This window comes from Salvelinus namaycush, chromosome 27, assembly GCF_016432855.1.
Source record: "Salvelinus namaycush isolate Seneca chromosome 27, SaNama_1.0, whole genome shotgun sequence".
In the NCBI taxonomy this organism is placed as follows: Eukaryota; Metazoa; Chordata; class Actinopteri; order Salmoniformes; family Salmonidae; genus Salvelinus; species Salvelinus namaycush.
Window position 1 is genome coordinate 31,288,927 of NC_052333.1, and position 136,105 is coordinate 31,425,031.

Here is a 136,105-nt window from a genome sequence, read left to right on the forward strand (position 1 = left end):
AGTTGCCATGTGACGTCTTTTTTTCATCCCTCTCTCTTTTTGGAGTTATGCTTATTGTGGGATGTCAGTGACTATGCTCATTATTATTATGGGATGTTGGGTGGGGGTGAGTGTTCCCATAGTAACGTTGGTTGCTAGGGGGGCACGGAGGAATGGGGAAGAGACTCCATGTGAGGGAGGAGGGGGGTGGATTATTATGGTCTGTATGTTGCAAGGTAACTATGCAGAGTGGGGGAGGGGTGTGCGTGTGTGTATGTGTGTGTGTGTGGGGGGGGTTATTATGGGATGTCTGCCCCCTGATCTCTTTGTGTGTGTGTGCGCGGGTGTTTAATGCGAGAGAGGGATACGGCGACGTCGTGTGCATCGCCAGGCAACATAAGACAAATACTGCATTTTAATTATTGGAACTAACGTTAGCTAGCTATTGTAACCCAAAAAGAAAAACTGTTAAAAGAAAGGCAAACGTCCCCTTTCGTTGTTTCTGTTTTCAAACAGTGGAACCATTCAACTTGTGAGTAACGTTACTGTAGTTTGTTTATAATTGTATTTGTGATATTAGACCATTCAACTATCAAATTAAACAATTGAAATTCGTCATTTATTGATATGTTTTGGGACGAATGTGTGACTCGTTTCTGAACCTAGCCGGTGATTGAGCTGGAGTTAGCGGGCTAGCTAACCAAGTGTGGGACGGAAAACTAGTAGCACGACGATGGCATGTCTAATGGCTAACTAGCTAGCTATATGTAGCGAGACTACGCATAGATTGAAAGGCTGATGATCTTGAGTATCCTAGTATTGGCTAAAACAATTGACATCAGAAGTTATTTTACCTACTTAAGAGGCAATTCATGTATTTATATTGTTCAATGCACAAAATCAGTTCTGAATATTCACTTCTGTTTTGTTGTTTCTTTTATTTCCACCTCCTTGCCGACCTGTCCTCCCCGACTCCACGCTCGACCTGGACGGACTCAATACTGGGACAGGACTCTGGAGGCAACACGGATTTAAACTTTTTTTTAGTTAGCTAACTACATTTTAAAGTTAGCTAGCATTATGTCTGGAAGCGAGGACGATAGGGATGATTTTGGAGCCCCAGAGGACCGGTCTCTAATGCAAGGTAGGACCACTTCAACAAATGTGTTTATTGCAACGAAATTAATTTATAGAAATTTTATATACTTTATGTAAATAATGCGAGTTAATCGTAAAACTGAGCCAAAGATGCCATGTATGGCTTTGCACTGAGTAAAGAACTTGAAGTTGACGTGAATTTGAATCTATGGACAACTAGTTAACATACCGTAGGTTGTTAGTTGATACTGGTTGTGGTTAGTTAACTTGGTTTGTGGTAAGCTAGTTAAGCAAGCAGAATCACAATGATTACGGTTAGTTGGTCAACCAGTTATGGAAAAGTTAACTAACTAGTTAAGTAGTTGCTGGAACAGTGGACACCAGCCTCTAATCTGTGATAGTTGAGTGACTGACTGCTGTAGCTAGCTGGCTGAAGCTAACACGTTATCCTAGCTTGCGTGTGCTAACAATGCTAGTTAACGTTTTGTTTTATTGCAAGCCGTAGCCGTTTAAATGTAAGTTTGTAAAATGGACAGATGTTTTTCCATACCGAAGAAATTTACAGAACTTCAACTTTTGGTTACATAAATCATGCCGACCAACCGGCATATTCTTGCGGCCTAGCAAATGTTACCGGTATTTTTACGTGCCGATGACAAGATGGAGCCAGCCAGTTAGCTTGAAAGATGGCAGATGACGACGGTGACTTTCTCCTCCTATCATCGGGTGCTTGGTAGCGCCGCTTTGCGTGGTAGAAACAAATGCAATCATTCACTCTATCTGTACAATTATGGAACGTTTCACTGAATTGTACTTATATAACGTAGATGGCTACATTAGCTGGCGAAGGACAATAAAACCGTTAGGCTAGCTGGCTACTTTGTTTACACAACAGGTTCGGATATGACGGTAATGCATATTCCATTAGAATCCTTGATAGGGAAGTTAAGGCGATGGAATTTTCCGATTTTAGACATAGCAGGCGTCACTAGGCCACCTTTTAGATAGTCGTTAGTAATTACATGTTTTTTCTTCATTCAAACCTCTCACATGTGAAAATCATTGACCATATATAACCCTACTCTAATCCAAATAATAACTTGGAAGAGCCATCTTTTCCAATTTGTTTGTGGGACATCAAATTCTACAATTGGGCTAACTGGACTCAACCATAACCCAGATAATGATGACACGGCATTCAGGTGGCATTTAATTAGACACCCAGCACCCCTCATTTTGACTTACAGACAGCTTATCACACGTCAGACCATGGTAACTTGGTGCTGATTTCAATGCCAACAGTCATTTGCTTACATCTACCATGAGCAATTACATAATAGGTCTTGGAACCCGATTCCATATGACTTTGCAGCTACCAAGGTTGCAAGGATATTCAATTGACATTCTTCGTTACAGCTATTATTAAGCTGTGTCTCTGACCTCATTGCAGATGAGGAAGAGGAGATGTCAGAGAGTGAGGCCCCGAAGGTGAAGAAGAAGAAGGCCAAGAAGAGCCGGGAGAACAAAAGCAGCAAGAGGCGGACCTCTCGCAGAGAGGTAGGCTACAGTGACATGACCATGTCTCTAATCATATCTGTACGTTCTTGGGACGCACCATGTTCCGTTTGTCTGCCAGTGGAGAGACCCGCCACCTGTCGGAAGACAACGGGCTTACTCATAAGCCCCCCCCCCATGTGTCTTCTCCAGGATGTGCCTATGAGCTCCCCTGAGCCCATGGAGACCCCCGAGGTGGACAGGGACGAGGAGCGAGCGGCACCCCGCTCGGACAGCGAGGGCAGCGACTACAACCCGGGGAAGAAGAAGAAGAAGAACAGGGGGAGCACCTCCAAGGAGAAGAAAAGGAGCAGCACCAGCACTGACAGAAACGGCGGAGGAAAGGACAAGAGGAAGGACCCTGAACCTGAGGAAGAGGAGGATGAGGACGATGACGACGATAGCTTGGTGAGTTTTCAGTTCAAGGATGGAGAGAGTTGTGGAGGGGGGGAGGTGCCATTAAAGTTGACCAAATAATATGTCATGGTGTTAATTGAATTGTCATTATGCAACTAAAACTCAGAGCTCCATAGAAAGTGATTGAATAAGCTACCTGTAATCTCTAGATGTAGATAAGTTATCAATACTACCATGCTGAGTTGACTACCACTAGGGTGACTGGTAGTGGTAAGTGCACTTATGGAAGGACATACTGTCATCGTGGCAACACCGAACTACCTGCCATTGGCCCTTTGTCAAGGCAAGCACTTGCCACATGGTATAACTGCATGCGGCTTAAAATAGTCGATGGTCCCCAATGGTGGGAGGAAAGTGCTTTGTCCAAGGCCATGCGAGAGTTAACAAAGACCTAGTAGCTATTGAACACAATGGCAACACTCAGAGGGCAAGAAATAGTCCCACCACAATAGGCCAGTCAGTAAGGAACAGACTGGAAAGAACCACATTTTAAGCAAACGTTCATGTTGAATTGTCTCATCTAGGAGCCTAAGACGTCGTCCCAGCTCCTGGATGACTGGGGAATGGAGGACATTGACCACGTCTTCAGCGACGAGGACTACCGCTCCCTCACCAACTACAAGGCCTTCAGCCAATATGTCAGGTAATGAGCTTGTATTTTAAGCTTTCTCTTTCTTACCCCCCACTCATTTGCTGTTCAACTTTTTTGCTCTCAGATATTTTGTCTCCTTTCTCCCCCTGATCTTGTCTACCGTTTCACTCTTTTACGTGTTTTTTGTTGTTGTCCTCATTACTCACCATCCACCCCATCTCTCCCTCAGACCACTCATCGCGGCCAAGAACCCCAAGATCGCCGTGTCCAAGATGATGATGGTACTGGGTGCCAAGTGGCGTGAGTTCAGCACCAACAATCCCCTGAGAGGCTCCGCCGCCGCCACTGCCGCCTTGGCCGCCGCCAACGTGTCTGCCGCAGTGGAGAGCATGGTGGCGGAGGTCGCTCCCGCCCCGGTCGCCGAGCCCCAGGCACCGGTCGCCCCGCCTCTGAAAAAGGCCAAGACCAAAGAGGGCAAAGGTCCTAATGCTCGTAAGAAGTCCAGGCCCACCCCCAAGCCTGCAGAGAAGAAGAAAGTGGCTACAAAGAAGGTAGCTCCGCTCAAGATCAAACTAGGAGGCTTCAACAGCAAGAGGAAACGCTCCTCGGTAAGTGCTTGGAACATCGAGTCGCAATAAAAATCGCCGTATCGAATCGCAATGCATATAGAATCGAGAGAATCGCAATACATATCTTATCAGGACGTACGTATCGTGGTAATAGCGTATCGTGAGGTCCCTGGCTGTTCCCGGCCCCACTGTTTAGTCACCTCTTTCTCGGCTCATATTGACTTCGTTGTTGATGACAAAAATGTTTTTGTCATTTGGCATAGAGGCCTTCAACCTAGACACATTTCTCCTTAAAACGAAGTTCCTAACCGTTCTCTATCTGGCTGTTCCTATCAGAGTGAAGAGGATGAGCCTGACGTGGAGAGTGACTTTGACGACGCCAGCATGAACAGCGTGTCCGTGTCGGACGGCTCCAACAGCCGCAGCAGCCGCTCCAAGAAGCCCAAGAGCAAGCCCAAGAAGAAGAAGGGTCTGTACTCTGCAGGTGTGTGTGTGTGTGTGGGTCTCTCTTCCATGCCTCGATACATATCTCAACACCAAGAAGGTGTGTGTCATCCATGGCTGTGACGCAGTATGTCTCAAACCCAATAAAAAGTGGTCTTGAGTTGCTAGACTCCACAGCTGTAGTTTGGATGTGTATGCATGTCCAATTAGCTATGACTCAGCCAGTACCACTCAGTTTTACTGAGTCACGAGAAGATTATACGTTTTCAGCAGGGCAGCATCCAGCATCATCTGCCTTTTAAAAGAAATAGTTTGTCACACACTTTGACGTATTCAGTAGACAAGCTCTTCCGTCAGAGTATCGATACATATCGCCCAGGAGTTTGAAATGCTTCCTAGATTGCATATGAATGACTCCACCAACACAGTAAAAGGGAGCGATGAACAGCAATGTCCATTCCATAACGTTTCATTCTACAGTACTTTTATAAAATGGTTAGTTTCGGCCATACATTCTGATTGATTAAAATGTGCGTTCCTCACAATATGTAACCGCTAGCCTCACTGGTATTTCATTAGGGTGCTCGTTAAACAACAAAAATAATGTTGAACATGCATTCCTGTTTTGGGGGGGGGGGTTTTGTTGAGGAAATGTACCGTATCTAGTTTGAATTGCTCTCACCCACTTCTGTCCTTTTGTTCCTTCCCTCTAGTCGAGGAGGACGGTGACGGATATGAGACAGACCACCAGGACTACTGTGAGGTGTGCCAGCAGGGAGGGGAGATCATTCTGTGCGACACCTGTCCCAGGGCCTACCACATGGTGTGTCTGGACCCCGACATGGAGAACGCCCCAGAGGGCACCTGGAGCTGCCCACACTGCGTGAGTGACACCTCCTTTAGCCAATGAATGGCGCTGTGGAGTAAGTGACAGGGCAATATGGTACAGGTCAGCCAACCAGAATGATCAATCGGAGTGACAACAAAATACAGAGGAATCTGGTCGAGGGTAATGAGGAGCTATTGATATTGACAACCATTTGTCAATGATCATAAACCGCTAGCTGGTAGTACTGCGGTATATGCTGGTACTGTTGGCTCTTAAATTGCTCCAGTGTGTAACCATCTTTGCTTCCCTACTAGTCAAACAGTTAACCCTTTCCCGTTGCTCAACTACCATTCACATGAACCCCTTCCCTCTCCCATCCACAGGAGAAGGAGGGCAAACAGTGGGAGGCGCGGGAGGAGGGCTCAGAAGAAGAGGAGGAGGAGGTGGAGGCAGAGCCGGAGGAGGATGACCACCACATGGAGTTCTGCAGGGTGTGTAAGGACGGTGGCGAGCTGCTCTGCTGCGACTCCTGTCCCTCCTCCTACCACATCCACTGTCTCAACCCGCCCCTGCCTGAGATCCCCAACGGAGAGTGGATCTGCCCACGCTGCACTGTGAGTAAATCAATGGGGTGGGACCCGGAGGGTGATTGACACGGGGCACAGCCAGTTACACAGGGTACAGTGAATTCTACTTCCCAAATTGAAACCTAGCCCCCTACCCCCTTGGGTAGTGTATTGGGAAAACAAAACGACTAAATGGTTCAACACCATGTAACATTACCTAGCTTATCTGTAGACAAGGAGTATTCACCATGTCGTTATGATCAGTTTGTCCTGAAAAGCGAGCGGGTTTTAAAAACATTTGACCTATTCACTGACACTTTCCTCCCCTCTTCAGTGTCCACCCATGAAGGGCAAGGTGCAGAAGATTCTGACGTGGCGCTGGGGCGACCCCCCTCCGCCCACGCCCATCCCCCGCCCCCCAGACCTCCCGGCTGACCAGCCTGACCCCGCCCCTCTGGCCGGGCGCCCTGAGAGGGAGTTCTTCGCCAAGTGGAGCAACATGTCCTACTGGCACTGCTCCTGGGTGTCTGAGCTGCAGGTATGTACACACACAGGTACACAGACTTACGCTCGGCCACCACGTTGCAGGCAATCGCACCCATACACACCTACCTTCATTTTGAGTTGTTGCGCATCTTATTTTTGCTTTTCAGAGGCCGGGCGCACACTGAAACAAACACACACAAAAACCGTTCAGACGCTCTCTTCTTTCTCACTGAAATGGATTAGAGAGGAGCGTTGTCGCACCAACGTTCGACAACACACACACACACACACACTTCCCCCTCTCACCCACCTTCTCCCTGTCTCCAGTTGGAGCTGCACTGTCAGGTGATGTTCAGGAACTACCAGAGGAAGAACGACATGGACGAGCCTCCTTCAGTAGACTTTGGCGAGGGCGACGAGGAAAAGAGCACGAAGAGGAAGGCCAAGGACCCGCTCTACGCCAAGATGGAGGAGAAGTACTACCGCTTCGGCATCAAGATCGCCTGGATGATGATTCACCGCATCCTTAACCACAGGTCAGACGAGACTCCCGGACTGGCTGCTAAATGGGATTCAAATGTGTTTTTAGTCTCATTGAGAGTTAACATTTCCATTATAGCAGCAGATTTTGAGTTGCAAGGCCAGACACATAGTCGTACACATTGTAAATGAGTGTCTAGTCAGGATTTTCCCTTCAATGGAAAGGAGAACTCCTACACACTTGATGAAATCTGCATGTTTTGTTTGTCAGGTAAAGGGTTTCTCCTTGTGGTGCAAATGTCCCATTTGTCAAAGCAATCATTTTAACCAATCAGTTGCAGATACACTACATGACCAAAGGTATGTGGACACCTGCTTGTCGAACATCTCATTCCAAAATCATGGGCATTAATATGGAGTTGGTGCCCCCTTTGCTGCGATAACAGCCTCCACTCTTCTGGGAAGGCTTTCCACTAGATGTTGGAATATTGCTGCGGGGACTTGCTTCCATTCAGCCACAAGAGCATTAGTGAGGTCGGGCACTGATGTTGGGCGATTAGGCCTGGCTCGCAGTCGGTGTTCCAGTTTATCCCAAGGTGTTTGATGGGGTTAAGGTCGGGGCTCTGTGCAGGCCATTGTCATGATTAAACAGGAAAGGGCCTTCCCCAAACTGTTGCCACAAAGTTGGAATCACTGAATCGTCTAAAAAGTCATTGTATGCTGTAGTGTTAAGATTTCCCTTCACTTGAACTAAGGGGCCCAGCCCGAACCATGAAAAACAGCCCCAGACCATTATTCCTCCTCCACCAAACTTTAGTTGGCACTATGCATTGCGGCAGGTAGTGTTCTCCTGGCACCCGCCAAACCTGTGATTTATCACACCAGGGTTTCCACTGCTCCAGAGTCCAATGGCAGCGAGCGTTACACCACTCCGGCTGACACTTGGCATTGTGCATGGTGATCTTAGGCTTGTGTGCGGCTGCTCGGCCATTGAAACCCATTTCATGAAGCTCCCGACAAACAGCTCTTGTGCTGACGTTGCTTTCAGAGGTAGTTTGGAACTTGGTAGTCGGTGTTGCAACCGAGGACAGATGATTTTTAAGCGCTTTAGTGCTTGAAAGTCCCGTTCTGTGAGCTTGTGTGGCCTACCACTTAGCGGCAGAGCCGTTGTTGCTCCTAGACGTTTCCACTTCACAATAACAGCACTTACAGTTGACCGGGGCAGCTCTAGCAGGGCAGAAATTTGACGAACTGGCTTGTTGGAAAGGTGGCATCCTCTGACGGTGCCACGTTGAATGTCACTTAGCTCTTCAGTACGGCCATTCTACTGCAAATGTTTGTCTATGGAGATTGCATGGCTGTGTGCTCGATTTTTATACATCTGTCAGCAACGGGTGTGGCTGAAATAGCAAAATCCACTAATTTGATGGGGTGTCCACATACTTGTGTGTGTATATATATATATATATATATATCTCTCTCTCATTTATTTCATTTATTTTTTATCTCTCTCTCATATATTCATATATATATATCTGTGTGTATGCATGCATGCCTACTGGATTTAAATGGCAATGTTGCTAACCAAGTTTTGTCTGTTTGTGAGCTGCAGTCAGGACAAGAAGAATAACGTACACTACCTCATCAAGTGGAAAGACCTTGCCTACGACCAGGCCACCTGGGAGGCTGAGGACATGGACATCCCAGAGTTTGACGTCTTCAGACAGCAGTACTGGAACCACAGGTAACTAATGCATTATTGCCACCTTCTCTACATTGTATAGGTGGAATTTAGGAGGTTCTTCATTGTCTGTTTCCGAGGGTAACGATGTTCTCTCATCTGTTTCAGGGAGCTGATGATGGGCGACGAGGGTAAACCAGGGAAGAAGATCAAGGTGAAAGGCAAGACGAAGAGGATGGACCGGCCTCCTGAGAATCCTGTCGTTGATGTAAGTGTTGACTGTTGTCATTTTTATTGGATTGGCGACACGGCTTGTCTTTTTTATCAGAGATAGGGTTTCTCGTGATTTATCAGGTATTCCTGATCGTCATAAATTGCTCAGTATCTTACCGTTAAAATGGACTTTTAGCATCTCTTTTTCTGCAGCTTTGTGTTATGTCAAACACATGATAAATCCCTTATGGTGCATATTTCCTGCTTAGTGGTGTGTCTTGACACCAACAGTAACTCACTGTTCTTCTCTATCTTCCCCCTCTTCAGCCCACCATCAAGTTTGAGCGGCAGCCTGATTACATAGACAGTACGGGGGGCAACCTGCACCCCTACCAGCTGGAGGGTCTCAACTGGCTGCGTTTCTCCTGGGCACAGGGCACAGACACTATTCTGGCTGACGAGATGGGACTGGGCAAGACTGTGCAGACTGCCGTGTTCCTCTACTCACTCTACAAAGAGGTGTGTGTGTGTGTCCTGGGAGAGAATAAGGGTGAATGTGTATGTGGGTCTTTCTGTTTACGAGGGTACCAGGGAGGATTTCCTCTGCTGGATAACTTGTTACAGCTGTTGACAAGTCATTGATAAAAGTCTGCCAATTTTTTTCATGTCATTACATTAAAATATAAGGGGGAACCATGACTATATTCAGTAAAATTCCTGAGTTGATTTAAACCCTATGTTTAACTTTTACCGCCTCAGAAACCCGGATCCGGGATCACCCCCCACCCCCCCCACACTGATTAGCATCGCTAGCATAGCGTCACAATTAAATAGTAGCATCTAAATATCATTAAATCACAAGTCCAAGACACCAAATGAAAGATACAGATCTTGTGAATAAAGCCACCATTTCAGATTTTTAAAATGTTTTACAGGGAAGACAAAATATGTAAATCTATTAGCTAACCCCGTTAGCAAAAGACACCACTTTTCTAACTCCATCAGTTTCTTACTCCATCAGGTGCTATCACCAATTCGGCCAAATAAAGATATTGATAGCCACTAACCAAGAAAAAACCTCATCAGATGACAGTCTGATAACATATTTATTGTATAGCATAGGTTTTGTTAGAAAAATGTGCATATTTCAGGTATAAATCATAGTTTGCAATTGCAGCCACCATCACAAATCTCCCCAAAGCGACTAGAATTACTACAGAGAGCAACGTGTATGACCAATTTACTCATCATAAAACATTTCTTAAAAATACACAGCTCACAGCAATGGAAAGACACAGATCTTGTGAATTCAGACAATATTTCAGATTTTCAAAGTGTCTTACAGCGAAAACACAATAAATCGTTATATTAGCATACCACATTTGCAAACGTTACCCGAGCATTGATTCAAGGCAAAATGGGCTATAGCGTTATCATCACCAAAATACATTAATTTTTTCACTAACCTTCTCAGAATTCTTCCGATGACACTCCTGTAACATCATATTACACAATCCATATAGAGTTTGATCGAAAATGTGCATATTTAGCGGCACAAATCGTGCTTACACAATGGAAATAGTGTCCAACTACTCAAGCAATCTGCCCGGCGCCATTTTGAAAATACAACTATTTTTATCGAAAACTATTCATAAACTTGACTAAAAAAATACAGGTTGGACATGAAATGAAAGATGCATTAGTTATTAATGCAACCGCTGAGTTAGATTTTTAAAATTAACGTTACTAGACATACAGTGTGCGTTACAGCCAGACTAGTGCCGCAATAATGGCGTCACTAATCGCCATTATTGAGTTTACATTTTTCCACATAAAAACGGAATAACATCATAAATAGCTCTTACTTTTCGACGAGCTTCCATCAGAATCTTGGCCAAGTGGTCCTTTGTCCAAAAGAATCGTTGCTTGGTTGTAAAACGTTGCATTCAACTTCTGTTATAGCAGCTAACAATAGCTAACAATAGCTATTTTGCCCCAACGTGTCCAAATCCTCAAGACGCAATACTGAGGAAATTCCGAAAAATAGCAATATACTCGCATAATCTGATATAACTCGGTTTAAAATAGCTTCGTTATGATGTTTCTAACACCTATATCGAATTAAATTACAGACGGATACATCTAACGTTGATAACTGAGCGTTTGAAAATGGCATCCTGAGGTCCCTTTCTGCGTAATGGTCAGCGTCGAAAAGAAGGCTACCCTCACTCCTTGGCCTTTTATAACCTCTGAGAGCTACGTAGCAAGCCCATTCCACTTCTCATTGGTTACTGACATCCAGGGGAAGGCGGGTGCAGTTCATGTCGTTCCATAGGATACACACAGACCTTTAAAACTGATCTGAGACCAGAGCTTCGCTCTCAGACCTTCGCAGTACCTGTCATGGATTTCGCTGTAGAAAGAGTTCTGGGTCACCCACAGACATAATTCCAACGGTTTATGAAACTAGAGAGTGTTTTCTATCCAATAGAATTAATAATATGCATATTGTACGAGCAAGAATTGAGTACGAGGCAGTTTAATTTGGCAACACCCAGAAAAAATAAATGCTAACTGCTCCCCCTATTGACAAAAGGTTAACCCTTTATCGTGGTTGCTGTCTTGACGGATTTGTCCAAAATCGCGATGTAAAACATCACTTTTCTGTCCTTGCTTTTACTTATAACATACACTACATGGCCTGAAGTATATGGACACCCCTTCAAATTAGTGGATTTGGCTATTTTAGCCACACCTCTTGCTTACAGCTGTGTAAAATCGAGCACACAGCCATGCAATCTCATAGACAAACATGGGCAGCAAAATGGCCCTTACTGAAGAGCTCAGTGACTTTCAACATGGCACCGTCATAGGATGCCACCTTTCCAACGAGTCAGTTTGTCAAATTTCTTCCCTGTTAGAGCTGCTCCGGTCAACTGTAAACATCTAGGAGCGCCATTTTATGTTTCATTTATTTTATTTAACTAGGCAAGTCATGTAAGAACAAATTCTTATTTTCAATGATGGCCAAACCCGGACAATGCTGGGCCAATTGTGTGCTGCCCTATGGGACTCCCAATCACGGCCGGATGTGATGTGATGCAACAACGGCTCAGCCGTGAAGTGATGTGCCACACAAGCTCACAGAACGGGACCGCCCAGTGCGTAACAATCGTCTGTCCTCGGTGGCAACACTCACTACCGAGTTCCAAACTGCCTCTGGAAGCAACGTCAGCACACAAACTGTTCCTCTGGAGCTTCATGAAATGGGTTTCCATGGCTGAGCAGCCGCACACAAGCCTTAGATCACCATGCGCAATGCCAAGCATCGGATGGAATGGTGTAAAGCGCACCACTATTGGACTCTGGAGCAGTGGAAACTCGTTCTCTGGAGTGAGGAATCATGCTTCACCATTTGGCAGTCATAAGGACGAATCTGGGTTTTGCGGATATCAGGGGAACACTACCTGCCCCAATGTGTAGTGCCTACTGTGTAACGTTTGGTGGAGGAGGAATTATGGTCTGGGGCTGTTTTTCATGGTTCGGGCTGGGCCCCTTAGTTCCAGTGAAGAGAAATCTTAACGCTACAGCGTACAATGACATTCTAGACGATTCAGTGATTCCAACTTTGTGGCAACAGTTTGGGGAAGGACCTGACAATGGCCTGCACAGAGCCCTGACCTCAACCCCATCGAATACTTCTGGGATGATTTGGAACGCCGACTGCGAGCCAGACCTAATCGCCCGACCTCACTAATGCTCTTGTGGCTGAATGGAAGGAAGTCCCTGCAGCAATGTTCCAACATCAAATGGAAAGCCTTCCCAGAAGAGTGGAGGCTGTTTATAGCAGCAAAGTGGGGGACCAACCCCGTATTACTGCCCATGATTTTGGAATAAAATGTTTGACGAGCAGGTGTCCACATACTATTGGCCATGTAGTGAATATTGAACATGTAATCAGTATATTAGGCCCTATATGTACTATTGTGTAAACTATTGAGGTCCTTAAATTATAATTAAATGCTTGAAGAAGTCCTTGAATTTGACTTGCCAATGTCTGTATGAGCCCTGCTTAAAGGATGTATAGTCCTAGGCCTATGTTGTTGCATTGGTGGAGTTATGGCCAATTTGCATATATTTTTCTAAGTACACATGTGGAACTGCATACATTTTATTTATGTTTCGTAACAATCCCAATATCACACATTGGCCCCATTTTTATTTATAGAATGACGCATGTTCAACTATAGTTTTTTACGTTTTACTTGTTGATTAAATGTCATTGTTTACTTTTATTATTTTTTACAAGGCCAAATGGTGGCGTGGTAGCCATTATTTCAACAGGAACTGATCAGAAATGCCAACTAGGCATCCCTTTAGACCAATAGCAACCAGCCCAGCCAGTTTGTATAATATGTCAGGTGAAATCTGACGGCATGTAGCTTGAGCTTTGTGTTAACACTCTTTGGGGGTGATCACATGGAGACTACTGCCACCTATTGATCGGAGTGTAGAATGCAATGTCTTTGACGACACGATATTTCAACATTAGAATGATAGAAATGTAAATGTTACATGAGAAATTATATTTATTTAAGTTAAATTAGCTGTGGTTCAGTTAGAGAATGGCACTTGCAACACCAACGGTAGTGGGTTTGATTCCCGCTGGGGCCACCCATACAAATGATCTTATTTTAATTAACTTTTTTCTTTCCACCTTATAGGGTCACTCCAAGGGCCCGTTCCTGGTGAGCGCCCCCCTGTCTACCATCATTAACTGGGAGAGAGAGTTTGAGATGTGGGCACCGGACATGTACGTGGTGACCTACGTAGGAGACAAGGACAGCAGAGCCGTCATCAGAGAGAACGAGTTCTCCTTCGAGAACAACGCCATCCGTGGAGGCAAGAGGGCTTCTAAGATGAAGGTGAGAATTACGGGGGGAAATGTGTTTAAAAAGAACCGATGAAATAGAACTGTTTATCGACAAAGGAAATTATTATTATTTTTGTTGTTGTCAATATATCACTCCTTCAATGATATGCTGGTGTGTGTCACGTTTTTAACCTTTCCCCCTGTCGTGTCCTTGTAGAAAGACTCATCGGTGAAGTTCCATGTGCTGCTGACGTCCTATGAGTTGATCACCATCGACATGGCCATCCTAGGTTCCATAGATTGGGCCTGTCTGGTGGTCGATGAGGCCCACAGGCTCAAAAACAACCAGTCCAAGGTGAGAGATTAGAGTTGAGGGTTTAAAGGACTTGTGTTATGGAGGTAGTTTACCTGTTATGTGCAACATATTCCCGTATTCAGGAAAAATATACATTTGGAAGTATAAGGGCAATGAGGCATCCCAAATTGTATTTCTCATTAGTTGGATACCCTCATTGTACAATGAAACTCCACCTAAACTGGTATGGCTGAAAGTACCATTGACAAATATAGAAGTGTTGTCATTTTTAGTTGAATAATACTCTGTTTTCTCTCTCCAGTTCTTCAGAGTGCTGAACAACTATCCTCTCCAGCACAAGCTGCTACTGACCGGTACACCTCTACAGAACAACCTGGAAGAGTTGTTCCACCTCCTCAACTTCCTCACGCCAGAGAGATTCAGGTGTGTGTGTGTGTGTGTGTGTGTGTGTGTGTGTGTGTGTGTGTGTACACACATTCTGACCACATCACTTTCTACACTTTCCCACTTAATCCCAATGACCACTTCACACCCCACTCAATGACCACTTCAATGACCACTTCACACCCCACTCATCTTAGACCAGTTATTATAGAGTTAACCGTTACTTACTTACCTGCAACTTCCTCTCTCTGTGTAGTAACCTGGAGGGTTTCCTGGAAGAGTTTGCTGACATTGCCAAAGAGGACCAGATCAAGAAGCTGCATGACATGCTGGGACCCCACATGCTCAGGAGACTGAAGGCTGACGTCTTCAAACACATGCCCTCCAAGACGGAGCTCATCGTCAGGGTGGAGCTCAGCCCCATGCAGAAGTGAGTGAAAGTGCATGGAGGGATGGGGGGTATATTTAAATAGTGGTGACCCAGTTGTATGTGCTGTCTAACTTGGCTAAAAGGGTGACGTGATCAAATATATAGTTAGAATGATTAGTCATCGTCCATAGAATGTTACTTTTTTTTTTTTTACCCCCCTTTTTCTCCCCAATTTCGTGGTATCCAATCGCTAGTAATTACTATCTTGTCTCATCGCTACAACTCCCGTACGGGCTCGGGAGAGACGAAGGTTGAAAGCCATGCGTCCTCCGAAACACAACCCAACCAAGCCGCACTGCTTCTTAATAACACAGCGCGCATCCAACCCGGAAGCCAGCCGCACCAATGTGTTGGAGGAAACACCGTGCACCTGGCGACCTTGGTTAGCGCGCTCTGCGCCCGGCCCGCCACAGGAGTCGCTGGTGCGCGATGAGACAAGGATATCCCTACCGGCCAAACCCTCCCTAACCCGGGCGACGCTAGGCCAATTGTGCGTCGCCCCACGGACGCCCCCCATAGACTGTTACTTAAACACAATCTTCCCTTGGGATACTCAACTCATGAGAACTTTACAATATAATTGGACTGTGGAAGTGGTATTAAATATGGACTTTCTTATTTTTTTATTTTCTCTTTTTAGGAAGTACTACAAATTCATCCTCACCCGTAACTTTGAGGCCCTGAACACGCGCAGTGGTGGAAATCAAGTATCCCTGCTCAACGTGGTGATGGACCTCAAGAAGTGCTGCAATCACCCCTACCTCTTCCCTGTGGCTGCCATGGTATGACCCACTTATTAATACATTTGAATGGGAATAGACCATGCTATTGTGATGGCTAAGTGGGGTAGTGGTGCATTAATTTTGTACAGTCTGTACAGTCTAGTACGGTCTATTTTATACAGTCTTAGATACTATTTGCGTCAAGCATTTTCATGATATGCCTTATAACTTTTGTAGTATTTTCCTGTAAGGGTCTATATAGCTGAAGCTCTGACTCTTGATTGGTCCCCTCACCACCCCAAACAGGAAGCCCCAAAGATGCCCAATGGGATGTACGACGGTAGCGCCCTCACTAAGTCTGCCGGGAAACTGACGCTAATGCAGAAGATGATGAGGAAGCTGAAAGACGGAGGGCACAGAGTACTCATCTTCTCTCAGGTTAGTTAACCAACACACACACACACACACATTATCAATATTTTATTTGAGTCCACGAATCACATTACATCAAGAAGGATCCAAACATTTCAAAGGTCTTGGATACGAAAAGCACACACCTCACATGGGCACTGCTTACTCATGTAGATTGTGTTATAGATTGAAGATTGTTTTTCCTCTTGTGCATGAGCTTTATTTGTTTACTCCCCGCCCATTCACTCCCTCTGTCGTAGATGACCAAGATGCTTGACCTGCTGGAGGACTTCCTGGAGAACGAGGGCTACAAGTACGAGCGTATCGACGGCAGCATCACCGGGGGCATGAGACAGGAGGCCATCGACAGATTCAATGGTGAGGCTCACCCCACACTGACTTCCTCATTCACTCTCTAACTAGATCACTGTGTATACTGCAATTTCAGAATGACTATTATATAGTTGTAGTCTTCTAAATTAGGTGTATATATCCTATCATTGTTTAATTTCAAGAGGGATTTATATACAGTATCAGTCAAAATGTGGACAACGGGTTACGGGTTTTTCTTTAGTTTGAATATTTTCTACATTGTAGAATAATAGTGAACACATCAAAATTATGAAATGATGCATTTGGAATCTTGTAGAAACCAAGAAAGTGTTAAACAAATCAAAATATGTTATTTTAGATTATTCAAAGTAGCCAACCTTTTTCCTTGATGACAGCTTTGCACACTCAACCAGCTTTCATGAGGTAGTCACCTGGAATGCTTTTCTTGAAGGAGTTCCCACATATGCTGAGCACTTGTTGGCTGTTTTTCCTTCACTCTGCAGTCCAACTCATCCCAAATCATCTCATTTGGGTTGAGGTCGGGTGGGGCCAGGTCATCTGATGCAGCACTCCATCACTCTACTTGGTCATATAGCCCTTACACAACCTGGAGGTGTTTTGGGTCATTGTCCTGTTGACAAACAAATGATAGTCCCACTAAGCGTAAACCAGATGGGATGGTGTATCGCTGCAGAATGCTGTAGTAGCCATGCTGGTTAAGTGTGCCTTGAATTCTAAATAAATCAGTGTCACCAGCAAAGCACCATTACACCACCACCTCCATGCTTCACGGTGGGAACCACAGATGCAGAGGTCATCCGTTCACCTACTCTGCATCTCACAAAGACACGGCGGTTGGAACCAAAAATCTCAAATTTGGACTCATCAGACCAAAGGACAGATTTCCACCAGTCTAATGTCCATTGCTTGTGTTTCTTGGCCTAAGCAAGTCTCTTATTATTGGTGTCCTTTAGTAGTGGTTTCTTTGCAGCAATTTGACCATGAAGTCCTGATTCACTCAGTCTCTGAACAGTTGATGTTGAGATGTCTGTTACTTGAACTCTGTGAAGCATTTATTTGTGCTGCAGTTTCTGAGGCTCGTAACTCGAATGAACTTATTCTCTGCAGCAGAGGTAACTCTGGTTCTTCCATTCCTGTGGCGGTCCTCATGAGAGCCAGTTTCATCGTTGCGCTTGATGGTTTTTGCAACTGCACTTGAAGAAACTTTCAAAGTTCCTGAAATGTTTCGGATAGATTGACCTTCCTGTCTTAAAGTAATGATGGACTGTTGATTCTCTTTGCTTATTTGAGCAGTTCTTGCCATAATATGGACTTGGTCTTTTACCAAATAGAGCTATCTTCTGTATATCACCCCTACCTTGTCACAACACAACTGATCGGCTCAAATGCATTAAGAAGGAAAGAAATCCCACAAACCTGTTCATTGAAATGCATTCCAGGTGACTGCGTCATGAATCCGGTTGAGAGTATGCCAAGAGTATAAAATATATTTTGATTTGTTTAACACTTTTGTTGTTTACATGATTCCATATGTGTTATTTCGTCGTTTTGATATCTTCACTATTATTCTACAATCTAGAAAATAGTCAAAATAAAGAAGAACCCTTGAATGAGTAGGTGTGTCCAAACTTTTGACTGATACTGTTTATTTGAAATGTTTATTTTTTATTTTTATCAAATGAAATGCCATTTATGGTGGAACATTTGAATGAACGAGTCTGTAGGACTATTAGGCTACTCCTATTCTTATAGTAAGCTATTTTACATTCATCAGCCTTATGTTTTCTGGAGCTCCTGATAGTTCTTTATTTCAATTGTGCGGGAATAGACAACCTAGATGGCGAAATCTTCCTCTGTCTGATATCAACGCACGATTATCTAAAGCACTCTTTTATTCTTGTGGGGTTTTCGTTGAAATCGAGCTTGTTTTAGCACGCAGGTGCGTGCAATCTCAAGTTAATTTTGTTTTAAGAATACCAGCGATAAAACAGGGCTCCAAAGAAGTTCTGAGTCTTTGTTGCAATAATTTTGGGGGGAATTTGTTATCCTCCCTGACTGTCTAGCTTTGGTTAGTTCTCAAACATGATATTAATACGAAATTATATAGGTCCTTTTATCTTTTTTACACAGTTTATATCAGGTTTTAGTTGTTTTTAGAGATGGAATTCTCAGTAGGTGGAAACGGCGCCACTAGCCGCCCCGCAACCCGCTATTGTTGGCGAGCTGAGGAGTGTCATACTTTATATTGCAGAACATATTGTGCTCTTCTATCGCGCGTGCAATGATGTCAGAGGAGAGGTTGTTTACTTCTACACACGTTTTTCCATCCCAAAAGTTTTTATTTTTTATGGTTTTTTTTGTTGCTTTTTGGGATTTAGGCGGGCCAGGGGGAAAAACGGAATAATCCCTGGAAAGTGAATGATTATAGAGAGAAAGCAAGTGATTGATGTAAATATAGATTGTTATTGATGTAGAAAGTGATTGATATATATATATATATATATATATACGTATAGTGATTTGGTCTGAGTGGTTGATCTGTTTTGTTCCTTAGCTCCTGGAGCGCTGCAGTTTGCCTTCCTGCTGTCGACGAGAGCTGGAGGTCTGGGTATCAACCTGGCCACCGCCGACACAGTCATCATCTACGACTCCGACTGGAACCCTCACAACGACATCCAGGTAACACACTTGGAACCATCACACACAGACCCAATCCCAAATCAAGCCCAATGATCTTCGAGAATTTGATTAGTAGAAGTACTATGGTGAACCTTCCACCTAGCCTGTCAGAGGGCAAGGTGGAGCTATTACCATATTGCTTACACCTGTCGAATCCAATCAGATCTCCACAAGTGCTAATGGGTCAATTTATGATTGGACCATTCACCATCTCCTTGTTCTCTATTATATCAACTTTTATTAAGGTGGTTGCAAGGATGAAAGGGTCATACTGTTTGTCTCTGCGTCTTCCTCTACTCAGGCGTTCAGCAGAGCTCACCGTATCGGACAGAACAAGAAGGTGATGATCTACCGCTTCGTCACAAAGGCCTCTGTGGAGGAGAGGATCACTCAGGTAAAGAGGCTGTCCCCTCTCCTGCAACATCACAATGACCTCTTCACAACGCAACACAGCAGTCTATATCATAGAATTGCTACCTTGTTGTTGGATCCAATGAATGTCGTGTGTGTGGAAGCGGGCCTCGTCTGTCGTCAACGCTACTCATTTCATTTCCTTGGCCTATACGGGCAGGAAGAAAGTCAATGCAGACATTGAAATGTCCCACGTTCCCTCCCTCTCCAGGTTGCCAAGAAGAAGATGATGTTGACCCACCTGGTGGTGCGTCCTGGTCTGGGCTCCAAGACGGGTTCCATGTCCAAACAGGAGCTGGACGACATCCTCAAGTTTGGCACGGAGGAGCTGTTCAAGGACGAGCTTGGAAAGGGGGACAAAGAAGGTAAAAAGAACTAAACATCTCCTGCTGTTGTAAACATGGATGGGTGGAAGGATGGAGTGGATAGTTGTTCATCTGTCAAATCACTTTTCAGTTGTCTTGAACGGGAGCAATGAAATGTTGTCTTATTGTATATTTTTTATTTTATTTTTTTACCTGCCCACAGCAGGTTACTGGAAGCGTGTTGCAGGTGAACAGAAAACAAGCAAATGCCAGCAGATACGAACAGTCAAATAAGATGATAGTTTGTTGGTTATTACTTATTTGTGCTTATTAGGTGAAATTATCAACATTTTGTGTAAACCGATGTGAAGATGTCTAGAACAGATTAAGTTCAAGATAAGGTCATGACAATGTTTACAACACATTCATTATAACGTTCTGATCATGTTTAATGTCCCCCAGGTGAGAACAAGGAGGAGGACAGCCAGGTGATCCACTATGATGACATGGCGGTGGACAGACTGCTGGACAGGAACCAGGAGTCCGAAACCCCGGAGGAAACGGAGATCGGGAGCATGAACGAGTACCTCGGTTCCTTCAAGGTGGCCCAGTACGTGGTCAAGGACGAGGAGGAGGCGGTAAGTTGTGTTGGTTTTGGGTCAAACGCGCCATTTAGCAGACACTTTGGCCCAAAGTGACGTTTTTCATTTTTAGAAGGTCGACTCCCAAGTGGCCTCGTTGTAGCCCAGACGTTGTGAGTGTGTGTAACTGACGTGTCTCATTTGACACTGGCACACTTGATCATTGACTCTCCTTTCGCACCTCTCTCTCTCTCTCCTTTCCCTCCCTCCCTCGCTCTCGGCCCCCCCTCAGGAGGAGGAAGTACAGAGGGAGATCATCAAGCAGGAGGAGAGTGTCGACCCAGACTACTGGGAGAAGCTGCTCAGGCACCACTATGAGCAGCAGCAGGAGGACCTGGCCCGCAACCTGGGCAAGGGCAAGCGCATCCGCAAGCAGGTCAACTACAACGACGGCTCCCAGGAGGACCGAGGTAGTAGACGAGGTAACAACAACAAGCGCCAACGCCATTATTTACTTACGTGTGTGTGTGAGAGAGAGTGTGGTGGGTGTGAGTTTCACCGGGGAAGTCTTAGTAACTGAGTGGTGTCAGGTGTTTGTGCTGGTTTGATTACTCCTCACCTCCTGCACGAGGCATGCCTCTTCAGTTGTGGTGGCAATTGGAATTTTCCTCCCATTTGCATTACCTCTTTAGAAAGGCTCTGTGTCAGTCCTCAGTCCTTAGTGAACTTCTATTCCCAGCAACAATCCAAACTCTTCAGAATTACATTAATGTGAGTGGATATCTGTTCCAAGTCCTAGTTAGTTTTACGTCGGAATGGCAGCTTTCCTTGTTAACTTTTGACGCCTGAATACAATGCATTGCAATGGCGTGAACTACACTACCCACAATGCACTGCACGGCCACCATGATCTCAGGCCCCTCACCAAGAGGATGAAAATGCCAGCACCCGCCCCCGCAAAATGTGGCCCTCTTTAATCCTAGTACCCTAAGAGATTTGAAGAATGAGTTGGCGTGTGTGACTGAATTGCGGTTGTTTGTGTTTTGTACCCCTTCCCTGTTTTGAGTCGGGAAACAGTGCATCTCTTCTCGGCTCCTAACTGTCCACATACTAGCTTAAACAATATCCCACATGTGGTTTGAGTCAGCTACTCACACTCGGGCACTGCTTGTGGGCAAGTTGACACCTCACCCCCATATCTGTGACGTTGGTTTCCTTCTAGCGCTCTGTGCTTGGTCTGGTTGTCAACCTTTTACTCGAAGTCCACTTCCTTGTAGAATCTTCTTCCCCCCTCCTTTTAAATGTTCATCTTTTAATAAGTTCAAAGAAGTTTCTGGACTGTGTACTGAAATTGCGCCCCGTGTCTTCTGTCTCCAAGCAGATTGGCAGGATGACCAATCGGACAACAACTCGGACTACTCTGTGGCCTCCGAGGAGGGCGACGAGGACTTTGATGAGCGGGCAGAAGGTAAGCGAAAGTGTGTGTGTGGACAGATGGTGTCTCTGTCGGTGGTGTTTACAAGAGTGGGATGGTGTGTGTTTAGTATGTGGTTTGTGAAGCTTAAGAGAATAACTTTTCATGTTTTCCTTTTTCTGGCGGTGCAGCCAACTCTCGCAGACCCAACAGGAAAGGCATGCGGGGCGACAGGGACAAGCCGCTGCCCCCCCTGCTGGCCAGAGTGGGAGGCAACATTGAGGTCAGCTTTCAATGTCCATCGATCACTGCACTCTGAACCAATGCCCTGCATGATCCTGAATGTGTTTTGCAATTTAGCTTATCTACAGATGGGCCAACCCACCACTTGTCTCTTGGCATTCAATTGGCTTGTATAGTTATAGAGGTCGGGGGTCAATGTGTGGACTACCTGTTAACTCAACGCTAACCCTGCCTCTCTGGTGTTCAGGTGTTGGGCTTCAACGTTCGCCAGAGGAAGGCCTTCCTGAATGCAGTGATGCGTTATGGGATGCCTCCTCAGGACGCCTTCACCACCCAGTGGCTGGTCAGAGACCTGCGTGGGAAATCTGAGAAAGAGTTCAAGTGAGTAACTAACATGTTATAGTGTAAATCAAAATAGTAATGCCTTGATATTGGTTGAATTTGTCCTCTATATTTTGTTTTACATCGGATCCTCTCTCCCTCACAGGGCGTACGTCTCCCTTTTCATGAGGCACCTGTGCGAGCCCGGCGCCGACGGAGCCGAGACCTTTGCCGACGGCGTCCCCCGCGAAGGGTTGTCGCGGCAACACGTACTCACCCGCATCGGTGTGATGTCGCTGATCCGCAAGAAGGTAGAGCCCAGTTCCTGGTTTGGGATAGTTGGGAGGAATTCAACTCAACCGTCATACGCTGAAGTGAGAGTGTAGCGCGTCCCTGACCGTGTTTTCCACCAGGTCCAGGAGTTCGAGCACGTCAACGGCCAGTGGTCCATGCCCTGGATGATGGAGCTGGAGGAGAGTAAAAAGGCTGCGGCCGCTGCTGCTGCTGGAGCCCGCCCCGACTCCCCAGGGAAGACCCCCTCCACGGGCACGCCTGCAGACACGCAGCCCAACACGCCCGCCACAGGTACAGACTGCTACGCCCTCTTCCACAACCCTCTCCCTGGTCCTTGCTCTTCCTGCGTTTCCTACGGCTAATCCGTCTTTCCCTGCTGTAGTGACCTATGGTCTGTAACCCAAAATCTCTGCAAGTACATCCCGCGTCTTGCAGAGTGTAGACCCTCTCCTGCGATGATGCTTTTAACCCCTGTTCCCCTCTGTGTGCTCGCCCTCTCCAGCCCCCAAAACTCCCTCCACTGGCACACCCGCAGACACGCAACCCAACACGCCTGCCCCAGGTAAACCAACTCTGCCCCCCCCCCCCCCCCCCCCGTCTTCCTCCACACCATCTCACTGTTCCAGGACTCTTGACATGCAGGGTCAAACAACTGACTCAAGTGCCACTGCTGCTGCTATGCTGGTTACAGTGAAACCACCATAGAATAGGAGGTGCTTGGGTGTGTACAACGTGTAACTGTCAATCAGCGCTTGGAGATGTGGAAGGTGGATTAAGAGCTGATGTCCTGTTGGTTTAGCAGACGATCCTTCGAAGACTGAGGACGCCACGAAGGATGGCGAGAAAGAGGAGAAGAAAGACGGCGAGGTGGAGAAGGAGGAGTCCAGAAAGACGGAAGACCCAGAGGTAAAGAATGATACACTTGATCTACGTTGGTCAAGAGACTAGAATAAGCCAATGGCTGACCAAAGCCAACCAATTTATCATACTTGTACATAGGATATTGATACCACAGTGTATATCATTGTTGTGAAGTTTGAGATGGAGCTCCTTGTCCAGAATGGTTAGTTTTAGTAAGTTTAAAACGTCTGTGCTGTTCTCTGTGCTTTCTGATTCTACGAAATGTTCCTCTCTTTCAGGTCAATGCGATCCCCGATAAAGAGGAGAAGACTCCTTCCCCTGAACCAAAAGAGAAAGATGAAGACGAGCCCATGGAAACAGACAAGCCTGCCAACGGCGAGGCGGAAAAGGAGAAGGACGGCGAGACTGCAGAGAAGAGTGCTCAGGGAGAAGAGGAGACCAAGTCTCCAGCAGCAGAGGCCAAGATGGACGTGTCCGAGGTCAAATCGGAAGACTCCGAGGCCAAAGGTGATGTCGTAATAGAATATGGTTCAGCACTATTTTTTCATGGTACCATTTCTATTGAATTCTGTTACACTCGTTTTGATGTTTGCTAATGTTCTCCCCCTTTTTCCTCTCCATCCCTCTGGATTTGCAGCAGAAGAGAAGAAAGAGAAGACGGAGAAGATGGATACCACTCCTGCCTCAGAGGAAAAGAAAGGTAGCTCCTCTCACCATCATTCTCTCTCATTTTGCACTCGTCAATCAACAAACTGCAGTCAGGACATACTTCAGGTCCCGTGCCTTGTCGGTCCACGTTTCTGCTTCACTCCGTTCTCTCACTCACCCCATTTTCAACCTCGTTCTGTCTGCAGAGCAAAAGGAGGAGAAGGATGGCGCGAAGGCGGAGGAGCTGGCCAAGCTGCAGAACGGGGACAGTGTGAAGGAGGTGGTGGCGGCCGGAGTCAGTGAGGAGAAGAAGAAAGCCAAGACGAGATTCATGTTCAACATCGCCGACGGAGGATTCACAGGTAAGAGAACTGGAGTGGCAAGAGGGAAAGCATACCGCGTGCGCGCACACACACACACACACACACACACACACACACACAGATCTCCACACGTTCTCAACTGATTTTTGGTTGGTTTCATATATGGTTAAGCGCTACTCTTGGACTAAATAGCATTTTCAATGGTCTCAATTTCAACAAATCTCAATTGTTACTTCAGGGAATCACTCTTTTTCTCCCCCCCTACAGAGCTACACTCCTTGTGGCAGAACGAGGAGAGGGCTGCCACCGTCACCAAGAAGACCAACGAGATCTGGCACCGTCGCCATGACTACTGGCTTCTGGCTGGCATCATACAGTATCTTTTTATACCACTGTTGACAAACTATGCTGCCCACCGTGGCTCTTTGCAAAACAAACATCAGTGATTTACGGTCAAATTTTTCTCTTCAAAATGTAACCGGTGCAACACTCATTGTAAAATTGCCTCCACGGTGGACTGCCTGTAGCAGGAAAAAGTACAATCTCAACAGAACTAATAACTATGGCCAGCTTCAAGTATTGGTTAATGGTCACATACATAATATTAGGCCAATATTGGGTCATACCGCAAACAGTGGGGCCAGTCTGTTTTGTTTTTCCCTTGACTCTGGCGCCCCCTAGACACGGCTACGCGCGTTGGCAGGACATTCAGAACGACGTGAAGTACGCCATCCTCAACGAGCCCTTCAAGGCTGAGATGAACCGAGGCAACTTCCTGGAGATAAAAAACAAGTTTCTGGCCAGGAGGTTCAAGGTATAAAGGCCTTTATTAACCATGATCATTTATAAGCCACCTCTTCTTATACCCCCACCCCCCCAGGCCTGTTTGTCAGCCGTTCTCATTTTCACTCTTCTCGCGTAAAGGTTTGTCGTGCTCCATGTACACGCTGTGCATTTTGCATTGCTGTATTCTCATCCACCCCTCTGCTTCCCCATCTCCTCTCGTCCCTCCTCCCCCTAGCTGCTGGAGCAGGCCCTGGTGATCGAGGAGCAGCTGCGCCGGGCGGCCTACCTCAACATGTCGGAGGACCCTTCCCACCCCTCCATGGCCCTCAACACGCGCTTCAGCGAGGTGGAGTGTCTGGCCGAGTCCCACCAACACCTCAGCAAGGAGTCCATGTCGGGGAACAAGCCTGCCAACGCCGTTCTGCACAAAGGTAAGCTAGCCAGCTGGCACTCGCCTAGTACGCCCGGGTCGAGGTCATTAGGGCACACTGTAGAAAAATGTTTGGCAACGGAAAATGTAAATGGTTCCTATGGGACCTCCCCATTTTAACTTTGTGTCTGACCGTTTTGTACCTACTGAACGTGACCCTGTGCAAAGGAATAGGAAGAATAGTGTCTCTGCTGACAAACAGAGCGTAATACATTTATCAACCTAAAGTACCTTGAGGCTTAGTTGAAGATTTGTAAAGTTAATAATAGATGTATTTTATACAGCGCTTTTCATTCCAAGTCAGAAAGGAAGTATCTTAACAGGAGGGAGCATAATGGTGTAGAGCCAGGCAGGGAGGTAGAGATATCATTCATCGGGCACCTCGTCGTCTTCCATAGTCACAGTTCCTCCTCCGTAGATTTTATTATTTCACCTTTATTTAACCAGGTAGGCCAGTTGAGAACAAGTTCTCATTTACAACTGCGACCTGGCCAAGATAAAGCAAAGCAGTGCGACACAAACAACAACACAGAGTTACACATGGAATAAACAAGCATACAGTCAATAACACAATAGAAGAAAAAATAAGTCTATATACAGTGTGTGCAAATGGCGTGAGGAGGTAAGGCAATAAATAGGCTATAGTAGCGAAGTAATTACAATTTAGCAAATTAACACTGGAGTGATAGATGAGATCCAGATACGCTGGATCGTCCACTACTGAAGTGTAGCACCCACCTGGGTGACTCTTCGGTGACTGTAAAAGCACCAGTAAGACCCTCACACCTCAGCAGTGGTCCATAAAAGCCCCCCACAAAGCGAGCTTCTGCATCCGCACACCGCTGTCCACTTACCTCTAGGAAATGGGGCAGGAGGCAAAAAGCCAATGCTGTTGATCTGGTGTTGCTGAGTCATTCAGATCATACTACAAGCTAGCTAGCTAGTTAGTTAGCCAAGCCAAATATAAACTGACATGCCATAATCAGTCCTGCATTTCCGCGGGTCACCACCAGATATTACAGTTCATCTATTAACATTCTACATTCTATAAACCTCTACAGTCCTGATCGGCACAGCAGAAGATGATGCGTCCAAGCTTTGAAACCACGGCCCTTTATGTGTATATATACAGTACCAGTCAAAAGTTTGGACACACCTACTCATTCAAGAGTTTTTCTGAATTTTTCTATTTAGAATAATAGTGAAGACATCAAAACTACAAAATAGCACACATGGAATCATGTAGTAACCAAAAATGTGTTAAACAAATCGAAATATATTTTTGATTCTTCAAAGTAGCCACCCTTTGCCTTGATGACCGCTTTGCACACTCTTGGCATTCTCTCAACCAACTTCACCTGGAATGTTTTTCCAACAGTCTTGAAGGAGTTCCCATATGCTGAGCACTTGTTGGCTGCTTTTCCTTCACTCTGTGGTCCAACTCATCCCAAACCATCCCATTTGGGTTGAGGTCGGGTGGGGCCAGGTCATCTGATGCAGCACTCCATCACTCTACTTGGTCATATAGCCCTTACACAACCTGGAGGTGTTTTGGGTCATTGTCCTGTTGACAAACAAATGATAGTCCCACTAAGCGCAAACCAGATGGGATAGCGTATCGCTGCAGAATGCTGTAGTAGCCATGCTGGTTAAGTGTGCCTTGAATTCTAAATAAATCAGTGTCACCAGCAAAGCACCATTACACCACCTCCATGCTTCACGGTGGGAACCACACATGCAGAGGTCATCCGTTCACCTACTCTGCATCTCACAAAGACACGGCGGTTGGAACCAAAAATCTCAAATTTGGACTCATCAGACCAAAGGACAGATTTCCACCAGTCTAATGTCCATTGCTTGTGTTTCTTGGCCCAAGCAAGTCTCTTATTATTGGTGTCCTTTAGTAGCGGTTTCTTTGCAGCAATTTAACCATGAAGTCCTGATTCACTCAGTCTCTGAACAGTTGATGTTGAGATGTCTGTTACTTGAACTCTGAAGCATTTATTAGGGCTGCAGTTTCTGAGGCTCGTAACTCCTAATGAACTTATCCTCTGCAGCAGAGGTAACTCTGGGTCTTCCATTCCTGTGGCGGTCCTCCTGAGAGCCAGTTTCATCATAGCGCTTGATGGTTTTTGCAACTGCACTTGAAGAAACTTTCAAAGTTCTAAATGTTCTGGATTGACTGACCTTCATGTCTTAAAGTAATGATGGACTGCCGTTTCTCTTTTGTTATTTGAGCTGTTCTTGCCATTATATGGACTTGGTATTTTACCAAATAGGGCTGTCTTCTGTATACCCACCCTACCTTGTTACAACACAACTGATTGGCTCAAGTGCATTAAGAAGGAAAGAAATTCCACAAATGTACTTTTAAGAAGGCACACCTGTTAATTGAAATGCATTCCTGGTGACGAAGCTGGTTGAGAGAACGCTAAGAGTGTGCAAAACTGTCAAGGCAACGGGTGGCTACTTTGAGGAATATAGAATATAGTTAGTTTTTAAACTTTTTTTGGTTACTACATGATTCCGTATGTGTTATTTCCTAATTTTACGCCTTTATTCTACAATGTAGAACATTTTATTTTTTAAATAAAGAAAAACCTTTGAATAAGTAGGTCTCCAAACTTTTGACTGGTATTATATATGTGTGTGCATTCATAAAGTAATCAGACCCCTTGACCTTTTCCACATTTTTGTTACGTTATAGCCTTATTCTAAAATGTAGTAAATGAATCCCCCCCTCTCAATCTACACACAATACTGCATAATCACACAGCAAAAACAGGTTTTTAGAAATTTCTGCAAATGTATAAATAAATAAAAATCACATTTACATAAGTATTCAGACTCTTTACTCAGTACTTTGTAGAAACACCTTTGGCAGCGTTTACAGCCTCGAGTCTTCTTGGGTATGACGCTACAAGCTTGGTACACCTGTATTTGGGGAGTTTCTCACATTCTTCTCTGCAGATCCTCTCTCAAGCTCTGTCAGGTTGGATGGGGAGCGTCACTGCACGGCTATTTTCAGGTCTCTCCAGTGATGTTCGATCGGGTTCAAGTCCGGGCTCTGGCTGGGCCACTCAAGGACATTTAGAGACTTGTCCCGAAGCCAATCCTGCCTTGTCTTGCCTGCGTTCTTAGTGTCGTTGTCCAGGTGGGAGGTAAACCTTTGCACTAATCTGAGGTCCTGAGCGCTCTGGAGAAGGTTTTCATCAAGGATTTCTCTGTACTTTTCTCTGTTCATCTTTCCCTCGATCCTGACCAAGTCTCCCAGTCCCTGCTGCTGAAAAACATCCCCACAGCATGATGATGCTGCCACCACCATGCTTCATTGTAGGGATGGTGCCAGGTTACTTCCAGATGTGACGCTTGGCATTCAGGCCAAAGAGTTCAATCTTGGTTTCATCAGACCAGAGAATCTTGTTTCTCATGGTCTGAGAGTCCTTTAGGTGCCTTTTGGCAAACTCCAAGCAGGCTGTCATGTGCCTTTTACTGAAGATTGGCTTCCGTCTGGCCACTCTACCATAAAGGCCTGATTGGTGGAGTGCTGCAGAGATGGTTGTCCTTCTGGAAGATTCTCCCATTTCCACAGAGGAACCCTGGAGCCATGTCCGAGTGACCGTTGGGTTCTTGGTCACCTCCCTGACCAAGGCTCTTCTCCCCCGATTGCTCAGTTTGGCCAGGCGACCAGCTCTATGAAGAGTCTTGGTGGTTCCAAACTTCTTCCATTTAAGAATGATGGAGGCCACTGTTTTCTTGGGGACCTTCAATACTGCATACATTTTTGTTGTTGGTACCCTTCCCCAGATCTGTGCCTCGACACAATCCTGTCGCGGATCTCTACGGACAATTCCTTCGACCTCATGGCTTTGTTTTTAATCTGACCTGCACTGTCAACTGTTGGACCTTAAATAGACAGGTGTTGCCTTTCCAAATCATGTCCAGTCAATTTAATTTACCACAGTTGGACTACAAGTTGTAGAAACATCAAGGATGATCAATGGAAACAGGATGCACTTGAGCTCAGTTTTGAGTCTCATAGCAAAGGGTCTGAATACTTATGTAAATAAGGTTTTTGTGTTTTTTTAAAAATATAAATACATTTGGAACAATTTCTACACCTGTCTTTTGCTTTGTCATTATGGGGTATTGTGTGTAGATTGATGAGGAACATTAATCACTTTTAGAACAAGGCTATAATGTAACAGTATTTGGAGAAAGTCAAGGCATCTGAATACTTTCCGAATACACTGTATATACGCATTTGTATGTTGGCAAGCACTTCCAGGTTCTCATTCTCTCTTTCCCTCTCAGTGCTGAAACAGCTGGAGGAGCTGCTCAGTGACATGAAAGCAGACGTGACCCGTCTCCCGGCAACCATCGCCCGGATACCCCCGGTCGCAGTGAGACTCCAGATGTCCGAGAGGAACATCCTCAGCCGCCTGGCCAGCAGAGGCCCCGAACCACAGCCTCAACAACCGCAGGTAGGCACCCACCCCAATGAGGGGTGTGTGAATGTTTTGTGCACAAGTCTTGTCACGTTTTGTAATGTGCTTGTTGCGTTCTTTCTCCTACAGCTGTCACAACAGTAGCCTGGCTTAGCCCCCTTGAACCTCACCACCTCTACATTCCTGATCGGCACAGCAGACGATGATGCGCCCAAGCTTGAAACCACGGCCCTTTATATTATATGGACTTGCAGCGTTCCTACAGGCTGACTCCTGGACACTGTGGAAATAATAGCTATTTTAATTTTTCCTTTTGTTTTGACTTTATTAATATTATTGATATAATGTTATTATGATGGTTTTTTTGGGACCTAAATAAAAATGTAATAAAGGATTTTGTTTGTTTTTCTATCATGTGATTTTCTGTGGGGGGGGGGGTTGGAGGGAATGATTCAATGGTGTATAAGCAAGGCTAATGAAAATAGATCCTGTTCATCTAGTTAAATTGTCTAAGAGGGAGTCATGAGTGACTGAATCATTTTTTAACCTCTTTTTGTTCCAATCAAGACAATTTATTTTGACATTGAAGTAACAGACTGATGAATGTTTTGTTTTTGCAACAAAAAAACTGGGGAGGTGGGGAATAAAATCACCTGCAGGCCGCCAGTTGGGGAACCCTGGCGTAGGCTGTACAAGGCCCTTTATATGATAAAGGAAATGGAGTGAAAGGACTATGCACTGCCCGGACCTTAGTGGTACTGTGGCTGTTAGCTTGGTGGCAACAACGCCAGTGTTGTGTGTTCAATTCCCACTGGACAGTCATTCAATTGTATGCATTCACTGATGTAAATCGCTTTGGGTGAAGTCTCAATGACATGAGATAAGATCAAATTCCTGTGAACCTGGTGGAGGCACACAGTCTATTCAAAATGTCTTGTGTTGCACAGACATTGTTCTTTATACGTTATTTAAAAAACCAATACGCACAACTGCGAAGAACACGACCTGGAACGAGACCATGGGTGCGTTTGTAAATTCATTCTGGAGTGTCAGAGTGGCATCTGGGTGTTTGTAAATTCATCAGTTATTCTGTGCTCTGGCACACTCAGGGCGCGTTCGTAAACTCTGGCTATGTACTCTGATAGCCAGAGCACTCTTCTGAGTGTGCCAGAGCGCAGAATAACTGATGAATTTACAAACGCTCAACACCCGTTGAATATGGCCGGTAAACATCGGCAAAATTGTTTTTATTGTTTTTAGCAGCCCAGTTACAGTCACCAATGCTCTGGATAATTTGTAAACAGCCTAACCAGCTCTGCTATGGTGAGTAAAATGGTCAGAGTGAGGTGTTTTTTCACGTCTGGAAGTAGCTGACCAAAGTTAACGTGGGTGCTGGACTGCCATGAGGTCAGAACGCTCAGATCAACCCTGCTCCTTGGCCAGAGCGTCCAGCGTGCGCTCTAAACGCTATGAAATTATGAAGGCTTACAAATGCCCAGAGTGCACTCTGGCACTCCAGAGTGAATTTATGAACGCTCATCAAGTAGATTTTGGTCTCAAAACTAAGTCTTAAACACATGCTTAGTACTGTTAAAAAGGTAAACACTGGGATTCAGATAAAGGTGTCAGAAACAATGTGATTACTACAGAGCCCAAGATGCAGCAGACCAACAAACAAAATACATTTACTTGGGGTTTTATTTTTCAGGAGGTGAGGGGTCCCCCCCAGTTGTCCCCATGTTGGGGAATAAGAGATTTGAAAGTCTAGGTTTGAGATCAAATATGTCACCAATTACTGTTCCAAAATAAATTAGAATGTCAGATATTTTACCTAATAGTGGTGCTTTAAACATGCACAAATTCCCATTGGAACACAGACACTTTAAAAGTGCAGGGCTTGTGCAACATGCCATACCTTCATCTTACAGGAAGTATATAGATATATATATATATGAGGAGAAAGCTGAAGTCTCCATCTATCCATTGATGTAAATATATCCTCTGTCCGATTCCCAGTTCATCCACTAGATAGCAATAGGAGATCACATGACGTCTCTTGGCCACTTGAAACCAGCTGCATCTGGTTTGCGTTGTGAGTCACTGTCCCAAAATGGCTGAATGTATTTCTCAGCATGGAGGATTCTTATGATGGTAGTAAGATTTGATCTCCCAAAAAACAATGCCTGTAGCTTTCAAATAATGTAACTTTCTATTTTCAAAACAACCGCTCAGAGTTTGACTTGTTAATTGGGTTCACTTGATCTATTATTAGGAATTAGATTAAAATCTGATCCCATTTATGCAGAAATACAGAAAATCCTAAAGGGTTCACAAACTTTTCTCTTACCACTAACTCTGCTGGCTAGGTTAATTTAGTAACTGTGTTATACATACTTGCTGTAGATAGATACAGAGGTGGAGGCATCAGAATCAAACTACTTTGAACTTGTCCAAACTCTTCTAGATGACCCAAAAAAGAGGGAACACTTCTTCCAGGTTGGTGTGAGAACAGTATTTCTAAAACAGACATTCAAATCAAGGAGGTAAACTGAACAGCAGTGCATGCACAATCTATTCCACATCCTATTCCATTGAAATCCTTGTTACTGGCTTACTCTGTACTGCTGAACCTCAACTTGTATGCATTAGAGAGGAAACCGCGCCAAAACGACGGCGGGACGATTGCTTCTGACCAAAACGCCAGTTGTAATTTGATGTCCTGTCTTCTAGGATGTTTTTCAGAGGAATTCGACCCCATGTATGACACATCTCTGATGTGGGAGTTCCTCTCCAGACTGTAGAAGCTGCTTCCAACACCAACATTGCAACAGGTAGGTGCAATTTGGGAAGAGACAATTGTGGCAGTCTTGAATTTCTGATGTCTGGTAGTACTAACAGGAAGTTGCCCCACTGTGTATTACGTCATATTGCTGAGTGTACCATAAATTCTTGTTACTTGGGCAATTGAATTTGTTGCACATTTAAAACCACCTCCCGTTCTCAGACTGCATCATGGCTTTACAGAAATGTTCAGTTTACAGAAATGTTTTGGTACCCATCCCCAGATCTGTGCCTCGACACAATCCTATCTCGGAGCTCTACAGACAATTCCTTTGACCGCATGGCTCGGTTTTTGCTCTGACATGCACTCTCAACTGTGGTACCATATATGGACAGGTCTGTGCCTTTCCAAATCATGTCCAATCAATTTAATTTACTACAGGTGGACTCCAATCAAGTTGTAGAAACACCTCAAGGATGATCAATGGAAACAGGATGCACCTGAGCTCAATTTCAAGTCTCATAGCAAAAGGTCTGAATACTTATGTAAATAAGGTATTTCTGTTTTACTTTTTTTTTTTGTACATTTGCAACAATTTCTAAACCTGTTTTCGCTTTATCGTTATGGGGTATTGTGTGTAGATTGATGAGGATAAATAAATAATTGTATCAATTTTACAATAAGACTAACGTTACAAAATGTGGAAAAAGTCAAGGGGTCTGAATACTTTCCGAATGCACAATATACAACAATACAGCAGTTTGTTAATATCAAAAGTGTCACTACCGCAACAAAATACAATACTGTATCGATATTAACCAGTTTTGTATCAGTATTGACCATTTCAGGTGTGGCAATTTCTGCCTATTTTCCACTTTTCCAAATCAATAGATGCACAATCCGAAAATCATATGATACAATCCAGAATATCCGAATGTGTATATAATTGAGAAATGATACATGTACGGTTTTGACACTTCTTGACCACATTTAGATTTTCAGAGTTTAGCTCATTCTCAAGCAGAGGCACACATATAAATAAAGATAAAGAATGATGAGATAATGAGATAAAGAATCTCAGCTCAGTGACCATAAGGTCAGTTGATCCTCTTAAAGGGGCAGTGCAGTCCAAAACGTGATTTTCCTGTGGTTTATATATCCTGTATATGTTTCTACAGTATGAGGTTGGAATAATACTGAACTTGTGAAAAGTATAATGCCCTTTTAGTGTAAGAGCTGTTTAAAAAGACCGCCTGAAAGGTCTTGTTTTGCAAGGCAGCGGGTTTGGACATATAAGTTAACAGACCAATAACAAAGAGAGTTTGCCCACCTGCCAATAATAGCTATACATCAGATTACATGTCCCTCCCATTAGGCTCCAATTAAACACAAGAATGGAGCTATATACAGGGAGTACCAGTACCAGATCCATGTGCAGAGGTACTTGAGGTAGATATGTACATGAAGTCAGGGTAAAGTGACTACGCATCAGGATAGATAATAATACGAGAAATAAAAAACAGCAGCAAATGATGAGTGTAATGTGTGTTTGTGTTGTATGGGTGTGTTTGTGTGTGGGAGTGTCAATGTATTGTGTGTGTGTGTGTGTGTGTGTGAATATCAAGTCTAGTCTAGTAAGTGTGCATAGGATCAGTACAAGATAGTCAGTGCAAATAGTTTGTGTACCATTAATTTACTATATAGCAGTATGGCTATTTAGCAGTCTTATGGCTTGGGGTTAGAAGTTGTCCTGGAGCCTGTTGGTCCAAGAGCCGACGCTCTGGGACCATAGCCGCAGGAAGTAGTTTGGGGGTGCTGCAACTTTTTTTCCTGCCTGCACTATATATGGCTATATCGGTCCGATAATACAGGACTAGTAAAGGCCCAGTGCACTACTGCAGCACCCCTACGTCCTGTGGCTATGTGCCAGAAGGTAGCATGGCTTGGGTGGATTCTTCTGCAATTTTTCGGTCCTCCCTCTGACATTGAGGTCCTGGATGTCAGGGAGCTCGGCCCCGGTGACACACCTCTGTGTCAAGGTTTTCAGAAGGCACTCCAGAGTATTTTTCAAAGTACATAATATACATAAAATGTGGAGCAGAAATGCTTCTCGGTAATGTGGAATTATGTCAGACATCACCTGTTCTATAGAATACATTTACTATGATTGGATTGATACTGTCTACTTGGCTGTTTTACAGAGAAATGGTCAACAGATGCTGTCATTCGGCAAGTCAGTTTGTATTCCTTTCGTTCTATTTCCTAACATCTTTCGATGTAGCAATATTCAGATACGCAGGACGACTTCAAAGAGGACCACCTGGAACTCGACCATTGCTTCTTGTAGATGACGTCATGTTTGGAAGTAGCCCACCACTTTGTTTGGGCGACCAAAGGTATTGAATTTAGCTACTACCACTGATATTAACCATGTGCTAATTTACTAGATTCTGTAGGCTACTATCAACAAAACTAGATCAGACGATGTCGAATGGCCATGGTCGCCGGAGGAGACAAAGGCGCTGATCTCCGTATGGTCAGACGAACAGAATATTCTGAAAATGGAGCAAACGTGTAGAAACAAACATGTTTACAGGGAAATTTCGGAGCGGCTAAATGACCTTGGTGTCAAACGGACGTGGAAGCAGTGCCAAAATAAGATGAAGGCCTTGAAGTTTAAATACAGACAAACACGCAGAGACCCAAGCAGTAGTGACCGAACAAGCTTTCCATTATTTTCTGAACTGGACGAATTTCTCGCCGCCATGCCTGATATGACTGAGTCCAAAGAGACTGGCGACGAGGAAGATGGTAAGCAAAGGTTAAATGTGTAGTTTTCAGGGACACACCATCATCGCTAATTGTTTTCTTGAACTATGTATGGATATAAATTACAAAAAAATGGAGTAATATTATTTTATATTTCATCACGATTTTCAAGAGTTTTGTTGTCGCCGGGTAACGTTAAGTGTCTGCATTATAGTGTGTGAGGGATGTCACAATTTAGGCCAGTATTTGGGTGGGTATAATTTGTAAAACGTTCCAACAGGAATCTGTTCCAAAAACTTCTAAATTCCCAGGTTGCCAACAAACAACACATACAAAGTAGCTTGATCAGTTCACCTAGCTAACTAGTTGCCGAATAGGCATCAACTCACCACGTAGATTATTCTTAATGTTTGTCCAGAGTGAGGACAGAAATGTTTAGGAATAAACGTGGCGAGTGAAAAACGTAATTCAATAGCCCACTCACTTCCCGGTATCTTATTCTGCCGCCAAAACGTTACAACTTTGTATTTACGAAGTTTTTTGGAACGTTCCACAAATTATACCCACCCTTGTCACTAGGTTAGAATGGAAATTCGTCCTCAGCCTTTCCCAACACCCCAGACACACACGTTAAAGGTCCAATACAGCCGTTTTTTAAAATCTAAATATCAAAGTGCCTGGATTAGGACCTGCGCGGCTTCTTGTGTTAGGTAGTAGAGTCATCCACGACCCATGTTGTAGAGCATGAACCTGCAGTAGCGAGTTACTGCTTTGATGTTTGCGTGAACAACAGGGTGTTGTCCAGGTTCTTTGCACTCTGGGTGGGGGACACTGTGGAGTTGTCAACCATGATGGAGAGGTCTTGAAGAGGGCAGGCCTTCCCCAGGAGGAAGAGCAGCTCCATCTTGTTGAGATTGAGGTGGGTGTCCCACATCCAAGCTGAGATATCTTCCAGGCACGCAGAGATGCCTGTTGCCACCTGGGTGTTAGAAGGGGGGAAAGAAAAAAACGTAGTGTCATCCGCATAGCAATGAATGGAGAGACCGTGTGAAAATATGACTGAGCCAAGTGACTTGGTGTATAGAGAGAAGAGGAGAGGGCCTAGAACCAAGCCCTGGTCACCTGATAGGAGCGGCCTGCCATGTAGGATGCAATCAAAGAGCCTGAGACGCCCAGCCCTGGTGGTCCACAGTGTCAAAGTCAGCGGATAAATCTAAGAGGATGAGAACAGGAGAGAGAGTCAGCTTTGGCAGTGCTGAGAGCCTCCGTGACACAGAGTCTCCGGTTGAGTGACTCGTCTTGACGTTTGACTGGTTCGGGTCAAGAAGATTGTTCTGAGAGATAGCGAGAGAGTTGGTCAGAGAAAGTATGCTCAAGTGATTTGGAAAGAAAAGAAAGAAGGGATACCTGTCTGTAGTTTAAGTCAGAGGAGTCGAGTGTTGGTTTCGTGAGGAGCGAATGTCGTGTCAACCTTTTCAAAGGGATTGACCATGTCGTCCGCAGAAAGGGGGGGGGGGGGGGTTAAGGAAAGAGGAGAAGATGGAAAAGAGTATCCAAGGGTTAGAGGCAGAAGCTTGAAATTTTGTGATAGAAAGTGACTTTGGCAATGGATACAGAGGAAGAGAAGCTAGAGAGGAGGGAGTGAAAGGATGACCGGTCCTCCGTAAGTTGAGTTTTCCTCCATTTTCGCTCAGCTGCCAACCGCCCTGTTCTGTAAGCTCGCAATGAGTCACTCAGCCACAGAGCAGGAGGGGAGGGCCAAGCCGGCTGGGAGGAAAGGGGACAGTGCAAGCAGTGGAGGCTGGTGGGAGGAGCTGTAGGAGGAGGGGCTCATTGTATTGGCTGGAATGGAATAAAAGGAACGGAGTCAAGCACGTGGTTTCCATATGTTTGATACCGTTCCATTTTTTCCATTCCAGCCAATACAATGAGCCCATCCCCCTATAGCTCCTCCCACCAGTCTCCATTGAGTGCGAGTCATAGGAAAGGGAGGGGAGTAGGGTGGAAGAGGTAGAATCAGGATACAGGAGGGAGAAGGATTTACCAGAAGGTAGATATGATAGGATAGAAGAGGAGAGAGTAGTGGGAGAGAGAGAGCAAAGATTGTGACAGTGCATTACCATCTGGGTATCTGGGGGGGGGGGTTTGCAGTGAGATTAGTAGGCAAGCAGTATTGATTAGGATTAGGATTAGTATTGATTCTGATTAGGAACCCAAGCAGTATTGCCTGCCTTGTGAGTGGGAAGGGACTGGGAAAGGGTGAGGTCAAAAGAGGCAAGGATGGGAAAGAGCATTGAAATAAGTTAATTGAAGGCAGACGTCGGGAGGTTGAAGTCGCCGAGTACGAAGAGCGGTGAGCCATTGTCAAGAAATGAGTATATCAAGGTGACCTTAAATTCCATCCCACCAAAACAGGCCGAAATTTCAGGTGTTATTTCCAAACAGCTTTTACACTAAAGGGCATTATCATAATTGTCACAGTATTATTCCAACCTCATAGTGTGGAAATATACACTGAGGATACAAAACATTAAGAACACTTGCTCTTTCCATGACAGACTGACCAGGTGAAAGCTATGATCCCTAAATGATGTCACTTGTTTAATCCACATTTTTGGGGTTTAAGCCTTGTGACAATGGAGACATGGATTGTGTATGTGGGCAAGACAAAAGATTGAAGTGCCTTTGAATGGGGTATGGTAGTAGGTGCCAGGCGCTTCGGTTTGTGTCAAGAACTGCAACGCTGCTGGGTTTTTCACACTCAACAGTTTCCCGTGTGTATCAAGAATGGTCCACCAATATTAGGAAGGTGTTCTTAATGTTTGGTATACTGATATATACTGAACAAAAATATAAATGCAACATGCAACAATTTCATGAGATTTACTGTGTTTTCCCCCACAAATGTGCTTCATTACAGACAGCAATACTCCTCAGTTTCATTAGCTGTCCGTGGTTACACATCGTCTGTGGTTGTGAGGCCGGTTGGAAGTACTGCCAAATTCTCTAAAATGAAGTTGGAGGTGGCATATGGTAGAGAAATGAACATTCAATTATCTGGCAACAGCTCTGGTGGACATCCCTGCAGTCAGCATGCCAATTGCACGTTCCCTCAAAACATCTGTGGCGTTGTGACACAACTGCACATTTTAGAGTGGCCTTATTGCCCCCAGCACAAGGTGCACCTGTGTAATGTTCATGCTGTTTAATCATCTTCTTGATAGTGCCTTGCTCAAGAACACAACAGCAGGGCCCAGTTTTTCAAAACTGTAGTTTTAGAAATCGAATTGGATATTAAATGTTAGAATTGGGTATTTCAACACAGAAAAATGTGATGCTGATTCTCGGAATAGGGATTCATGTTTGTTTGGTAATCCAATCTGACCTTTTATTCAGGAATAAATGTTGTTTTTGCATTTTTCAAAACCCAAAGGCTGTGATTAGGATTGTTTTGATGCCGTTAATCTTGATCCCGCTGGAAGGGTGGCCACAGCATGGATTTAGAAAGTTGAAAGGCACCACAAGCAAGATATTTTCAATTTAACTAAGGTGGGGAGGTTTAAAAAAAACTTTCATCTGAAAACCAAAGCTTCATTATGTTAAATTGACTGCAGTATAGGTACAGTATGTGGTCAATTGTTATATTGAGAAGTATCAAATAAAGGCATGTACTTACATGTAAGTGGAATGCAGGCTCTATTTAAACCCCAAAAATCTCAGTTACCTATATTCATGTAGGCTCAAGTCTGTTTCACTATGAAAGTGGAGAAGTAGTTGGGCTATATAACCTGTCCAGTAGAAGGTAAATCTCTAGGCTACTGCCACCCACATTTAGCTAGCCAGCAACAAAACATCACCAGGATGTGTGAGATCTGTACGCTGCAATTTCAAAAAGTGTGACCTGGAACGTCAACAAAGTGTTTCTTTCCTACCAGGTCGTCCTCTTCCTCTGTCGTCTCTGCGTCTTCTGGTTCCTCCACTGCGGCTGGTGTCCGCAGCTCTATGGCAAGTTGTTCAGCGCAGAGACACAATGGACTACGGGTTGGTGGAGGAGTTTGTGACCACTGTGTTGGAGATAACCCCCGATCTGATGAGTTACAGAGAGAAAGTCCAACTCATCATGGGGCTGCGAGCACAGGTGAGAAATTAAGAGGGGTGTGGTTGAGGTAGGAAGTTGGGTGACATTGTCTGCATGTAGGGTTCCCTTGTGAAAGAGACCTTGGTTTCAATGGGACTCCCCATAAAGGTAAAAATAGAGAAAATTACATCAGTTTATTGGTCGCGTCCACAGTTTAGAAGATGTTATAGTGGGTACAGCGAATTGCATACAGTATGTTACTTGCTCCTAACAATGCAATAAAATGTCAAACAAGTACACAAATAATTCAAATGGAATCATGTTAGCTGCACACTCTGATCATACCGTCTGTTGTCAAGGTCTGGATGGCTAGGCGCAGGAGAAGGACTAGTCGGATAAATCATTTTATCAAATAACAACATTAATTGTTGCAAGACACTAAACAGAAGCTTTCTATGCTGTATTGTATTGACGTCTTAATTCGTTTTGATTTAGCTCGCACGCTAGGTGCCCATGCTAGCCAAACAGCTGTGGTCTTCTCAATGAAAATAAGCGCCTTGTGGGCGTAGCCAATATGACGACGGAGTGACGTGGCTTCTCGTAATACAGGCTTCGGCTGTACTTTAGTATATACCACCGACTGTAACATTCCTATATCGTACTCACTGCCAGATTGGTTTGCGTCCAAAATGTTTCAGTGTTACCTGTTTGTTGTTGACAGCTGGTTCTGGAGTTGTGTCGCTCTGATCATTCAGCCGACCCGGAGACCATCCAGCCACACCTGAGCAGGATGAGGACCTGCATCATCACTCATAGAGAAAAGGAGGTGAGTGCCACTCTGGGATCAAGACTTGTAACTCTGCCGGCCAGGTGAATTTACTAATTGTGTTATGTATACTTGCTGTAGATAGATACAGAGGTCGAGGCATCAGAGTCAAACTTCTTGGAACTTGTCCAAACTCTTCTAGATGACCCACTTGAGAGGGAACACTTCTTCCAGGTTGGTGTGAGAACAATTTTTCTGCTAAACTGACATTTAAACCAAGGAGGTAAACTGAACAGCAGTGTGTGTATGCACAATCTTGTCCTCATTCTGAATGGTGTGGCTGTTGAACAAGTTGAGGCGACTAAATTACTTGGCGTTACCTTAGATAGTAAACTGTCATGGTCAAAACATATAGATTCAGTGGTTGTAAAGATGGGGAGAGGTCTGTCCATAATAAAGAGATGCTCTGCTTTTTTGACACCACACTCCAAAAAGCAAGTCCTGCAGGCTCTAGTTTTGTCTTAACGTGATTATTGTCCAGTCATATGGTCAACTGCTGCAAAGAAAGACCTAGTTAAGCTGCAGCTGTCCCAGAACAGAACGGTACGTCTTAGGTACGTCAGAGGGCTGATATAAATACTATTCATGCCAGTCTCTCTTGGCTAAGAGTTGAGGAGAGACTGACTGAATCACTTGTGTTGAAAATTCACGTTAACATATTCAACAGCACTGACATGCACACAGTTACCCCACCAGACATGCCACCAGGTGTCTTTTCACACTCCCCAAATCCAGAACAAATTCAGGAAAGCCGTTATTGCGTGGAACTCCCTTCCATCTCATTGCTTAAATGAAAAGCAAACCTGGTTAAAAAACCCCAGCTAAAGCAACACCTCGCGGCTCAACGCCTCTCCCCTATTTGACCTAGATAGTTTGTGTGTATATATTGATATGTAGGCTACATGTGCTGTTTTTAGATGTATGTAGTTTTGTCCTTGACCTGTTCTTGTCTATTAATGTTCTGTATTATGTCACGTTTCAACAGCTAATGAGGATCCTAATAAAATACCAAAATACAGAAAATTATATTCCATTGAAATCCTCATCACTACTCAGTACTGCCGGATCTCAACTTGTATGCGTTAGCTAATATTGAGTTGACGTTGTTAGGTTCTGAAACAAACGGAGTTAAAAACTCCAACGGACAACTAGGAAAAAGCTCAAACCAAGTTTATTCACCCACTGGGTCATACAGCTGCAAAGACAAGGTATGATTACACGAGCACATGTATTTATAATCTTCAACTCTTTGCACGTCTAGACAGCCAATGCATCTCCGTTGCTAGGCAGGAACTTAACTGGGTGCTCTCACTGCCTGAACCTAGAACCTTCGTGGGCGTGGAAGTGTATGTATGTGAGAGGACTGTAGTAGGAGAGTTGTGGTGGGCCCCTCTGCCCCCCCCCCCCCGAGGTTTCTTCTCACTTCATCAGTTGACTTGACCTCGAGACGCAATCGTCGCTCCTCCCTAGTTCTGCAGCTGGCCTGCCTTATCAGAGACTTAACGATTTCCCTTTGCCTCCCTCCTTAGAAACAAGAAGTTCAATCAATAGTAGTATGGAAACATGAAGAAGTATATTTCAAGCTAGAATCCAACAATGTATAGCTACTAATGATGTCAATAGGATGCCTCACTCAATTAAGAATGCATTTCATCTGTTGTACACCACTCAGATGCACTTTAATGTGTCTTCTAGGAAGTTTTTCCAGAAGAATTTGGCCCCGTGTATGACACGGCACTGCAGACTCTGATGTGGGAGTTCCTCTCCAGGCTGGAGAAACTGCTCCCAACACCAACATTTCAACAGGTATGAGCAATTTGGGAAGAGCCAGCGGTGTCCACTTTGGCCGATTTGAATTGATGTTGTCATATTGCTGAGTGTACCATACGTTCTTGTTGTTATTTGGGCAATTGAATTTGTTGCACATTTTAAAACCACCTCCCGTTCTCAGACTGCATCCTGGCTGAGACCTGCCCCCTCTATGCTGAACGAGTGTGCACAGTCTGTGACTCAACCTCAGCCTTTGAAGACTCTCCTCCAGCACCACAGATGCCATGGCCATTTGTTTGCTAATGGTAGGCTTTTTTTGTCCAGCTCTGTTTTCATAACAGTAGAAAATAAATGTTTTGTAACATTTTAAATCATGTTTGTAACCACCTGCTCAGAGACGAACAAGCCTGTTACACTGGACGTGTAACGTTTGCAGAGCGTGAGATGTTCCTGGTGTTTGAAAGAAAACCTGGGCGTAAGCAGCGTGGCTCTGCATTCATTTACACTTAATATATTATTTTCAAGATATCGATTTGGTAAAGAGCTGAGGCATGGGGCTGGAAAGATTAAATCATTCATATTCCTAAACAGAGCTATGGATGCAAGGACTGACCATCCGTGATACCAAAATAGTTTTAACCATGTTTTGAGGCTATACAGTGTTTTACAATTACGTTGTTTACAAACAATCTTATATTTGGGGTTCTGATGGGGTACGACAGTTGAACTAAGCTCATGAAGCATTTATAAGTTATATTCTTCAAGAATCAATGGGTATATAATGAATTTAAAGGTAAAAACAAAAAACATGTAGCAATCACAATAAGACATTTTATTATTCTCTTTTTTCCACTATTTCAGCTCATTCATCTTGTGCTGATGATCACATCCTCTCTTCACTGTCTCACAAGTTTCCACCCTCAGAGAGAGCCACATGTGCACCCAGAAAAGAGAGGGACACTTTGATAGAGCAAGATAATGCAGAGAAGGAGCTGGGGATGAGTTTGGACATGGTTAAGAAGGCAGTGGAAATGACGGATAGAAGGAACGAAGAATGGGGAGAGAAGAACTATGAGGAGAGACTGCAACATCAGTTGGCTTATAATGTTTTACAGGTCGAGATTGTAGATGGAGAAGACGTGTCCTCGACGTCATCGACAACAGCCGACAATGTCGGACAGACCTGGACCCCAAAGGAAACGGAAGCGCTGATCTCTGTATGGTCAAAGAAACAGATTCTTCAGGAGATGGAACGAAGTTACAGAAAAAAACATGTGTACAGCGACATTTCAAAGCAGATAAAGGACCTTGGCGTCAAAAGGACTTGGAAGCAGTGTCAAACAAAGATAAAGGACATGAAGTTCAGCTACAGACAAACACTAAGGAACCCAAGCAGTAGTGGCCGAGGGACCTGTCCGTTCTTTTCTGAACTGCACACATTTCTCGCCGCCACACCTGATGCAACTGATATCCAGTTGCCTGAGTCGAAGGAAACCGTCAAGGTTTCAGATCCAGAAGTCATGTTCTCAGATCAGGGTGACGGGCCTTCTGTGGATGTCAAGTTAGAGAATCTACACGAGGAAATGGCTTCCAGAAAAGAGACACACAAGACACTCACCGGAATGAAAACAGAAGCGAGGAAAGGGGATGAGGCTGTTCACAGCCCTCAAAGTGACAGCAGGGTGAAAATCGGAAGAATATCCCACCGTTGCGAACAGATGGTTGAAGACAAGTCAGATTTGGACCTTCAGCCCGTAGTGATGTTGACACAACTTGATGAAACCCTTCTGATGACAGGTGAGTAAAACATTTGATGTATCACTTAAAACAATATATTAATTTATGGGTGTTTTACGTGTGTAGAAAATGAATTCCAAGTCAAGTTAGGGGTGAGTGACTACCCTCTGTATCCTCCTCTCAACACCAGGTGGTGATCCTCGTCCTGTTTCCCATACCACAGGGCAGTCTTCTAAAAGAAGCAAACGTGCCAAAATATGCTCCTTTTGTGGGAAGAGTTTTCTTGAAGCAAAAGATTTGACGACACACATGAGAACTCACACTGAGCAGAGCCCTCACCAGTGCACCCAGTGTGGCGAAGGCTTTGAAAATCCGGACGACTTACAAAAACATTGGCAGAATGATTGTGAGGAGATGATGAAACAGGAGGTCAATGAACACCGGCATGGAAAGGACAGGATCTCTGGAGAGTCCAGTAATGCAAGTACTGATCCAAAAACATGCCATCTATGCCATGAGACTTTTGAATTTCAGTATGTGTTGAAAAATTGCCTTATTGTATTTCACAAAGGCAAAAGCCTTTATAAGTGTCCTCTGTGTATGAAGGGTTTTGGGTTCCTCAGTGATTTGAAGAAAGACCAGAGTAACAAAAGAGGTTGTCCTACAAGTGAAGCCGTCAAAAAAAGGAAGGAGTTGGGGTCAAATGAAAATGTTGTCGGACTGAACTCGACCCCCAACAAGTGCCCTGACGTCTTCAAGTGCTCCTTTTGTGAAGAGATCTTTTCTCGGTGCATGGACCTGAAGAGCCACTACAGTCGGGCTCATCAATTTACGGGACCGTTCCCCTGCCCTTCTTGTCAGACGACTTTTGTTTCGTTAACTGAGCTGCGCTTACATCAGAGAAATGAGTCCACTCCTTACCAATGCTCTTTGTGCCAGCGATCATTCTTATCACTCGATAAGCTGACAGTTCATGAGAGAATTCACACAGGGGAGAAACCGTACCTCTGTGCTGAGTGTGGAAAAGGTTTCAGGGATGCAAAAACCCTGGAAGAACACTCTAAGATTCATATTGAGGGAGAACTCCACACCTGCTCCCATTGTGGGAAAAGTTTCAAGCGAAAAGAGCTATTGAAACAGCACATGTTAAATCACAAAGATGCCGCTTTCATCTGCCCAGACTGTGGGAAGAAGTTTTTTCGGTTGGTATGGTTAAGAAGGCATATGTTAATCCACACTGGCGAGAGACCGTTCCTCTGTGATCTCTGCGGGAAGGGTTTCAAATCTACAGTTGAATTGAGGTTGCACACCCGGACACACACTGGAGAACGGCCGTTCAAGTGTCCAGAATGTGGAAGAAGTTTTAAGCAGAAGTGTCATCTGCAGATACATCGGCGGACACACACAGGGGAGCGGCCGTATCCGTGCACCGTGTGCGATAAACGCTTTTATGTCAGCAAAGATAGAAAACGACATATGCTCATCCATACTGGAGAGAAGCCGTTCAAATGTCAAGTATGTGGCATGGCTTTCAACCGTAAAGGGCATTTGAGGGTACACCAACAAACCAAGAGGTGTTCATATAGGCACACAAGTCCCCTGCATAGCACATCATTATAATAAGTGGTTTCCTGACTGACAGAACTGGACCTGATTCTTTAAGCCACATTTTAAGATGTGCGTCCCATCAAGTAATAATATGAAGCTAAGAAAAAGTATTAGTTTACAAAGTGACAACAATATAAACCACGGAGTACTAGCCTATGTTAGTTTTTTGTTACAATGATGGTTTTTGTAAAAAACTTCAAGGACGTGTTATGTATGTGACTGTTATTAAATTGTTTTTTAAAGGCATGGGCACAGTGTCTGGTTATTTTAGTTGTTAGTTGGGTCATTCCTAGTCTGCGGTGCTTTTTGGACCTAACTTTTGGGGGGAAAGTATCTTTAGATTTTTTGTTGTTGTATTCTATCAGAAAAAGGACATGTTTGACTTTATGAAAAACATATTGGCCAAGCTCAGGCACTTAAATGTTTAGGTGCATTTTCCAACCGGTTAGGTGCATAATCCTAACAGGGTCAACATAACTGGAAATTTGAAGCCTAAATTAGCCATAGCTCTGTGAGTGAGCAAGATTGAGGTAGCATAATGGTGAACACTTGAACCGGATTTTAACTTCCCTGTCAAAACGTTTTAACATTTTGAGGAATTTGAGTGAGACATACAGAATAACAACATGGAAAAATAGATAAATGTTTATTTATTTAGCTTTGCACCATTGTTTTCCCACCAAAGAAGGTATGACACTTCCTGAATAGAGAGAAATAGTAAATATTGGTGTCTTTTTGTAGGCACTAACTCCTCCATGGTTCGTTGGATAAAGCCTATGGGGAAATGAATGGCGTCTTTTGTAGGGTTTTTGGATAAACGCTGAAAATAAGGTCTGTGGTGAACACAGGCTCTGGAGATCTGCCCCGTTCTTGTTCTGAGATAATCTTCGTCAGCTAACTAGACTTTGAGGTTTGAAACATTTATGTAATAATAAACAAAACGTATATAAGATCTCCTAAGCCTGTGTTAACCTCCGACCTTATTATCGGCATTTAACCCAAAACCTTATTCTTTCCCCATTTTAATTTTCCCCATAGGAATGTCTGAACGAACTAGAGGTAACTCATTTCCGCTTTAAAGGACTACAAGCTGGCAAGCTCTATGTGGTGGCATTGTAGGAAGGGGCTGTTTTAAAGGACCATTACAACAAAATAACAGGGTGGGAAGTGACATCAGGGACACACAGAAAACCTTAAATAAAATAATAAATACAATAATCGTGAAAAAACCTTTTTGAAAAGAGAGAAATTAACTAGGACTATAAAATAATAAAGAAAGCGTTTAAATATTTGATGGGTTCTATTTCTCATGGACGTTGATGGATAACACTCGAGTTCATGGCAAAAAACACCTACGTCCACTGAAAAAAAGTGTGCAAAATGCATAAAATTCCCTTTCAAGATACACATTTTTGTGTTTTTAAGGTAAGACACTTGACCTTTAAATTTAAAGCTTTTTGGAATCAACATTTTACACTAAATAAGAAGTGATATTTCCCGGGAACAGAAAAAGCACTACATTGTAGGAATGACCCTGATGGTTTTGGCCGCATTTCAGGGCGCCTGCATTTCAGTCATATTGCACAGATTATCAGACTCGAGTCATATCGATTGGGTGCTTGAATTGTTCAACACCACCTCAACATCAATTTTTTGGGTGACTGAAATAAAATTATAATAAAGGATTGGGTTTCTTGTTATTGGGAGGAGGGGGAGTATGATTCAATGGTTTATGATCAAATTCAATGTTAAAGTCCATTTTCAGCTATTCAACACATTTTGCTATGAGTAGAGAAAATATTGTAGTTTAAAGCTACTTTCCTGGAACACTGCACAATTTGCTATGTGGTGAAGAGAAACATTTGCAATTTTAAAACTAATTTCCTGCAATTATACACATTTTGCCTTGACTTATGCCATGTTCATACAATATCTGGTTGAATAACAAAATCAAGAGGGGCCCCCAAAAGGCTAGAGGGGGGCCCCTGGAGGTGCTCTTCGTGCCCGGTCGGTAATTCATCCCCGATTACGACAAGGTTTAGATAGCTGGCGAAACTAATTTACCTAGGAATATATAACATTTGAACTGATGTGGGCTAACTGAGTGACTGTCAACTACTGATGCACTACCAATTTAGAAATGGCAACCTTGTGTATTCTACTACCAACAGTAAATTGAGACTTGATTCCTAAAAAAAATATAATCATTTTCACGAGGCCCCTTGATAGTAAGTCCGCCACTGATAACTAAACCATAGGACAAATGGTAAGCCTTCTTGCGTAAACATTTTTATTCATAGGTCTATGATGGAACATGAAGGCACTCTTTCATTAAAGTTTCCAAGTACTTCATAAATATAAAATGTATTGCCTAGTTAAATAATAAATAGACATGCTTCTCTGTAATGTCTGAAATATGGAATTACCTCACCACTTCTATAGAATACATGTATTATGATCAAATTGAACTCCGTGTGCAGACATTGATACCATCATCTGGACTGTTTTACAGAGACATTTAAATCGAACTTGTTTCGGTAAGTTAGTACGTATTCCTTCCAATTTGTAAGTCGCTCTGGATAAGAGCGTCTGCTAAATGACTTAAATGTAAATGTAATTTCTAACATCTTTGGCAATATTCAAACACGCAGCACGACTGCAAAGAAGACCCCCTGGAACTCGACCACGGTTCCTTGTAGATGACGTCAATACGTCACGTCTGGAAGTAGCCAGCCAAAGAGGGAGTAGTCCACTGTTCAGGCGACCGAAGCTTTTGAATTTAGCTAGGTACTACCACTAATATTAACCTTGTACTAACTTACTAGCTGCTGTAGGCTATTATCAACTAAACTAGATCAACAATGTCATTGGCAGACGATGTCGGATGGACATGGTCCCCGGAGGAGACAAAGGCGCTGATCTCCGTATGGTCAAACGAACAGATTCTTCTGAAGATGGAGCAAACGTACAGAAACAAACATGTTTACAGCGAAATTTCGGAGCGGCTAAAGGACCTTGGTGTCAAACGGACGTGGAAGCAGTGTCAAAACAAGATGAAGGCATTGAAGTGGAGATACAGAGAAACACTGAGAAACCCAAGCAGCAGCCGACCGTGTCCATTCTTTTCTGAACTGCACGAATTTCTCGCCGCCATGCCTGACATGCCTGAGTCTAAGGAAACTGACGATGAGGAAGATAATAGTAAGTAAATTGAAAACTATTCATTTCAGTGTCACACTATTGATGTAAAAAAGACCTAATGTGATTGATCAAAAGACCAATTGGTGTAAGAAATTGGGTTGCCTGTGTAACCCAGTCACACCGATCATCGTCTTCAAGAGTTTAAGGATACATTTAGATGGGCAGCCCAATTCAGATTTATTTCCCACTAATTGATATTGTGACCAATCACATCAGCTCTTCTCACAGTAGCGCTTTTACGGAACTGATCTGATTGGTTGAAAGACCAATTAGTGAAAAAAATATCAGAATTGTGCTGCCTGTCTAAAGAATGTAACCAGGCTTAATTGCGACCACATATAGGTTCAAAAGAGAGAGCGCTGGCTGGAGGACAAGTTTATTTGAAATGGAAATTCGTCCTCTGTCTTTCCCAATATCCCCTAGACACACACACATGTTGAGAGGCATAGTGTGCAGCACCCCTGGATGGAGAACAGTTGGGGGAGTTTAAGTGCCTTGCTCAAGAAACTGGGCCCTGCTGTTATCCCCCCCCAAAATCGGATTTGGGCAAGGTGGGGAGGTTTAAAAAAAAAAAAAAAAAACTGTCTGAACCAAAGCTTCATCATTGCAGTATAGGTTAGTTGTTATATTGAGGAGTGTCAAATAAATACATGTAAGCTATTTTTTTTTATTTTTTTTATTTTAGTTACCTTCTTTCATGTAGTTTACTCATTTCTGTTTCACTGACAGTGTAGAAGTAGTAACAAACTGTTCTATAGATGGCAAGCTTCTAGGCCACTGTATGGAGTGAGATAGCTGCCAAAAGGTTGAACATACACTACCGTTCAAAAGCTTTGGGGTCACTTAGAAATGCCCTTGTTTTGAAAGATTTTTTTTTTTTTTGTCCATTTTTAAAATAACATCAAATTGATCAGAAATACAGTGTAGACATTGTTAATATTGACCTGTTGCACCCTCGACATCCACTGTGATTATTATTATTTGACCCTGCTGGTCACCTATGAACATTTGAACATCTTGGCCATGTTCTGTTAATCTCCGCCCGGCACAGCCAGAAGAGGACTGGCCACCCCTCATAGCCTGGTTCCTCTCTAGGTTTCTTCCTCGGTTCTGGCCTTTCTAGGGAGTTTTTCCTAGCCACCGTAGTTCTACACCTGCATTGTTTGCTGTTTAGGGTTTTAGGCTGGGTTTCTGTACAGCACTTTGAGATATCAGCTGATGTAAGAAGGGCTTTATAAATACATTTGATTGAATATGATTGAAACAGCTGATTTTTTTTTAATGGAATATCTACATAGGCGTAGAGAGGCCCATCATCAGCAACCATCACTCCTGTGTTCCAATGGCACGTTGTGTTAGCTAATCCAAGTTTATCATTTTAAAAGGCTAATTGATCATTAGAAAACCCTTTTGCAATTATGTTAGCACAGCTGAAAACTGTTGTTCTTAATAAAAAAGCAATAAAACTGGCCTTTAGACTAATTGAGTATCTGGAGCATCAGCACTTCTGGGTTTGATTACAGGCTCAAAAATAACTTTCTTCTGATACTCGTTAGTCTATTCTTGTTCTGAGAAATGAAGGCTATTCCATGCAAGAAATTGCCAAGAAACTGAAGATCGCATGCTCTGCACTTTATTTGGCTAGTAGGGAAATAGTCCTACATTAGGGTATAATGACTCTATGACTGCATGCCTCCAGAAGAGGTGCTTTTCCGAAGGCGCATGGTGCTGCATGGAGATCACAAGTTCTTTAACTGGGCAGCAGTGTGTCGATGGAGGGAATAGCCTATACGGTGACTACCTAAAGACCACTGCAACAGAGTTATTGTAAAGTGTGGGAATAAGCTTATGCCAGACTATGTTTAACCTGTCTCATGTTATTTTCAAAGTCCATATGTTCATGACCCGATTGATATAAATCATGTCAAATTATTTTAGATTCATATTGACCCCTCCTACAGAATATGCTTTGGCAAAATTTTGTCATGAAATAAATATCAAAATATTCAAATATATTTTGAGTGGCAAAGACTCCAGTGGCCGTACATAAATCATAGATTCACCAAACATCTATTATGGTTCCATGTTTTCTTATTCCTGGTAGATACTACTGGTTATGATACATTATTCCTGGTAGATACTACTGGTTATGAACCATTATTCCTGGTAGATACTACTGGTTATGAACCATTATTCCTGGTAGATACTACAGGTTATGGTTCATTATTCCTGGTAGATACTACTGGTTATGGTTCATTATTCCTGGTAGATACTACTGGTTATGAGTCATTATTCCTGGTAGATACTACTGGTTATGGTTCATTATTCCTGGTAGATACTACTGGTTATGAGTCATTATTCCTGGTAGATACTACTGGTTATGAACCATTATTCCTGGTAGATACTACTGGTTATGATTCATTATTCCTGGTAGATACTACTGGTTATGATTCATTATTCCTGGTAGATACTACTGGTTATGTTTCATTATTCCTGGTAGATACTACTGGTTATGATTCATTATTCCTGGTAGATACTACTGGTTATGGTTCATTATTCCTGGTAGATACTACTGGTTATGAACCATTATTCCTGGTAGATACTACTGGTTATGAACCATTATTCCTGGTAGATACTACTGGTTATGAACCATTATTCCTGGTAGATACTACTGGTTATGAACCATTATTCCTGGTAGATACTACAGGTTATGGTTCATTATTCCTGGTAGATACTACTGGTTATGAACCATTATTCCTGGTAGATACTACTGGTTATGAACCATTATTCCTGGTAGATACTACTGGTTATGAACCATTATTCCTGGTAGATACTACTGGTTATGAACCATTATTCCTGGTAGATACTACTGGTTATGAACCATTATTCCTGGTAGATACTACTGGTTATGGTTCATTATTCCTGGTAGATACTACTGGTTATGAACCATTATTCCTGGTAGATACTACTGGTTATGAACCATTATTCCTGGTAGATACTACTGGTTATGAACCATTATTCCTGGTAGATACTACTGGTTATGGTCCATTATTCCTGGTAGATACTACTGGTTATGGTTCATTATTCCTGGTAGATACTACTGGTTATGAACCATTATTCCTGGTAGATACTACTGGTTATGAACCATTATTCCTGGTAGATACTACTGGTTATGAACCATTATTCCTGGTAGATACTACTGGTTATGAACCATTATTCCTGGTAGATACTACTGGTTATGAACCATTATTCCTGGTAGATACTACAGGTTATGGTTCATTATTCCTGGTAGATACTACTGGTTATGAACCATTATTCCTGGTAGATACTACTGGTTATGAACCATTATTCCTGGTAGATACTACTGGTTATGAACCATTATTCCTGGTAGATACTACTGGTTATGAACCATTATTCCTGGTAGATACTACTGGTTATGGTTCATTATTCCTTGTAGATACTACTGGTTATGGTTCATTATTCCTGGTAGATACTACTGGTTATGAGTCATTATTCCTGGTAGATACTACTGGTTATGGTTCATTATTCCTGGTAGATACTACTGGTTATGATTCATTATTCCTGGTAGATACTACTGGTTATGATTCATTATTCCTGGTAGATACTACTGGTTATGAACCATTATTCCTGGTAGATACTACTGGTTATGGTTCATTATTCCTGGTAGATACTACTTTTAGTTTAGTTTATTAATTTGACCATTTAAAAAAAACAAGCACACATAAAACTTAAAAGCCATACATGCACATGAATAAAATCATCGAGGATAACACACAATGAAGTCTGGGACTTATTTCCATTGTGGTCCTCTTGAGACAAGATGGCTATACAAGATCCAACACAGTATGGCAGTGAAATAATAAAACAAAAACATAAGAAGAACATCTATCTCATCATTCCAGTTACATCATAGGGGTTATTCATATGGGTACAGAAGACATCAAACATATTTTTACTTTATTTTTAAAGCTGTCCAGAGAGGACGTTGTTTTTATAGGCAGAGGCAACTCATTCCATTCTGAGGCTCCTGTATATAAGAAAGTACCTTTCCCAGCATTACTCCTGAACCTGTATAAGCACACATCAGCAACACCTGATCTGGTGCTGTGATTGTGTGTATCCCTAACACGAGGAAAGTAATCACTTAGATATCTGGGCGCAGGACCATAAATACTCTTGTAAACCAAACCTAGTCTAATCTGGGACACCCTAGCCTCAACAGGCAGCCAGTTTAGTTCCTGAAAGCAGCTCCTGCCTATGTGAGTACGTGGACTCACCTTCAATACTACCCTGATCAACTTATTCTGGGCTATCTGGAGCTTCCCCTTCATAAGTTTACATAAGCCCCCAAACCATAACTACAGGTTATGTTTCATTATTCCTGGTAGATACTACTGGTTATGATTCATTATTCCTGGTAGATACTACTGGTTATGATTCATTATTCCTGGTAGATACTACTGGTTATGAACCATTATTCCTGGTAGATACTACTGGTTATGTTTCATTATTCCTGGTAGATACTACTGGTTATGATTCATTATTCCTGGTAGATACTACTGGTTATGATTCATTATTCCTGGTAGATACTACTGGTTATGAACCATTATTCCTGGTAGATACTACTGGTTATGATTCATTATTCCTGGTAGATACTACTGGTTATGTTTCATTATTCCTGGTAGATACTACTGGTTATGATTCATTATTCCTGGTAGATGCTACTGGTTATGATTGCAGACAGAGCCCAGAGAATGGGGTGGTGCAATACTGAATTAGTCATATTTTGATAAGGTGCATGCATGGGGATGTCTACGTATTGTTTTTAATACTGCGTTATGCTTGTTCGGGTGTGTTATGTTTGTTCGCCTAGCACCTTTCACAGGCCGTTTGGTGTACGTTTTTTGTTGTTGGTGAGACGAAACTGCCCAAACTCTGAAAGGTATTATTGTATATGTCAGAATTGCAACACAAGATTTGTTCAAGACTACAATGTTAGTCCGTAATCGTAACATGGTGTTTGTATGTTCACAGATAAAATTTCACGTTTACGTTTCACGCATGGCTTTTCTTACGATCCTAACGATACATACGTTCAACCTTTTGGCAGGTATTTCGCTCCATACTACTGCCACCCACATTAGCCTACCCAGCAACAAAACCACATGACATGTAAAAGTCTGATAGTCCGCAATCGCAATAAAGGTGGCTTGGAACGTCAACAAAGTGTTTCTTTTCTACCAGGTCGTCCTCTTCCTCTGTTGTCTCTGCGTCTTCTGGTTCCTCCACTGCGGCTGGTGTCCGCAGCTCTATGGCAAGTTGTTCAGCGCAGAGACACAATGGACTACGGGTTGGTGGAGGAGTTTGTGACCACTGTGTTGGAGATAACCCCCGATTTGATGAGTTACAGAGAGAAAGTCCAACTCATCATGGGGCTGCGAGCACAGGTGAGAAATTAAGAGGGGTGTGGTTGAGGTAGGAAGTTGGGTGACATTGTCTGCATGTAGGGTTCCCTTGTGAAAGAGACCTTGGTTTCAATGGGACTCCCCATAAAGGTAAAAATAGAGAAAATTACATCAGTTTATTGGTCGCGTCCACAGTTTAGAAGATGTTATAGTGGGTACAGCGAATTGCATACAGTATGTTACTTGCTCCTAACAATGCAATAAAATGTCAAACAAGTACACAAATAATTAAAATGGAATCATGTCTAATCAATCCATGTTTAACATTATATTTCACACACCATGATCATTGTTCAGTCCTCTACAGTAAGGGCCCCTAAAACTAGACCATATATTTTTTGTACTAAGTGGAGGTATACCATATAGCTAATTTACAATGGGTTCTGCAGCAGGAAGGTTGCGCTAGTCCCATGTAATCAATCATTTTTGCTGCGCTCTCTGATCATGCCCTCTGTCACAGTTTCCGTGTTAGCCAAACATCTATGGTCTTTTCATGATAACAAGCGCCGTGTGGGCGTAGCCAATATGGCGACTGAGTGACACGGCTTCACTTGATACAGGCTTTGACTTTATAGTATATAGCACATACTAGAACATTCCTATATCGTACTCGCTGCCAGATTGGTTTGCGTCCAAAATGTTTCAGTGTTACCTGTTTGTTGTTGACAGCTGGTTCTGGAGTTGTGTCGCTCTGATCATTCAGCCGACCCGGAGACCATCCAGCCACACCTGAGCAGGATGAGGACCTGCATCATCACTCATAGAGAAAAGGAGGTGAGTGCCACTCTGGGATCAAGACTTGTAACTCTGCCGGCCAGGTGAATTTACTAACTGTGTTATGTATACTTGCTGTAGATAGATACAGAGGTCGAGGCATCAGAGTCAAACTTCTTGGAACTTGTCCAAACTCTTCTAGATGACCCACTTGAGAGGGAACACTTCTTCCAGGTTGGTGTGAGAACAATTTTTCTGCTAAACAGACATTTAAATCAAGGAGGTAAACTGAACAGCAGTGCATGCACAATCTATTCCACATCCTATTCCATTGAAATCGTTGTTACTGGCTTACTCAGTACTGCTGAACCTCAACTTGCATTAGCTAATATTGAGTGGACTTGTATAGTTACTAATTATGTCAATAGGATGCCTCCCACTCAATTAAGAATGCATTTATTTATTCTGTTATACTCAACTCTTCTAGGAAGTTTTTCCAGAAGAATTTGGCCCCGTGTATGACACGGCACTGCAGACTCTGATGTGGGAGTTCCTCTCCAGGCTGGAGAAACTGCTCCCAACACCAACATTTCAACAGGTATGAGCAATTTGGGAAGAGCCAGCGGTGTCCACTTTGGCCGATTTGAATTGATGTTGTCATATTGCTGAGTGTACCATACGTTCTTGTTGTTATTTGGGCAATTGAATTTGTTGCACATTTTAAAACCACCTCCCGTTCTCAGACTGCATCCTGGCTGAGACCTGCCCCCTCTATGCTGAACGAGTGTGCACAGTCTGTGACTCAACCTCAGCCTTTGAAGACTCTCCTCCAGCACCACAGATGCCATGGCCATTTGTTCGCTAATGGTAGGCTTTTTTTCCAGCTCTGTTTTCATAAGTGGAAAATAAACGTTGTATTACATTTAAACCTGCTACACTGGACGGGAACTTTTGCAGAGATGCTCCCATTGTTGGAAAGGAAACTATTCTATTTTCAAGGTATCGATTTGGTAAACATCTGAGGGATAGGGCTGGAGAAATGTAACCACTTATATTCGTAGACGACGCTATGGATGCAAGGACTGACCATCCATGATACCAAAATTATCATTTTAACCATGTTGAGGCTATAAAGTGTTTGTTTACAAGTATTTTACAAATAATGGATTTAAAAAAGCATTAAAAATTTTTTTTACCTTTATTTAGCTTGGCAAGTCAGTTAAGAACAAATTCTTATTTTCAATGACGGCCTAGGAACAGTGGGTTAACTGCCTTGTTCAGGGGCAGAACGACAGATTTTGTACCTTGTCAGCTCGGGGATTCGATCTTGCAACTAGTCCAACGCTAGTCAGACGCTCTAACCACTAGGCTACAATGCCACCCCACATTCGAAAAGTATTCAGACCCCTTGACTTTTTAAGCGTTTTGTTACGTTACAGCCGTATTCTAAAATGTATTGAATCGTTTTTTTCTCATCAATTTGCACACAATACCCCATAATGACAAAGCAATAACATACCTTTAGACTCTTCCTAGAGCTGGCCGCCCTGCCAAACTGAGCAATCGGGGGAGAAGGGCCTTGGACAGGGAGGTGACCAAGAACCCGATGGTCTCTCTGACAGAGCTCCAGAGTTCCTCTGTTGAGATGGGAGAACCATCTAGAAGAACAACCATCTCTGCAGCACTCCACCAATCAGGCCTTTATGGTAGAGTGGCCAGACGGAAGTCACTCCTCAGTAAAAGGCACAGGACAGACCGCTTGGAGTTTGCCAAAAGTCACCTAAAGAATCTGACTATGAGAAACCAGATTATCTGGCCTGATGAAACCAAGATTGAACTCTTTGACCTGAATACCAGGTGTCACATCTGGAGGAAACCTGACACCTGTTTTTTCAGCCACAGTGACTGGGAGACTGGTCCGTATCAAGGGAAAGATGAACAGAGCAAAGTACAGAGAAATCCTTGATGAAAACCTGCTCCAGAGCGCTCAGGACCTCAGACTGGGGCAAAGGTTCTCCTTCCAACAGGACAATGATCCTAAGCACACAGCCAAGACAACACAGGAGTGGCTTCAGGACAACCTGATCGAACATCTCTTGAGAGACTTGAAAATAGCTGTGCAGCAACGCTCCCCATCCAACCTGACAGCTTGAGAGGCTCTGCAGGGAAGAATGGGAGAAACTCCCCAAATACAGGTATGCTAAGCTTGTAGCATTGTACCCAAGAAGACTCAAGGCTGTAATCGCTGCCAAAGGTGCTTCAACAAAGTACTGAGTAAATGGTCTGACTACTTACGTAAATGTAGTATTTCAGTTTACCGTTTTTTTATACGTTTGCAGAAATTTCTTAACCTGTTTTCGCTTTGTCATTTTGGGGTATTGTGTTTTAGATTGACGAGGAGAAAAACTATTTGATCAATTTTAGAAGAAGGCTATAACATAACAAAATATGCAAAAAGACAAGGGGTCTGAATACCTTCCGAGTGCAATGTATATTCTTCAAGAATCAATGAGTATATATCATTAAAGTCACAGGAAGACAAAATATTTCATTGTTTTCTACTTTTTTTCTCAATGTTTCAGGTCATTCATCTTGTGCTGATGATCGCATCCTCTCTTCACTGTCTCACTCGTTCTCAGAGAGGGTGGAAATGGACATTGATGAAGCACGCTCACATAGCCAGTCTGTAGCCACATGTGCACCCAGAAAAGAAATGGACACTTTGATAGAGCAAGATAATGCAGAGAAGGAGCTGGGGATGAGTTTGGACACGGTTAAGAAGGCAGTGGAAATGACGGATAGAAGGAACGAAGAATGGGGAGAGAAGAACTATGAGGAGAGACTGCAACATCAGTTGGCTTATAATGTTTTACAGGTCGAGATTGTAGATGGAGAAGACGTGTCCTCAACGTCATCGATGACAGCAGACGACGTCGGATGGACCTGCTGGACCCCCGATGAGACAACGGCACTCATCTCTGTATGGTCGGATGAACAGATCCTTCATAAGATGGAGGAAAGCTATAGAAAAAGACATGTTTACAGTGAGATATCGGAGTGTTTAAAGGAGCTTGGTGTCAAAAAGACGACGAAGCAGTGTCACAATAAGATTAAAGCCTTGAAGTGGAGATACAGAGAAACACTGAGGAACCCAAGCAGCCGACCGTGTCCATTCTTTTCTCAACTGCACAAATTTCTCGCCGCCACGCCTGACATGCCCGGTTCCAAGGAAACTGTCAAGGTTTCCGATGAAGTCGTGTCTTTGAATCAGGATGAAGGGCCTGCGGATGTCGAGTCGGAGCATCTAAATGAGGGAATGGTTTCTAGAAAAGGGAAAGACGAGACCCTCACCAAAAAGCAAACAGAAGAGGGAAAGAGGGATGAAGCTTTTTGCAGCCCTCAAAGTGACAGCAAGATGAAAATCCCCCCCAGGAAACTTTGTCGCAAACAGATGGTTGAAGATATGTCCTCAACAACATTGGTAGACAATGATACACGGACCTGGACCCTGGAGGGGACGAAAGCACTGATCTCCGTGTGGTCAAACAAACAGGTTCTTCAGATGATGGAGCAGAGTTACCGAAAAAAACATGCGTACTGTGAAGTTTCAGAGCGGCTAAAGAACATCGGCATCAAAAGGACGTGGAAGCAGTGCCAATCAAAGATGAAGCACATGAAGCACAGCTACAGACAAGCACTGAGGAACCCAAGCAGTAGTGGCCGAGCGACCTGTCCGTTCTTTTCTGAACTGCACACATTTCTCGCCGCCATGCCCGATATGCCTGGTTCCAAGGAAACTGTCAAGGTTTCCGATGAAGTCATGTCTTCAGATCAGGATGAAGGGCCTTCTGTGGATGTCGAGTCGGAGCATCTAAATGAGGAAATGGTTTCTAGAAAGGGGAAAGACGAGACGCCCACCAGAGAGCAAACGGAAGAGAGAAAGAGGGATGAAAGTGACAGCCGAATGAATATTGGAAGAAAACGGGCAGTTGAAGATGTGTCTGATATGGAACTAAAGCCCGTAATGCCGCGAGCCCAAGTTGATGACAACGGTCTTGTGACAGGTGAGTAAAACATTTAAATATTTTTAAACAATATATTTATGACATGTATGGCAGTTGTGTGTGTGTGTAATAACTGGGTTGAGAGTGACATCTTGATCCTCTGTGTCCTTTAACAATGGTACTTCTCTCCTCTCAACACCAGGTGGTGATCCTCGTCCTGTTTCCCATACCACAGGGCAGTCTTCTAAAAGAAGCAAACGTGCCAAAATATGCTCCTTATGTGGGAAGAGTTTTGTTGAAGCAAAGGATTTTACGACACACATGAGAACTCACACTGAGCAGAGCCCTCACCAGTGCACCCAGTGTGGCGAAGGCTTTGAAAATCCGGACGACTTACAAAAACATTGTCAGAATGATTGTGAGGAGATGATGAAACAGGAGGTCAATGAACACCAGCATGGAAAGGACAGGATCGCAGGAGAGTCCAGTAATGCAAGTACTGATCCAAAAACATGCCATCTATGCCATGAGACTTTTCAATTTCAGTATATGTTGAGAAGGCATCTTATTGTGTTTCACAAAGGCAGAAGACTTTTTAAGTGTCCTCTTTGTCTGAAGGGTTTTGCCTTCCTCAGTGCTTTGAAGAAACACCAGAGTAACAAAAGAGGTTGTCCTACAAGCGACGCCGTCAAAAAAAGGAAGGAGTTGGGGTCAAAAAACCCTTCTGCCCGCATAACTCCAGGACTTTCCGTAAATACAAATCATTCCAAAACGTGCCCTGTATGCCATGCAACTTTTTCACAAACGTCTAGTTTGAAAAGCCACTATTTTTACCACCATGCCCCAGACAAAAGCCGCTTCAAGTGTCCCCGATGTTTGAAGGCTTTTGTATCCCACAGTCAAAGGAAGAGACACCAGCAGAGCAAAAGAGGTTGTCGGTTAGAGAGAAGTCACAAAAATGGGAGTAGACCAGCATGGTCGCTGGCTCTTAGGGAAAAGAATAATGAGATTCCTCAGCCTTCCAGTACAGCAACCCAGGAACCAACAACCTCTCAAGTTCCCACCACTATAGCACAGTCCTCTAATAAAAAGACAATTCCCAAAGCATGTCCTGTATGCCAGAAGACTTTTAAATTTGAAGCAACCATGGTAAGGCACATTGCTTCTCACCAAAAGGAAAGTCTCAACAAGTGCCCTGACATTTTGAAGTGTACCTTTTGTGAAGAGATATTTTCTCAGGGCATGGACCTGAAGAGCCACTACAGTCGTACTCATCAATTTACGGGACCGTTCCCATGCCCTTCTTGTCAGAAGACTTTTGTTTCATTAACTGAGCTGCGCTTACATCAGAGAAATGAGTCCACTCCTTACCAATGCTCAGTGTGCCAGCGACTATTCCGAACACAGTATACCCTAACTATTCACGAGCGAATTCACACAGGGGAGAAACCGTTCCTCTGCGCCGAGTGTGGAAAGGGTTTCCGGAGTGAAAAACTACTACAATCACACTCTAAGAGTCATGTTGAGGGAAAACCCCACTCTTGCTCCACTTGTGGGAAAAGGTTCCAGAGAAGAGAGCTATTAAAACAACACATGTTACATCACAAAGATGCCGCTTTCATCTGCCCAGACTGTGGGAAGAAGTTTTTTCAGTTGGTATGGTTAAGAAGGCATATGTTAATCCACACTGGCGAGAGACCGTTCCTCTGTGATCTCTGCGGGAAGGGTTTCAAATCTACAGCTGAATTGAGGATACACACCCGGACACACACTGGAGAACGGCCATTCAAGTGCCAAGAATGTGGAAAAGGTTGTAGGCAGAAGAGTGAGCTGCAGGAGCATCTACGGAGACACACAGGGGAGAGGCCGTATCCGTGCACCGTGTGCGATAAACGCTTTTATGTCAGCAAAGATAGAAAACGACATATGCTCATCCATACTGGAGAGAAGCCGTTCAAATGTCAAGCATGTGGCCTGGCTTTCAACCGTAGAACACTTTTGAGGGTACACCAAAAAAACAAGTTGTGTTTATATAGCCATACAAGTCCCCTACATTATACACCCCTACATTACACATCATTGTAATGTTGGGGATTTGTGGTCCTCGATCAGTGTTTGGATTCATGAAAGTAATCTGCTCCTTACATTTGAGAATAGTAATTGTTACGTTACATATTACTCGTTATCATATGAGCGAAGCCCCACCGAGGCGCTTTGCTCAGTGCTGAATCCTTCATTCACAATTGGCAATTGATAGCCTAATATTGTCACCCATCAGGCTATTGAATTTAATCTGTTTTTTAGGCTACATCTATTATATGTGTGAAATTAGTTTCCATCTGCCATTAGTCAACTGTCGGGTGAAGGAAGGGCAGTGGGGGCAAACTAAGTCCTCCTAAGCAAGGCTAACGAAATTCAGTGTAGTCCGAAATGATTGACACCCTTGATAAAGATGAGCAAAAATGACAAAAATATATAATTGAAATACTGAGCTATATTGTATGTTAAAAAAGAAAAAAAAGGGAAATATTATTTTATACAATTGCTCACATGAGATTTTGTTTAACAATTCATTTATTTTTTAAAGGTAGGGGTCAAAATGAATTCCTCACGTTCATTCCAGATCCTTGATATCCTTCGTCTGCGTTTATGGACCGCCCTCTTCAATTCCAACCATAGGTTTTCAATGGGTTTCAATTGCAAAATGGCATTATACTTGGAAAGATAGTTTAATCTGTGGACATTTGAGGCTTGAAGAATGATTGATGGATTGGCCACTGTGGGTGATAATCCAGGATTTGCAGAAAGAGAAAATTAGGAATGTACAGTACGAGTCAAAAGTTTGGACAAACCTACTAATTCAAGGGTTTTTCTTTATTTTTACTATTTTCTACATTGTAAAACTAGACATTGACATCAACTATGAAATAACACATATGGAATCATGTAGTAACCAGCCAAGAGTGTGCAAAGCTGTCAAGGCAAAGGGTGGCTACTTTGAAGAATCTCAAATCTAAAATATATTTAGATTTGTTTAACACTTTTTTGGTTACTACATGATTCCATATGTTATTTCATAGTTTTAATGTCAATGTCTTGTCTTACAATGTAAAAATAAAGAAAAATCTTTGAATGTGTAGGTGTGTCCAAACTTTTGACTGGTACTGTATGTATAATTATTTAACTACATGTTCCGTACATGTGAGTGAAAATAGCTGTATAGCTGTTAGTAGAATTATGGTTGTCCATTAGTTTAGTGCAATCAGGAGGGGTGGTAGGGGAATAATTTAAAGGGGATTAGAAATGATGCAAATAATTATTTATATAATTAGGAATTGTGTATGTTAGAATGGTCATGAACCATCTTATGATGGTCCAAAGATCAGTCCTATTGGTCAGGGAGTTTGTCAACCATGGTTTGCCAGTACTGTGGTAAGATATTGTGAAGAATTTACCTGCACTGTATGTTAGCTAGCAAGACAGTTTTAGAGGAATGACTCAATCTTTTTGTATTAACCCTAAATATGCCAACATTCCATTCAAACAATTTAGTCAATCCACAGCCATACACCGTCTCAAATCTGTTGATAGGCCTTAAGCCGAAACCACACAGAGCGACGCCGTCGACGGTGTCAAAATTTGCTTGCGAGAGTAGAGCGCGTCAATTCACATACATTACGTAGAGTATGCCAATTTAATGTCGTGAGAATCCATAATAAACGGCTGTATTTTTATGTTCGCTTTGTAGCCCTTGTCAATTATTGTTGTGTTCCTTTTTTACTCACTTTATATGTCCTACGGGAGCCACTGTATCGGCCTCCTGTTATGTTGGGTCACAAGGAGAGTTGTAGCTACCCCTACTGTAGCGGTTTATAAAGAATTGAGCTAGTCTCATTCTTTCTACATAACAGTATTCTCTCTTGGAGAGAGTTCCTTTAGTTTCCCAGCCATAGCCTACCTAGGCTATATGCCTGTGTCGAAATTAACAGGTAGGCATAAAGTTATTGTTTTCAAATATGTATTATTGACACTGGCAGCTAAACTTTTTACATTTAACTATAAATGTTAATTTCTGACATGCACAACGTCTATTTTCTGGCAATTTATCTGCTCACTTCATAAACGTGCTTTCTAATTTAAAGCACATGATGCCGTTGACGGTGTTGACGCTCGCGGCCCGTCTGTATTCTCTCATTCCTGCTTGTAAAAAATAAAAACGTTTTTCGTTTGATTTGGGCTTGACAAGTAGTAAATGCAACAACTACTGATATTGTATCATATAATGGCACTCACAGCTTTCCAAGAACAAATTTGATATTTATACAGAAAATGTGTATAAAACTCAAACTATTTATTAGATGACAATATTTTGGGTTGACTAAAATCCCATTACACAATTTATGACATCACATGCTTTTTATTTTCCTACATATGTAAAAGCAGGAAATGCATCACCTATGCCTTTACTGCCATTCATTCCACTATGCCTTTACTGCCATTCATTCCAATTAGACCATTCATTCCAATTAGACTGGTTTTGGATTCCTCCCTGACCAAGATGGCTGCCATTTTGGTCCCATTATGGAACTTTGAGGATATATGCCATACGCCCTTTAGTAATATAATAGGATCTCTATGGATAGAACCCACAAATAAGCAGATACAATTGTGGGTTTAGATGTGTGCTTGAGGTTCTTATCTTGCTGGAAAATCACTTGCGGGCAAGTTTCAGCAACCAGGTTTTTGGCCAAAATTATCATGAACTACCCAGTAACAGATCGTGTTAGTTTTAATCAGCTAACTTACTTTCAGGGGATAAACTAGGTGGCAATATCCAAATATTGGTTGATTTGTTAGTCATCTATAGCTACCTGGTCTCAGAACATTTCTTATTATTCTGTACGTAAATCTGAAACATGCCATTAAGTATGATATTTTACATCCGTGCAGATTGTCCACTAAAGTAAACTGGGTGAACTATATTATTTCCCTCTGTTTACTGTCATAAACCTACATGGGGGTGTGTTTAGTTCTCATAACCTGTTGTCTTTCTTTGCTATTATTGTACCTTTTTACAGTGAAGTTAGATTGGAGGGAGGTATACAGGTCTTAAGGGAGAGAAACAAAGGACATGTGGATATCAAAAGACCACTATAATACCTAACAAGTAGTTCACAAGACGTGCATAATAATTTGAAAAACAGAAGAGACGATCATTGATTGGGGAAAAAAATGGAGGGAAACTCATTCAACATGGAGCGATCGGGGTTCGTTTTTGAAACGGGATTCATGCTCCCCCTTTGTTCCAGCTCTATAACTTTTGTCCATGTGGTCCCCCCGCCTTCCCCCCCTCAATATATCAGAGAAGTCCATGCAGTCATTAAATGTTATAAGCCTTGTGTAATCACAAATGGGGGGGGGGGGGGTGAAGAAAGACAAAAAGACTTGGAGAGAGCGCCAAAAATAGAATAGATACTTTATTGTCCATTTTACAACAGAAGTTGATTGATTTGCTGTCACAATACCCAACCTTACACACACACACACCCACAAGGTCCGGGGAAGCACAGCGTCAGCCACCGAGCAGCGCCGCCAGAGCAATTGTAGGGATTAAGTGCCTTGCTCAAGGACACAGCGGCAGAGAACAACCCGTGAGGATAGAAGAGGGAGAGGCAGTGCGCCGACGTCTACGCGTGCATGGTGGTTTTCAGATGGAAGGCATTGGTAAGAAGAGGGGGATGAAGGAGAGGAGGGGTAAAGGGAAGGCTGGATTCACACGTGGATTTGGCGGCATTTCAGTATCTCGTCTTGCGCTTGTTGTCCGTCCCTGAAGAGGCCAGCTCAATAATAGAAATACACTGCAAGGGAGAAGATGAAAGAAACCATGTACAGTGCCTTCGGAAAGTATTCAGACCTCTTCCACATTTTGTTACGTTACAGCCTTATTCTAAAAATTGATTAAATACATTTTTCTCATCAATCTACACAATACCCCGTAATGACAAAGTGAAAACAGGTTTTTAGAAATTTTTGCAATTGTATTAAAAATTTAAAACAAAATATCTTATTTACATAAGTATTCAAAGACTTTATGAGACTCGAAATTGAGCTCGGGTGCATCCTGTTTCCTGTTTCTACAACTAGGAGTCCACCTGTGGTAAATTCAATTGATTGGACATGATTTGGAAAGGCACACACCGGTCTATATAAGGTCCCACAGTTGACTGCATGTCAGAGCACAAACCAAGAAATGAGATTGAAGGAATTGTCCGTAGAGCTCCGAGACAGGATTGTGTCGAGGCACAGATCTGGGGAAGGGGTACCAAAACATTTCTGCAGCATTGAAGGTCCAAAAGAACACAGTGGCCTCCATCATTCTTAAATGGAAGAAGTTTGGAACCACCAAGACTCTTCCTAGAGCTGGTTACCCGGCCAAACTGAGCAATCGGGGGAGAAGGGCCTTGGACAGGGAGGTGACCAAGAACCCGATGGTCTCTCTGACAGAGCTCCAGAGTTCCTCTGTGGAGATGGGAGAACCTACCAAAAGGACAACCACCTCTGCAGCACTCCACCAATCAGGCCTTTATGGTAGAGTGGCGAAACAAGAGATGAGAAACAAGATTCTCTGGTCTGATGAAACGAAGATTCTCTGGTCTGATGAAACCAAGATTGAACTCTTTGGCCTGAATGCCAAGCGTCACATCTGTAGGAAACCTAGCACCATCCCTACGGTGAAGCATGATGGTGGTAGCATCATGCTGTGGGGATGTTTTTCAGAGGCAGGGATTGGGAGACTAGTCAGGATCGAGGGAAAAATGACCAGAGCAAAGTACAGAGATCCTTGATAAAAACTTGCTCCAGAACGCTCAGGACCTCAGACTGGGGTGAAGGTTCACCTTCCAACAGGACAACAACCCTAAGCACACAGCCAAGACAACGCAGGAGTGGCTTTGGGACAAGTCTTTGAATGTCCTTGGGTGGCCCAGCCAGTGTCCGGACTTGAACCCTATCTAACATCTCTGGAGAGACCTGAAAATAGCTGTGCAGCACTCCCCATCCAACCTGACAGAGCTTGAGAGGATCTGCAGAGAAGAATGGGAGAAACTCCCCAAATACAGGTGTGCCAAGCTCGTAGCATCATACCCAAGAAGACGTGAGGCTGTAATCACTGCCAAAGTAAAGGTTCTGAATACTTATGTAAATGTGATATCAGTTTTTTTATACGTTTGCAAAAATTTCTAAAAACCTGTTTTTGCTTTGTCATTAGGAGTATTGTCTGTAGATTGATGAGGGGAAAAAAATATTTTATCCATTTTAGAATAAGGCTGTAACGTAACAAAATGTGGGAAAAGTACAGGGGTCTGACTACTTCCCGAATACACTGTAAATATCACAGAGTAAACAGTTGTTTCCTACTTTTGACTACAGGCTACAGCAATACAAAAATAAATGTGCATGTGTTTCACAAAACTCAAGTGAAGCAGACTTTGTAAGTGAAAATGTATACTGAACAAAAAATATAAACGCAACATAAAACAATGATTTTACTAAGTTACAGTTGATATAAGGAAATCAGTCAATTGAAATAAATAAATTAGGCCCAAATCTATGGATTTCACACGACTGGGCAGGGGCATAGCTGTGGGTGGGCCTGGGAGAGCATAGGCCCACCCACTTGGGAGCCAGGCCCAGCCAATCAGAATGAGTTTTTCCCCACAAAAGGGCTTTATTACAGACATAAATACTCCTCAGTTTCATTGGCTGGTCTCAGATAATCCCACAGGTGAAGAAGCCGGATGTGGAGATCCTGGGCTGGCGTGGTTACATGTGGTCTGCGGTTGTGAGGCCAGTTGGACAAACTGCCAAATTTGCTAAAACGACGGATGTCTCAAAACTTGAGACATCTGTGGCATTGTGTTGTGACAAAACTGCAGATTTGAGTGGCCTTTCATGCTGTCTAATCAGCTTCTTGATATGCCACATGTCAGGGGGATGGATTATCTTGGCAAAGGAGAACTGCTCACTGACAGGGATGTAAACAAATTAGTGCACAACATTTTATAGAAAAGCTTTTTGTGTGTATGGCAAATTTTGGGGATCTTATCTCAGCTCATGAAACATGGGCCCATCACTTTACATGCGTTTATATTTTGATTCAGTATAGATATATATGGTACTTACAGAAGACAACTCCAACACATATGACTCCTATGATTCCCATTATGATCATCATCTGAAAAAAAACGATATAAAACCTTCAAATATGAACACTTCTATATTAATCTCTAACACATTTCTGTATCATTTTTAAATCTGGAGAGGGCTGAATCTAAAATCCCTTCAATGTTACTCTCTCATCATGACAGCTGTAACCTTGCTCTTTGCATATACACTACATAACCAAAAGTATGTGGACACCTGCTCATCGAAAAACTCATTCCAAAATCATGGGCATTAATATGGAGTTGGTCCCCCCTTTGCTGCTATAACAGCCTCCACTCTTCTGGGAAGGCTTTCCACTAGATGTTGGAACATTGCTGCGGGGACTTGCTTCCATTCAGCCACAAGAGCATTAGTGAGGTCGGGCACTGAAGTTGGCCGATTAAGCCTGGCTCGCAGTTGGTGTTCCAATTCATCCCAAAGGTGTTCGATGGGGTTAAGGTCAGGGCTCTGTGCAGGCCAGTCAAGTTCTTCCACTACGATCTCGACAAACCATTTCTGAATGGACCTCGCATTTCTGTATGGAGCAAACTGTTGGTTTTCCATGGCCCAAAAGTTGGAAGCACAGAATAGTCTAGAATGTAATTGTATGCTTTAGCGTTAAGATTTCCCTTCACTTGAACTAAGGGCCTAGCGCAAACTATGCTCGGCCATAGAAACCCATTTCATGAAGCTCCCGACGCTTCAGCACTCGCCGGTCCCGTTCTGTGGGCTTGTGTGGCCTACCACTCCGCGGCTGAGCTGTTGTTGCTCCTAGACGTTTCCACTTCACTATAAAAGCACTTACAGTTGAGCGGGGCAGCTCTAGCAAGGCAGAAATCTGGCAAACTGACTTGATGGAAAGGTGGCCTCCTACGATGGTGCCATGTTGAAAGTCACTGAGTTCTTCAGTAAGGCCATTCTACTGCCAATGTTTGTCTATGGAGATTGCATGGCAGTGTGCTCGATTTTATACACCTGTCAGCAGCGGGTGTGGCTGAAATAGCCGAATCCACTAATTTGAAGTGGCGTCCACATACTTTGTATATATAGTGTATATTGCTTGCTGTTGCTTCTCTCCATCTCTCTCGTGGTTATTTACAATGTAGAGTAGATCAGCTACTGATCATAAACAGATCAAAATGTAGTGCGTCACATAGGCCGGGATTCAATCCAAGAGCAGCGGACTGGGAAGCCAACCTTTTTAAAAGGCAATTTCCAAAGCAAAATGCATGCACATGTCGGTTGAAGCGTAAATGACCTTTAAAAGTCTGCTCTATAATGTCCCTTACATTGAATCCCAGCCATAGTAAACTCAGAAAAAAAAGAAACGTCCCTTTTTCAGGACCATGTCTTTCAAAGATAATTCGTAAACATCCAAATAACTTCACAGATCTTCATTGTAAAGGGTATAAACACTTATTCCCATGCGTGTTCAATGAACCATAAACAATTAATGACCATGCACCTGTGGAACGGTCGTTAAGACACTAACAGCTTAGACGGTAGGCAATTAAGGTCACAGTTATGAAAACTTAGGACATAAGAGGCCTTTCTACTGACTCTGAAAAACACCAAAAGAAAGATGCCCAGGGTCCCTGCTCATCTGCGTGAACGTGCCTTAGGCATGCTGCAAGGAGGCATGAGGACTGCAGATGTGGCCAGGGCAATAAATTGCAATGTCCATACTGTGAGACGCCTAAGACAGCGCTACAGGAAGATAGGACGGACAGCTGATCTTCCTCGCAATGGCAGACTGCGTGTAACAACACCTGCACAGGATCGGTACAGCCGAACATCACACCTGCCGGACAGGTACAGGATGGCAACAACAACTGCCCGAGTTACACCAGGAACGCACAATCCCTCCATCAGTGCTCAGACTGTCCGCAATAGGCTGAGAGAGGCTGGACTGAGGGCTTGTAGGCCTGTTGTAAGGCTGGTCCTCACCAGAGGACAACGTCGCCTATGGGCACAAACCCACCATCACTGGAACAGACAGGACTGGCAAAAAGTGCTCTTCACTGACGAGTCGTGGTTTTGTCTCACCAGGGATGATGGACGGATTCGCGTTTATCGTCGAAGGAATGAGCGTTACACCGAGGCCTGTACTCTGGAGCGGGATCGATTTGGAGGTGGAGGGTCCGTCATGGTCTGGAGCGGTGTGTCACAGCATCATCGGACTGAGCTTGTTGTCATTGCAGGCAATCTCAACGCTGTGCGTTACAGGGAAGACATCCTCCCTCATGTGGTACCCTTCCTACAGGCTCATCCTGACATGGCCCTCCAGCATGACAATGCCACCAGCCATACTGCTCGTTCTGTGCGTGATTTCCTGCAAGACAGGAATGTCAGTGTTCTGCCATGGCCAGCGAAGAGCACAGATCTCAATCCCATTGAGCACGTCTGGGACCTGTTGGATCGGGAGTGAGGGCTAGGGACATTCCCCACAGAAATGTCCGGGAACTTGCAGTTGCCTTGGTGGAAGAGTGGGGTAACATCTCACAGCAAGAACTGGCAAATCTGGTGCAGTCCATGAGGAGGAGATGCACTGCAGTACTTAATGCAGCTGGTGGCCACACCAGATACTGACTGTTACTTTTGATTTTGACCCCCCCTTTGTTCAGGGACACATTATTCAATTTCTGTTAGTCACATGTCTGTGGAACTTGTTCAGTTTGTGTCACAGTTGTTGAATATTGTTGTGTAAATATTTGTATGAACAAATGTGAAATTTGCTGATAATAAACGCAGTTGACAGTGAGAGGACCTTTCTTTTTTTTGCTGAGTTTATAAACCAAAGCACTATAATACTGCTGCAGAACGTCCCATGTGGATTATATGCCAAGAAGACGTAAGCATGACTATGACACTACTGCGAGCCAATCATCAAATCACATTCATTTCTAAAGACCTTTTTACATCAGAAATGACCTAAACAGGTACACCGGTGTGATGTGGTTTATGCCTGTATGGCAAAGAATGATTCCATTTCAGAGAGAGGTTAGCCGTGATGAATATTATATTAGAGCCGGCTCTGTAGCGCATAAGAGAGGAGAAAAATACAAATAAACTATTGGGGCGGAGACTGGATGACAGATTATACAAGGGGATCGTGAGCGAGAGGGCGAAAGAGAGAGAGAGAGGAAGGGAGGGTTAGTACATAACAGAGGAAGAGAGGAATAGAGGGAGCATTAGAGTGAGAGGGAGAGAGGGATGAGCTGTAGGGGTTACATCACGAGTCGAGCCACAGCTGAGTTTATAATCCTGCATCACACTGTAATCCAGATTGGGATTTCTAACCACTCCCCCTCCTCAATGGACACACGTGATTGGACGGGCGACGGGACAGCCATCTGTGCTCAAAAGCAGAGGGGGGTGGTTGAGGGTTTATAAATTCATGCTGTAAGAAAGGTGGATTGAAGCATGGTTGATAGAAGGATCTACATTGTGTATCTAGTAAGGACTCTATTCAATCCGTATCGCCGAAGTTCAACATTACAGCGTGACTGAAATTTCAAGGCAATGTTCCCGTGTTAGCGGCTGCATTCACAATAAAAAAACGTTGCATATGTCGGCTCAACTGAAAATTCAAGTTACATTCCTACTGTGCAATCTAACACTTCAGCGATACAGAGTGAATAGAGCTCTAAGTGAGGTCACAGGAGAAAGGAGAAAACAAAGGCCTAAGATGGTAGTTGTAGAGGCAAAGGGTCACATAGACTGGCAGGATTTGCACTTTTGGGAATGTTCTGTTGGTTCCATATTCTGTTGGTTCCAGGTAAGCTCAGTCAAGCGCAGCTAAAGTGAAGGATTTCAAATAATCTATGAACCCAGGTCTGATATGTTGGAGAGAGAGTTCTCTCTGTATAGGGACATCATTTGTATAAAATGTCTGAGCACTGTGGAAATACACCAATACCTTATCATGACATACAGTTAGTGTGTGACGGCCATGCTATGGTAGCCTGCACTATGCAAGCCTAAGCATAAAACAGCAAACTCACTTTATAATTAAAGAGTGACCTATGTGAAGGTTATTTTACAAATGACTCCTGCTTGTGTGAAGAGTTGCATGAGACCTGAAGACTTGTGTTAGCCCCCTGAAGTAATGTATAGGCGTTAACTCAGAGGGCTAATACAGACCTACGGCGTGTAGGAGAACCAGGTTTGACCCCAGTCGGTCACATACGCACACGCACAAACACGAACCTTGAGGTTTTTCCACCAGTACTTGTTCTTCAGCTTGGCAGCGCTGCTCTCGAACTGTGAGGCCCCGGCTTGCAGCGCGTCGGCCCTGTCGTCCAGCTCTGACAGTCTCTGATCCCTCTCCAACACCTTGTCCACGTTCACACGCATGATGTCCACAACCTATAGGAGACAGGAGTAGAAAGGAGAGGACAGTCAGCATCATGCTAGTTTGGCCTTACCAGACCTCAACACTGTATTCTTGTTGATGAAGAAACCTACAGGTATCTGCCAAAAATAAAGGAAACACCAACATAAAGTGTGTTAATAGGGCGTTGGGGCACCACGAGGCAGAACAGCTTCAATGCACCGTGGCATAGATTCTATACGTGTCTGGAACTCTATTGGAGGGATGTGACACCATTCTTCCACAAGAAACTCCATAATTTGGTGTTTTGTTGATGGTGGTTGAAAACGCTGTCTCAGGCACCACTCCAGAATCTCCCATAAGTGTTCAGTTGGGTTGAAATCTGGTGACTAAGACGGCCATGGCAGATGGTTTACACCATGTTCATGCTCATCAAACCATTAGTGACCAAGAGTTCCCTGTGGGGGGCATTGTCATCCTATGGGGGCATAGCCATGGTAGCCAAAATAATAGCCTGCCCAACATTTTTTTTATACATGAGCCTAAGCACGATGGGATGTTAATTGCTTAATTAACTCCTCAACCACACCTGTGGGGAAGCGCCCTCTTTCAATATACTTTGTAGCCCTCATTTACTCAAATGTTTCCATTATTTTGTCAGTTACCTGTAGAACGTCTGCAGTGGAGGCTAGCATTGCCCCGAATGGTCGGGAAATCAATTCTGACAGAGTAGAAGTAATGTGAACTTTTAACTGCCAATGTCAGTGATGTACGGTAGACGGTAAGGACAGGACAGAGTCGACATTACCCAATGACCAGGTAATCAATCACGTCTGATCAGAACGGATGTTGTGAATCGTTGATTGAATGCTACGGTATTTCAATAGCAACGTTTTTACCTCTATGGGCCCTGTTCATCCTCATTATGAGTGATTACAAAGGATGTGTAAACCTCAACTTTAAAATGTTGATGTGACTCACACAGATGGCTGGAGAATACGTCAGGTTGTCTCTCTCTGTGATCAATGTTTTCCGCCCCTGTAACCTCTCACTGACTCATCCCTCTTTTCTTCGATCATTCTTCCTTTTATGGACCACTCATCCTTTAATCCCTTCCTGCCTCCCATCAGCTTGCCCATCTTCTCCACCTAGGAGCCCCATCCTCCCATCGTTCTTGACTTTGATTTTCTCAGGAACAATTTTCATCTTACGTCGTACTACAGTAAAGAGAGTACCCTTTATCCTCTCATCTCTTCTTTCCCCTGGCTTTATCCTTTCCTCCTTCCCTCCATTCATACCCTTCATTATCGTTTCATCCCACCTTCCACCTGGTCTTTATAAATGTTTGCTTCACATATAAGCCTTCTGTACATCCCTGACAGATAAAGGTTGTTTACATGATCGTCTAAATAAATGAATCACACTGACATATCATCAAGAACAACACTTTTAAAAAACGGTCCTCTTCTCCGAGTCTTACCTCGTCCACCTGTGCCTGTGTCTGCTGTAGTCGTCGGTTACTGGTGAGGTTGGGTGCTGGGGCCGAAGGCCCCCCCTCTCCCTCAGCGGCTCCCGAGGTTCCTGCGTCTGGGGTCGACCTGCGGAGAGAGAGAGGCATTAGGTTCCTAACAACAGGAACTGACAAAAACCCACCAAAACGGATTATTTGTGTACCTGTTTGACATTTTCCTGCATCGTTAGGAAATAAAAACATAACCATTTTGCTGCACGCACATAGACTTTGATTTTATCTGAGCCATATAGTAAGTAGCCTATACTAGCATTAGCATCTAAGTGAAGAAGAACTGAAGTGGGCCTCTTCAAACACTAACTATTAATAAGCCGTTTTTGTCAGTTGTTTTTATATATTGGCTATGGTATAAAATTGTCCATATTATGTTTAAACTATAAAGGCAAATCATATCATCATGTCTGAGCAAACCCTGACCGAACAACCACTCTGGTTTGATATGGTACAGAGCCTGTATTAGACAGGCTTGATTTCCACTGGCAAAATGGAGAGGGATTAGTGGGAAAAAGCCATGAAGGCTGCTCTTAACAAAGATGGATGCATCTTGTTCCAGATAAACAAGCCAGGCAAAGGGCTGTGGGCTAGTGACTGAGTAGATTAAAAAAACAACGATCAAAATGATGTATTTTTTAAACACTGCAACACTTCATAAAAGCCAATATGAAGTTGAGCACGGTGATGAATATTGACTGAGTCATTGATGAATGAGTCATTCTACTATTGATATGGTGAGACTGACAATATACTGAGAGACATGTAGCCTAACATTTCATTGTAATAGGCCTGCTTTCTGTGATGTATTTGACCTTTTCGGGTAGACTATTGGAATACTAAAATAAATATATAACAGCAACTGTTTTAATAGAGCTTTAGTTTAGCAGAACCCTAACCCATAATTGCATTTAGTTGACAATACCCAAAACAAACACTTTCTCTAACATCCTAAAATCATTATTTAACACACCGTATCTCTATCAGACACTATTTTAGAAATACATCGTATACATTTAGCTGAATTAAAAAACAGGATACAATTCAGTTTACTCACATGTCGATGGTAGCTGCTTTATACTAAATAATCCGCTTTCAAGGGAGAGAGGAGAGGGAGGGCTCGCACAGTGAGAGAGAGTGAGAGAGAGAGAGAGAGAGCGAGAGAGAGACTATAGCTATGTTTGTGAAAGTAGTACTATCCACAGACAAGGGAACGATTGGTTCAGTACTCCGTAGGAATCCAGACGTATTCTGTCACTTTGGTCCAATTTATTCCAAACTCTCTACTGAAACAACTGCGAGGCGCCGCCTGTGGAAAATGTCGATGAGCCTTTGACGCACGACTCGCAGTCGGCAGGCACACAGAGTGATGTAGCAGGTTCCCTGTATGTGACCGTCCCAATCGATAGTTATAAAAACACTACTATTTGAAGTCAAAACACTAGATCCAAAGTTTTGGAGCGATATAGTCGACTGCTGAAAAATATAGCCAATGGAAATGATCACTTGCTTGTCGCCACGAGAAAAGTGCGCTCTCTCAGAATGTATAATTCCATCAGAAAAACTACAGCTGCTCTGACTTGCTTTTGTGAACCTCTAGGGAGAGCCTACTGCTTTGTTTCGTTTTTCTCAGACCAATGACGCTTGAAAGTAACTCATGTCAGCTTCTAAGAGTAAATCCACTGCAAAACAGAAATGGAACTAGCTCAACATAGAGTGAGTGTGTGTTCTGGTTGCTTCGAGTTTATGCATAAGCAAGAAATCCCGTTTAGGCAGCAGATCATTATGAAGTTGAGGTCATCTGTAGTGGTCACGAAAGGCTCTCCAGCAATGACTTCAAAGTCGAGTCATTCGTTTCTTGTTTGGCTTTTAGGAAAGTCTAAATGGAAAGCGAATTCTAAAATAATTAGGGAGTATGCGCCTGAGGGGGAAAAATTCTATCATGGAAATTAATAGAAACAAACAAACTCCCGGGACCACAGTCTCCTTCAAGATATTTTATTCTGTACACCACTTCCATGAATACATTGACAGATTGTTTCCCTTTGTTTCCAACCTAGAGGTTGTTCAGTAACACAGATACAGTGTATACACAGTCCCAGATCAAATATATTGGTCTCACAGGAGTACACGTCGTAGTTCGCAACCCCTTAATCATTCTAATCTTCCTTTACAATGATGCTGTTTGACAAATTCATATTGGAAAAATTACCTGCATTTCAAATAATGTTGAGACTGGAAATGTCATGTTTAACTCTTTGATCACATTTAATCGTATTATTTCACCGCTGTTACTTATATTCACGTTTCAACAGATGGATTTATTTACATTTAGATTTTTTCAAAAGTTTACTTGCTGAGCTTCTGTACACAGTTGCATGAAGATGTATGGTAGTCTATTGGTCGCTATGGCGATAGAAGTTTTAAGACTGCTTTTGCTGTGTTGCTTGCATTCTTCTGTTGACTTTTTTTTGTGGTAAAGATTAGAGAAATGACTAGGTAGACATTCATGTTTTTATAATATGAAAGATATGTTTTGAATCCCCAGAGAGGTTGAACAAGTAAACTCTGAATCAATTCCTGCAAATGTTATAGACAGACATACACTACATGGCCAGAGGTGCAGTATGTGGATATCTCTGTTTATTATCATCATGTGTAGGCCTATAGATTTCTCCTTTTTCACACATTTCTGGAACTTTGGCTACCAGCTTTGTGCACTACTTCCAGATGCTACACTAAATGGCCAAAAGTATGTGGACACCTGCTTGTCGAACATCTCATTCTGAAATCATGGCCGGTAATATGGAGTTGGTCCCCCCCTTTGCTGTTATAACAGCCTCCGCTCTTCTGGTAAGGCTTCCCACTAGATGTCGGAACATTACTGCGGGGGCTTGCTTCCATTCAGCCACGAGAGCATTAGTGAGGTCGGGCACTGATGTTGGGAGATTAGACCTGGTTCGCAGTCGGTGTTAAACTTCATCCCAAAGGTGTTCGATAGGGTTGAGGTCAGGGCTCTGTGCAGGCCAGTCAAGTTGTTCAACACCGATCTCGACAAACCATATCTGTATGGACCTCGCTTTGTCCACGGGGGCATTGTCATGCTGAAACAGGATCTTCCCCAAACTGTTGCCACAAAGTTTGAAGCACAGAATTGTCTAGAACATCATTGTACGCTGTAGCGTTAAGATTTTCACTGGAACTAAGGGGCCTAGCCGAACCATGAAAAACAGCCCCAGACCATTATTCCTCCTCCACCAAACTTTACAGTTGGCACTATGCATTCAGATAGGTAGCGTTCTCCTGGCATCCGCCAGACCCAGATTCATCTGTCGGACTACCAGATGGTGAAGCGTGATTCATCACTCCAGAGAACGAGTTTCCACTGCTCCAGAGTCCAATGGTGGCGAGCTTTACACCTCTCCAGCCGACGCTTGGCATTGCGTATGGTGATATTAGGCTTGTGTGTGGCTGCTCGGCCATGGAAACCCATTTCCTGAAGCTCCCGACGAACACATCTTGTGCTGAAGTTGCTTCCAGAGGAAGTTTGGAACTCGGTAGTGAGTGTTGCAACCGAGGACAGACAATTTTTACGGCTGAGACGGTGTTGCTTCTAGACGTTTCCACTTCACAATAACAGCATCTTACAGTTGACCGGGGCAGTTCTAGCAGAGCAGAAATGTGACGAACTGACTTGTTGGAAAGGTGGCATCCTATGACGGTGCCATGATGAAAGTCACTGAGCTCTTCAGTACGGGCCATTCTAATGCCAGTGTTTGTTTATGGAGATTGAATTGCTGTGTGCTCGATTTTATACACCTGTCAGCAACGGGTGTGGCTAAAATAGCCAAATCTACTAATTTGAAGGGGTGTCCACATACTTTTGTATATATAGTGTATATATGGTCTAGCCCACTGCTAAGGCATTCCCATGACTCAATGTGAATGTTTGATACACAGACAAATATTCATATTGCCAGAAGAAGTATATAACCCATCAATTTGATTCTGCACAAAACAGTGTATCTCAGAAACACACAATGTGTCATTTTAAACCCTGGACAAAATAATATCAACAGACAGAGGTAACCTACATACAATCACACCAACAGGTATGCTAGCTTTTTGTGTATCCATGACAACACCCAAAGACACTCTCAATACAGTGGACACCTTTTCAGTCATACTGTCTGAAATCTCTTTCATGGCTTCGTCTTCACAGTGTACATTTACATGTTATTTACATTCAGTAGGCTAACAGCTAGTAAAGATGTTATATTTGAGCATTTTTACACAGCGTTACAATTACTGTTGAATACACATCATTTTGTGCAACTTTATATGTGCAGATTTACAAACTGTACAATGTAGGGGGGAAATGTTTTTACAATACGCTTTCAGACATCAATAAACAAAGGAGCGGCCCGATTGAATCGCGTGGTTGAAATTTAAAGGTCATTTCCAATTGAGCCGACATATGTAGCGTTTACGGTGAATGCGGTCTCCGGGAACACAGAAACCTTTGAATGTCAATCGTGCTACAACGCTGATCTTCTGCGCTACTGATTGAATCGAGCCCTTAGATATGACTGTTGTTTACGTTTATCTACAACTGTAAACATTGAGCGTGTTCAGGTGCAATGAATCTGTGCTACAACCACAGATCTCACAAAGCAAGTGGTTAAACACACTAGGTGGTCTACCCGTGCTCAGATAATGAAGGCCTCGCGCTACGTAAAACTTGTCACCGTTCCGAGTGACCTTGAACGAGCTCCTAAAGCAGTTATTCACCTGCTAGCAGATTGTTTTATCGATCTGAACAGGATTAATATCTACTGTGCTTGTCCCTTTGTCCGAGGCTTTTAAACTTATACCTCTTAGGCTCTACATTTTTTTTTTTTTTAAGTTCACCAAAACGGCAGTCTGATTTACCGTTGGTTAATCAGAGAGCTTTTTTTTCATTGCAGGTCAAGATGAAGTCACTGCTGGCTGGGTATGTATACACTTGCATTGAGTGAGTGCTTTTATAGGACATGTTTATGTGGGTTGTGATATCAACAGTATCCAGGGGTCTACATGCAGTATGCTCCTATGTTTGGTTCTAGTTTGCGATTACAGCAATGTGCATGACCGTACAACGTACAGGTCCCAATGGTTTTCTTTTAACTCTAAACTTTGGAGAATAATTATACCGATGGCTTTTGTGAATTGTCTTTGCAAAACGACATAATATTATGCTGGGCATTTCATCTAAAAAAAAGATCAACTGTCATACTTTCATTGTTGCAATTATAATAGAAAATAAATGAATAAATAGCAATAAAAATAAGTTATTTATTCATTTAAAAAATTAAAATACTGTAGCTATCTGAATTTCAATGACAAATGAAAAAGGGCTGAAATAAATAAAGTCCATGAATATGTAACCAAGCAAAGTAAATAACAATAATGTTGTGAACCTCTGTTAATAACATGTTCTGTACATACGTATGTTGTGAACCTCTGTTAATAACATGTTCTGTACATACGTATGATGTGAACCTCTCTCTTAATAACATGTTCTGTACATACGAATGTTGTGAACCTCTCTGTTAATAACATGTTCTGTACATACGAATGTTATGAACCTCTGTTAATAACATGTTCTGTACATACGTATGTTGTGAACCTCTCTGTTAATAACATGTTCTGTACATACGAATGTTATGAACCTCTGTTAATAACATGTTCTGTACATACGTATGTTGTGAACCTCTGTTAATAACATGTTCTGTACATACGAATGTTGTGAACCTCTGTTAATAACATGTTCTGTACATACGAATGTTATGAACCTCTGTTAATAACATGTTCTGTACATACGTATGTTGTGAACCTCTGTTAATAACATGTTCTGTACATACGAATGTTGTGAACCTCTCTGTTAATAACATGTATACATACAAATGTTGTGAACCTTTCTGTTAATAACATGTTCTGTACATACGAATGTTATGAACCTCTGTTAATAACATGTGTACATACGAATGTTGTGAACCTCTGTTAATAACATGTGTACATACGAATGTTGTGAGATTGATTAAAAAGGCTTTGCATCCTTTAATCTTTCTATATGTTTCTCAGAAATTGTATCCATACTTTCAAAAAGGGAAAATGGAATGAGAAGGATATTAACTATAAAGAAAATAGATTTTCATAGATGGCTATCAACAGCTAGGCCCTTTCCCTTTAGCAAACTGTAAATGTTAATTTTGTTCAAATGTGACAGACTGCTAGATAAAGACTTATCCTGTGCCAATTTTTTGCTAGTGGTGCATTCTTTTGTTTGCCTTCAAAAATTCTGCTGATGTTTCAAATCTGTATCTGCAATGTAACATAAGGCATTTATTCCACAAAAACTGTGTGCAAATTGTTTTCGGTTGAATCTTGATACATATAGCAAGATCAATGGGCAAACTTAACAAAAAGGTATATATTTTGATCGTTCATATCATAGAAATATCACAATGTTAAGAAATCCAATTGACTTCCTTTTCCTAAATGCCATTTAGTCCTATCAGATTAGGTGTCGTAATAACCTGAACCACAAGAGGGCAGTGCTGACTTACGGCCCTGGAAAGAGTCTGCTGGCTTTACATAATTTATGGCAAAAAAGATGTAAACAACAGCACTATCCAGACTATGGTACATCTACAGGGTATCATCAGTAAGGGTTAGGACTTCCTCCATGGTAAGTGAGAGACCGTACCACTATTAACCTTGGTGTCACAGTAGGCTTCATCACTTTCAGAGTCTGCGGATGGGGACACCTTACTCCTCTCCTTCTCTCCGTCATCAGTCTTCCATTGCCGCAGTAACGAGAGGGGGAGATTTCCTGAAAGGGAGACGGAGAGGTGGAGTCAATACAACTGGCAATGACCTTGAGACAAGACGACTCGAACAGTCCGTGCTCATAGCCTGGTCCCAAAGCTGTTTGTGCCGTCTTGCCAGCTCCTATGGTCATTGGCGTTATAATGACCGTAGGAGGTGGCAAAACGACACAAACAGATCTGGTTCCAGGCTACCATACTCACAGACAGGTCAATGTAATGACATATGAAATCTATCACTATCAGTACAGATGGGAGAATTAAAGAGTTAACCTGTACTGTAACATATTTGTAATAGATGCATCGCCAGCACATATTTCACACATTAAGAATTGTATTTCGTTACATGGGTTATTGTTAGATGATTATGAATGAACTAGGTGTTTGGCATCACCCTGCGAGAGGATTCACAGTTACAGCATAGATCTCATTCCTCTTGTTATCTTTCACCTCTTTCTGGTGTCTAATACCAGCCGTATCTCTAGGGTATCTTTTTGACTGTTTGAATATCTCATACAGGTATCTCATACCTAGGGTATCTTTTTGACTGTTTGAATATCTCATACAGGTATCTCATACCTAGGGTATCTTTTTGACTGTTTGAATATCTCATACAGGTATCTCATACTGATATCTCATACCTAGGGTATCTTTTTGACTGTTTGAATATCTCATACAGGTATCTCATACTGATATCTCATACCTAGGGTATCTTTTTGACTGTTTGAATATCTCATACAGGTATCTCATACTGAGATCTCATACCTAGGGTATCTTTTTGACTGTTTGAATATCTCATACAGGTATCTCATACTGATATCTCATACCTAGGGTATCTTTTTGACTGTTTGAATATCTCATACAGGTATCTCATACTGAGATCTCATACCTAGGGTATCTTTTTGACTGTTTGAATATCTCATACAGGTATCTCATACTGAGATCTCATACCTAGGGTATCTTTTTGACTGTTTGAATATCTCATACAGGTATCTCATACTGAGATCTCATACCTAGGGTATCTTTTTGACTGTTTGAATATCTCATACAGGTATCTCATACTGATATCTCATACCTAGGGTATCTTTTTGAGTGTTTAGAGTGTTCAGCACCATGCGGAGGTGTCTGATACCTGTCTCCACTCTGGGTGATGAGTCTCCTGCACGTCTCCATCTGCACGTCCAGGCCTCGCTTCATGGAACACATCTCCATGTACTCGTGCAGGTGTCTGTTCATGTCACTCTTAGCCGTGGCCAGCTCCAACTGCGGGGAAACCAACGTAAGACATTCGCTCCGGTTTAAATTGTCGCCACAACATTTTTGGGGGGAGTAATGAGGGCCAGGATCTTTGCAAGTGCAAAACCAAAGGCCCCAGTCATTTGCATCATTTTTTTTTTCTTTTTTTTTCTTTCGGTGTTTGCTTTTTGGTTGATTGTATTTCTACTTATCGTTGCCACGGGGATCAGAGAATTTAGCAATTTAGTGAACAAGAGGACGACTTCTGGAAAGGAGTTCTATTCTAAAAAATAAAAATAAAAAGACTAAACTACCTTCAATTTAATACTTCAATTTAACTTATCATCTGCACAGGAACTCATTTCAACAGTGACTCATGTAAGCATATGGAATGGCCGTCTTGTTAATTTCCATAATATAATAATCCCAGAGAAACTATGTATTTATGGCTCTGTTTACAGCAGTGCTTCATCGCTCTCTGCAGGCTTTATAAATAGCCTTCTCATGCAGCAAAGTCCTCATATTGTACAAATAGCAGCGGGAAAACTGGTACTTAGAGAAGGGCTTTGTGTGTGTGTGTGTGTGTGTGTGTGTGTGTGTGTGTGTGTGTGTGTGTCTCACCTCGATCTGGTCGATGGTCTCCTGATACTCCTTCTCTCTGGTCTGGAAGAGGGACTCTGTGTCCTCTATTACCTTCTCTATGGACTCCTCCTGCTGCTGCTGCGGTTGCTGTTGTGTGTGTGTGTGTGTGTGTGTGTGTGTGTGTGTGTGTGTGTGTGTGTGTGTGTGTGAGAGAGAGAGAGAACATTGTTTTGTGCCAATTTGCCTAATATAAATGAGATGAAAAGAACTTCAATCAGTATATGGAAATGTAAAACACTTCCCATCCATTGCCCTGCCTCTTTCTTTCTGATATTGTCTACAGATTTTTACAGATTGTCACTATTATTTAAATTGTCCACTCATGACTAACCAGATTGTTATTGGGAATGAGAATGACTAACAGCACCGGGGTAAATCAAGATACGTGTGTGTGTGTGTGTGTGTGTGTGTGTGTGTGTGTGTGTGTGCTACCAGCTTATCTACATTACACTGTGATCCAGGGATCAGGACATGCCAATGTCACAGTCGTACATGCAATGTGTAAAGTAGGACACAGACACACAGATATGGCAGCCCAACCATAAGAATGATTGACAAGCAGGAAGTACAGTGGCTTTGGTTAAAACATGCCCTTTAACATAGTTCTGGGATCAGCTTAGCCTAGCCAGCTCCTAACATTAACCATTACATTGGTAAATACACAACTGATCTTAGACCCGCCAGTGTCTAGCGGGAAGTATAGTGGCTTACCTCCCCCTGTGTCTCCACTGCCCCCAGAGTGTATCCTGGGAAATCCTCCCACAGCAGCAGAGTCTCCTCAGTCTCCTCCCAGGCCAGGCTGTCACAGTCGTCCTCGAACTCACACTCCCTCCTGCAAGACCAACAATAGTATGGCTTACCAGTTGTACATCTATTTATAGTTCACTGGCCGACTCTGATCCACTCACATCTTACAAGCGACAGACTCTAGTCCTGGAGATCGGCAGTGTGTAGGATTTTTTTATCCAGCCCAACTCTTAACAGTCCTGATTCAAAGAAACATGGTCTGAAATCCGCAAGCTTTGGAATCAAGTGTGTTGGTGCAGAGTGGCTCTCCAGGTGTGACGTTGGAGACTTCAGCAAGACCTCGATTGCTGACCATATCCTCAATAGTTAAAGAGCAGCCAGAGAACTCACAACTGGTTCAGCATCCTCTGCATTTCCTCGTTGATCTGATTGGCTGATGTGCTACACGACTCCTCATCCTTGTCCGCCTCGCTCTCAGAGATGCTGGTTGGTTCGTCCCCGTCGCCGCCTTTAACCGATTGGGCCGCCTGTTTCCGGGGCCGGCGGGTCAGAGTGGAAGGAGGTGTGGCCATCTGCTAGATAAAGGTGTAACAACTGTGTAATAGCAGTGCAATAAAGGTGTAATTAACATGGCTATTAAAGGTATAATAACACAGGTATGAGTTGACCTAGAAGATATGAGTGGACTTGCCTCCAAAAGATTCGGTCACACTGTAATTAAACTAATTAGCTAGAATTAGCTTACCCTGGAAAAATCCTACCACGTAACCATTACGGTGGTAAATGCTAAGTTGTACTTAAATCCGTGTCTAGGGGCTACTTAACAGATAGTATAGTTAGTAGTAAAGTGGCCTATGAGCGGTCCTGACCTGAAAGATTTGGACCATGTCTTCACAGTTCCTCTGCTGGGCCACATCACACAGGCGAGCCGTGATGTCGATGCGTCTACAGATGTCCATGTCCACCTTCATGGCCTTCTCCTGGATTTTACTGTCCAGATCTGACAGGTTCTGATAGAGAGGAGATGAGAGCGAGTGAAAGGAAATATGTGTTCCCAGATCTTCTTTGTATTTTCAAAGACATTTCCGAAGTAAACTGTACCAATACCATAAAAGTATTTTGTTGGAGATTTTTGTAACTCAAAAGCGAGTAGAGCTAAATTCCTATTCCACGCCATCTCTCGTGGGACTACTTTTGAGGTATACAAATCTCAACAACTTTTGGGGTGAGCTATTCCAACAGTGCTACGAGGGACTCACGTTGCTCATAAGGCCTTTGAAGAGGACCAGTTCAGCTTTCAGCTGTTTCACCCTGAGGGCCAGCTCATCCTGACACACCTCACTCTCCTGGAGGTCCTGTACACACACACACACACAAACAACCTAATTTGCATAGCATGTATGACATAACATATCTGATTATGAGTATTAGTACACCAAATCAACAAAATGGGTGGTGTATTGAATAGTTCATTGTAGTTCTTTCTAGCTAAAGTTACAAAAATAGACTCTCTACTGCTGCTTTCCAATCAACCCAGCTGATCTGAGGTGGAATCATAATGTTAGTGTGAAATATTAAACGAATAATCTGCAGTTCAAACAATAACAAAGCAGTCACCCGCCACATTTTTAGATAAACAGCTTAGGGATGGGGCTGGAGAAATGTAACCAATATCAAATTCATAAAACAGTGCTATGGACACAAGGACTGACCATCCATGAGCTCAAATTGATAGTTTGACCATGTTTTAAAGCTATACAGGGGTTGTTTACAAACAATGGCGTTAAACACGCTTATGTACTTTACAAAAATATAAAACGCAACATGCAACAATTTCTAATATTTTGCTGAGTAACAGTTCATATAAGTAAATCTGTCAATTGAAATAAATTCATTAGGTCCTAATCTATGGATTTCACATGACTGGGTGGGGGCACAGCCATGGGTGGGCCTGGGAGGGCATAGGCCCACCCACTTGGGAGCCAGCCCAGCCAATCAGAATACGTTTTTCCCCAAAAAGGGCTTTATTACAGACAGAATTACTCCTCAACACCTCCGTCCCTCCCCCTCTCTGATGATCCCGCAGGTGAAGAAGCCGGATGTGGAGGTTCTGGTCTGGTGGCTTATGGTAGAGAAATGAACATTAAATTCTCTGGCAACATATCTGCAGTCAGCATGCCAATTGCACACTCCCTCAAAACTTGAGACATCGGTGGCATTGTGTTGTGTGACTAAACTGCACATTTTAGAGTGGGCTTTTATTGTCCTCAGCATAAGGTGCACCTGTGTAATGATCATGCTATTTAATCAACTTATTGATATGCCTGTCAGGTGGATGGATTATCTTGATAAAGGATCAAATTCTCACTAATGGGGATGTAAAACAAATTTGTGCACATTTGAGAGAAATAAGCTTTTTGTGCTTATGGAACATTTCTGGGATCTTTTATTTCAGCTCATGAAACATAGGACCAACAGTTCACATGTTGCTTTCTATTTTTATTCAGTGTATTTTGGGTTCTGAGGGGGTTAGACAGTTGGACTAAGCTCATGAGGTATTTATAGGTTTAATTATTCAAGAATCAATGGCTTTATATCATGAATTTAAAAAATGTACGTAGCAGATTGCCCTTTATCATTGACACAGCTAAGGGCTTACCTCTTCCAGCTCAGCCACTTTCTCCTGGAGGTCCACTCTGACTGTGTACTCTTCCTCCCATCTATTGAAACAAACACACACACACACATGGATGAGAATGGAGATTGATGAGGAAGTCATCACACACCATCATCACTGTCTCTTCTCTTTTGGGAACAGTATTGACATCAACCCCTATCACTGTTATAACGACACTACTTCCAGACAGCCACTATCAAAGACGCAAAGACACAACTTCCAATTAGACACCCAATTTTAGCAGTTCAATCCCACAATTGCCATTATTGTCTATTAGGGTACTCCAGAACCTCAATTATTGCAACCATCTGTGACTGAGGGTAGATAACTTTGTCAAAGGCCAAAAATAGTAAAATAGTAATACTGGTTACAAATACCAGAGACAGAAATCAGACAGAGAGCCTAATACCATGTACTATAGGCTACAGTGTTGTGTTCATGCGGTTCAATAAAGTTTGACGGTGTTTGAATCCATGTTGTGTGGCTGATCTCCCTTACTCAGCTGTGTTACGCAACAGATGCAGTATGCATGTAGAGCACGCTACTGCAACACTTACAGAAGGTGAGAAGTGGTCTAACCCAGGAGGGAGCATGTGCCTTATTGCACATTGCCTATACGCACTGTTATTGGTCTGCTCAAGCGGGCATGCAGTGTATTCAGAAGCCTGTTTTTAATGGTATACTTGGGCAGCCTATACTGAAAGTTCTACAAGCCATTAGCGGTATACACTTCATAAATTGAATGGAAAATTAAGTTCTATTCCATTTTCCCACAGCCCCCTGGAGACTCATTAAACAAAAAACAATTGTCTGATATTGTATTGTTATGAGACAGTTGTTTTTAATGAGATCCGAGGCAAATGATTGGAAATGTTCCCCTGTTAAGCCATTTGACCTTCTCAATAAAAGAGAATTAGAGGAGGGTGTTTCGACTGGCAAGTCATAGAGGCTTGGAAACAGAGAGATGACGTTGCCTTGTTGCCATTAACATTCAGACAGTGGACTATAGGCCGTAGGGAAGGTTACTGGTGTCATTTAGTGATGTCAGCGTCTTCTCACGGATGCTGCAGAGGGCGAGTGGCCGTACGGGATGAGTAGAGGGGGTGAGAGAGAGAGAGAGAGAGAGAGAAAGAAAGACAACAGAAAAGAGAGTTTGTGTGTGTGTGCGAGAGAAATAGTGGGAGCGGGAGGTGAGTGAAAAAGAGATAAAGAGATGGAGTGATAGAGAGAGAGAGAGGAAGAGAAATAGGGAACATGAAAGAGAGAGAGAATAATGTGGAGAGCCTCTGGTGACACCACTAGCGGTCACAGCTTTCAGCACAGTGCTGCATTGCAGGTGCTGAGACAAAACGCAGAGGGGCGGAGGAGGGGGAGAGAGAGAGAGAGATGGGGGAAGGCCATGTAAGAGACAAAAACAAGTGTACTGCTGACTTCTCAGCCCTCTCTAGATAATCCTCCTATTGGATAAGAGATTGGCCAGTGCTGTTCTTTTAAATGCTGTGCTCAACTATGTTTGAACTATGATCCCCTACAAGCCTATAGTGAAGCCTTGTAAATGCCATATCATTTGGGAAGTACAGGGGCAATTTGAAGACAAAAAGTAGAGCGGCTAAAACACTTCAAGACGTACAGAGTAACCAGAAGCCATCTTATGGAGGACGACGACGAGGGTGATGATGGATGACGACGACAAAAACAACAGAGCCGATGTCTCTTCATTTCAACTTCGCTCTAAGCCACACAGTACTGTTGCAGCATGATGATCAGCTGGACAGCCACAGAGCCTGTAATATAGCTCCGCCTTATATTACAAGATACGCATGCAACTCATCTAGACCTTGCGTGGTGATGTAATGTTACTTTCTTGTGTTCTGGGGGTGTAATTTGGTATGAAGAAAGCAAAAACACTCAACAGTTGAATGGGCTCAAAATAGGCTGCTGTTGGTTGAGATACATTGCACTCCACATTTGTAATAGGAGAACCCACTGTAAATATCTCCAACGCAATCATTTTGCTAGTTTTCTATTCCTATTCTGACAAGACGTTGGCAGAATGACACTGATGTTATGGATCTGTAGCTATAAAACAGAATCACTGATTAGTAGACCCAGATGTGTGACTAGAGCAGGGCTGGAACAAAAGCCTCCACACCCCTTCGCTCTCCAGGAGGAGGGTTGGCCAATCCTGGGGTAGGGGTGTTGCCCTAATAATGATGGGCTAGAGAGACAATAAATGACATCACACATCAGGCCTACAAGTGACAATAACATAGGCTTAAGGCCCCAGATCTTTAACAATGATATTCAGACTGCTTCATTCATACCTGCGTTTATACTCATCCCTCTCTCGTTTCACCTTGCCCAACACGTTGTACAGGGCCCGTATTTCAGGGGTGATGGTGTCGATTTGAACACCTACTCCGTCCGTTTGGGCACAAGGCACACCCATGTCTGTAACGCGCGACTCCCTCCCCGCGCCAAACCTGCGGTCGTGGTTGTAGGACCAAACGGTGCCAGGAAGGAACCGGGGAGGCGGGTTAGTAGACATACCAGTCCCAGAACTGACATATTTCTCGTTAATGTTGGATACAGTGTTGGAAGTATCAGTAGGGGTTAATAAAGGACTGAGGGAAATATGTGGAGTGAGTTGGTTGGAATTGAGGTTGGAATTGGAGTCAGTCAGAGTCGAGTTCCTAAATACTGATTTGCTGTTGGACTCAAAGGAGGGAGTTGTAGGCCTGTTGAGTGATGGAGAAAGAAGACCCCCAGGCAGGTATGCAGAGTTATTAACGTTCTGGAGTGGGATATGTCCGGGCCTAACTGCGATGGGCCCTACGAAACCAGTCTGGACTCCCATTTCCTTAGTCAATGGCTTTTTCCCGTGTCCTTCTGAATTGTCCTCATTATTTTCCAAAGCCTGTTGAAGCTGCTTCTCCAAAGCTTTATTCCGACGCTCCAGTTCATGAACTTTAGCCAAAAAGCAACGGAAGCGCAAATTCAAGGTCTTGAGAACACTGATGTTGGAGCCCAAGTCGTTACGCAGGGCCATCGCTGCGGGGGGCGGCGGCGCACGGTGCATGTTGTTCTGGTGCAAATAAGCGAGTCCTGAAGGTGGCAGCGCATTTAAGTCCAGGCCAGATATGCCATCTTGTCCAAACCCGGTGTGCTCGCCCAAGATGAAGCCTGAGTCAGCTGCACCGTATGAGTCTAGGCCTGTCATGGAAGAATCAGAATGGCTCCCCATCTGGTTATGCTGCTGTTGCTGAACCAGGAACGCGTTCTCCCCCAGTAATGGATTCATGCTTGAGTATGAAAATCTGAAATGCTCAAAATCCGGCATCAAAACAGACTTCTTAATTTAGCTTGAAAGCTAACTCCTGGTGCAAATAATAGCCAACTTGCTCTAAAACTATCCCTAAATAGCCTTAACCTATGAAGACTTAGCTTATGCGTTCCACCAAGACAGAATAAGAAAACCGGAAAACAAATCAAATAATTTATAGGCTATCGGTAAATAGATGCTATTAAACAAGTAGACTTTTCCAGGTCTTAAAATTAGACGCGCCAGTGATTGAAAGAGCCGCAGCAATCAAGCGGTGAAGGCTAAGTAAGCTACCTGGCTGGCCGCAGTGCAACTACTAACTTTGGCGTAGGAGATAAGTCTGCTGAGGTAAACGTGCAGTCAAGACGACGGCCAGGCAGAAATAAACAAGCTACTGCGGTTTTTAACTACCGTCGTGACTGGAGTAAACGCGCAATAGACATCCTCACTTTGGATAGGCTACTGCTTGGCTTGAGTGAATTTCCCGACACTTTTCATTGATATCATAATGTGTGTTTAACACCAATGGCATTATTATTTGTAAATCTAAATTTGTCACCATTATTTCAATCGAACATGGCTCACAATTTAGGAGTTTTACGGCACACTCAGCGTCACTTGGGGACGTCGGAGCACATAAAAGATCGTGTGTGAAGTTCTCTGCTCATATTGTCTAAAAGCTATGGGCTGCTACTGGTTTATTGGCATTTTTGGGCCGTGTTTTGTGCAAAAGTAAGCCTACACTTAGTAGAAACATATGCTACACATGTACATATACCCCCCTGTTATTCAATGTTAAAGTAATACAACAATTGCTCACTCACGGAATATCTAGCTATACCCTTGAAACATGCTCAGATACCATTAGTTTGAAAAATAAAATAATCCCCTCCTCCCAGTTTTTGATCCTTTAGAAACACAATCACAAAATGCATTTTTTGTCAAATCCCTTTCATTTTAAAATTACACAGAATACATGGAATTATTATGAACATGAACATATAGTGCCAGTCAAAAGTTTGGACACACTACTCATTCAAGGGTTTCTCTTAATTTTGGACTATTTTCTACATTGTAGAAAAGTAGTGAAGACATCAAAACGATGAAATAACACATATGGAGTCATGTAGTAAACAAAAAAGTGTTAAACAAATCCAAATATATGTTATATTTGAAATTCTTCAAAGTAGCCACATTTTACCTTGATGGCAGCTTTGCGCACTCTTGGCATTCTCTCAACCAGCTTCATGAGGCAGTCACCTGGAATGCATTTCAATGAACAGGTGTGCCTTGTTAAAAGTACATTTGTGGAATTTCTTTCCTTCTTAATGCATTTGAGCCAATCAGTTGTGTTGTGACAAGGTAGGGGTGGTACACAGAAGATTTGGTAAAAGACCAAGTCCATATTATGGCAAGAACAGCTCAAATAAGCAAAGATAAATGACAGTCCATCATTACTTTAAGACAGGAAGGTCAGTCTATCTGAAACATTTCAGGAACTTTGAAAGTTTCTTCAAGTGCAGTTGCAAAAACCATCAAGCGCTATGATGAAACTGTCTCTCATGAGGACCGCAACAGGAAATTCAGACCCAGAGTTACCTCTGCTGCAGAGGATAAGTTCATTAGAGTTACCAGCCTTAGAAATCGGCAATTAACTGCACCTCAGATTGCAGCCCTAATAAATAAATGCTTCACAGAGTTCAAGTAAAAGACATATATCAACATCAACTGTTCCGAGGAGACTGCGTGAATCGGGCCTTCGAATTGCTGCAAAGACCCGCTGTGTCTTTGTGAGACGCGGAGTTGGTGAATGGATGATCTCCATATGTGTGGTTCCCACCTTGAAGCATGGAGGAGGTGATGTGATGGTACTTTGCTAGTGACACTGTCGATGATTTATTTAGGAGTCAAGGCACACTTAACCAGCATGGCTACCACAGCATTCTGCAGCAATACGCCGTCCCATCTGGTTTGCGCTTAGTGGGACTATCATTTGTTTTTCAACAGGACAATTACCCAAAACACACCTCCAGGCTGTGTAAGGGCCATTTGACCAAGAAGGAGGCTGATGGAGTGCTGCATCAGATGGCCTGGCATCCACAATCACCCAACCTCAACCCACTTGAGATGGTTTGGGATGAGTTGGACTGCAGAGTGAAGGAAAAGCAGCCAACAAGTGCTCAGCATATGTGGGATCTCCTTCAACTGTTGGAAAAGCATTCCTCATGAAGCTGGTTGAGAGAATGCCAAGAGTGTGCAAAGCTGTCATCAAGGCTAAGGATGGCTACTTTGAAGAATCTCAAATATAAAATCTATTTTGATTTGTTTAACACTTTTTTGCTTACTACATGATTCCATATGTGTTATTTCATGTTATCTTCACTATTATTCTACAAAGTAGAAAATAGTAAAAATTAAGAAAAACCCTTGAAGGAGTAGGAGTGTCCAAACTTTTGACTGGGGCTGTATGTATGTATGTATGCACAGTATGTATATATTACAATGAAGCAAGCATGGCTTTGAACAGATGTTTTCTTTTGACTGGCTATACACCACCTTGAAACAACAGGCAGGTACATACAGCACAGAGGTCTATTAGGTCATTATTTTCAAAGGCTGATAGGAAGCTGTAGAATTCTTGTAGAATGAATTAGACTGCAATAAAACTGGAATGGAAATAACCAACACGTCACTTTTCAGATGAGCTATTATCTTGAATAATAGTAGTAATTTCAATGCACAGTTCTCCAACAAGTGTAATGTAAGTGAATTACATGTATTGGTAAGAGTTGAGACTTTGAATGGAGGAAAGTGCCTTTTCCTCAACATCTTTCTCCTCAACATGCAGGGCTGCGGGTACAGGAGCCATGACTTTTTCTTTGCTTTGACTTGTGGATGTGGCATTGGTAGGAGCAGCTGTAGTCGGGCTGGAAGAGGTTTTCCCAACATTATCTTCCTCCTCTATGAGACAGAGAAAGAGAGCGAGAGATGGGGCATGTAAACCCATTTAGCCTTCAAATTTAAAAGGCACAAACTGGCAAGACGAAGACAAACCCATTCATGTAATATTTACGATTTCCCCATCTGATAAATATGATATTGCGAGGCCCATTCGAACACACCATCGGACAGACAACTGATATCACCCAGTTCCTGGACAAGGGGTTGATTTTCTTTGAGACACTTGTAGAAGGCTGCTTTTACTTTTGCGCCTCCAGAGCGAAAACGGTCATACAACTCTCATTTGATTCTGGGGGATCTTTTCTTTGTGGATTTGATCGTACGCCTCCTGTTGTATCATGCCCTTTCCAAGCAGGTAATCCACTATGGGCATTACCACGGTGACCCTCTTAATGAGTGTGCACCTGTGTTTATCCACAAACTGTAACACCTGGGATTCAGATGAGAAAAATAAGTGTTTATTTTTCAGGAAAACTTCTAATCTTTTACATTGGTGGTGATTTGAAGCAAGATTATTTTTCACAAGTTACATGTTTATTTTGTTAAAAAATGCAAATATGTGATAGCATTTATTGCTTTGGAATTGCCACAAATTTGCATCTCTCCTCAAAAAAAAATTCATAGTGCCTCAGATGAATGGTAAAAAAAAATAAAAGTAGTTATTTCAGCTGTTGCTAACCCTGAACGATGTCATCTTGATCACGGTCCATATTTGTGACCTATTTCACAGAAGCAAGGCTGTAATGTAACATTTGGCAAAAGCTAAAGGGTCTGAATACTTTCCGAATGCACTGTAGTAGTTCATTATCTGAATAGTAATAGATTGGAGATAACTATTTTCTTCAGAAGTGCGCACCGGTTTTCCCTGTCGTTAATTTAAAAGGTACATTTACAGTGACGGTTATGAATAACCCCTAAAGTTCAATACTTACATGAACAACAATAGTCTCTTCTTTGCCTGTTATCTTGTTCCTGGTCTTGTGTTTAAAAGAGCAATGAGCTGTGCGTGATTTGAATGCAATGATCTCTTATGGACTTGATCTGACCTACATCAATGACTATAGCTCCTGCCATCATGAAACCTGTTCCTCATCTAAGGAACCAAAAACAATATGGAGAGTCAAGCATTTTTCTTTAGAATACAATGCACCACTGAACTTGTTTTCTTTTTGCTTCCACCTGGAAAATAGTTTCAGTTAAATGGTTACACCCACTTCTGAAGAACTCTCAATCACTCCTCACTTTCCACTAGGTGTTGACAGACAAGATAAATCCATCTACACTTCTCAACATCATTTAAGACTCAGACTTGAGTAAATGGGAACATTTTAGCATGGTCCAAATTAATTTTATTACCTTTATTTAACTGTTAAGTTAATTAGTTAAGAACAAATTCTTATTTTCAATGACAGCCTAGGAACAGTGGGTTAACTGCCTTGTTCAGGGGCAGAACAGATTTGTACCATGTCAGCTTGGAGATTTGAACTTGCAACCTTTCGGTTACTAGTCCAACGCTCTAACCACTAGGCTACGCTGCCGCCCCAGTTGAATGTACCCTGAATACCAAGTCTGATTCACGGAAATAAAATGTAAACGGATCTAAATTAATGCGTGGATTTGAACAATTCAAGCATTTACAAGATGTGCTCCTGAGGACTGAGACGACAAAAAAATGTTCAGAAACAGATGACTTTTATTGTGAACTAAGGGACGGCGCGGTAGACAGGAATATTCTGCAGGCAAAAACCAGACTCCGTCTTCTGAACAGAACAGAAGTGTGACTTATTATAAAACATTGCTGTAGACTTTACTACTGGTTCTTTCTCTGGCGGTGGACTGGTTGGATGTCCGTTCAGGAGAAGTGGATGTCCGTTCAGGAGAAGGAAGAGGCCATGGGTGGGGGGGGGGGTTGGAGGTGTGTTGTGGAAACGTTACTCTTTGAGTGCCATGTGCAGACACAAGTCAATAACGCGGTTGCTATAGCCGTACTCATTGTCATACCTATGGGAGAGGGAGCAAGAGGAAGGAGTCTTTATAATGTATATAAATATTCAAAATTCCAACATTGATTGTGTGTGTGTGTGTTGAGGAGGGGGGGGGGGTATGTCTAGACAGATGCATACCATGAGACCAGCTTGACAAAGTGGTCGTTGAGTGCAATGCCTGCCCCGGCATCGAAGATTGAGGAACGTTTGTCGCCGTTGAAGTCTGTGGACACCACCTGAGAGGGAGAGAGCATCAGGCTTTAGGCTCATTATGTAAAAAACTGAAATGAACCACCAATTAACAATCACTCTACTGCTCCCTAGTGTTTGAACTCAGGTATTGCATCATATGACCTTGAGGCTCAGTGCATGAGAGTAAGGAAAGCTTGGGCCCTGTTGATGTACTCTTAAAATGCATCCTTCCTTATTTCCTTCATTGTGGTCATCACTGACATGACAGCAACACAGAACCTTACTCACAGCTATCAAATCATGTTAGATCAGATTTCTTAAAGTATGGAAGGAATGATGCATTTTATAGTATTCAAGCAGGGTCTTGGAATGGGAAAATATTTACCTGGTCCTCCGTGTATCCCAGAATTCCCTTCATGGGTCCTTTGGAGGCCTCCTTGATGATTCTCTTGATCTCTTCATAAGGGGCCTGAGGCAGACAGGAGAGAACATTAAAATGTAGAACAATGTAACCAAATTATTATGTATGGAGTGCCTGTTGCATGTTATGTTGACAGTAAGGAAATGTGCAAAAACAAGAGTAGCTTGTAGGTGGGTTGGGCTGGAAGCGTGGTCAAGAGGAATTAGGTATTCGGAGTAGCTTTACTTGTGTATAACATCGATTTCAATAAAATACATCAAAAAGAGCAGAGAGAGGTGATTGGGAGACTTACGGCCTTCTCAAGACGGACAGTCAGGTCAACCACGGACACGTTGGGAGTGGGGACACGGAAGGCCATGCCGGTCAGCTTGCTGTGGGTCAGGAGGTTCAGTTAAATCTACATTCTGGTATTGAATAAAAAAAAAAAATGACAGCCCTGGTTTTGATATACAGCTGAGGGATGGGTCTAGGGAAATGTAAAGCTTTGGAATATTCAGATGCGCCCTTAGTGAAAAGCACTATACAAATCCCATCCATTATCACCATGGTCGTAAAACCTCCATTACGAAACCAGTGGCCCTGGATTGGTTCATACCCGTTCAGCTCGGGGATAACCTTGCCCACGGCCTTGGCGGCGCCAGTGGAAGCAGGGATAATGTTCTGGCTGGCACCACGGCCATCTCTCCACAGCTTACCGGAAGGCCCGTCAACGGTCTTCTGTGTGGCTGTGACGGCGTGAACTGTGCTCTGGGGGAAGAAACAAGTGATATGGATGTTAGTCTATGCAAGGTGTTGTTCATTAGGCACCAAACTGAAGAAAACAGGAAGTTACTATCTGAACTAATAAGAAAAGCTCATTTAAAAATGTTCCATTGTGTACCCTAATGAACACGACCCAGGACTTGTGCAGAGCAGCAACATGATTGTTGTTAGCATTAGCATGTACATTGACGGCTCTATTCATGTTAGCATTTACATTTCCACCAGTGTTGACCCACTGTTTACCACTACATCCCAGTCCCTGTGGTAATTGTGCTGTTTGAATCCATTCTTACCATCAGACCCTCAATGATGCCGAAGTTGTCGTTGATAACCTTGGCGATGGGAGCCAGGCAGTTAGTTGTGCAGGAGGCGTTGCTGTGAGGACATGACATCATTATCAATAATAATCAACATGCTCCCACTCGGAAAAGACCACTTCAACGTCCACTGTTACGCCGACAACAAATCAGCATATCTACATCAAGCCACTCCTCCACCCGCCTTTAAACCACATTAAATCCTGCCTCTCTGAAACTCAAACCTGGACGCAACCCTTTCCGCTGGTGTGTTCTTCCAGTCCAAACTCCAGAGTTTTGGCAACAGGGTCTTTTCTACAGCTACACTCAGGGTCTAGAACTCCTTCCCTCCAACGGTCCTTCTAGTCCTGTCTAAACCTTCCCATAACTCCCACTCCACCTAAGTTCTTTCAAATGTCTTGTTTGTTTTGTCTTTATGTTTCCTGTATTGCCTATTAGAAAAGCGGCATATAAGAACTATTATTAATAATATGACAGCGCCACAAACGTTTAGTAATTTAACATTGTGTCACACAGCCAAAAAGTCATAATTTAAAGAGCTGCAACCTGTAGTTTCATTTTATTCAAACCTGTATTAAAATCAATAGTTTGCCATGTTACCCTCTGATTTGTTGTTTTCTTACCTCAAGAGGAGATATGCGGCTGCCATATCATTTTAATACAAGGTCTATGGAAATCCCTGTGACGTAAACAATGCGAGTACACACACTTTGACATAAATGGTGGAACACAGTTCTGTTCCAAAATCTGTCAAACACATTCTCTAGCGATATTGTCCCGATGTTTTCAGGCCACGTTTCATACTCGCTTTCTCAGTAAGACTGAGAGGGAGTGTTTTTGACCTGCTGGAACTGAGTGTGTGTGTGTGTGTGTTTCAGTGATTGTTTGTACAAGTAACATATCACCATGTGGCAGGACTGTTTGTACATGTCACATTGCGCCTTTAAAATAATGTTATGGTGGAGGGGAGTGGCTTACCTGACAACCTTCAGGGAGTTTTCGTATTGATGGTGGTTGACACCCATCACGAACATGGGGGCATCGGCGCTAGGGGCGGAGATGATGACCCTCTTGGCACCTCCCTGCAGGTGAGCCTATGGTGGTGGTGGGTGGGTGGGGTGAGAGGTCAAAGGGTACGTTTGTGTGACAACAAATACACAGCATCAAGGCTGCCTTGCTTGGTTCAGTCACATACAGCCGATGATATGCAAAATTGGTAGTCGAGGCGATTCAAACAATTTACAACATGAAAATATATACAGCACTGTGCTTACTCACTGCTCACCCACAATATTATAGCCATGAAGTATTAAAACATATTCTTCACAGAACTCAAGTATAGACCATTGTCAATATGACCTACTTCCTACTGCTAGTGAACAGTGGTACTTACAGAGGCCTTGTCGATGGTGGTGAACACACCAGTAGACTCAACAACGTAGTCAGCGCCAGCGTCACCCCACTTGATCTGGGAAGGGTCCCTCCTGAAGATGGCAAAGAGATGGGAGAAGTTAGGATTATATCACAAAACCAGGGTTAGAATTACAGGGATCCTATACACTCCCATAACAATGCAGGGATGGGTCCATCATTAGAGATATATCTATATATATGAGGAGTTGGTTCCCCTTTGCTGCTATAACAGCCTCCACTTCTGGGAAGGCTTTCCACTAGATGTTGGAACATTACTGTGGGGACTTGCTTCCATTCCGCCACAAAAGCATTAGCGAGGTCAGGCACTGATGTAGTGCAATTAGGCCTGGCTCGTAGTTGGCATTCCAATTCATCCCAAAGGTGTTCGATGGGGTTGAGGTCAGGGCTCTGTGCAGGCCAGTCAAGTTCTTCCACACCGATCTCGACAAGCATTTCTGTATGGGCCTCGCTTTGTGCATGTGGGCATTGTCATGCTGAAACAGGAACTTCCAAACTGTTGCCTCAAAGTTGGAAGCACAGAATTGTTTAGAACGTCATTGTATGCTGTAGCGTTAAGATTTCCCTTCACTGGAACTAAGGTGCCTAGACCAAACAATGAAAAACAGCCGCAGACCATTATTCCTCCTCTAAACTTTACAGTTGGCACTATGCATTTGGGCAAGTAGCGTTCTCCTGGCATCCGCCGAACCCAGATTCGTCTGTCGGAATGCCAGATGTAGAGGTGTGATTCATCACTCCAGAGAACGCGTTTCCACTGCTCCAGATTTCAATGGCGGTGAGCTTTACACCACTCCGGCTGACGCTTGGCATTGCGCATGGTGATCTTAGGCTTGTGTGTGGCTGCTCGGCCATGGAAACCCATTTCATGAAGCTCCCAACGAACAGTTATTGTGCTGACGTTGCTTCCAGAGGCAGTTTGGAACTCTGTAGTGAGTGTTGCAACCGAAGACAGATGATTTTTACGCGCTACAGCACTCGTCGGTCCGTTCTGTGCGCTTGTGTGACTTCCTACTTCGCGGCTGAGAAGTTGTTGCTCCTAGACGTTTCCACTTCACAATAACAGCACTTACAGTTGCCTGGGGCAGCTCTAGCACAGCAGAAACGTTATGAACTGACTTGTTGGAAAGGTGGCATCCTAGTACGGTGCCACATCGAAAGTCACTGAGCTCTTCAGTAAGGCCATTCTACTACCAATGTTTGTCTATAGAGATTGCATGGCTGTGTGCTCAATTTTACGCACCTGTCAGCAACGGGTGTGGCTGAAATAGCCGAATACACATACCTTGTATAGATGGTCTAGCCCACTGCTAAGGCATTCCCAAGAGTCAATGTGAATGTTTAAGATACACAGACAAATATTCATATTTCCAGAAGAAGTATATAACCCATCAATTTGATTCTGCGCAAAACAGTGTCTCAGAAACACACAATGTGTCATTTTAAACCCTGCACAAAATAAGCCAAGGAATGCACCTGGAGCATTAGTAAAGAAAAGGAAAAACACTTACTCATGGAAAACTGTGATGTGCAGGTTGCCAATGATCAGCTTGCCATTCTCTTGTCTCACTTCACTGTGCTTCCATACACCGTGAGTGGAGTCATACTTGAACATGTAGACCTATGGAACAACAACCTTTAGGGAAGTGTTGAATATGCGAACAGTAAACCCTGTGCACCTGAGATTTTTCTAGAATTTAACCCGAAAGAAACCTGACCCACTCAAGGTCTGACTTTGGTCAAATATGTTTACATTTCTCCCTCAATTTCAGTAACCTATATTTAGATTTCACATTTCAATATATTAAGCAGTTGGCTATATAAAAATCTCACCATGTAGTCCAGGTCAATGAAGGGGTCGTTGATTGCGACGACGTTGACTTCACCGCTCTTGGCAGCGGCACGGGTCACCAGGCGCCCGATACGCCCAAATCTGAGAAGAGAAAAAAAATCAGTCTTACAGTTAATTCATATATATGCAAATCCATATTACCACACTATACCAGCAGGTGGCAGCAGCCATGTGACGCAGGCAGACACACCCACACCTAAAAATGAGTCCTGCACACAAGGGTCAACGTATGGCTCAGCAAAGGAGTCAAAGTTCATCCGAAAGGAGTCAACATGCATCAGAAAGAACACAAGGCAAAAAAACAAAGGTTTCGTAAGGTGTTCTGGTGAAAAATACCTTGTTATCATTTTCCTTTAACAAGTCATTTAGTTCTGGTCAACAAAGTTACATCATACTATACTTCACAAACCGTTTTGGAACTGCGAACAGTCAGCATGATCTTTTAGTCAGTCATTAGACATCATTTAGTTTCCATACTTAGGAGGAGTGAAATAGCCATCTCCAGGTCGCAGCGTTTCGTCTTTCAAGCGGGCACAGTAAAACTGTTAGGTTGATTTTGGGAAAGGGTCTATCATAACAAACGTTAATCTTCCTGCAGTTTAGTGACAGCTGACTATAGGTCAAATAAAGGTTAGAGGAATAGGATTGGTGTAAGAGTTCCTCCAAACTGTCTCGCGGTGATCTCTGAACTTCAGCTGAAAAGGTTAGCGGGATATTATTAGATGGGTAGAATAAAGGAATGTGACAGCTGAGGAGAGGAAAGATACAAGAGTGTTGCAAAGAGGCGTTGTGACAACCAAACCATAAATAAGTAGAGGATGGTAGTGGCCAGACCAGGGAGGGGTTGAACACACCATAGCAACAACAAAAAGTGCAACGGAAAATGAAAATAAGCATATTTTTCACTGGACAAGTTCAGGTAGTCCCTTCTCATTTCGGCCTGTATGCTTCTGTTTCGTTTCTAGTGAAAGCTGTACAACCCAGGCTTGTGAATTTGAGAGCAAGCGCCTATGGCAGGGACCATTAACTAGACTCAGCCGCAGGCTTATTTTTTCTTGAGCGGATGGTCAGGAACATAATTACAAATAACTGCAAGAAGCCCAAACGGATATAATATTGGACTTAAAGAGAATCATTTCAAAACGTGCTTACATTTGTATATCTCTATTAGGTATGGGAATACTTTGGAACAGATTTCCAGAATTAAAATCACTTGGAGCTGATTTGCTGGTGTTTTTACAGTCTTTATACGTCCAACAACAACATGCATACATGTATACTTTTTTTTGAAAACTTGGAGCGACAAATAAAATCACCCGCGAGCCAGCCGCCAGTTGGGGAACCCTGGCCTATGGTATGTACAGTACAGAAGTGCAATGCAGCCCAGGGTCTATCCTGTGACCCGATCCTGTCAACAGAGAGTTCTTATGTTCTCTTTAAGACAATACAATTTAAAATACTCTAAATTTGCCCAGTGACAGAAGCAGACACACCCCCAACAAAAAAAAACAAAAAAAAGAGTCTTACACATAATGCATGGCCCAGCAGTTTGGTCAGGCTTATGAACTTGAGCGCAAGCATCTATGGAATGTACAGTACAGAAGTGCATTGCAGCCCAGGGTATTACCTTGTCACTTGATCCTGTCAACAGCCTGTTATTTTTAAAATATATCAATTTTCAAGATAAAATATGCAACTTACCCATTGATTCCAATCTTCACCATTCTGCCTGATCTTGTCTAGTTCGCTGAAGGTAAAACAAAATAAAATAATTAACTTGTGTTACATAGCCCAGCACAGTATGAACATAAGGCAAAATTTGAATAAGCAACTAAAATCATCTATGTACAACAATACATTAAGCATCACTGATTAACCGTCACTATAGAAAGAAACTAGCAGTGATAGATACAAATCTATTTTGTGGCATCTATAGAATCCCAAGAATTGCACAATGCATACATGACATTAGAATAATTTCAAAGAGCCCAAAAATGTTGCTCGCCTAAAATACTCAACTATCCATGCCACGTAGGCTAATTTATTCTCTCTCATCTACATAAATTGTATCCTGCATCTTTACAAATTGTAGTCATACAAGACAGCTTTTCAAAACGCCATGTAGGACTCCACCTGCCGAAGCGTAAATTGCCACAAAGAATCAACGCATAATTCTACAATTAAATGTCAAGTTGGCTACGAAGCCATAAAGAGGTTAATAACGTTGAAAAGTACCGTTTGTGAGTTGCTCTGTCCACTATGTCGGTAAGGTGCGCTCGCAATTTATTCCTATAGGGTCCATGGACACACCCCCACGTGAACACAAACTCATGTGCACACGCCCCTTCAGAATGTCAAGTCACAGATGGATGGGGAGCCAAGGTCGTTGTCGCAATCGACACGAACATAAATTACAGAACAGGAAATTCATTTGAATGACACCCACCACTATTGATGTGATCATCTTGGCTACATTGGAATTGGCAAATCTTGGCAAAAAAAAGAGGAAGATTTGTATTTGGATGGATTTGATAGTTAGATAATACTTGTATTAACCAGCTGTTTAACATCAACTTTATTTAAAGGATATAATCTTTGGGGAAACATTTTTATAATATTTTTCCAGGGCATTGGGTGTGCTTGGCTGCAAGACAGTATGTTGCAATGAAAGACAGTTGAAAGAACATGGGATGAAACCCAATGCTTCTTCGAGTGATAACAGTGTGTCCGTCAATTGGCCTTTTGCTAAGGTAAGACCACAGCTGCACTTGGACTTGTCTAAAGTCAAGAGGGCTCATATTCAGAGTATGACACTTTGAACAGTGCTTGACTTGGACAGGAGCTCATCGGAGCTGAGTACCGGCACCTCAAATGTTCTACTGCTTGAGCTCCTGTTCCTCTTATAGAATATTAGCTCAAAAGTATTGTGGAGCTCCTGCACCTAAATGTAAACTCAGAACCCAAAATGAGTACCGGAACCTATTTCAGTCCAAGTCAACACTGACTTTGAGACATGATGGGGCATGTGATGTTCTGGTGCCCATGGCTATGTGATATCCTGCTTGAGCTGTAGGATGCCTAATTCAGCAAAAGATAAATTAACGTTATCCTATATTCGGAGAATTTGGATGTAAAGGGAACTAAAGTGTAGATACTGAATGTTGGAGGTTCTTTATTATTTATCATGAACCTAAGCATCAATGTTCTCTGGACCAAAATAAACCTGGAGAGAGAGTGAGAGAAAGAGAGGGGACAGAGTAGTGTGTGAGTCCATGTAAGAAAAAAAACAAAAGTCACTGGAGGTTGACATTTACAAGATCCTCTATACCCCCCTTCCCCGCCCCCAAGACAGGTGTGCATAGTGAGAGGATCTGTTAGTGCATAATCCAGAACTTGAGCCCAGAACCACGACAGTAGGCTACTATGCATGCAGAATTTGAGTCTAATTTATTGCCTACCCACAAACAAAAATTATCTATGCAATTGCCATCACACTGCACACTGCTCCGTCCCATCTGGACAAGAGGAATACCTATGTAAGAATGTCGTTCATTGACTATAGCTCAGCGTTCAACACCATAGTACCCTCCAAGCTCATCATTAAGCTTGATGCCCTGGGTCTCAACCCCACCCTGTGCAATTGGGTCCTGGACTTCATGACGGGCCGCCCCCAGGTGGTGAAGGTAGGAAACAACATCTCCACTTCGCTGATCCTCAACACTGGGATCCCACAAGGGTACGTGCTCAGCCCCCTTTTTGTCACATACACATGATTAGCAGATGTTATTGCGAGTGTAGCAAAATGCTTGTGCTTCTAGTTCCGACAGTGCAGCAATATCTAACATGTAATCTAACAATTCCACAACAACTACCTAATACACAAATCTAAGTAAAGGAATGAAATAAGAATATATACATATAAATATATGGATGAGCAATGACAGAGCAGCATAGGCAGGATGCAATAGATGGTATAAAATACAGTATATACAGATGAAGTCGGAAGTTTACATGCACATAGGTTGGAGTCATTAAAACTCGTTTTTCAACCACTCCACAAACTTGTGTGTATGACACAAGTCATTTTTCCAACAATTGTTTACAGACAGATTATTTCACTTAGAATTCACTGTATCACAATTCCAGTGGGTCAGACGCAGCCGTCATACCGCTCAGGAAGGAGACGCGTTCTGTCTCCAAGAGATGAACGTAATGAACGTTGTTAGATTACATGTTAGATATTGCTGTACTGTCGGAACTAGAAGCACAAGCATTTTGCTACACTCGCAATAACATCTGCTAATCATGTGTATGTGACAACAAAAAATATTTGAATTTGAAGGTGGTGAAAGCGAGAGGCAGGCTGTGGGATCGAGGATAGCGGGTGTCACTTGAATGGTGAGTCTCTTGAGACTCCGTGCCTCATTCCCTTGTTCCTCCCACGCCGCTTCCTCCTGTTCTACTGTCCGTTAGGAGTACCTGTTAAGAATTCCCCTGCTGGTGATCTCTGACACTCTCAATCTCTTTCTCAAGCTCCCCCAAACTTTAGCCTTGCTGCAGAAGACAGCAGAGCCATAAAACAGGGCATGGTGAGCTCCTTACTGTGCCCAGGCTGCAAGGCTCCTAGATAGAACAATAATATTACTAATACATCTAACTGATACAGTGATTTTTATCACCTAAAGTATCTAAAATCGCTTAAAAATCGACACAAAAAGGAAATGCAAAATATACTGTAGCATACAAAAACAGATATAAGAGATCAGGAAGGAGTTGAGGCAGTTTGTCTTTGGGAGCATCTGAAGCCTGATGAGCGGAGGGAGGGAGCATCTCATCCCCCTGTAACTGTCTGTAACTTTGAGTGACCTGAGTGACCAGGCCTCCCACTGGTCAATCCCGTTACAGCCTGCCCAGAAAATCCGCTCACCTCTCCCACTAGCCACGGTTTCCCAGCAGCAGGTCAGACTCTCCTGGCATACTATCCCCTGAGCTGCTCTCATGAAGTTGAGTGCGTATTCAAATGTATGTTTGGCATTGTTGTTCCTGTTCTTGGTATTGGGTTGTGTTTGTACTGCTGCCTTTAAACAGCTCTTTGTTATCTTAAAGCGGTCATTGTTCTACTGGGCGATTGTTAGTGTTTTTATCATTCCATTCCCTCTCTACTTCCATTTTATACTTGTTATTTATGTTGTATTCATTACATTCATGCATGTATTCCTACTTCTGAGTCAGGAGGACGATTTCTTATTACGGGCTTATCACCCAGCAGAGGAATCTACGGTGGATCCAGAATTGCTGCTGGAGGTTGGCCCAGGGCCAGGCAAAGATCCTGGGGCCAGGGCCGGCTGTTCTCCTCTCCCTGGAGAGGGCTTTGGCACCACTGTTGATACAGGGAAAGACCACAGTAGGAATCTGCCTGGCCGCAGTGGTGGCCACCAGGGGCCTGCCATGGTTTCGGTCCAAGTCGTAACATGCCTCAATTACAGCCCAAGCCAAATGTTTAGATAGTGATTTGGATAGGGGCAATTTTGGCTGAAATCCTTCTGACATGTACAGCAACGCCTTCCAACTCCATTCCCGTAGGGTCAGATGTTGGCTATTGCTCCAGCACCACTCTTCATACCATAACTCATGACACATCCGTTCAATATACATTTCCAATTGAGTTATTTGGCAGATGCTCTTATGCAGAGCGACTTACAGTCCCTGCATTCAACTTTTCAAGGGAAAACAACCACATACAGTATCTTAGTCATTGCAAGTAGACCCTTCTTCGATAAAACCCACATTTCCGTTATACGATACATGCCATCTTTAGGATGTTATTTGAGATTTCAACATCAGCATGTCTTGACTAGACTGAACTTGGGAGAATTTGGGGTGTTACATTTGATAAATTGATGAGTGACAATATGAAATTGGCTGCATAATCAGAGTCCCTGCAGATATTGTCACTGAATGGAGATTAATTGAAATGACTAGACACACTTGTTCATCTTTCACCCTACATTTAAAACCCTTAAGACGAGTAGAGGTTATCTATCTCTGTGTAGATCTTCTTGGTCTATATGCTACAGATGTCTGAGCATGCAAGAAAAGTGAGTTGACATGAAATTAGGCTTCTCCTCTAAATTGAGCCATCTTCTTTCAGAGCACAGACTTCACATAGGGCCTAGGCGAAGGAAAGGTCAGCCTGAGTATTGGCGACAAGTTATAGCCAATAGGAAGAGGGTTTGTTGGGTTGTTTTGGGAGGGTGTCACACATAGTAAGGGCAGGGTGGTGAATGTGGGAAGAGAGAGTTCATTGACCTGGAGTAGTTTGCTTGTGAGGGGAAAGGACGCTCAGTTCAGAGTTGAGGAGTTTTTCATGTACTTTTAGTGTAACCAACCCCAGGTTAGCTTTGATTTCAGGGAATGCATGATTGAAACATACCTCTCTGCGATTCCGTTCTGTCTAGAGAAGACGTTACAGTGTCATTGTAGCATTGAGCTTTTATGCTAATTTAAAATGGTTATAGTAAATGGTATCAAAAAGCTTTTACGATCAATTTAAGTTGACTCTACATTTCAACGTAGGTTTGGTGTTTGTAGCTTAAACGGTTCAAGAGCGGTAGGGAATCCAAAATGTACTATTATAGCCTATGGAGCTTTTATGCAAATGTGAAATAGTTATAGGTAAAAAATATATAAATATGTTTTAAAGATGGTTTGGTCTTTTGTGGCTTAAACGCTTGAAGACAAGTTCTGGGCGACAGGAATCCTGGCAGGTAGGAGCATTGGGCCAGTAACCAAAAGGTTGCTGGATTGAATCCCCGAGACGACAAGGTAAAAATCTGTCATTCTGCCCCTGAGCAAGGCAGTGAACCCCCAACAACAACGACTCCCCGGATGACGTGGATGTTAAGGCAGCTCCGTGCAGCTCTCTGATTCAGAGGGGTTGGGTTAAATGCGGAAGCCACATTTCAGTTGAACGCATTCAGTTATAGAACTGACTAGGTATCCTCTTTCCCCAATCAAATGTTTTGACCATGTAACCTATGGCCATTGAAATGCATTGGAATTTACACAAGTATGGCTATAGTGTGAAACGAATAAACAGTATCAACACGGGTTTTTTTTAAGTTACTTGACCAGTGCCAGTCTTGACGTTTTAAAGTTGTTTTGGTGTTTGTGGCTTTCAAGGTTATAGTGCTACAGGTGGTGGAAGAAAGCAAAGGATTCCTAGAAAAAATCAATTTCCTGAAGAAAATGTGTATGCTCGCTTGTCTTTAAGTATTTGTAATGGTAGTGACTGCAGGAGATGTATTTTTGTACAATATATATGATTGTCACCATACTGAACTACATTGCAAACAGCTTGGGTTGGTCGACTATTGGAGTCAGGACAGAGCTCGCCCTGGGAAGTTTTACTGTCCTCCTGGACACATGCATCCAACACCCTGTTCGCCTACTCTTACTTTCACATGAAATGAAAACATTCAGACAGGTTATGGATGAGCTAGGCGTGTCTTGAATCTCTAGACATAGCAAGAGTAGACATACACATATGCCATATACAGATGAGGTCGGAAGTTTACATACACTTAGGTTGGAATCATTAAAACTCGTTTTTCAAACACTCCACAAATTTCTTGTTAACAAACTACAAAAAAAAGGAATTTTTCCAACAATTGTTTACAGACAGATTATTTCACTTATAATTCACTGTATCACAATTCCAGTGGGTCAGAAGTTTACATACACTAAGTTGACTGTGCCTTTAAACAGCTTGGAAAATTACCGAAAATTATGTCATGGCTTTAGAAGCTTCTGATAGGCTAATTGACATAATTTGAGTCAATTGGAGGTGTACCTGTGGATGTATTTCAAGGCCCACCTTCAAACTCAGTGCCTCTTTGCTTGACATCATGGGAAAATAAAAATAAATCAGCCAAGACCTCCACAAGTCTGGTTCATCCTTGGGAGCAATTTCCAAACGCCTGAAGGTACCACATTCATCTGTACAAACAATAGTGCGCAAGTATAAACACCATGGGACCACGCAGCCGTCATACTGCTCAGGAAGGAGACGTGTTCTGTCTCCTAGAGATGAACATGTTTTGGTGCGAAAAGTGCAAATCTATCCCAGAACAACAGCAAAGGACCTTGTGAAGATATTGGAGGAAACGGATACAAAAGTATCTATATCCACAGTAAAACGAGTCCTATATAGACATAACCTGAAAGGCCGCTCAGCAAGGAAGAAGCCACTGCTCCAAAACCGCTATCAAAAAGCCAGACTACGGTTTGCATCTGCACATGGGGACAAAGATCGTACTTTTTGGAGGAATGTCCTCTGGTCTGATGAAACAAAAATAGAACTGTTTGGCCGTAATGACCATCGTTATGTTTGGAGGAAAAAGGGGGAAGCTTGCAAGCCGAAGAACACCATCCCAACCGTGAAGCACGGGGGTGGCAGCATCATGTTGTGGTGGTGCTTTGCTGCAGGAGGGACTGGTGCACTTCACAAAATAGATGGCATCATGAGGTAAAATTCTGTGGATATATTGAAGCAACATCTCAAGACATCAGTCAGGAAGTTAAAGCTTGGTCGCAAATGGGTCTTCCAAATGGACAATGACCCCAAGCATTCTTCCAAAGTTGTGGCAAAATGGCTTAAGGACAACAAAGTCCAGGTTTTGGAGTGGCCATCACAAAGCTCTGACCTCAACCCTATAGAAAATTTGTTGGCAGAACTGAAAAAGCGTATGCGAGCAAGGAGGCCTACAAACCTGACTCAGTTACACCATCTCTGTCAGGAGGAATGGGCCAAAATTCACCCAACTTATTGTGGGAAACTTGTGGAAGTCTACCCAAAATGTTTGACCCTTTTCATGCACAAAATAGATGTCCTAACCGACTTGCCAAAACTGTAGTTTGTTAACAAGAAATTTGGGGAGTGGTTGAAAATCGAGTTTTAATGACTCCCAATTTATTTGATACCTGGTGGTGAGTTATGCAGTCTCACCATTAAAATGTGCAGTCAAATCCATATGGCACATTGTGTCAGCTTCTTTAACTACAAGACCTACAACCCAGTATTTCCCCATTGTATGTTTTGAAAGGTTTGTTTTGCTAATGTTGTAAGATTTCCAGAATAACTTGGTTGATACGAACCAGTTTTATACTAAATAGATACATGATACTAAGGTTATAGGTTAAGATTCAGGAAAGTTGTTTAAAAGTTAAATCACTTTACATGTTTGAGCCTAAAACACCTGTTTATGGCTCGTGTTCTTTTGTCCTCCAGGAGCCAGCTGTCCTGTGTTTAGTTTTGAATACAGGACCTGTTTCAGGAGGTGAGAGTTGGGCATCCTGACATGGCCAGTCCATCAGAGCTTGTGTTGAACGGTGGTGGTGGTGACGCTGCGGATGTTTTCCTCAAGGACACTGGTGTGCCGGTCTTCCCAGCTGATCCTCATGTTGCGGAGGCCATCTTTGGTGCTGAGACTCCAGGGCTTTAAGATGCCTGTGGTATGTGGTCCATACAGTAGGGAGCACTAGTGGTTTGTAGACCAGGATTTTGGTTCTGGCCTGGATGTAGTGATCCTCAGAGACTCTTTTCCTCCGTCTTGAGAAGGCGCCAGTGGCACAGCTTAGGTTGGCGGTGGTGTATTTCTGCGTCAATGTCAGCTTTGGAGGAGAGAAGGCTGCCATGTTAGGGAAAGTGGATTGAGCAGCAGACACTGAGGAAGTCTGCAGACACCACCTGAAGGATGAGTGAGTTGGGAAAAATTAATCTTTACTACTCCCTTGTGTCTGAGCTTAGACATTGCAGTTTGTATTTGAGGCCCAGGAAATGAGTAGGATAAACTTGGGCCCTTTTCGATACTCTTACAAACGTATCCTTACTTCCTCCCTTTGAGTAAATCCCTGATCTAACACGTGATAGCAATGCAGAGGAAAGCTTGCGCACACACCAATCCAATGACTTCAAGAAACAAATGAGCGGTAACTTTTGGCAACTCCCAAAATCACCAGGTTTTCAACTTTGTGCACTACGTCAGACACAGGCTTTTATCCACAACAAGTGCATTTTGTGGAACCACCACTGGTGGGATAATGTGTTTTATTTATGCAGATTTTAGAATATTTGCAGGAAAATTTGTTACATTTGATGGAAACCTAACTATAGAGAAGCATTGGAGACCACTGGCCTTTCAGTTGATTTACTAAATTAACACCAACCCTGACATTAGTTGCCACTAACAAAAGCATAGGAAATACTTATTGGGAGACTTACTTGCCTGGCTACCGAGACTCCTTGCGCCAGCCAAACGTTTGGCTCCGAGTACCTGCCGACCCGAAACAAACACATTCGGGTGGTCCAATTGGTCCAGAACACACGTGGGTAAAGCAGCAGTTAGAAAACGTGTCATTGGCTTGGATTCTTTTAGAGATTATCCAGTCGCTGTTGACTTTTGTACAACACCCCTCACCACAAACGTCATTCTGACTAAAGTATGTAGCAAACGACAGAGCTTACATCGTCATAAGACAGATTGTCAGTTCAACCAGACAAGGGGCACACGAAAGCCATACCAGTCAGCTTGCTGCGGGTCCTAGTTCTTTAGATCCACACTATTACAAGCAAAATGTGCTTAAATGTAAACATTAAAAGAACCTGTTTGAATCTGTGTCCAATACAGTGGTTCATCTTAACTTTATTTATTTTTAAACTCATAACAATTGGGTGTGTCGACTACTTTAGACCAGCTCCATATGACGGCTCAAGAACTGATTCCACTAGTGAAAAGCAGTATAGAAATCCTATCAATCACTGGTGATAAAAACCCATTAAGGAACCAGTGTTCATTGATTGGTTCATATCACAGCCTGTTCTGGCTGGCACATCTCTACAGCTTATCGGAGGGACTGTGTTCTGCGACAGGATGAACTGTGGCGTAGACGTTAGTCCACGCAGTGGTGTGTTTATTAGGCACCAAATGGTAGAATACTTACATTAATATTCCATTTCAAAACAGTTGCGTGCCATAATGAACATATGCTCTGGAAGAATGAGATGATAGTTCAATAACAGGACTTTTATTGTGAAGGAGTGCAAATTAAGCCACAGTGTAGTAAACAGAAATATTCCGCAGGCAAAAATACTCAATCCTCACACTGAACAGAACAGAGGTGTGACTTATAAAAATGTTCCCGTTGAGTTCACTACAGGCTCTCTGGCAGCGGACTGGTGGGGTGTCCGTTCAGGAGAAGGAAGAGGTAATGAGTGGTTGGAAGTGTGGGGTGGAAACTTTACTCCTTGGAGGCCATGTGCAGACACAGGTCAACAACACGGTTGCTGTAGCCAAACTCGTTGTCGTACCTATAGAAGAAAGAAGAGTTTGAAAATTCACAAAAACCTACAGGGGAAAGCTAAGGCTATACTAATTAAATTAATGTTGCGATGGAACAGAATTACAACATTGATCATGTCCGAGTGAGTGACTCCCACATCCATGAACTGCATTCAACTATGCAGTTCACACCTTTGTGGTCCAGCTGACACTAGGCAGCATTGCGTGCCACAAGTTCAAACATTGTGTTGCATTTTGCCATACCTCAAGTTTATTTAATAAGCCCTTTTGTTATTTGAATGTTTTTTGTTGCCTGGTTTAGATCCTGGCATGGTATCAATGTGGATGTAAACTCCAACAAAAAGGAAAGTTTCGGTGTCCCTCAAGGCTCTGTTCTTGGACCACTGTTCATTACATATGCTGCCCCTTGTAATGTTATAACAGCTGCAACATTCACTGCAATGCAAATGATGCACAGCTGTACATGTCGATGAAACGGAGTCGGTGGACACCTGGTGTGAGCACAATGTGTAGGTTCCTGCATACATACCATGAGACCAGCTTGACAAAGTGGTCGTTGAGGGCAATGCCTGCACCGGCGTCAAAGATTGAGGAGCGGCAGTCGCCGTTGAAGTCTGTGGACACCACCTGAGGGGCGCAACAAGTTTTAGTGTAAACGATTAACCATCACTAGCGCTCGCTAGAGTTGCCACTTAGACATTTCAGCCTATGACCTTGAGGTCCATGGCATAGGGAAGGTTGCCTTACTTCCAAATCACTCCTTTCTCATGAAGTGTGCTCTACGTCCATGCATTTGATGTGTTCCAGAACTAGCACAAATAATTAAAATTATCACCTAATCAAGCGCCTCTTTAAATCAGCTGTGGAATACACAAAATATGTGGACTGGCTGGGGTACTCTAGACCAAGGTTTCCCCAAACAGTCCTGGGGGCACGTTTTGTCAACCTAACACTACACAGCAGATTCAAATAATCAAAGCGTGATGAATTGGTTATGCGAGTCAGCTGTATAGTGCTAGGGCACAAAGCGTGGCGCACCCAGGGGGGCCTCAGATCAGGAAACCCTGACCTAGATCAATCTAATGACTTTATATTTATGGGAAGTAGTGTACAAGTGCACACTTCAAGATAAGGACAGATTGGGACAGCGTTGGAATGGGGAAATATTTACCTGGTCTTCTGTGTATCCCAGAATTCCCTTCATGGGTCCTTCAGCGGCAGCCTTGATAACCTTCTTGATCTCGTCATAAGGCGCCTAAAGCAGAAGAGCGAACATGTAAAAAAAAAAATCTAGATAAAAATGTATGAAGTGCCTGTTGCCATAATGCTGGTAACTTGCACCAAAATCCCAGTTGAACCTCTAATAGACATTAGCAAAGTATAAAAAGGTTGTTGGGAGACTTACGGCCTTCTCAAGACGGACAGTCAGGTCAACCACGGACACGTTGGGAGTGGGGACACGGAAGGCCATGCCGGTCAGCTTGCTGTGGGTCAGAAAAACCCACAAAAAGGGTCAGGATCCACACCATCACGAGCACAAGTGGGGCTCGAGTAAATTCTTCAAAAAACAACCCTAGTAAAAAGCACTAGTGCTACAAATCTCAGCATTTATCACTATCATCAAAACTCCATTAAAAACCAGTGGCCCTGGATTGGTTCATACCCGTTCAGCTCGGGGATAACCTTGCCCACGGCCTTGGCAGCGCCAGTGGAAGCAGGGATAATGTTCTGGCTGGCACCACGGCCATCTCTCCACAGCTTACCGGAGGGCCCGTCAACAGTCTTCTGTGTGGCTGTGACTGCGTGAACTGTGCTCTGGGGGGGGAGGGGACGACATTAGTCCATGCAGGGTTCATGGAGCACCACTAAGATTAAAGGGCTATGACATTCAAAAAGTCAAACACCGAATGAAGATCCATTCTTACCATAAGACCCTCAATGATGCCAAAGTTGTCATTGATAACCTTGACGATGGGAGCCAGGCAGTTAGTTGTGCAGGAGGCGTTGCTGTGAGGACATAAAAATTGTTAATAACATGACACTAACAAATACTTAACGATTAAACATTGTGCCACAAATTCATAAAATAATCAGCTGAAATTACACTATTTAAATAGTATTACTCAGGGGTGAGAACACTGCACACTGAGTGTGTGTTTTTCAGCCATTCTTTGTACAAGTCATAATTTGGCCACAGGGAATTACCAATGCTCCTTAAAAAGGTAACGCAACAGGAGGCTTACCTGACAACCTTCAGGGAGTTGTCATACTTCTCGTGGTTGACACCCATCACGAACATGGGTGCGTCGGCGCTGGGGGCGGAGATGATGACCCTCTTGGCACCTCCCTGCAGATGAGCCTGTGGTGGGTGGTTGGGCAAAGGTTACGTTTGTGGAAATGCAAAGCCACTGAATGAACTAAGCCAGCCAACCTTTAGCACAAAGCATAAAAAGCCCAGTGAAACGCAAAAAAAACAAAGGGAGTTAAGGTAAGAAAGAAAAAAGGTCATAATTCAAAGTGGGGTCATACTGCATACCATGCCTACCAAAATAATGAACGCACACCAAATCACTAACTACCTAAAAATGTGACCATGGCCTTCCTACTGCTAGTGAACTGAGGTACTTACAGAGGCCTTGTCGATGGTGGTGAACACACCAGTCGACTCGACGACGTAGTCCGCGCCAGCGTCGCCCCACTTGATGGCGGTGGGGTCCCTCCTGAAGAACGCAACGAGAAGAAGTTGGGGTGAAACTACAAAACAAGCGTTTCAATTACAGAAGTAGAATGTTCCAATGTGTGTGAAACCCATAGGCATAATATACCTCTTCTATCCTACTAGAGCACTCAGTCAATGGGGCAGTTTCCCAGAACCAGAGAGGAATCTTTTTTAGTCCACCACTAAGCTTAATATGGGTGCACAAAACCATCCAAATGTGTAATTTGAACCAATGTACCTAAAGAATAAGTCAAGGAAAACCCACTTACTCATGGAAAACTGTGATGTGCAGATTGCCAATGATCAACTTTCCACCTTCCTGCTTCACTTCGCTGTCCTTCCAAACACCGTGGGTGGAGTCATACTTGAACATGTAGACCTATGGAACAGGGGCAGGACTTTAAAGCCAGTAAGGGATGTTACAGTAAACACGAGCAGCTAAAACTGGTTTATGTGTGCTGCATTTCTTAATGCAGTATGAAGTTCACCATGTAGTCCAGGTCAATGAAGGGGTCATTGATGGCGACGACCTCGACCTTGCCGTTCTTGGCGGCGGCACGGGTCACCAGACGCCCAATACGCCCAAATCTGAGACGAGAAGAGTCTTAGTTAATCCTCATGTATCATATTACCACACCAGCATGCGGCAGGAGCCCTAAACTGACATGTCTGATGACAGCTCTACAACACCTGCCAACCTTGACATTTGCAGCCCAGAGCCTTTGTTTATGCCCAATATGGTTGGGTTGGTGCAGCGTGACCAGAAATGAGAAGTGCGGGGTTGAGGACAAATTGGAAAAGCAGGTTAAAGACTAGTCTGTTTAAGCTTGGTTGGCCTGTGCAGTTAAAGGGACATTACCCTCAAATCATAGCAATTTTTTTTAATACACTGAACAAAAATAAATGCGACATGTAAAGTGTTGGTCCCATGTGCTGAAATATGACAGCAGTAATGTTCCATACGCACAAAAAGCTTTTGTAAAATTGTGCACAAATTTGTTTACATCCCTCCATGAGCATTTTAGCCTTTGTCAAGATAATCCATTCACTTAACAAGTGTGGCATAATAAGCAGCTGATTAAACAGCACGATCATTACAGGGGCACCTTGTGCTGGGGACAGTAAAAGGAAACTAAAATTTGCAGTTTTGTTACACAATGCCACAGATGTCTCAAGCTGAGGGAGCATGCAATTGTTATGACTGCAGGAATGCCCACCAGAGCTGTTGGCAGAGAATAATTTCTACCATAAGCCACCTCCGTCATTTAAGAATTTGGCAGTACGTCCAATCAGCCTCAACCACGTCAACCCAGGACCTTCACATCCAGTTTTCACCTGTGGGATAGTCTGAGGGGAGGGTGGGGTGCTGAGGAGTCTGTCGTAAAGCCTTTTTGTGGGGGGAAACTGATTGGCTAGGCCTAGCTCCCCAATGGGTGGGCTTGGCTCCCAAGTGGGTGGGTTTATGCCCTCCCAGGCCAACCCATGGCTGCGCCCCTGCCCAGTCATGTAAAATCCATAGATTACTGGCTAATTTATTGATTTCAGTTCTCATTTCCTTATGACCTGTAACTAGGCAAAATCTTTGAAATAGTTGGGTTCATATTTTTGTTCAGTATAGCTTACTGTACATCTTGCCATCGGTTGTGTAGGTAGATTAAGCATAAATTGGGTGAATAGTTAAGTGCAATCCACATGGTACTGCTCCCTTACGCAAAGTGAATGAAGTCTGATAGTTACTGGTTAACGCTAGCTGATTACTGATAGGATCACATTTGTCAAATACTGTGAATGTTGGAGACTTGAGTTGCAGTCAGTGGTTGAGAAAAGCCTAGACACCACTGAAATACAAAGTAAACGGGATTATAGTCTAGAATTGTTTTAAATCCCAATTTTTTAAAAAGTCAGTTCCTGGGCAGCTGAAATAACTTTTATTTACATAACATTAGCAGCCAATTACTGCACAGATTTGTCTTGTGATATATACCGGTACAGACCAATCAAGTTCAGAGTGGATGATAAAATCCCTGTGATTGAGGATTCAGTGTCACTCATCAGGATCACCACAATGTTTAACTCATTTGAACTTCGCCCAGTGACGCAATCAGACACACCCCCAGCTAAAAGGTTGCCCTGTTCACAACAGGTCAATGTATTGACCACCAAAGGAGTCAAAGTGCATCAGAACTGAGTAACAACAAGGTGAAAAACAAGTAACCTATTTGGTAACAGTATGAGCCAGGGAATAAAATGGCATTGTGGAGCAAATTCCTTGCTATCCTTTACTATTAACAAGCAATTTGTTCTAGTCAATGACATTTTGTATGACTTAACACCTTGTTATGAGTCTATGACATAGGCTTTGAGGGAACTGAACACTCAGGAGGATCTATTGCTCCCAATGTTAAGAGTTCAGTTTCCTTACTGTATATAGGTCAATCAGCACATTAGTGTCCCAGATTAGAAATGGGCATCATTACAGATTGATTTTGGGAAAGGGTTTATATCAATCATATCTTCCTGCAGTCTATTGGTCAAATAAAGGTTAGAAGGATAAGATTGGTCAAAGAGCTCGACCAAAAAAAAAAAAAAAAAGGACTTCAGCTGACAAGGTTAGCGGGATATTATTAGATGGATAGAATAAAGGAATGTGACAGCTGAGAAGATACAAGAGAGTGCTGTAGAGGCAGTGTGACACCCAAACTATAAATAAGTAGAGAATGGACAAGGTTTGTGAACTAGTAGTTACAGTATGGCATGAGCTTTCCTCAAACTTGGTTCCAAAGTACACAAACTATCAAGAGATTTGTGCAATGCAAGCCTGAGTCTCTTGTGACATTTTGAACTCTCCTCTAGTACTGATACAAAACCAGTGATTTCTTTTTAAAGTATTGACAAAAGCAGGTTACCCATTGATTCCAATCTTCACCATTTTGCCTGATATGGTATAGTCCTCTGAAAGTAAAACATCAATTAAAACCAACAAGTAGGAGTAGAATGCACATTCAGAATAAGTATCCACGTCAGCATTCCCCAAACATAGTTTTTGTTCTAGTAGTAGACAGCCAATTCAAATGATCAACTCATCATGCTTTGATTAGGCCATTTGAAATCAGCTGTGTAGCGTTACGGAAAAAAACTAAACGTGCACTACTTTGGGTCCCCAGGACTGAGTTTAGGAAACACTGATCTACGTATATCAGATTAACAGTCACTACAGAAAAAAAGGCCATTAAATCTGTGGCATCTATCAGCAGTGTTTTGTTAAAGTACACAGTTGACATAAGTCATGAAAAACGTTGAACTTTTTTTACTAAGTCTGCATGCACAGAAAACACATTTAAAAACACGTAGGTTAGCCCAAAGTCAAAAGACAGCTATTCAAAACACCAGATACGCCTAGGCCTACACCGTGCGTAAATCACATACAATTAAGGCATACTTGAAACTGTCAATTAAAGTTGGTTTTGGAACGCATAAAAGAGCAAAGAAAGTTTTTAAAGTACCGTTCTTGTATAGCCTCTGTCTGTCCACTTGTTCGCAAGGGGAAGCGGGGACGAGTAAAGGTGCGCTCGCATTTTATCTTCCCATTGAGTCCGTGGACACGCCTCCGCGTGCGCACGCCCGGTCAGAATGTCAAGGTCGTAGTGGCTTGTCAATCCGCAGTAAATACGGAACAAAAAACCTGCACCATTCAGTTGGACGGTGTGGACAGTCGTGCCTTGTACCCCACATTATTATTGTTTTGGTTAGATTGGCAGCATTGCAACAGGGCGCATCTTGGCAAAAAATATATGTTCTCCTAACTTAATATTTCATTAATATTGTAACGACCCTGAGTTTATAAGCGCGGATATCGACTCTGCCGTTCGAGCATGCTTTTGCGGCACAGTAGATAGAGCGCTGGACTTCGGGCTAGATGATCGAGGGTTCGAGACCTGCTGTCTGCCTGTTTCATTACATTATACATACTAATAAATGAAACAGGTGAGGTTAGATGGATTGATAAACTAATTTGACAATTGTTAATACACGTGGAAATGCAGGTAGACTCAGCCAAATGATGTTACCATGAGCAGCACTGCAGATATTGGGTGCTTTCCCCTGTCTAGGCATTGCTGATGCCTGCCAGATCTTACAACGCCTGGATCACAGGAGGTTGGTGGCGCCTTTATTGGGGAGGACAGGCTCGTGGTAATGACTGGAGCGGAATTGGTGGAATGGACATCAAACACATGGTTTTCATTTGTTTGATGCCATTCCATTACTGCCGTTCCAGCCATTATTATGACCCGTCCTTCCCTCAGCTGCCTCCTGTGGCCTGGACAGGTATTTTATGTATCAGCTAACCACATCATATGTTATAGCAATCTGTCAGTCTGACACAGTCGATGACGTGACAAGCAACCATTGGTTGATGCATGCAATGTCTGAGCAGGGGAAAGCAACCATTGAGATGAGCGAAATGCAAGACTTCGCGCTCACACAGTCACACACAGTATCATCCACCTGACAGGTGTGGCATAACAAGAAGCTGATTAAACAGCATGACCATTACACAGGTGCACCTTGTGCTGGGGACAATAAAAGGCCACTATAAAATGTGCAGTTTTGTCACACAACACAATGCCACAGACGTCTCAAGTTGTGAGGGAGCGTGCAATGCTGACTGCAGGAATGTCCACCAGAGCTGTTGGCAGATAATTTTAATTTCTCTACCATAAGCCGCCTTCAACATAGTTTTAGAGAATTTGGCAGTACGTCCAACTGGGCCTCACAGCCCAGGACCTCCTCATCCGGCTTATTCACCTGTGGGATCGTCTGAGACCAGCCACCCAGACAGCTGATGAAACTGTGGGTTTGCACAACTGAAGAATTGATGCACAAACTGTCAGAAACTTCTCAGGGAAGCTCATCTGCATGCTCGTTGTCCTCACCAGGATCTTGACCTGACTGCAGTTTGGCGTCGTAACTGACTTCAGTGGGCAAATGCTCACCTTCGATGGCCACTGGCACGCTGAAGAAGCATGCTCTTCACAGATAAATCCCGGTTTCAACTGTACCGGGCAGCATACTAGCAGATACCCATAGACTTCCAGTCATTGCGCTAGCATTGGCTCACAGAACTACCTCTAACTTCCATCATACTGGACACAGAGACATAAAAATGGTATCCACAAGTTCATCTGACGCTGGGGAAGTACATAAAGGGCATCATGGACTAAATCCCGAAGTATCCCTGGTCACTACATTACCCCGTGTCCCCACGCTTCTCTATGCCAGATCCCTCCCGTGTACACGTCTCTGCGATGGCCTCACGGGCTCCATCCCTGACACCAATACAGAAAATTTGGGGGGGGGGTAGTGTGGCGATCCTCGCTATTTGAGCTACGTCACAATTCCCACCAAGTGGGTTAACTGTATTCGTGCAATGTGTAGGGTTTCACACCAGTGACCCGGTTTCACTTCCCTTCCCCGCTGTTCGCTACATTGGTGTCAGAAGTGGGATAGCCCTACTAGCTTAAATAACAAAAGGACAGAGGGAATTACAGTTAATGCCAACAGGCGTTTTAAGGTTACACAGCGGGGTAACGGGAGCTGCATAAAACAACATACCTAGCCTGAACTACAGTAGCTAGCCATAACTCACAGTCCAGTGGGCGGTATTCCCTCAGAGAGATAGTAATGAGAGAAAACAATGGGGCTCTTCCCCTAGTTTTTGCCGCATTCAAAACAACTGGGAACTGGAAAAAAACTAGCTCCGACAGAGAATAATTGACTTGAACGGTCAACCAACTCGGAATTCCAACTCGGGAACTCGGCCTCTTTCTAGAGCTCCCACTTTCCAACCTGAAGATCACTGACGTCATGATTTGACCTCGTATTTATTCGAGTGCCCAGTTGTTCTGAACCTATGCCTCTGTAACCGATGTGAAATGGCTAGCTAGTTAGCGGTGGTGCGCGCTAATAGTGTTTCAATCGGTGACGTCACTCGCTCTGAGACCTTGTCCTGCAAGGGCTGTGGCTTTTGTGGAGCGATGGGTAACGATGCTTCGAGAGTGGCTGTTATCGATGTGTGTAGAGGGTCCCTGGTTCGAGCCCAGGTAGGGGCGAGGAGAGGGACGGAAGCTATACTGTTACACCTCCCCCCTTTCCGATGACTATGACAACCCCATAAACAATTAAAGTGATTGCTGCTGCCTGTCCAGGGCAGCATCTGCCCACCCTTAACATAGCCTATTAAGACATTGATAAGATTTCATAAAACATTTATATTACCATATCACAGAAAATATCCATGGAAAAGTTGTACCTACCTTTCGGTGTCGCCTTACCAAAATGTCACCCTCTTTGACATGATAAATCTATATAAATAGAGAGATATAGGCCATCCCAGGGTGCAGTGTATATGTATTCAGTAGCCTGGCAGATTATGAGAAGGTCATCTGCCATATTTTTAGATTGACCTTTACTTTGCCTATGTGATTTAACTACTGCAAGGGTTCAAATGTGAGGTGCTGGAGAGCTACCACAGGCCTATTGCTTGTCATTTCACCTCGTCTCCATTCAGTGAGTGACCATATTTGCAGAGACATTGATGTTCATTGTGCCTGCAGCCAATTACATATTGATACTCATCAATTTGTCAATTGTAACACTCCACATTCTCCCAAGTTCAGTCTAGTCAAGACATGTTGATGTTGGAAGCTCAAATAACATCCTAAAAATGGAACGTATCAGGAACGAGAAAGGACTGTGCCAATTTAATTTTCCATGTGGGTTTATCAAATGTATGTGACTTGAACGATGATACCATGATAGAGTGGTGCTGGAGCAAAGACCAGCGTTTGACCCTGAAGGAATGGCATTGGAAGGCTTTGGTGCAATGGATACTCTGAGGCACATGTGTCAAACTCATTCCACGGAAGGCCGAGTGTCTGCAGGTTTTGCCTCCTCCCTTGTACTTGATTGATGAAATAAGGTGACAAATTAGTGAGGAACTCCCCTAACCTGGTTGTCTAGGTCTTAATTGAAAGGAAAACCCAGAAACCTGCAGACACTAGGGCCAACATGGAATGAGATTGACACCCCTACCCTAGGGAATTCAGCAAAATAGCTCGTATCAAAACCACTATCTAAACATTTGCCTTTGCCTTCACTTGATACAGGCCACGACTTGGCAATAACCATGACGGGCCTATGGTGTACATATTGTAGCAACCCTCAGGAGTTGAAAGAGCTGTTGTGCACATTGCACAGAGTATCTGCAAATGTCTGTAGTTAGGTTTATCTTTCTAACATTTCAGGAATCATTATTTTATTCATGTAAACCTCAGTTCTATGGTCTAATAAAATAGAGATACATTTGCATGAAAATCAGCATTCATAGGGACAGTTCAGGAATAAGGGTTTTGATTCTGCACTTAAGATACAGAACCCCCTGCAACAGGCCTCTGAATGCTTCTTGGCGTTCGTACCCAGTATACTTGTAAAACAAATATTCCAAATAATCTCTACCCATGAATAAATTCCACATACAGGTAACTGCCAAAATAAAGGAAACACAAATGTAAAAGTGTCTTAACAGGGCATTGGGCCACCACGAGCCAAAACAGCTTCAATGCACCTTGGCATAGACTCTACAAGTATCTGGAACTATTGTAGGGATGCGACACCATTCTTCCACAAGAAAGTCAATAATTTGGTGTTTTGTTGATGTTGGTGGAAAACGTTGCCTCAGGCTCTGTTCCAGAATGTCCTATAAGTATTCAATTGGGTTGAGATCTGGTCTGAGACAGCCAAGGCATATGGTTTACATTGTTTTCATGCTCATCAAACTATTCAGTGGCCACTCGTGCCCTGTGGATGAGGGCATTGTTATGCTATGGGGGCATAGCCAATGCAGGCAAAATAATGGGCATTTTTATACATGACCCTAAGCATGATGGGATGTTAATTTAACTGCTTAGGAAATGCTCAGGACCAACATGTGCGGAAGTACCAGCTTTCAATATACTGTACTTTGTATCCCTCGTTATTCAAGTGTTTCCTTTATTTTGGCAGTTACCTGTATATGTACAGTGCACTACCGTTCAAAAGTTTGTGGTCACTTAGAAATGTCCTTGTTTTTGAAAGAAAAGCACATGTTTTGTCCATTAAAATAACATCAAATTGATCAGAAATACAGTGTAGACATTGTTAATGACTATTGTAGCTGGAAACGGCTGATTTGTAATGGAATATCTACAGTTGAAGTTGGAAGTTTACATACACCTTAGCCAAATACATTAAACTCAGTTTTTCACAATTCCTGACATTTAATCCTAGTAAAAATTCCCTGTTTTAGGACAGTTAGGATCACCACTTTATTTTAAGAATGTGAAATGTCCGAATAATAGTAGAGAGAATGATTTATTTCAGCTTTTATTTCTTTCATCACATTCCCAGTGGGTCAGAAGTTTACATACATTCAATTAGTATTTGGTAGCATTACCTTTAAATTGTTTAACTTGGGTCAAACAATTCGGGTAGCCTTCCACAAGCTTCCCACAATAAGTTGGGTGAATTTTGGCCCATTCCTCCTGATAGGGCTGGTGTAACTGAGTCAGGTTTGTAGGCCTCCTTGCTTGAACACGCTTTTTCAGTTATTCCCACAAATTTTCTATAGGATTGAGGTCAGGGTTTTGTGATGGCCACTCCAATACCTCGACTTTGTTGTCCTGTTGTCCAGTCTCAACGTCAACAGTGAAGAGGCAACTCCGGGATGCTGGCATTCTAGGCAGAGTTGCAAAGAAAAAGCCATTTCTCAGACTCGCCAATAAAAAATAAAAGATTAAGATGGGCAAAAGAACAGACACTGGACAGAGGAACTCTGCCTAGAAGGCCAGCATCCCGGAGTCACCTCTTAATTGTTAACGTTGAGACTGGTGTTTTGCGGGTACTATTTAATGAAGCTGCCAGTTGAGGACTCGTGAGGTGTCTGTTTCTCAAACTAGACACTCTAATGTACTTGTCCTCTTGCTCAGTTGTGCACCGGGTCCTCCCACTCCTCTTTCTATTCAGGTTAGAGCCAGTTTGCGCTCTTCTGTGAAGGGAGTAGTACACAGCGTTGTATGAGATCTTCAGTTTCTTGGCAATTTCTCACATGGAACAGCCTTCATTTCTCAGAACAAGAATACTGACGAGTTTCAGAAGAAAGTTCTTTGTTTCTGGCCATTTTCAGCCTGTAATCGAACACACAAATGCTGATGCTCCAGATACTCAACAAGTCTAAAGGCCAGTTTCATTGCTTCAATCAGCACAACAGTTTTCAGCTGTGCTAACATAATTGCAAAAGGGTTAAATGATCAATTAGCATTTTAAAATGATAAACTTGGATTAGCTAACACAACGTGCCATTGGAACATTGGAGTGATGGTTGCTGATAATGGGCCTCTGTACGCCTATGTAGATATTCCATTTAAAAAAATCATCATTTCCAGCTACAATAGTCATTTACAACATTAACAATATCTACACTGTATTTCTGATCAATTTGATGTTATTTTAATGGACAAAACATGTGCTTTTCTTTCAAAAACAAGGACATTTCTATGTGACCCCAAACTTTTGAACGGTAGTGTACATTTGTTATATAATCAATCCATCAGTGTCAAATTGGAGATAGTAGACACCATCTGGTATTTTGGAAAGCACAGGATATCCTGTGGTCTATAATAGTGCAGTGATGAGAGCAGCTAGACACCTTGTGGCCAGATTGAACACTGCACTGGAGATTTAATACGTAGGGAATGGGCCAGCAGAGTACAATGTTGGATTTATGAAGTTATTTGATGTAGAATGAAAATAACATCTCAGAGTGAGGCACTGTTGGAAAACTTCAGATTGATAATCTGTCAATACTATCCATGCAAACAAAGATGTCTTTATCTTTCTCAATAGGCATATCATACACTGGACTGAAAATGATTACAAGTAGTAAATAAACAGGAATACACCTACAAAGCTCATGATGATAGTAGAACAACTTCTAGAAATAAGAAACTGCATTTTACTCTGGTTGTTCTTTGTGTGTGTGCTTTATTCCTTAAGAATAGATAACTCCAAAAACAACACCCAATGTTTTGAAGTACATTATTCAATTAGTCAGAATACAAAAGGTCATAGCATCAAAATACCTTTTCATGAGTTTAACGTTTTACCTAAATGAAATAATATTCTTGCGGCATCAGTCAAACCATACTGAGCAACGTAGCCAGTCATTCTGGATACTTGTAAGCACATTTAAATGGTTATTCTTACAGTACTGATCAATAAGGCTCTTCATAAAGCACAGTCAGTCAAAGAAAGGCCTCTTCCTAATAGAAATATACAGGACGTTGTTGAATTATTTGAGATGGGGCCTATCAAAATGTCTATATATCAGAAAATATATATTTTTAAAGCTTTACCATCTAGATTCGGTTATCAATTCCTTTTCCAGTTCACTAATTCCAGCTCTTTTGGGAAAACAACCTGCAATTCAGGTGATTGCTGTTTAAATGAATGTGAGAGAGAAATTCTGTCCAGTTTGCTTCCGACAGCATTCCGAACTAGCACATCTAGATCTGTACATTCTCCGTTCCAGTCAAATCGACAATCTAGCTACATCAACCACTCTGCTTAATCAAATAACTAGGGAGAATATAGAGAATAGTTGGAGAACAAAAGAGTTGATACACGTGATCGGTGTGTATCAGGGCTGAATAGTGTTCAGTATAAAAGCATCCAGTACGAGCCGCTGTTACAGTCTGTCATGAAGCAACTGAGTGGCTGAGAACCATATAGAGCCACTGGCTGTAAAAAGAAGGGGATACGTCTCTGTAGTACTCCGCATAAATAAGCATTAAAGCAACCATCAAAAAGTTAAACAATAAAAAAATATATATAGTCATGATTAGGGAACATCAATTAGGCTAACAGCTGTAACTACACCTCCGTCAAATGTCCATCTTCTTTCTGTTTGACAAAGAGAGGTATACAGGATAGCAGACCAGAAGTACCATTAGACACTGAACGGAAGAACACACACTGAAAAAGGGGAGGGGCTACTTGGACTTGGTCCAATAGGAAATGCTCATTTTGGTTTTGCGTTTCAACCCAACTTGTGATGGTGTGACCTATTAAATATGACCCTGCAGAGTCTATGTTAGTGTTTATGGATGTTTATGGAGGGCGTGCCATGTTTCAATACAAACACTGAACCCTCCTGTGTAAACTCTACATCCCTCTAGCGTTATGATTGTTGGTTATGATTGTCTCTGGGTTCATTTTTTCTTCCTCTCCTGAGTACACCTTGGACAGTACCTGGACGAAAGAAATGATAGAACAAGAGAAAAGAGGGTGAGAGAGACAAATAGAGAGAGAAATGTACGTTCAGTGAGTTGATCTCTTCCATGTTACAGGAGAAACATCCTTATTTTCCGATCCTAAATTCCAGATTTCCAATCTCTTCCTTGACTTACCATTTTCCTCTGGGTTTTGTTGTCAGCCCCACGCAGGCAAAGTGGAACCACTCAATGGAGCACTGCAATGAGACAAACACACACAGTACATTCTGATTAGTATTATTCCATTAGTATAGGGAGCAACTTTTATAGTGCTGTACAGTAGTGGGTTACTCTTGGTCAAAATGTACCAAAAGGAACTAGCCTTTATTTAGGTTTTACTGAATTAATCTGTGATTTAAGCGCCAAACATTCCAACCCCATCTCTCATTTCTTGACACTACACTAATTTATAACTCAAGACCTTTTGGTAAAATCACACATTCATGTCAAAGTGGTATTTTCTGTAGAAACATTCTAGTGCCCAGATTTCAGGTTAGGATTTGTCTCATAGTGAATAGTTGACCCAATCAGGTTTGTGTTTCATTTCAATTCCACCATCTCAGGAAGTGATGTCATTGCTTCTCTCTATGAGAAAAAAAAAGGGACTTGGAATTTCAGTTTCCTTCCTGAATTGAAAGGGAAATGACCCCAACTCTGGACCTAGTGCTCATGTACCGCTAGATAACCAATGGCAGAAAGCTGTGGACTCACGTCTGTGTTGTCACAGCCAATCATCTCTCCATAAGACACTTGGTGACACAGGCAGTAGGTGGGCTCGTTGGGGTCCACGGGCATGTCCAGCACGTCCGAGGGGTGGACGTTCCCAAAGTTCACTGTAGGGGCTGTGAACTCAGGCCTAAGGACACAACAAGGGAGGACAATGGCAATTAATAGTGAGAGGAAGAGATGTACTGTATCAGAGACTGTTGTAAGGTACAGAGTGAGAGAAGACCAGAACATTTCGGTTAGGTTCAGGGGGTTTTTGGAGTGGAGATGAGAATTTTATGTCTAGCTTATATCTGGTACAAAGCATCAGCTTATGAAACGTATGTTTTAAATTGTACATACGTTTGTGTTAGTTTGACTTTCTTCTGTCCGATCTTGGGGCTGCAGTCGTCGTCTGACTTCGCCTTTAACCTCATGCGAGCCACCTTCTTCTCTTTTGGCCCCCTGAGCTCACCTTGCGAAAGACACAAAACTCTTCAGGCTATGGACACATATAGAGCTTGCCTGGGTTGTGTTCATTAAGCACTAAACAGAAGAAAATAGACTGATATAGGGAGGGACTAATTGGACTTGTCCAATAAGAATAAGCTAGTTTTTTGTAAAACATTTTCCATTGCATGCAATTATAAACAAGGCCCAGTTCCCAGCTATCTATAGGCTTAAACGTTGTCTGTGTGTTTGTTTATGTGTGGACAGCAATGAGACAACACTAAAAAGTAACGTGTTCAAGGGACAGAACCGAATGAAAATGAGCACAGTGTCAGAAAATAACTTACTCTTGTTTCCCTTGCTGGAGGTCGAGTCATAATCGGTGCTCTCAATCTTTTTCTCCTTTAGGTCTGCCTCGAAGCGGGCCAAGTCTGTGTCCAGCCTGCGGATGTGTTTGTCCACCTGAGGGGTCACAATGAATAACAGAACACTGACTGAGACATCACATGTACAAATTACTTGACATCACAGCTTGTCTAGGCTAACTAATCACAGTGGAATCAAAAAGTGTGTCCACTGCTGCTCAACATCAAAATATGTACTATTCAACATTTCCAGCTGCATCAAACATGCTAATTGAGAATATAACATATCTTTCACTATGTAAGGTTTACCTGCAACCTGAGGTACAGACAACAAATTATACTAGAGTGCATGTTTACAGGCAGGCAAAGGTAACCCTCTCTCCAAAGAGAACCTTTATTTTCATCACTACTAGTATGGACCCCAAGCAGCACTCCTATTCTCGATCTACTGTAACCATCCAAAGGTTTTACTCACCATCTCATAGGTCTGCATGGCCAGCTGGACGTTGTCATCTCCAAACTCTTTACACGTTCCATATGACTGCTGGATCTGGCGAAGCAGGGAGAGCTTCTGCTCCGAGGAGAGGGTGTGTGCATTTGACTTGTACTCACGAGCCAAAGAGTATCTGCCCTTTCAGATCTGAGAGAAAGAGAGATTAAATGATTTATAGTAAGTTGTGGTTACAACCATCATATGGGCTACATGCACACTGACTTTTGACTGGAGCTTGGATAAGTGTTCGCTACTTACCTGTTATGATAACAACAACAATGAGGATAATATCAGATCTGTGTGAGAGTCTCACCCTCGGTCCGTGTGTCCAGGTCTCTCATCAGAGTGAAATTCCTCTGTAGCTCAAATGGCAGGTTTTCTATACCTAGAAGAACAAGGTGTTGTACAGTATACTAAGTCATACATCGGTTCCAATTCAGATACAGAAGTATCATCAGTGTCAGTGGGCTGCAACATAGCTGGCGTGTGTTAAGTAACGTTACTAAATCTGTCAATGCTGGCCTATAAATATGTATAGTACGTAAACGTAGGGAAAGCACTGAATAGAACCCTACGATACAAGAAATTAATTTAGAATCTATTAAGAATGGTACAAGTATGCGCTGTTTTCCTAGCTCGGTTAGCAAGCGAGCTAACTTCGCTAGCTTTCTCGCGTGCTCTTTGTCCCTCGCTCTGGACTTTTCATGGGAGTAACGTTAGCTGAAACAGTAACGTTAACTGGGCTTCTCATCTCCTCAAACTCAGCTACTGGTTCTGGGAGTAGCTATGCGTGCATGTAAAACAAATAACGTTACACACATTACATTACACAATATTTAGTTGGATGATAAACTACTTCGTGAATATAGGAAAACTATCTTACTGTCAAGGTAGTGTTCCAAATACATTCCCGCCGCCATCTTGAAAATAATAAACAAAGGTTTTTCCGGTCAGACAGGAAATATTCTTCGATGGGGTTTAACGGCGGTTGGCATTCAATGTTAATTGTGCATTACCGCCACCAGCTGGACGGGGTATTGAATACGAACTAAAAAAAAACAGTGGGAAAGTGGGAAAACAGCATCATACGAAATAAAAACACGTAAACTAAGAAAACCCATCCCACTTCAATCACAGTCCACTCCAAAATAATGCCCTACACATGCCCAGGGGCCTGTGATGGCGGTACATTCACCGACAGGATTTCTTGCACAGCCTCGGCTTTGACATCATGAAGACCCCAAAAACGTTCAGTGGCATTCACAATGATTCCAATTTTCTTAGACTTTTTCTCCGCAGTTAAAGACCACTATATGTTGTACTTTTGTCCCAGATCAATCTTCTAATATGACTGATCTCGCCGAATGCATTGCCACTGCTGATGATAACAGAATGAAGGGCTTGAAATTATGAAGTGTCTGGTTTAATTTGTTGATTTTACTCTCGTTAATAGAAGTATAACCTTTATTATGATTTATTATAATCATGTATTTTGATATAAAAGCTACAGTTGAAATGCTTACGTTAAAATGTATTGATGATTATCACAAATTATGTGATACGAGGAGGGAATGTGCTGGAAATGTCAATGTTTGTGCTTTTCTAATAACTAATTTCTGTGTTCTATTCGTATGCTTTGTAATAACCGTTTTTTGTGCTCATGCAAGTGACTGACTGAACGAATATTCACTATCAGTAACTGCAATTTGGCAGTACGCCCAGAACCTTGTTTAGAGAAAGGGATATCTCAGTTTCAAGGTCTCAGCTTAGAGAGAAGAACCCTCGTGAGGTATTGGTCTGTCACATGTTAGGAAACAGTATTGGTCAGTCGCATGGATGAAACAAAACAGTAATGACGAATTAATTATGCTAAATCATGCAAATATAACTTGTCTGTGTATAGCCGTACATAAGACAACTACTGGGACTGCCCCAGCATAACTCCTGATTGACATGTGTAACTATGGTGCATTAAATTGGTTGGAACCTCTCCAGCATTCTGATAATGATGAATGATTCATTTAAGATTGAGCATAGATGAAGTGAATTTATTTTCTCCATCCACCAGACACAGGTGAGTCAACGTGCACCAACCACTCCATCGATGTCTTTAGTAAGAACCTTTGCCTTTATTTCTTGCACCACACCAGAAATAACCCCGTTGATAGGCGCCCGGCTACGAAAATCCATACAGGAAACATTCCACTTCATACATTCCACTACATAGCTTTTTTGAGTATTAAAACACGCTTCTTCTGCTCAGCAGACACACAACAAATCTAACAACAACAACTTCTTGTGACTCTCACCGACTCCACACTTTCCTCCAACACATTCCACATTTTCCTCGAGACGTTCAACGGATTTCCCATGTAGCATTGATCCAAAACCCCTCATTTGGATTAAAAACGAGTCTAGTGGTTTTTCATATTCCACCACAGCTTTACTTCTCTTGTTTCCCCAACACGGCCGCTCTTCACTCCGATCTCCTGTATACTCCACCTGTTTGCACACACTTGAAACATGTCCAAATCCTTATTTATTTTACACCATAGAGGTTTGGGGAAAAAAACTCTTACTGCGTACCTAGTATACCCCAGCTTTACACATTGGTAGTAAAGTAGTGAATTGCCATACTTGAGTAAAAGTAAAGATATCTTAATAGAAAATGACTCAAATCAAAGTGAAAGTCACCCAGTAAAATACCACTTGAGTAAAATCTAAAAGTATCTCGTATTAAATGTACTTAACCTTTATTATGGTGGAAAAAGTACTCAATTGTCATACTTAAGTAAAAGTAAAAAGTAAATGCTATACATCAAATTCCTTATATTAAGCAAACCAGACCGCACTATGAAAAATATATAATAATTACGGACAGACAGGGGCACACTCCAACACTTAGACATCATTTACTAAGGCAATATTTGTGTTTAGTGAGTCCGCCAGATCAGAGGCAGTAGGGATGACAATGCGTTCTAGTGATACTGTAGGTGCATGAATTGGACCATATTGCTGTTCTGCCTGAGCATTCGAAATGTATCGAGTACTTTTGTGTGTCAGGGAACATTAATGTGAGTAAAAAGTACATTATTTTCACCAGTAATGTCGAGGGGTAAAACTAAAAGTCACAAGTATAAATAGTAAAGTATAGTACAGATACCCCAAAAACGACTTAAGTAGTACTTTAAGGTACACCACTGGCTTTACATGCGTAGGGAGGTGCTTGCCATTAAAAAACTATAGAACAGACATACTAACCACACCTGGGATTCTCCTCGCAAGGTTTTGCTCCATAACTTCCATCGACACCCAGAGATGACTCCCTTAACAGGTGCCCTACTCTGGAGTTCAAATCACGAATACTTTGCGTGGCTCAATACTTGTGAGGCCCACTGCCCTCTTCCGCTGTTCCACACAATTAATCAGGACAAGCCCACTCCTGGTCACTCTGATTTAACTTTTCCTAACATACAATTCACCCTCTTCGACACCCCCAAACGGATAACCCAGAGAAAGACCCTCATCAAAAAGTGCATCCCAAAAACAAGCCACTCTTTGTCCGATATACACATCTTCCTCTTCTATTATCGACACTACTGTTGTCCGTTCTTCTCCAACTAAACTCCACAAACTTCTTGTTTCAAACTCGGCATTCACTTCCGCCATGATTCCCAACCCAAGTCCCTGAAATCTACTTTGGTATTATGGCAGTCCGAAAACAAATGTTATAGGTGCATGCCGTCACCTACCGTATTGGCTGTGTTTCAGCCTATTATCCTGTAGTATGAATTCATTACTTAGTCCCTGAAATCTTCTGTGTATTTTTATATGGCGGTTGGCAACCAACTTCAAAGGGGCAATCTGCATAAATGCTTCATGAGCTTAGTTCAACTGTCTTACCCCATCAGAACCTAAAATATAAGCTTGCTTTACTCCAATGTTAGTTAGCGAAGAAAATGGTTAAAACTATAATTTTGATATCATGGATAGTCAGTCCTTGCATCCATAGCTCTGTCTATGAATTTGAGAGTGGTTACATTTCCCCAGCCCTATCCCTCAGCTTTTTACCGAAACAGGGGCGGGGCGTTTTCTTTGTTATTGTTTCAACTGCTGATTGCCGCTTTAAGGTGCAGTATGGCCAGAAACTCCATTGTGTATACAGATAAATTCTCCGTTTGTCAGAGTCGTGTTTATAGGTAGCAGGGAAGTCAGGCGCAGGAGAATCAAACTGAATATAATGGAGTTGTTTAATAACAATAAATGAAACATAACTCCAACACTAAAATAACAATAAAACAAAGTGGGTACAAGGACCCGTCGCGCACCAATACAAACAGCACTGAACAAACAATCTCTGACAAATACATGAGGGGAAACAGAGGGTTAAATACACACCAGGTAATGAATGGGATTGAAACCAGGTGTGTAGGAAGACAAGACAAAACCAATGGAAAATGAAAAATGGATCAATGATGGCTAGAAGACTGGTGACGTCGACCGCCGAGCACCGCCCGAGGAGAGGCTTCGACTTCGGCAGAAGACGTGACACCGTTGCTCTTTTGTCAGTGCCACCTTAAACTCAGGAACACTAAAAGCTGCCCCTGTCCTCCCTGTTTTAGGGTCCTTAGATCCATCAGTGAATATATTTTAAAATACATAGTACTGTGTTCTTCAATGTTCACTTACAATATTTACTGGAGCTACTCCTTTCTCACCAGCTCTTACCCTCTCAAGCAACCCTAGGTCTATCATTGGCTGAGGGAGCCACCAAGGTGGGATAGCAGGAAGAACAACAGAAGGGCTGAACTCCTTCCCAAACAGTCCCATCTCTCGCCATGCCATTACCTATCCACCCAAAGCTTGTATTCAGACTTCGTTCATGCTCCCAGCATTCTAGGAGTGCAATTTTGTAAGAGTGTAATCTTATGTCTTTGAAGATTTACCCAATTATGCCATTGTCTGTTGTTTTCTCATCTCTAACAGCATTTTTCCCAACTCTACCTGCAGTGCTGCCACTGGGATGGTCCTGATTACTCCACAACATATTCTTATGGCTTGTGCCTGGATTACATCTAGCTTTTCTAAAAGATGTCTGAGCTGCTGATCCGTACGCTACACTACCATAGTCCAGTGATCAGACAGGAAATAAAGTCCGGGGGGGTCATCCAGTACGGGACATCCTTTTTCTTTTTGCGCAACCAAAATAAGGTTTTCAGACATTTAATACATAATAAAGATTTTCTATTACATTTAGGTTATTTCAACTTAAAAAAAAAAAAAATGATGTGGGTCTATTTCTGTAGGCTATGTTACAAACAAGATGAAATATGCATTAGGCTAATGTATTCAACAGCTGGCAGGCGACCAGATGGAGGGATTGGAATAAGTTGGCCAGAGGATGCAAACAAGACACAATTCATTCATTCATTCATTCAATATTCATGTATTTATTATTTGTGGCACTTCAAAATTACAAAGCGATTATCTGAGTGCATGTCATCAATAGGTGGCAGTGTACTGTATTCTATCACCATCACAATCCACTGTCAGTAAAGAACCTGATGAAATGGAAGTAGTTTCCCCTACCACTGATCTAGAATCAGAATCGGTTTCAAGCTTGAGCACTGAAATGACAAGGACTGAGTGAGTAGCAGCACAGGTGAGATGAAAGGAATGACCAACCTATCGGGGCAAAAGCACTCGACCCACCAGAGACGCATCACTAAGAGAGACAAACGCAAACATGAAGAGGGGTTGACAAACTGACAGGTGGAGGAGTGAGGAACCCAGACATGTGCACCACATGACTTGCAGACGAGTGTGAAAGGCTCTGAATTATAGAGAACAAACATGCAGGAACTCATACACACATACAAATGCACTCTCTCGTTCTCCCTCTTTTTCTCTCTGGGCGCCCACTGTCACTCATCTTCCTCATCAGTTGTGCCTCGGTGTCAAGCAGGTTAAACTAGATTAGCTCTTTATCTCACTTCCTCTCTCAGAAGCTGGTTTCAAAATATGCTGCTATTTTGTCATGAAGACAAACATGACCAGTGCTAACGCCACAAACCTGAATTTGTGTGTCAGCAAACTGCACCCCCTGACACTTGATTTGCTAAACTAAGGAATAGGGCTGGAGAAATGTAAGCACCCTGAAATTCATGAATGAAACTATATGGATTGAATCTGTATATTCGCTCCAGAAATGATTAAAAAAGCTATACTGTAAAGGCAGCAACACAGCCAGACAAGGGTGGTGGCAGGTAGCCTAGCAGTTAGGGCGTTGGGCCAGCAACCAAAAAGTCACTGGTTTGAATACCTGAGCTGACAAGGTGAAAAATTGGTTGACACTTAAGCCTATTTTGCTCCAGGGGCACCTTAGTACTATGAAAACACCACATTTCATTGTATATGACAACAACAAAAAATTGTCACGTAATAATTGTGTTATTGCCACATACATCTTTTTGATGTTGATTTTTTGGGAGGTTTGGCTGCTCTGTCTAACCCTGTGGTCATATCATCACTGCAGCTGTGTTCTTCCCATAATTTGTGTGACAAGTTTTGGCACAAGGCTTCTTGACACAAGCAGACCGTAAATAGTATGCTACAATCTGCTATATTTACTGCTGTTCAATCATTATTTCAATTAATGATACACTTCAAATTAGTGGATTCAGCTATTTCAGCCACACCCATTGCTGACAGGTGTATAGAATCGAGCACACAGCCATGCAATCTCTATAGACAAACATTTGCAGTAGAATGACCTTACTGAAGAGCTCAGTGACTTTCAACGTGGCACTGTCACAGGACTCTACTTTTCCAATAAGTCAGTTCGTCAAATTTCTGCCCTGCTAGAGCTGCCCCCCGCAACTGTAAGTGCCGTTATTGTGAAGTGGAAATGTCTAGGTGTAACGGCAGCCTTCTCTCTCTTCATGAGAAGAGGAGGTGTAGCAGGGATCGGACCAACACGCAGCGTAGCCAGTGCTCAACATGTTTAATTACGACAAATAAACGTGAACACTTACAAAACAAAATAACAAATGTGGCTTACCGATACAGCCCTATCTGGTGCAGAGAAAACACAGAGACAGGAAACAACCACCCACCAAATCCCAACACAAAACAAGCCACCTATATATGATTCTCAATCAGGGACAACGATTGACAGCTGCCTCTGATTGAGAACCATATTAGGCCGAACACAGAAACAGACAAACTAGACACACAACATAGAATGCCCACCCAGCTCACGTCCTGACCAACACTAAAACAAGCACAACACACAAGAACTATGGTCAGAACGTGACACTAGGAGCAATAACGGCTCTGCCACTAAGTGGTAGGCCACACAAGCTCATAGAAAGGGCCCACCAAGTGCTGAAGCCTGTAGCGGTTACAAATCATCTGTCCCCGTTTGCAACACTCACTAGCAAGTTCCAAACTGCCTCTGGGAGCAACCTCAGCACAATAACTGTTTGTTGGGAACTTAATGAAATGGGTTTCCATGGACGAGCAGCCACACACAAGTTTAAGATCACCATGCGCAATGCCAAGCATCTGCTGGAGTGGTGTAAAGCTCACTGCCATTGGACTCTGGAGCAGTGGAAACAAGTTCTCTGGGGTGATGAATCATGCTTCACCATATAGACAAATCTGGGTTTGACGAATGGCAGGAGAAAGCTACCTGTCTGAATGCATAGTGCCAACTGTAAAGTTTGGTGGAGGAGGAATAATGGTCTGGGTAGGGCTGTGGTGGTCCTGAAATTTTGTCAGCCCATTATTGTCTCACGGTAATTGACCGTTAATAAACATAACCACTTTGAGCATATCCAGGCTCCACACAATCAAGCCTCTGATGCTTTGGATCATCTACATTTAAAATCAATTGAATATACACCATCACAATAAATGAATGATTTATTTTAGGCAGATCTAAAGAAACATTACGATATGAAGAAAATGTATTTCAGAATAACAGAATATGAGTTGGCCTACTGTATGTTATCTGGTTATTGTAAGGTTCTGCTTTTCTTTTCTTAGTCAACCTTGTGTTCTTTTTCTTTGTGTTCTGGAACGTAAGCCCTGTCTTTCATTTTTGTTCATTGATTTTACCTGTGTTTGTTTCTCACCTGGTCTCATCAGCTCCCTATTTAGTTCAGTTCTTTCTGTTTGTATGGTTGGGAGGTATTGTTTGATTGACTACATGTGTTTTGACATTGCCTGCCTGTGTTGTGCTCATTGCCTGCCTGTGATCACGATCCCTGCCTTCTGTGAAGGCTTAATAAACATCTGCAGCCCTCTGCGCATGAATCTACACCTTTTTCTCCCTGAGTATTCATTACAGCTATGCGCCATGCCATACACCGTAGGCTTGTTAATTTTGCAGACAAGATATGCTTATAAATCTCGTGCCACTATTTTATTTTATATGATTTTATAGTAAGAATAATATAATTGACCTTGGCTGAATAAAATAGAATTGACATTTTTCCCATTCCGGAACGCGAGTGCGCACATATGAAGTGGCTATGTTGAGTGTAAAATTGATCATTTGGAACAGGTCCTATACACTAGATTTAGCGATTTTTGGCAACTTTAGTGAATGATACAACCCATAGAATGCGTTAGAAATCAAAAGATATAAGGGCTGCATGATGCTATATGGGCTATTGATGATCTGAAAAAATCGCTACCAAAAAAAAGCTTGCGATCCGTTCCTTGCCTCAGGCTGCACACGTTGATCATATTTTCACCCATCAAACTATTCTCAATATAATTAGTATTTACTACTATGGAAAATGAGTTTCGATTTAGAATGGCCCATTATTAAATGGGCAAGAACCGGGGCAAGGCAATAGCGAATGGAGGCCACTTTCCCGTGGATACGTTTTTCAATCATATTGGGTAGGCTACTCCGGTAATTTCGCTGCGCCACAGATTATATTCCGCTCTAACTCTGTATGCCAATTGGCTCTCCAACCCTGTTCCTGCAGCTACTGTACCCAGTGCTTAATTTGGGGAACCAAGTGAAATCTGTTCTTGAACATGGATAGTAACATGTTTTTAAAACGAAACATATTTCATTAAACTGTTGACAGCCCCTCTGCGCGCTGGAAAAGGGAATAGAGGAGATGGAAACACCGTGGTGAGATAGATATTCTGTAGTTTAAAGTAATGTGTCAGTCTCAATTATGGGGCGGGAAAAGCCCTATTAATAGGCTATTCAAAAACAAATGTACTATAATTGTAGGCTAAATCTGAATTTGTATCCTTTAGGCTAGACCAATTATGTACCAAATATATCTTAAATCAATATGTTTTAATGTTTTTCTGCCATGTGGAATATGTGGTAGGCTATGTATTGTATAAAGGCACAATCATTATTTATTTTTTTAAATGTAAGAAGAAAAATTGGCCTTGGGCTCATTCATATATTGGCCTATGCTTATGCATCCGCTCTAAAATGCGTATGGGTTTTTTGAATGAATCGTCACCTTAGAAAGCGCTGTCCATTTTGTTGTGTTAGGCTTTGAAACAACATCCACAACCACCATGTTTTCCATTCAGTTTGAACCTGTTGTCGAACTTCTTTCTTCAAATTGATCATCACAGTGAGGTGAGTTTCAAAAGCACAATACTGTTTTGATGATAAGTGTTTGATGTGATTTTGGGGAAGACCCTTTCCTGTTTCAGCATGGCATTGCCCCTGTACACAAAGCGAGGTCTATACAGAAAATGATTTGTCGAGATTGGTGTGGAAGAACTTGACAGGCCTGCACAGAACCCTGACCTCAACCCCATCCGACACCTTTGGGATGAATTGTAACATCAACTGCGAGCCAGGCCTAATCACCCAACATCAGTGCCTGACCTTGCTAATGCTCTTGTGGCTGAATGGAAGCAAGTTCTCGTATGAATGTTCCAACAGCTAGTGGAAATAGAAGCAAAGCGGGCACCAACTCCATATTAATGCCATGATTTTGGAATGAGATGTTTGACGAGCAGGTGTCCACATACTTTTGGTCATGTAGTGTATACTGTATACTGATT

At 42.9% G+C, this 136,105-nt stretch overlaps 8 protein-coding genes and 1 pseudogene across 20 annotated transcripts; 4 read left to right on the forward strand and 5 right to left on the reverse strand.

Annotated features, from left to right (window-relative positions):
* Nucleotides 1-327: 327 nt before the first annotated feature.
* Nucleotides 328-30,553, forward strand: LOC120022494 (chromodomain-helicase-DNA-binding protein 4-like). 11 transcript variants are annotated; one of them, XM_038966421.1, is made up of 41 exons: nt 328-511; nt 990-1,123; nt 2,528-2,634; nt 2,785-3,039; nt 3,573-3,691; nt 3,870-4,248; nt 4,546-4,693; nt 5,367-5,536; nt 5,866-6,096; nt 6,383-6,586; nt 6,862-7,070; nt 8,627-8,758; nt 8,864-8,963; nt 9,236-9,427; nt 13,633-13,833; nt 13,999-14,136; nt 14,399-14,520; nt 14,738-14,911; nt 15,552-15,693; nt 15,940-16,071; nt 16,305-16,422; nt 18,953-19,077; nt 19,379-19,471; nt 19,700-19,853; nt 20,256-20,431; nt 20,667-20,856; nt 21,753-21,842; nt 21,971-22,071; nt 22,279-22,412; nt 22,519-22,663; nt 22,766-22,937; nt 23,149-23,208; nt 23,446-23,552; nt 23,786-24,014; nt 24,145-24,207; nt 24,362-24,517; nt 24,746-24,854; nt 25,160-25,292; nt 25,500-25,695; nt 30,009-30,178; nt 30,272-30,553. In XM_038966421.1, exons 2-41 carry the CDS (start codon nt 1,060-1,062, stop codon nt 30,284-30,286), a joined length of 5,955 nt encoding a protein of 1,984 aa, XP_038822349.1. In that variant the 5' UTR covers nt 328-511; nt 990-1,059; the 3' UTR covers nt 30,287-30,553. The 11 variants fall into 11 exon arrangements, with proteins under 11 accessions (XP_038822349.1, XP_038822352.1, XP_038822350.1 ...); XM_038966424.1 differs by having other exon boundaries at nt 24,148-24,207; XM_038966422.1 differs by having other exon boundaries at nt 23,449-23,552.
* Nucleotides 30,554-35,315: 4,762 nt separating this feature from the next.
* LOC120022805 (zinc finger and SCAN domain-containing protein 20-like) lies at nt 35,316-45,958 on the forward strand. The gene is made up of 8 exons (XM_038966803.1): nt 35,316-35,735; nt 39,629-39,831; nt 40,493-40,597; nt 40,679-40,771; nt 42,293-42,403; nt 42,549-42,672; nt 43,229-44,164; nt 44,295-45,958. The coding sequence occupies exons 1-8, from the start codon at nt 35,486-35,488 to the stop codon at nt 45,722-45,724; spliced, it is 3,252 nt and encodes a 1,083-aa protein (XP_038822731.1). The 5' UTR covers nt 35,316-35,485; the 3' UTR covers nt 45,725-45,958.
* Nucleotides 45,959-48,467: 2,509 nt separating this feature from the next.
* On the forward strand, nt 48,468-57,507 carry LOC120022340. Its single transcript, XM_038966234.1, has 7 exons — nt 48,468-48,913; nt 54,179-54,381; nt 55,069-55,173; nt 55,255-55,347; nt 55,601-55,711; nt 55,857-55,980; nt 57,503-57,507. The coding sequence occupies exons 1-7, from the start codon at nt 48,574-48,576 to the stop codon at nt 57,505-57,507; spliced, it is 981 nt and encodes a 326-aa protein (XP_038822162.1). The 5' UTR covers nt 48,468-48,573.
* A 195-nt stretch (nt 57,508-57,702) lies between these two features.
* LOC120022847 (zinc finger protein 14-like) lies at nt 57,703-61,973 on the forward strand. The gene is made up of 2 exons (XM_038966885.1): nt 57,703-59,177; nt 59,320-61,973. The coding sequence occupies exons 1-2, from the start codon at nt 57,764-57,766 to the stop codon at nt 61,200-61,202; spliced, it is 3,297 nt and encodes a 1,098-aa protein (XP_038822813.1). The 5' UTR covers nt 57,703-57,763; the 3' UTR covers nt 61,203-61,973.
* A 2,639-nt stretch (nt 61,974-64,612) lies between these two features.
* Nucleotides 64,613-74,793, reverse strand: LOC120022766 (vesicle-associated membrane protein 2-like). The gene is made up of 5 exons (XM_038966760.1): nt 74,232-74,793; nt 73,133-73,250; nt 71,529-71,687; nt 67,299-67,350; nt 64,613-64,975 (listed from the first exon to the last, which is right to left on the reverse strand). Coding segments are annotated over exons 1-5 (348 nt in total). The 5' UTR covers nt 74,234-74,793; the 3' UTR covers nt 64,613-64,958.
* A 5,094-nt stretch (nt 74,794-79,887) lies between these two features.
* LOC120022341 (intermediate filament family orphan 1-like) lies at nt 79,888-88,646 on the reverse strand. The gene is made up of 10 exons (XM_038966235.1): nt 88,063-88,646; nt 87,670-87,969; nt 85,328-85,388; nt 83,928-84,023; nt 83,538-83,678; nt 83,059-83,240; nt 82,633-82,753; nt 81,901-81,996; nt 81,156-81,306; nt 79,888-80,048 (listed from the first exon to the last, which is right to left on the reverse strand). The coding sequence occupies exons 1-10, from the start codon at nt 88,644-88,646 to the stop codon at nt 79,888-79,890; spliced, it is 1,893 nt and encodes a 630-aa protein (XP_038822163.1).
* A 4,657-nt stretch (nt 88,647-93,303) lies between these two features.
* LOC120022686 (glyceraldehyde-3-phosphate dehydrogenase-like) lies at nt 93,304-100,321 on the reverse strand. The gene is made up of 11 exons (XM_038966669.1): nt 100,290-100,321; nt 98,570-98,669; nt 98,248-98,357; nt 96,699-96,789; nt 96,284-96,399; nt 95,282-95,363; nt 94,822-94,973; nt 94,519-94,597; nt 94,191-94,274; nt 93,752-93,849; nt 93,304-93,629 (listed from the first exon to the last, which is right to left on the reverse strand). Exons 1-11 carry the CDS (start codon nt 100,310-100,312, stop codon nt 93,560-93,562), a joined length of 1,005 nt encoding a protein of 334 aa, XP_038822597.1. The 5' UTR covers nt 100,313-100,321; the 3' UTR covers nt 93,304-93,559.
* A 9,330-nt stretch (nt 100,322-109,651) lies between these two features.
* Nucleotides 109,652-116,261, reverse strand: LOC120022084 (glyceraldehyde-3-phosphate dehydrogenase-like). Of its 3 annotated transcripts, XM_038965899.1 has the most exons (12): nt 116,171-116,247; nt 115,574-115,619; nt 113,156-113,255; nt 112,937-113,046; nt 112,578-112,668; nt 112,192-112,307; nt 111,874-111,955; nt 111,612-111,763; nt 111,354-111,432; nt 111,120-111,203; nt 110,478-110,575; nt 109,652-109,956 (listed from the first exon to the last, which is right to left on the reverse strand). In XM_038965899.1, the coding sequence occupies exons 2-12, from the start codon at nt 115,594-115,596 to the stop codon at nt 109,887-109,889; spliced, it is 1,005 nt and encodes a 334-aa protein (XP_038821827.1). In that variant the 5' UTR covers nt 115,597-115,619; nt 116,171-116,247; the 3' UTR covers nt 109,652-109,886. The 3 variants fall into 3 exon arrangements, with proteins under 3 accessions (XP_038821827.1, XP_038821829.1, XP_038821828.1); XM_038965901.1 differs by lacking the exon at nt 115,574-115,619 and having other exon boundaries at nt 116,171-116,261; XM_038965900.1 differs by lacking the exons at nt 113,156-113,255; nt 115,574-115,619.
* A 6,482-nt stretch (nt 116,262-122,743) lies between these two features.
* LOC120022491 lies at nt 122,744-126,966 on the reverse strand (annotated as a pseudogene).
* Nucleotides 126,967-136,105: the final 9,139 nt, after the last annotated feature.

What these genes read in the sequence shown, in the direction of transcription:
- LOC120022494 (XM_038966421.1), top strand. Translation starts at nt 1,060, where the DNA reads ATGTCTGGAAGCGAGGACGATAGGGATGATTTTGGAGCCCCAGAGGAC. An exon ending in GCCTTCAGCCAATATGTCAG is followed by an intron (nt 3,692 to 3,869) that starts GTAATGAGCTTG and finishes TCTCTCCCTCAG; the next exon opens with ACCACTCATCGCGGCCAAGA. An exon ending in CAGCAGTACTGGAACCACAG is followed by an intron (nt 8,759 to 8,863) that starts GTAACTAATGCA and finishes CATCTGTTTCAG; the next exon opens with GGAGCTGATGATGGGCGACG.
- LOC120022805 (XM_038966803.1), top strand. Translation starts at nt 35,486, where the DNA reads ATGGAGCAAACGTGTAGAAACAAACATGTTTACAGGGAAATTTCGGAG. An exon ending in GACTGGCGACGAGGAAGATG is followed by an intron (nt 35,736 to 39,628) that starts GTAAGCAAAGGT and finishes CTTTCCTACCAG; the next exon opens with GTCGTCCTCTTCCTCTGTCG. An exon ending in TGAAACCCTTCTGATGACAG is followed by an intron (nt 44,165 to 44,294) that starts GTGAGTAAAACA and finishes TCTCAACACCAG; the next exon opens with GTGGTGATCCTCGTCCTGTT.
- LOC120022340 (XM_038966234.1), top strand. Translation starts at nt 48,574, where the DNA reads ATGTCATTGGCAGACGATGTCGGATGGACATGGTCCCCGGAGGAGACA. An exon ending in TGACGATGAGGAAGATAATA is followed by an intron (nt 48,914 to 54,178) that starts GTAAGTAAATTG and finishes CTTTTCTACCAG; the next exon opens with GTCGTCCTCTTCCTCTGTTG. An exon ending in AGAGGGAACACTTCTTCCAG is followed by an intron (nt 55,348 to 55,600) that starts GTTGGTGTGAGA and finishes CAACTCTTCTAG; the next exon opens with GAAGTTTTTCCAGAAGAATT.
- LOC120022847 (XM_038966885.1), top strand. Translation starts at nt 57,764, where the DNA reads ATGGACATTGATGAAGCACGCTCACATAGCCAGTCTGTAGCCACATGT. An exon ending in TGACAACGGTCTTGTGACAG is followed by an intron (nt 59,178 to 59,319) that starts GTGAGTAAAACA and finishes TCTCAACACCAG; the next exon opens with GTGGTGATCCTCGTCCTGTT.
- LOC120022766 (XM_038966760.1), bottom strand. An exon ending in CACAGGCACAGGTGGACGAG is followed by an intron (nt 71,688 to 73,132) that starts GTAAGACTCGGA and finishes TGTCTCCTATAG; the next exon opens with GTTGTGGACATCATGCGTGT. An exon ending in ACTGGTGGAAAAACCTCAAG is followed by an intron (nt 67,351 to 71,528) that starts GTTCGTGTTTGT and finishes GTTTTTTTTCAG; the next exon opens with ATGATGATCATAATGGGAAT.
- LOC120022341 (XM_038966235.1), bottom strand. Translation starts at nt 88,646, where the DNA reads ATGAATCCATTACTGGGGGAGAACGCGTTCCTGGTTCAGCAACAGCAG. An exon ending in CCTACAACTCCCTCCTTTGA is followed by an intron (nt 87,970 to 88,062) that starts GTCCAACAGCAA and finishes TATTTCCCTCAG; the next exon opens with TCCTTTATTAACCCCTACTG. An exon ending in AAGTGGCTGAGCTGGAAGAG is followed by an intron (nt 84,024 to 85,327) that starts GTAAGCCCTTAG and finishes GTGTGTGTACAG; the next exon opens with GACCTCCAGGAGAGTGAGGT.
- LOC120022686 (XM_038966669.1), bottom strand. Translation starts at nt 100,312, where the DNA reads ATGGTGAAGATTGGAATCAATGG. An exon ending in GTGAAGATTGGAATCAATGG is followed by an intron (nt 98,670 to 100,289) that starts GTAAGTTGCATA and finishes TTCTCTTCTCAG; the next exon opens with ATTTGGGCGTATCGGGCGCC. An exon ending in GTTATCCCCGAGCTGAACGG is followed by an intron (nt 94,598 to 94,821) that starts GTATGAACCAAT and finishes CCTGACCCACAG; the next exon opens with CAAGCTGACCGGCATGGCCT.
- LOC120022084 (XM_038965899.1), bottom strand. Translation starts at nt 115,596, where the DNA reads ATGGTGAAGATTGGAATCAATGG. An exon ending in CCACCATCGACAAGGCCTCT is followed by an intron (nt 112,308 to 112,577) that starts GTAAGTACCTCA and finishes CACCCACCACAG; the next exon opens with GCTCATCTGCAGGGAGGTGC. An exon ending in CTGTCCGTCTTGAGAAGGCC is followed by an intron (nt 111,204 to 111,353) that starts GTAAGTCTCCCA and finishes CTTCTGCTTTAG; the next exon opens with GCGCCTTATGACGAGATCAA.